At 43.1% G+C, this 135,451-nt stretch overlaps 3 protein-coding genes across 7 annotated transcripts; 2 read left to right on the top strand and 1 right to left on the bottom strand.

The window, feature by feature from the left end:
* Positions 1–31,703: 31,703 nt before the first annotated feature.
* Positions 31,704–50,077, top strand: ETFDH (electron transfer flavoprotein dehydrogenase). Of its 2 annotated transcripts, XM_089525599.1 has the most exons (13): positions 31,705–31,912; positions 36,264–36,407; positions 37,294–37,523; positions 38,055–38,136; positions 39,404–39,522; positions 40,693–40,770; positions 42,774–42,920; positions 43,761–43,901; positions 44,635–44,778; positions 46,046–46,214; positions 47,546–47,728; positions 49,109–49,330; positions 49,480–50,077. In XM_089525599.1, the coding sequence occupies exons 1-13, from the start codon at positions 31,879–31,881 to the stop codon at positions 49,641–49,643; spliced, it is 1,857 nt and encodes a 618-aa protein (XP_089381725.1). In that variant the 5' UTR covers positions 31,705–31,878; the 3' UTR covers positions 49,644–50,077. The 2 variants fall into 2 exon arrangements, with proteins under 2 accessions (XP_089381726.1, XP_089381725.1); XM_089525600.1 differs by lacking the exon at positions 42,774–42,920 and having other exon boundaries at positions 31,704–31,912.
* Positions 50,078–50,083: 6 nt separating this feature from the next.
* Positions 50,084–59,757, bottom strand: PPID (peptidylprolyl isomerase D). Its single transcript, XM_089525602.1, has 10 exons — positions 59,546–59,757; positions 57,732–57,872; positions 55,673–55,779; positions 54,823–55,011; positions 53,998–54,120; positions 53,207–53,313; positions 52,650–52,791; positions 51,074–51,160; positions 50,947–50,989; positions 50,084–50,576 (listed from the first exon to the last, which is right to left on the bottom strand). The coding sequence occupies exons 1-10, from the start codon at positions 59,628–59,630 to the stop codon at positions 50,488–50,490; spliced, it is 1,113 nt and encodes a 370-aa protein (XP_089381728.1). The 5' UTR covers positions 59,631–59,757; the 3' UTR covers positions 50,084–50,487.
* Positions 59,758–61,298: 1,541 nt separating this feature from the next.
* FNIP2 (folliculin interacting protein 2) lies at positions 61,299–129,769 on the top strand. 4 transcript variants are annotated; one of them, XM_089525596.1, is made up of 18 exons: positions 61,303–61,548; positions 88,974–89,100; positions 92,841–92,960; positions 95,902–96,002; positions 96,097–96,168; positions 100,592–100,692; positions 100,821–100,910; positions 103,533–103,604; positions 104,500–104,620; positions 111,210–111,411; positions 112,203–112,291; positions 115,234–115,380; positions 115,482–115,651; positions 117,516–118,731; positions 120,808–120,940; positions 121,949–122,149; positions 124,145–124,260; positions 126,960–129,769. In XM_089525596.1, the coding sequence occupies exons 1-18, from the start codon at positions 61,445–61,447 to the stop codon at positions 127,036–127,038; spliced, it is 3,261 nt and encodes a 1,086-aa protein (XP_089381722.1). In that variant the 5' UTR covers positions 61,303–61,444; the 3' UTR covers positions 127,039–129,769. The 4 variants fall into 4 exon arrangements, with proteins under 4 accessions (XP_089381724.1, XP_089381722.1, XP_089381721.1 ...); XM_089525595.1 differs by having other exon boundaries at positions 61,304–61,548; positions 120,808–120,964; XM_089525597.1 differs by lacking the exon at positions 100,821–100,910 and having other exon boundaries at positions 61,305–61,548; positions 120,808–120,964.
* The last annotated feature ends 5,682 nt before the right edge of the window (positions 129,770–135,451 follow it).

Raw genomic sequence — 135,451 nt, 5'->3', positions numbered from 1 at the left:
CAGCATGCAATGAGGGAAAAGTGCATGTCATGTGACAAAAATGGGAGTCCTTTCCCATTCCCAGGACTCCAACTCCCAGCATGCAAAGCGGGAAAAGCTAAGCTCACGTGACAGAAAATTGGAGTCCTTTCTCACTGCCAGAACTCCAACGACCAGCATGCAAAGCGGGAAAAGCACATGTCATGTGACAAAAATGGGAGTCCTTTCCCACTCCCAGAACTCGAACTCCCAGCATGCACAGAGGGAAAAGCGGATGTCACGTGACAAAAATGGGAGGCCTTTCCCACTCCCAGAACTCCAACTCCCTGCATGCAACGAGGGAAAAAAGCATGTCACGTGACAAATATGGGAGTCCTTTCCCACTCCCAGGACTCCAACTCCCAGCATGCAACGAGGGAGAAGCGCATGTCATGTGACAAAAATGGGAGTCCTTTCCCACTCCCAGGACTCCAACTCCCAGCATGCAAAGCGGGAAAAGCTAAGCTCACGTGACAGAAAATGGGAGTCCTCTCCCACTCCCAGAACTCCAACTCCCAGCATGCACAGAGGGAAAAGCTAAGCTCACGTGACAGAAAATGGGAGTCCTTTCCCACTCCCAGAACTCCAACTCCCAGCATGCAAAGCGGGAAAGCATACGTCACGTGACAAAAATTGGAGTCCATTCTCACTGCCAGAACTCCAACTCCCAGCATGCACCGAGGGAAAAGCGCACATCACCTGACAAAAATGGGAGTCCTTTCCCAATCCCAGGACTCCAACTCCCAACATGCAAAGCGGGAAAGCATACGTCACGTGACAAAAATTGGAGTCCATTCTCACTGCCAGAACTCCAACTCCCAGCATGCACCGAGGGAAAAGCGTACCTCACGTGACAGAAAATGGGAGTCCTTTCCCACTCCCAGAACTCCAACTCCCAGCAAGCAAAGCGGGAAAGCACATGTCACGTGACAAAAATGGGAGTCCTTTACAACTCCCAGAACTCCTACTCCCAGCATGCAACAAAGGAAAAGCGCACATCACCTGACAAAAATGGGAGTCCTTTCCCACTCCCAGGACTCCAACTCCCAACATGCAAAGTGGGAAAGCACTTGTCACGTGACAAAACTGGGAGTCCTTTCCCACTCCCAGAACTCCCACTCCCAGCATGCAATGAGGGAAAAGCACATGTCACGTGACAAAATTCGGATTCCTTTCGCACTCCCAGGACTCCAACTCCCAGCATGCAAAGCGGGAAAAGCTAAGCTCACGAGACAGAAAATTGGAGTCCTTTCTCACTGCCAGAACTCCAACTCCCAGCATGCACAGAGGAAAAGCGCACCTCAGGTGACAGAAAATGGGAGTCCTTTCCCACTCCCAGGACTCCAACTCCCAGCATGCAAAGCGGGAAAGCACACATCACGTGACAAAAATGGGAGTCCTTTCCCACTCCCAGAACTCGAACTCCCAGCATGCACAGAGGGAAAAGCGGATGTCACGTGACAAAAATGGGAGTCCTTTCCCACTCCCAGGACTCCAACTCCCAGCATGTAGAGCGGGAAAAGCTAAGCTCACATGACAGAAAATTGGAGTCCTTTCTCACTGCCAGAACTCCAACTCCCAGCATGCAAAGAGGGAAAAGTGCATGTCACGTGACAAAAATGGGAGTCCTTTCCCACTCCCAGGACTCCAACTCCCAGCATCCAAAGCGGGAAAAGCTAAGCTCACGTGACAGAAAATTGGAGTCCTTTCTCACTGCCAGAACTCCAACTCCCAGCATGCACCGAGGGAAAAGCGTACCTCACATGACAGAAAATGGGAGTCCTTTCCCACTCCCAGAACTCCAACTCCCAGCATGCAAAGCGGGAAAGCATACGTCACGTGACAAAAATGGGAGTCCTTTCCCACTCCCACAACTCCAACTCCCAGCATGCAAAGCGGGAAAAGCTAAGCTCACGTGACAGAAAATGTGAGTCCTTTCCCACTCCCAGAACTCCAACTCCCAGCATGCAAAGCGGGAAAGCACATGTCACGTGACAAAAATGGGAGTCCTTTCCCACTCCCAGGACTCCAACTCCCAGCATGCACAGAGGGAAAAGCGCACCTCACGTGACAGAAAATGGGAGTTTTTTCCCACTGCCAGGACTCCAACTCCCAGCATGCACCGAGGGAAAAGCGCACCTCACGTGACAGAAAATTTGAGTCCTTTCCCACTCCCAGAACTCCAACTCCCAGCATGCACCGAGGGAAACGCGTACCTCACGTGATAGAAAATGGGAGTCCTTTCCCACTCCCAGAACTCGAACTCCCAGCATGCACAGAGGGAAAAGCGGATGTCACGTGACAAAAATGGGAGGCCTTTCCCACTCCCAGAACTCCAACTCCCAGCATGCAACGAGGGAAAAAAGCATGTCACGTGACAAATATGGGAGTCCTTTCCCACTCCCAGGACTCCAACTCCCAGCATGCAACGAGGGAGAAGCGCATGTCATGTGACAAAAATGGGAGTCCTTTCCCACTCCCAGGACTCCAACTCCCAGCATGCAAAGCGGGAAAAGCTAAGCTCACGTGACAGAAAATGGGAGTCCTCTCCCACTCCCAGAACTCCAACTCCCAGCATGCACAGAGGGAAAAGCTAAGCTCACGTGACAGAAAATGGGAGTCCTTTCCCACTCCCAGAACTCCAACTCCCAGCATGCAAAGCGGGAAAGCATACGTCACGTGACAAAAATTGGAGTCCATTCTCACTGCCAGAACTCCAACTCCCAGCATGCACCGAGGGAAAAGCGCACATCACCTGACAAAAATGGGAGTCCTTTCCCAATCCCAGGACTCCAACTCCCAACATGCAAAGCGGGAAAGCATACGTCACGTGACAAAAATTGGAGTCCATTCTCACTGCCAGAACTCCAACTCCCAGCATGCACCGAGGGAAAAGCGTACCTCACGTGACAGAAAATGGGAGTCCTTTCCCACTCCCAGAACTCCAACTCCCAGCAAGCAAAGCGGGAAAGCACATGTCACGTGACAAAAATGGGAGTCCTTTACAACTCCCAGAACTCCTACTCCCAGCATGCAACAAAGGAAAAGCGCACATCACCTGACAAAAATGGGAGTCCTTTCCCACTCCCAGGACTCCAACTCCCAACATGCAAAGTGGGAAAGCACTTGTCACGTGACAAAACTGGGAGTCCTTTCCCACTCCCAGAACTCCCACTCCCAGCATGCAATGAGGGAAAAGCACATGTCACGTGACAAAATTCGGATTCCTTTCGCACTCCCAGGACTCCAACTCCCAGCATGCAAAGCGGGAAAAGCTAAGCTCACGAGACAGAAAATTGGAGTCCTTTCTCACTGCCAGAACTCCAACTCCCAGCATGCACAGAGGAAAAGCGCACCTCAGGTGACAGAAAATGGGAGTCCTTTCCCACTCCCAGGACTCCAACTCCCAGCATGCAAAGCGGGAAAGCACACATCACGTGACAAAAATGGGAGTCCTTTCCCACTCCCAGAACTCGAACTCCCAGCATGCACAGAGGGAAAAGCGGATGTCACGTGACAAAAATGGGAGTCCTTTCCCACTCCCAGGACTCCAACTCCCAGCATGTAGAGCGGGAAAAGCTAAGCTCACATGACAGAAAATTGGAGTCCTTTCTCACTGCCAGAACTCCAACTCCCAGCATGCAAAGAGGGAAAAGTGCATGTCACGTGACAAAAATGGGAGTCCTTTCCCACTCCCAGGACTCCAACTCCCAGCATCCAAAGCGGGAAAAGCTAAGCTCACGTGACAGAAAATTGGAGTCCTTTCTCACTGCCAGAACTCCAACTCCCAGCATGCACCGAGGGAAAAGCGTACCTCACATGACAGAAAATGGGAGTCCTTTCCCACTCCCAGAACTCCAACTCCCAGCATGCAAAGCGGGAAAGCATACGTCACGTGACAAAAATGGGAGTCCTTTCCCACTCCCACAACTCCAACTCCCAGCATGCAAAGCGGGAAAAGCTAAGCTCACGTGACAGAAAATGTGAGTCCTTTCCCACTCCCAGAACTCCAACTCCCAGCATGCAAAGCGGGAAAGCACATGTCACGTGACAAAAATGGGAGTCCTTTCCCACTCCCAGGACTCCAACTCCCAGCATGCACAGAGGGAAAAGCGCACCTCACGTGACAGAAAATGGGAGTTTTTTCCCACTGCCAGGACTCCAACTCCCAGCATGCACCGAGGGAAAAGCGCACCTCACGTGACAGAAAATTTGAGTCCTTTCCCACTCCCAGAACTCCAACTCCCAGCATGCACCGAGGGAAACGCGTACCTCACGTGATAGAAAATGGGAGTCCTTTCCCACTCCCAGAACTCCAACTCCCAGCATGCAAAGCTGGAAAGCACACGTCACGTCACAAAAATGGGCGTCCTTTCCCACTCCCATAACTCCAACTCCCAGCATGCACAGAGGGAAAAGAACGCCTCCGTGACAGAAAATGGGAGTCCTTTCCCACTCCCAGAACTCCAACTCCCAGCATGCAAAGCGGGAAAGCACATGTCACGTGACAAAAATGGGAGTCCTTTCCCACTCCCAGAACTCCAACTCCCAGCATGCACTGAGGGAAAAGAACGCCTCACGTGACAGAAAATGGGAGTCCTTTCCCACTCCCAGGACTCCAACTCCCAGCATGTAGAGCGGGAAAAGCTAAGCTCACGTGACAGAAAATTGGAGTCCTTTCTCACTGCCAGAACTCCAACTCCCAGCATGCACCGAGGGAAAAGTGCATGTCATTGGACAAAAATGGGAGTCCTTTTCCACTCCCAGGACTCCAACTCCCAGCATGCAAAGCGGGAAAAGCTAAGCTCACGTGATAGAATATGGGAGTCCTTTCCCACTCCCAGAACTCCAACTCCCAGCATGCACAGAGGGAAAAGCGCACCTCACGTGACAGAAAATGGGAGTTTTTTCCCACTGCCAGGACTCCAACTCCCAGCATGCACCGAGGGAAAAGCGCACCTCACATGACAGAAAATTTGAGTCCTTTCCCACTCCCAGAACTCCAACTCCCAGCATGCACAGAGGGAAAAGCGTACCTCACATGATAGAAAATGGGAGTCCTTTCCCACTCCCAGAACTCCAACTCCCAGCATGCAAAGCGGGAAAGCACACGTCACGTCACAAAAATGGGAGTCCCTTCCCACTCCCATAACTCCAACTCCCAGCATGCACAGAGGGAAAAGCGTACCTCACGTGACAGAAAATGGGAGTCCTTTCCCACTCCCAGAACTCCAACTCCCAGGATGCAAAGCGGGAAAAGCTAAGCTCACATGACAGAAAATTGGAGTCCTTTCTCACTCCCAGAACTCCAACTCCCAGCATGCAACGAGGGAAAAGTGCATGTCACGTGACAAAAATGGGAGTCCTTTCCCACTGCCAGGACTCCAACTCCCAGCATCCAAAGCGGGAAAAGCTAAGCTCACATGACAGAAAATTGGAGTCCTTTCTCACTGCCAGAACTCCAACTCCCAGCATGCACCGAGGGAAAAGCGTACCTCACATGACAGAAAATGGGAGTCCTTTCCCACTCCCAGAACTCCAACTCCCAGCATGCAAAGCGGGAAAGCATATGTCACGTGACAAAAATCGGAGTCCTTTCCCACTCCCACGACTCCAACTCCCAGCATGCAAAGTGGGAAAAGCTAAGCTTACGGGACAGAAAATTGGAGTCCTTTCTCACTGACAGTACTCCAACTCCCAGCATGCAAAGCGGGAAAAGCACATGTCACGTGACAAAAATGGGAGTCCTTTCCCACTCCCAGAACTCGAACTCCCAGCATGCACAGAGGGAAAAGTGGATGTCACGTGACAAAAATGGGAGTCCTTTCCCACTCCCAGGACTCCAACTCCCAGCATGCAAAGCGGGAAAGCACATGTCACGTGACAAAAATGGGAGTCCTTTCCCACTCCCAGGACTCCAACTCCCAGCATGTAGAGCGGGAAAAGCTAAGCTCACGTGACAGAAAATTGGAGTCCATTCTCACTGCCAGAACTCCAACTCCCAGCATGCACCGAGGGAAAAGTAAACCTCACGTGACAGAAAATGGGAGTCCTTTCCCACTCCCAGAACTCCAACTCCCAGCAAGCAAAGCGGGAAAGCACACGTCACGTGACAAAATTGGGAGTCATTTCCCACTCCCAGAACTCCAACTCCCAGGATGCAACGAGGGAAAAGCGCACGTCACGTGACAAAAATGGGAGTCCTTTCCCACTCCCAGGACTCCAACTCCCAGCATGTAGAGCTGGAAAAGCTAAGCTCACGTGACAGAAAATTGGAGTCCTTTCTCACTGCCAGAACTCCAACTCCCAGCATGCACGGAGGGAAAAGCGTACCTCACGTGACAAAAATGGGAGTCCTTTCCCACTCCCAGAACTCCAACTCCCAGCATGCAAAGCGGGAAAAGCTAAGCTCACGTGACAGAAAATTGGAGTCCTTTCTCACTGCCAGAACTCCAACTCCCAGCATGCAAAGCGGGAAAAGCTAAGCTCACGTGACAGAAAATGGGAGTCCTTTCCCACTCCCAGAACTCCAACTCCCAGCATGCAACGAGGGGAAAGTGCACGTCACGTGACAAAAATGGGAGTCCTTTCCCACTCCCAGAACTCCAACTCCCAGCATGCAATGAGGGAAAAGTGCATGTCATGTGACAAAAATGGGAGTCCTTTCCCATTCCCAGGACTCCAACTCCCAGCATGCAAAGCGGGAAAAGCTAAGCTCACGTGACAGAAAATTGGAGTCCTTTCTCACTGACAGTACTCCAACTCCCAGCATGCAAAGCGGGAAAAGCACATGTCACGTGACAAAAATGGGAGTCCTTTCCCACTCCCAGAACTCGAACTCCCAGCATGCACCGAGGGAAAAGCGTACCTCACATGACAGAAAATGGGAGTCCTTTCCCACTCCCAGAACTCCAACTCCCAGCATGCAAAGCGGGAAAGCATACGTCACGTGACAAAAATGGGAGTCCTTTCCCACTCCCACAACTCCAACTCCCAGCATGCAAAGCGGGAAAAGCTAAGCTCACGTGACAGAAAATGTGAGTCCTTTCCCACTCCCAGAACTCCAACTCCCAGCATGCAAAGCGGGAAAGCACATGTCACGTGACAAAAATGGGAGTCCTTTCCCACTCCCAGGACTCCAACTCCCAGCATGCACAGAGGGAAAAGCGCACCTCACGTGACAGAAAATGGGAGTTTTTTCCCACTGCCAGGACTCCAACTCCCAGCATGCACCGAGGGAAAAGCGCACCTCACGTGACAGAAAATTTGAGTCCTTTCCCACTCCCAGAACTCCAACTCCCAGCATGCACCGAGGGAAACGCGTACCTCACGTGATAGAAAATGGGAGTCCTTTCCCACTCCCAGAACTCCAACTCCCAGCATGCAAAGCTGGAAAGCACACGTCACGTCACAAAAATGGGCGTCCTTTCCCACTCCCATAACTCCAACTCCCAGCATGCACAGAGGGAAAAGAACGCCTCCGTGACAGAAAATGGGAGTCCTTTCCCACTCCCAGAACTCCAACTCCCAGCATGCAAAGCGGGAAAGCACATGTCACGTGACAAAAATGGGAGTCCTTTCCCACTCCCAGAACTCCAACTCCCAGCATGCACTGAGGGAAAAGAACGCCTCACGTGACAGAAAATGGGAGTCCTTTCCCACTCCCAGGACTCCAACTCCCAGCATGTAGAGCGGGAAAAGCTAAGCTCACGTGACAGAAAATTGGAGTCCTTTCCCACTCCCAGAACTCCAACTCCCAGCATGCACAGAGGGAAAAGCGCACCTCACGTGACAGAAAATGGGAGTTTTTTCCCACTGCCAGGACTCCAACTCCCAGCATGCACCGAGGGAAAAGCGCACCTCACATGACAGAAAATTTGAGTCCTTTCCCACTCCCAGAACTCCAACTCCCAGCATGCACAGAGGGAAAAGCGTACCTCACATGATAGAAAATGGGAGTCCTTTCCCACTCCCAGAACTCCAACTCCCAGCATGCAAAGCGGGAAAGCACACGTCACGTCACAAAAATGGGAGTCCCTTCCCACTCCCATAACTCCAACTCCCAGCATGCACAGAGGGAAAAGCGTACCTCACGTGACAGAAAATGGGAGTCCTTTCCCACTCCCAGAACTCCAACTCCCAGGATGCAAAGCGGGAAAAGCTAAGCTCACATGACAGAAAATTGGAGTCCTTTCTCACTCCCAGAACTCCAACTCCCAGCATGCAACGAGGGAAAAGTGCATGTCACGTGACAAAAATGGGAGTCCTTTCCCACTGCCAGGACTCCAACTCCCAGCATCCAAAGCGGGAAAAGCTAAGCTCACATGACAGAAAATTGGAGTCCTTTCTCACTGCCAGAACTCCAACTCCCAGCATGCACCGAGGGAAAAGCGTACCTCACATGACAGAAAATGGGAGTCCTTTCCCACTCCCAGAACTCCAACTCCCAGCATGCAAAGCGGGAAAGCATATGTCACGTGACAAAAATCGGAGTCCTTTCCCACTCCCACGACTCCAACTCCCAGCATGCAAAGTGGGAAAAGCTAAGCTTACGGGACAGAAAATTGGAGTCCTTTCTCACTGACAGTACTCCAACTCCCAGCATGCAAAGCGGGAAAAGCACATGTCACGTGACAAAAATGGGAGTCCTTTCCCACTCCCAGAACTCGAACTCCCAGCATGCACAGAGGGAAAAGTGGATGTCACGTGACAAAAATGGGAGTCCTTTCCCACTCCCAGGACTCCAACTCCCAGCATGCAAAGCGGGAAAGCACATGTCACGTGACAAAAATGGGAGTCCTTTCCCACTCCCAGGACTCCAACTCCCAGCATGTAGAGCGGGAAAAGCTAAGCTCACGTGACAGAAAATTGGAGTCCATTCTCACTGCCAGAACTCCAACTCCCAGCATGCACCGAGGGAAAAGTAAACCTCACGTGACAGAAAATGGGAGTCCTTTCCCACTCCCAGAACTCCAACTCCCAGCAAGCAAAGCGGGAAAGCAGACGTCACGTGACAAAATTGGGAGTCATTTCCCACTCCCAGAACTCCAACTCCCAGGATGCAACGAGGGAAAAGCGCACGTCACGTGACAAAAATGGGAGTCCTTTCCCACTCCCAGGACTCCAACTCCCAGCATGTAGAGCTGGAAAAGCTAAGCTCACGTGACAGAAAATTGGAGTCCTTTCTCACTGCCAGAACTCCAACTCCCAGCATGCACCGAGGGAAAAGCGTACCTCACGTGACAAAAATGGGAGTCCTTTCCCACTCCCAGAACTCCAACTCCCAGCATGCAAAGCGGGAAAAGCTAAGCTCACGTGACAGAAAATTGGAGTCCTTTCTCACTGCCAGAACTCCAACTCCCAGCATGCAAAGCGGGAAAAGCTAAGCTCACGTGACAGAAAATGGGAGTCCTTTCCCACTCCCAGAACTCCAACTCCCAGCATGCAACGAGGGGAAAGTGCACGTCACGTGACAAAAATGGGAGTCCTTTCCCACTCCCAGAACTCCAACTCCCAGCATGGAATGAGGGAAAAGTGCATGTCATGTGACAAAAATGGGAGTCCTTTCCCATTCCCAGGACTCCAACTCCCAGCATGCAAAGCGGGAAAAGCTAAGCTCACGTGACAGAAAATTGGAGTCCTTTCTCACTGCCAGAACTCCAACGACCAGCATGCAAAGCGGGAAAAGCACATGTCATGTGACAAAAATGGGAGTCCTTTCCCACTCCCAGAACTCGAACTCCCAGCATGCACAGAGGGAAAAGTGGATGTCACGTGACAAAAATGGGAGGCCTTTCCCACTCCCAGAACTCCAACTCCCAGCATGCAACGAGGGAAAAAAGCATGTCACGTGACAAATATGGGAGTCCTTTCCCACTCCCAGGACTCCAACTCCCAGCATGCAACGAGGGAGAAGCGCATGTCATGTGACAAAAATGGGAGTCCTTTCCCACTCCCAGGACTCCAACTCCCAGCATGCAAAGCGGGAAAAGCTAAGCTCACGTGACAGAAAATGGGAGTCCTCTCCCACTCCCAGAACTCCAACTCCCAGCATGCACAGAGGGAAAAGCTAAGCTCACGTGACAGAAAATGGGAGTCCTTTCCCACTCCCAGAACTCCAACTCCCAGCATGCACCGAGGGAAAAGCGCACATCACCTGACAAAAATGGGAGTCCTTTCCCACTCCCAGAACTCCAACTCCCAGCATGGAATGAGGGAAAAGTGCATGTCATGTGACAAAAATGGGAGTCCTTTCCCATTCCCAGGACTCCAACTCCCAGCATGCAAAGCGGGAAAAGCTAAGCTCACGTGACAGAAAATTGGAGTCCTTTCTCACTGCCAGAACTCCAACGACCAGCATGCAAAGCGGGAAAAGCACATGTCATGTGACAAAAATGGGAGTCCTTTCCCACTCCCAGAACTCGAACTCCCAGCATGCACAGAGGGAAAAGCGGATGTCACGTGACAAAAATGGGAGGCCTTTCCCACTCCCAGAACTCCAACTCCCAGCATGCAACGAGGGAAAAAAGCATGTCACGTGACAAATATGGGAGTCCTTTCCCACTCCCAGGACTCCAACTCCCAGCATGCAACGAGGGAGAAGCGCATGTCATGTGACAAAAATGGGAGTCCTTTCCCACTCCCAGGACTCCAACTCCCAGCATGCAAAGCGGGAAAAGCTAAGCTCACGTGACAGAAAATGGGAGTCCTCTCCCACTCCCAGAACTCCAACTCCCAGCATGCACAGAGGGAAAAGCTAAGCTCACGTGACAGAAAATGGGAGTCCTTTCCCACTCCCAGAACTCCAACTCCCAGCATGCAAAGCGGGAAAGCATACGTCACGTGACAAAAATTGGAGTCCATTCTCACTGCCAGAACTCCAACTCCCAGCATGCACTGAGGGAAAAGAACGCCTCACGTGACAGAAAATGGGAGTCCTTTCCCACTCCCAGGACTCCAACTCCCAGCATGTAGAGCGGGAAAAGCTAAGCTCACGTGACAGAAAATTGGAGTCCTTTCCCACTCCCAGAACTCCAACTCCCAGCATGCACAGAGGGAAAAGCGCACCTCACGTGACAGAAAATGGGAGTTTTTTCCCACTGCCAGGACTCCAACTCCCAGCATGCACCGAGGGAAAAGCGCACCTCACATGACAGAAAATTTGAGTCCTTTCCCACTCCCAGAACTCCAACTCCCAGCATGCACAGAGGGAAAAGCGTACCTCACATGATAGAAAATGGGAGTCCTTTCCCACTCCCAGAACTCCAACTCCCAGCATGCAAAGCGGGAAAGCACACGTCACGTCACAAAAATGGGAGTCCCTTCCCACTCCCATAACTCCAACTCCCAGCATGCACAGAGGGAAAAGCGTACCTCACGTGACAGAAAATGGGAGTCCTTTCCCACTCCCAGAACTCCAACTCCCAGGATGCAAAGCGGGAAAAGCTAAGCTCACATGACAGAAAATTGGAGTCCTTTCTCACTCCCAGAACTCCAACTCCCAGCATGCAACGAGGGAAAAGTGCATGTCACGTGACAAAAATGGGAGTCCTTTCCCACTGCCAGGACTCCAACTCCCAGCATCCAAAGCGGGAAAAGCTAAGCTCACATGACAGAAAATTGGAGTCCTTTCTCACTGCCAGAACTCCAACTCCCAGCATGCACCGAGGGAAAAGCGTACCTCACATGACAGAAAATGGGAGTCCTTTCCCACTCCCAGAACTCCAACTCCCAGCATGCAAAGCGGGAAAGCATATGTCACGTGACAAAAATCGGAGTCCTTTCCCACTCCCACGACTCCAACTCCCAGCATGCAAAGTGGGAAAAGCTAAGCTTACGGGACAGAAAATTGGAGTCCTTTCTCACTGACAGTACTCCAACTCCCAGCATGCAAAGCGGGAAAAGCACATGTCACGTGACAAAAATGGGAGTCCTTTCCCACTCCCAGAACTCGAACTCCCAGCATGCACAGAGGGAAAAGTGGATGTCACGTGACAAAAATGGGAGTCCTTTCCCACTCCCAGGACTCCAACTCCCAGCATGCAAAGCGGGAAAGCACATGTCACGTGACAAAAATGGGAGTCCTTTCCCACTCCCAGGACTCCAACTCCCAGCATGTAGAGCGGGAAAAGCTAAGCTCACGTGACAGAAAATTGGAGTCCATTCTCACTGCCAGAACTCCAACTCCCAGCATGCACCGAGGGAAAAGTAAACCTCACGTGACAGAAAATGGGAGTCCTTTCCCACTCCCAGAACTCCAACTCCCAGCAAGCAAAGCGGGAAAGCAGACGTCACGTGACAAAATTGGGAGTCATTTCCCACTCCCAGAACTCCAACTCCCAGGATGCAACGAGGGAAAAGCGCACGTCACGTGACAAAAATGGGAGTCCTTTCCCACTCCCAGGACTCCAACTCCCAGCATGTAGAGCTGGAAAAGCTAAGCTCACGTGACAGAAAATTGGAGTCCTTTCTCACTGCCAGAACTCCAACTCCCAGCATGCACCGAGGGAAAAGCGTACCTCACGTGACAAAAATGGGAGTCCTTTCCCACTCCCAGAACTCCAACTCCCAGCATGCAAAGCGGGAAAAGCTAAGCTCACGTGACAGAAAATTGGAGTCCTTTCTCACTGCCAGAACTCCAACTCCCAGCATGCAAAGCGGGAAAAGCTAAGCTCACGTGACAGAAAATGGGAGTCCTTTCCCACTCCCAGAACTCCAACTCCCAGCATGCAACGAGGGGAAAGTGCACGTCACGTGACAAAAATGGGAGTCCTTTCCCACTCCCAGAACTCCAACTCCCAGCATGGAATGAGGGAAAAGTGCATGTCATGTGACAAAAATGGGAGTCCTTTCCCATTCCCAGGACTCCAACTCCCAGCATGCAAAGCGGGAAAAGCTAAGCTCACGTGACAGAAAATTGGAGTCCTTTCTCACTGCCAGAACTCCAACGACCAGCATGCAAAGCGGGAAAAGCACATGTCATGTGACAAAAATGGGAGTCCTTTCCCACTCCCAGAACTCGAACTCCCAGCATGCACAGAGGGAAAAGTGGATGTCACGTGACAAAAATGGGAGGCCTTTCCCACTCCCAGAACTCCAACTCCCAGCATGCAACGAGGGAAAAAAGCATGTCACGTGACAAATATGGGAGTCCTTTCCCACTCCCAGGACTCCAACTCCCAGCATGCAACGAGGGAGAAGCGCATGTCATGTGACAAAAATGGGAGTCCTTTCCCACTCCCAGGACTCCAACTCCCAGCATGCAAAGCGGGAAAAGCTAAGCTCACGTGACAGAAAATGGGAGTCCTCTCCCACTCCCAGAACTCCAACTCCCAGCATGCACAGAGGGAAAAGCTAAGCTCACGTGACAGAAAATGGGAGTCCTTTCCCACTCCCAGAACTCCAACTCCCAGCATGCACCGAGGGAAAAGCGCACATCACCTGACAAAAATGGGAGTCCTTTCCCACTCCCAGAACTCCAACTCCCAGCATGGAATGAGGGAAAAGTGCATGTCATGTGACAAAAATGGGAGTCCTTTCCCATTCCCAGGACTCCAACTCCCAGCATGCAAAGCGGGAAAAGCTAAGCTCACGTGACAGAAAATTGGAGTCCTTTCTCACTGCCAGAACTCCAACGACCAGCATGCAAAGCGGGAAAAGCACATGTCATGTGACAAAAATGGGAGTCCTTTCCCACTCCCAGAACTCGAACTCCCAGCATGCACAGAGGGAAAAGCGGATGTCACGTGACAAAAATGGGAGGCCTTTCCCACTCCCAGAACTCCAACTCCCAGCATGCAACGAGGGAAAAAAGCATGTCACGTGACAAATATGGGAGTCCTTTCCCACTCCCAGGACTCCAACTCCCAGCATGCAACGAGGGAGAAGCGCATGTCATGTGACAAAAATGGGAGTCCTTTCCCACTCCCAGGACTCCAACTCCCAGCATGCAAAGCGGGAAAAGCTAAGCTCACGTGACAGAAAATGGGAGTCCTCTCCCACTCCCAGAACTCCAACTCCCAGCATGCACAGAGGGAAAAGCTAAGCTCACGTGACAGAAAATGGGAGTCCTTTCCCACTCCCAGAACTCCAACTCCCAGCATGCAAAGCGGGAAAGCATACGTCACGTGACAAAAATTGGAGTCCATTCTCACTGCCAGAACTCCAACTCCCAGCATGCACCGAGGGAAAAGCGCACATCACCTGACAAAAATGGGAGTCCTTTCCCAATCCCAGGACTCCAACTCCCAACATGCAAAGCGGGAAAGCATACGTCACGTGACAAAAATTGGAGTCCATTCTCACTGCCAGAACTCCAACTCCCAGCATGCACCGAGGGAAAAGCGTACCTCACGTGACAGAAAATGGGAGTCCTTTCCCACTCCCAGAACTCCAACTCCCAGCAAGCAAAGCGGGAAAGCACATGTCACGTGACAAAAATGGGAGTCCTTTACAACTCCCAGAACTCCTACTCCCAGCATGCAACAAAGGAAAAGCGCACATCACCTGACAAAAATGGGAGTCCTTTCCCACTCCCAGGACTCCAACTCCCAACATGCAAAGTGGGAAAGCACTTGTCACGTGACAAAACTGGGAGTCCTTTCCCACTCCCAGAACTCCCACTCCCAGCATGCAATGAGGGAAAAGCACATGTCACGTGACAAAATTCGGATTCCTTTCGCACTCCCAGGACTCCAACTCCCAGCATGCAAAGCGGGAAAAGCTAAGCTCACGAGACAGAAAATTGGAGTCCTTTCTCACTGCCAGAACTCCAACTCCCAGCATGCACAGAGGAAAAGCGCACCTCAGGTGACAGAAAATGGGAGTCCTTTCCCACTCCCAGGACTCCAACTCCCAGCATGCAAAGCGGGAAAGCACACATCACGTGACAAAAATGGGAGTCCTTTCCCACTCCCAGAACTCGAACTCCCAGCATGCACAGAGGGAAAAGCGGATGTCACGTGACAAAAATGGGAGTCCTTTCCCACTCCCAGGACTCCAACTCCCAGCATGTAGAGCGGGAAAAGCTAAGCTCACATGACAGAAAATTGGAGTCCTTTCTCACTGCCAGAACTCCAACTCCCAGCATGCAAAGAGGGAAAAGTGCATGTCACGTGACAAAAATGGGAGTCCTTTCCCACTCCCAGGACTCCAACTCCCAGCATCCAAAGCGGGAAAAGCTAAGCTCACGTGACAGAAAATTGGAGTCCTTTCTCACTGCCAGAACTCCAACTCCCAGCATGCACCGAGGGAAAAGCGTACCTCACATGACAGAAAATGGGAGTCCTTTCCCACTCCCAGAACTCCAACTCCCAGCATGCAAAGCGGGAAAGCATACGTCACGTGACAAAAATGGGAGTCCTTTCCCACTCCCACAACTCCAACTCCCAGCATGCAAAGCGGGAAAAGCTAAGCTCACGTGACAGAAAATGTGAGTCCTTTCCCACTCCCAGAACTCCAACTCCCAGCATGCAAAGCGGGAAAGCACATGTCACGTGACAAAAATGGGAGTCCTTTCCCACTCCCAGGACTCCAACTCCCAGCATGCACAGAGGGAAAAGCGCACCTCACGTGACAGAAAATGGGAGTTTTTTCCCACTGCCAGGACTCCAACTCCCAGCATGCACCGAGGGAAAAGCGCACCTCACGTGACAGAAAATTTGAGTCCTTTCCCACTCCCAGAACTCCAACTCCCAGCATGCACCGAGGGAAACGCGTACCTCACGTGATAGAAAATGGGAGTCCTTTCCCACTCCCAGAACTCCAACTCCCAGCATGCAAAGCTGGAAAGCACACGTCACGTCACAAAAATGGGCGTCCTTTCCCACTCCCATAACTCCAACTCCCAGCATGCACAGAGGGAAAAGAACGCCTCCGTGACAGAAAATGGGAGTCCTTTCCCACTCCCAGAACTCCAACTCCCAGCATGCAAAGCGGGAAAGCACATGTCACGTGACAAAAATGGGAGTCCTTTCCCACTCCCAGAACTCCAACTCCCAGCATGCACTGAGGGAAAAGAACGCCTCACGTGACAGAAAATGGGAGTCCTTTCCCACTCCCAGGACTCCAACTCCCAGCATGTAGAGCGGGAAAAGCTAAGCTCACGTGACAGAAAATTGGAGTCCTTTCTCACTGCCAGAACTCCAACTCCCAGCATGCACCGAGGGAAAAGTGCATGTCATTGGACAAAAATGGGAGTCCTTTTCCACTCCCAGGACTCCAACTCCCAGCATGCAAAGCGGGAAAAGCTAAGCTCACGTGATAGAATATGGGAGTCCTTTCCCACTCCCAGAACTCCAACTCCCAGCATGCACAGAGGGAAAAGCGCACCTCACGTGACAGAAAATGGGAGTTTTTTCCCACTGCCAGGACTCCAACTCCCAGCATGCACCGAGGGAAAAGCGCACCTCACATGACAGAAAATTTGAGTCCTTTCCCACTCCCAGAACTCCAACTCCCAGCATGCACAGAGGGAAAAGCGTACCTCACATGATAGAAAATGGGAGTCCTTTCCCACTCCCAGAACTCCAACTCCCAGCATGCAAAGCGGGAAAGCACACGTCACGTCACAAAAATGGGAGTCCCTTCCCACTCCCATAACTCCAACTCCCAGCATGCACAGAGGGAAAAGCGTACCTCACGTGACAGAAAATGGGAGTCCTTTCCCACTCCCAGAACTCCAACTCCCAGGATGCAAAGCGGGAAAAGCTAAGCTCACATGACAGAAAATTGGAGTCCTTTCTCACTCCCAGAACTCCAACTCCCAGCATGCAACGAGGGAAAAGTGCATGTCACGTGACAAAAATGGGAGTCCTTTCCCACTGCCAGGACTCCAACTCCCAGCATCCAAAGCGGGAAAAGCTAAGCTCACATGACAGAAAATTGGAGTCCTTTCTCACTGCCAGAACTCCAACTCCCAGCATGCACCGAGGGAAAAGCGTACCTCACATGACAGAAAATGGGAGTCCTTTCCCACTCCCAGAACTCCAACTCCCAGCATGCAAAGCGGGAAAGCATATGTCACGTGACAAAAATCGGAGTCCTTTCCCACTCCCACGACTCCAACTCCCAGCATGCAAAGTGGGAAAAGCTAAGCTTACGGGACAGAAAATTGGAGTCCTTTCTCACTGACAGTACTCCAACTCCCAGCATGCAAAGCGGGAAAAGCACATGTCACGTGACAAAAATGGGAGTCCTTTCCCACTCCCAGAACTCGAACTCCCAGCATGCACAGAGGGAAAAGTGGATGTCACGTGACAAAAATGGGAGTCCTTTCCCACTCCCAGGACTCCAACTCCCAGCATGCAAAGCGGGAAAGCACATGTCACGTGACAAAAATGGGAGTCCTTTCCCACTCCCAGGACTCCAACTCCCAGCATGTAGAGCGGGAAAAGCTAAGCTCACGTGACAGAAAATTGGAGTCCATTCTCACTGCCAGAACTCCAACTCCCAGCATGCACCGAGGGAAAAGTAAACCTCACGTGACAGAAAATGGGAGTCCTTTCCCACTCCCAGAACTCCAACTCCCAGCAAGCAAAGCGGGAAAGCACACGTCACGTGACAAAATTGGGAGTCATTTCCCACTCCCAGAACTCCAACTCCCAGGATGCAACGAGGGAAAAGCGCACGTCACGTGACAAAAATGGGAGTCCTTTCCCACTCCCAGGACTCCAACTCCCAGCATGTAGAGCTGGAAAAGCTAAGCTCACGTGACAGAAAATTGGAGTCCTTTCTCACTGCCAGAACTCCAACTCCCAGCATGCACGGAGGGAAAAGCGTACCTCACGTGACAAAAATGGGAGTCCTTTCCCACTCCCAGAACTCCAACTCCCAGCATGCAAAGCGGGAAAAGCTAAGCTCACGTGACAGAAAATTGGAGTCCTTTCTCACTGCCAGAACTCCAACTCCCAGCATGCAAAGCGGGAAAAGCTAAGCTCACGTGACAGAAAATGGGAGTCCTTTCCCACTCCCAGAACTCCAACTCCCAGCATGCAACGAGGGGAAAGTGCACGTCACGTGACAAAAATGGGAGTCCTTTCCCACTCCCAGAACTCCAACTCCCAGCATGCAATGAGGGAAAAGTGCATGTCATGTGACAAAAATGGGAGTCCTTTCCCATTCCCAGGACTCCAACTCCCAGCATGCAAAGCGGGAAAAGCTAAGCTCACGTGACAGAAAATTGGAGTCCTTTCTCACTGACAGTACTCCAACTCCCAGCATGCAAAGCGGGAAAAGCACATGTCACGTGACAAAAATGGGAGTCCTTTCCCACTCCCAGAACTCGAACTCCCAGCATGCACCGAGGGAAAAGCGTACCTCACATGACAGAAAATGGGAGTCCTTTCCCACTCCCAGAACTCCAACTCCCAGCATGCAAAGCGGGAAAGCATACGTCACGTGACAAAAATGGGAGTCCTTTCCCACTCCCACAACTCCAACTCCCAGCATGCAAAGCGGGAAAAGCTAAGCTCACGTGACAGAAAATGTGAGTCCTTTCCCACTCCCAGAACTCCAACTCCCAGCATGCAAAGCGGGAAAGCACATGTCACGTGACAAAAATGGGAGTCCTTTCCCACTCCCAGGACTCCAACTCCCAGCATGCACAGAGGGAAAAGCGCACCTCACGTGACAGAAAATGGGAGTTTTTTCCCACTGCCAGGACTCCAACTCCCAGCATGCACCGAGGGAAAAGCGCACCTCACGTGACAGAAAATTTGAGTCCTTTCCCACTCCCAGAACTCCAACTCCCAGCATGCACCGAGGGAAACGCGTACCTCACGTGATAGAAAATGGGAGTCCTTTCCCACTCCCAGAACTCCAACTCCCAGCATGCAAAGCTGGAAAGCACACGTCACGTCACAAAAATGGGCGTCCTTTCCCACTCCCATAACTCCAACTCCCAGCATGCACAGAGGGAAAAGAACGCCTCCGTGACAGAAAATGGGAGTCCTTTCCCACTCCCAGAACTCCAACTCCCAGCATGCAAAGCGGGAAAGCACATGTCACGTGACAAAAATGGGAGTCCTTTCCCACTCCCAGAACTCCAACTCCCAGCATGCACTGAGGGAAAAGAACGCCTCACGTGACAGAAAATGGGAGTCCTTTCCCACTCCCAGGACTCCAACTCCCAGCATGTAGAGCGGGAAAAGCTAAGCTCACGTGACAGAAAATTGGAGTCCTTTCCCACTCCCAGAACTCCAACTCCCAGCATGCACAGAGGGAAAAGCGCACCTCACGTGACAGAAAATGGGAGTTTTTTCCCACTGCCAGGACTCCAACTCCCAGCATGCACCGAGGGAAAAGCGCACCTCACATGACAGAAAATTTGAGTCCTTTCCCACTCCCAGAACTCCAACTCCCAGCATGCACAGAGGGAAAAGCGTACCTCACATGATAGAAAATGGGAGTCCTTTCCCACTCCCAGAACTCCAACTCCCAGCATGCAAAGCGGGAAAGCACACGTCACGTCACAAAAATGGGAGTCCCTTCCCACTCCCATAACTCCAACTCCCAGCATGCACAGAGGGAAAAGCGTACCTCACGTGACAGAAAATGGGAGTCCTTTCCCACTCCCAGAACTCCAACTCCCAGGATGCAAAGCGGGAAAAGCTAAGCTCACATGACAGAAAATTGGAGTCCTTTCTCACTCCCAGAACTCCAACTCCCAGCATGCAACGAGGGAAAAGTGCATGTCACGTGACAAAAATGGGAGTCCTTTCCCACTGCCAGGACTCCAACTCCCAGCATCCAAAGCGGGAAAAGCTAAGCTCACATGACAGAAAATTGGAGTCCTTTCTCACTGCCAGAACTCCAACTCCCAGCATGCACCGAGGGAAAAGCGTACCTCACATGACAGAAAATGGGAGTCCTTTCCCACTCCCAGAACTCCAACTCCCAGCATGCAAAGCGGGAAAGCATATGTCACGTGACAAAAATCGGAGTCCTTTCCCACTCCCACGACTCCAACTCCCAGCATGCAAAGTGGGAAAAGCTAAGCTTACGGGACAGAAAATTGGAGTCCTTTCTCACTGACAGTACTCCAACTCCCAGCATGCAAAGCGGGAAAAGCACATGTCACGTGACAAAAATGGGAGTCCTTTCCCACTCCCAGAACTCGAACTCCCAGCATGCACAGAGGGAAAAGTGGATGTCACGTGACAAAAATGGGAGTCCTTTCCCACTCCCAGGACTCCAACTCCCAGCATGCAAAGCGGGAAAGCACATGTCACGTGACAAAAATGGGAGTCCTTTCCCACTCCCAGGACTCCAACTCCCAGCATGTAGAGCGGGAAAAGCTAAGCTCACGTGACAGAAAATTGGAGTCCATTCTCACTGCCAGAACTCCAACTCCCAGCATGCACCGAGGGAAAAGTAAACCTCACGTGACAGAAAATGGGAGTCCTTTCCCACTCCCAGAACTCCAACTCCCAGCAAGCAAAGCGGGAAAGCACACGTCACGTGACAAAATTGGGAGTCATTTCCCACTCCCAGAACTCCAACTCCCAGGATGCAACGAGGGAAAAGCGCACGTCACGTGACAAAAATGGGAGTCCTTTCCCACTCCCAGGACTCCAACTCCCAGCATGTAGAGCTGGAAAAGCTAAGCTCACGTGACAGAAAATTGGAGTCCTTTCTCACTGCCAGAACTCCAACTCCCAGCATGCACCGAGGGAAAAGCGTACCTCACGTGACAAAAATGGGAGTCCTTTCCCACTCCCAGAACTCCAACTCCCAGCATGCAAAGCGGGAAAAGCTAAGCTCACGTGACAGAAAATTGGAGTCCTTTCTCACTGCCAGAACTCCAACTCCCAGCATGCACCGAGGGAAAAGCGCACATCACCTGACAAAAATGGGAGTCCTTTCCCAATCCCAGGACTCCAACTCCCAACATGCAAAGCGGGAAAGCATACGTCACGTGACAAAAATTGGAGTCCATTCTCACTGCCAGAACTCCAACTCCCAGCATGCACCGAGGGAAAAGCGTACCTCACGTGACAGAAAATGGGAGTCCTTTCCCACTCCCAGAACTCCAACTCCCAGCAAGCAAAGCGGGAAAGCACATGTCACGTGACAAAAATGGGAGTCCTTTACAACTCCCAGAACTCCTACTCCCAGCATGCAACAAAGGAAAAGCGCACATCACCTGACAAAAATGGGAGTCCTTTCCCACTCCCAGGACTCCAACTCCCAACATGCAAAGTGGGAAAGCACTTGTCACGTGACAAAACTGGGAGTCCTTTCCCACTCCCAGAACTCCCACTCCCAGCATGCAATGAGGGAAAAGCACATGTCACGTGACAAAAATCGGATTCCTTTCGCACTCCCAGGACTCCAACTCCCAGCATGCAAAGCGGGAAAAGCTAAGCTCACGAGACAGAAAATTGGAGTCCTTTCTCACTGCCAGAACTCCAACTCCCAGCATGCACAGAGGAAAAGCGCACCTCAGGTGACAGAAAATGGGAGTCCTTTCCCACTCCCAGGACTCCAACTCCCAGCATGCAAAGCGGGAAAGCACACATCACGTGACAAAAATGGGAGTCCTTTCCCACTCCCAGAACTCGAACTCCCAGCATGCACAGAGGGAAAAGCGGATGTCACGTGACAAAAATGGGAGTCCTTTCCCACTCCCAGGACTCCAACTCCCAGCATGTAGAGCGGGAAAAGCTAAGCTCACATGACAGAAAATTGGAGTCCTTTCTCACTGCCAGAACTCCAACTCCCAGCATGCAAAGAGGGAAAAGTGCATGTCACGTGACAAAAATGGGAGTCCTTTCCCACTCCCAGGACTCCAACTCCCAGCAACCAAAGCGGGAAAAGCTAAGCTCACGTGACAGAAAATTGGAGTCCTTTCTCACTGCCAGAACTCCAACTCCCAGCATGCACCGAGGGAAAAGCGTACCTCACATGACAGAAAATGGGAGTCCTTTCCCACTCCCAGAACTCCAACTCCCAGCATGCAAAGCGGGAAAGCATACGTCACGTGACAAAAATGGGAGTCCTTTCCCACTCCCACAACTCCAACTCCCAGCATGCAAAGCGGGAAAAGCTAAGCTCACGTGACAGAAAATGTGAGTCCTTTCCCACTCCCAGAACTCCAACTCCCAGCATGCAAAGCGGGAAAGCACATGTCACGTGACAAAAATGGGAGTCCTTTCCCACTCCCAGGACTCCAACTCCCAGCATGTAGAGCGGGAAAAGCTAAGCTCACGTGACAGAAAATTGGAGTCCATTCTCACTGCCAGAACTCCAACTCCCAGCATGCACCGAGGGAAAAGCGTACCTCACGTGACAGAAAATGGGAGTCCTTTCCCACTCCCAGAACTCCAACTCCCAGCAAGCAAAGCGGGAAAGCACACGTCACGTGACAAAAATGGGAGTCCTTTACCACTCCCAGAACTCCAACTCCCAGCACGCAACGAGGGAAAAGCGCATGTCACGTGACAAAAATGGGAGTCCTTTCCCACTCCCAGGACTCCAACTCCCAGCATGCAAAGCGGGAAAGCACACGTCACGTGACAAAAATGGGAGTCCTTTCCCACTCCCAGAACTCCAACTCCCAGCACGCAACGAGGGAAAAGCGTATGTCACGTGACAAAAATGGGAGTCCTTTCCCACTCCCAGGACTCCAACTCCCAGCATGCAAAGCGGGAAAAGCTAAGCTCACGTGACAGAAAATGGGAGTCCTTTCCCACTCCCAGAACTCCAACTCCCAGCATGCACAGCGGGAAAGCACATGTCACGTGACAAAACTGGGAGTCCTTTCCCACTCCCAGAACTCCAACTCCCAGCATGCAACGAGGGAAAAGACCGCCTCCCACTCTTGTCACGTGACATGTGCTGTCCTGCTTTGCATGCTGGGAGTTGGAGTTCTGGGAGTGGGAAAGGACTCCCATAATTGTCACGTGACATGCGCTTTTCCCTCGGTGCATGCTGGGAGTTGGAGTTCTGGCAGTGAGAAAGGACTCCCATTTTTGTCACGTGAGGTGCGCTTTTCCCTCGTTGCATGCTGGGAGTTGGAGTTCTGGGAGTGGGAAAGGACTCCAATTTTCTGTCACGTGAGGTTTACTTTTCCCTCTGTGCATGCTGGGAGTTGGAGTTCTGGCAGTGAGAAAGGACTCCAATTTTCTGTCATGTGAGCTTAGCTTTTCCCGCTTTGCATGCTGGGAGCTGGAGTTCTGGGAGTGGGAAAGGACTCCCATTTTTGTCACGTGACATGTGCTTTCCCGCTTTGCATGCTGGGAGTTGGAGTTCTGGGAGTGGGAAAGGACTCCCATTTTTGTCACGTGACGTGTGCTTTCCCGCTTTGCATGCTGGGAGTTGGAGTTCTGGGAGTGGGAAAGGACTCCCATTTTTGTCACGTGACATGTGCTTTTCCCTCCGTGCATGCTGGGAGTTGGAGTTCTGGCAGTGAGAAGGGACTCCAATTTTCTGTCACGTGAGCTTAGCTTTTCCCTCGTTGCATGCTAGGACTTGGAGTTCTGGGAGTGGGAAAGGACTCCCATTTTCTGTCACATGAGGTACGCTTTTCCCTCGGTGCATGCTGGGAGTTGGAGTTCTGGGAGTGGGATAGGACTCCCATTTTCTGTCACGTGAGGTGCGCTTTTCCCTCGTTGCATGCTGGGAGTTGGAGTTCTGGCAGTGAGAAAGGACTGCAATTTTCTGTCACGTGAGCTTTGCTTTTCCCGCTTTGCATGCTGGGAGTTGGAGTCCTGGGAGTGGGAAAGGACTCCCATTTTTGTCACGTGACATGCGCTTTTCCCTCGTTACATGCTGGGAGTTGGAGTTCTGGCAGTGAGAAAGGACTCCCATTTTTGTCACGTGACATGTGCTTTCCCTCTGTGCATGCTGGGAGTTGGAGTTCTGGCAGTGAGAAAGGACTCCAATTTTATGTCACGTGACCTTAGCTTTTCCCGCTTTGCATGCTGGGAGTTGGAGTTCTGGCAGTGAGAAAGGACTCCCATTTTCTGTCACGTGAGCTTAGCTTTTCCCTCCGTGCATGCTGGGAGTTGGAGTCCTGGCAGTGGGAAAGGACTCCCATTTTCTGTCACGTGAGGTCGCTTTTCCCTCAGTGCATGCTGGGAGTTGGAGTTCTGCGAGTGGGAAAGGACTCCCATTTTTGTCACGTGACGTGCGCTTTTCCCTCGTTGCATGCTGGGAGTTGGAGTTCTGGGAGTTCGAAAGGACTCCCATTTTTGTCACGTAACGTGTGCTTTCCCGCTTTGCTTGCTGGGAGTTGGAGTTCTGGGAGTGGGAAAGGACTCCCATTTTCTGTCACGTGAGGTACGCTTTTCCCTCGGTGCATGCTGGGAGTTCGAGTTCTGGCAGTGAGAATGGACTCCAATTTTCTGTCACGTGAGCTTAGCTTTTCCCGCTCTACATGCTGGGAGTTGAAGTCCTGGGAGTGGGAAAGGACTCCCATTTTTGTCACGTGACGTGTGCTTTCCCGCTTTGCATGCTGGGAGTTGGAGTTCTGGGAGTGGGAAAGGACTCACATTTTCTGTCATGTGAGGTACGCTTTTCCCTCTGTGCATGCTGGGAGTTGGAGTTCTGGCAGTGAGAAAGGACTCCAATTTTCTGTCACGTGAGGTTTACTTTTCCCTCTCTGGATGCTGGGAGTTGGAGTTCTGGCAGTGAGAAAAGACTCCAATTTTCTGTCATGTGAGCTTAGCTTTTCCCGCTTTGCATGCTGGGAGCTGGAGTTCTGGGAGTGGGAAAGGACTCCCATTTTCTGTCACGTGAGGTACGCTTTTCCCTCTGTGCATGCTGGGAGTTGGAGTTATGGGAGTGGGAAGGGACTCCCATTTTTGTGACGTGACGTGTGCTTTCCTGCTTTGCATGCTGGGAGTTGGAGTTCTGGGAGTCGGAAAAGACTCCCATTTTCTATCATGTGAGGTACGCTTTTCCCTCGGTGCATGCTGGGAGTTGGAGTTCTGGGAGTGGGAAAGGACTCAAATTTTCTGTCACGTGAGCTTAGCTTTTCCCGCTTTGGATGCTGGGAGTTGGAGTCCTGGGAGTGGGAAAGGACTCCCATTTTTGTCACGTGACATGCGCTTTTCCCTCGTTGCATGCTGGGAGTTGGAGTTCTGGGAGAGGGAAAGGACTCCCATTTTTGTCACGTGATGTGTGCTTTCCCGCTTTGCATGCTGGGAGTTGGAGTCCTGGGAGTGGGAAAGGAATCCAAATTTTGTCATGTGACATCCGCTTTTCCCTCTGTGCATGCTGGGAGTTGGAGTTCTGGGATTGGGAAAGGACTCCCAGTTTTGTCACGTGACGTGCGCTTTTCCCTCGTTGCATGCTGGGAGTTGGAGTTCTGGGAGTGGGAAAGGACTCCCATTTTTGTCACGTGACATGCGCTTTTCCCTCATTGCATGCTGGGAGTTGGAGTTCTGGGAGTGGGAAAGGACTCCCATTTTTGTCACGTGACATGCGCTTTTCCCTCATTGCATGCTGAGAGTTGGAGTTCTGGGAGTGGGAAAGGACTCCCATTTTTGTCATGTGACATGTGCTTTCCCGCTTTGCATGCAGGGAGTTGGAGTTCTGGGAGTGGGAAAGGACTCCAATTTTCTGTCACGTGAGCTTAGCTTTTCCCGCTTTGCATGCTGGGAGTTGGAGTCCTGGGAGTGCGAAAGGAATCCCATTTTTGTCACGTGACATGCGCTTTTCCCTCGTTGCATGCTGGGAGTTGGAGTTCTGGGAGTGGGAAAGGACTCCAATTTTCTGTCACGTGAGCTTAGCTTTTCCCGCTTTGCATGCTGGGAGTTGGAGTCCTGGGAGTGGGAAAGGACTCCCATTTTTGTCACGTGACGTGCGCTTTTCCCTTGTTGCATGCTGGGAGTTGGAGTTCTGGGAGTGGGAAAGAACTCCAATTTTCTGTCACGTGAGCTTAGCTTTTCCCGCTTTGCATGCTGGGAGTTGGAGTCCTGGGATTGGGAAAGGACTCCCATTTTTGTCACATAACGTGCGCTTTTCCCTCATTGCATGCTGGGAGTTGGAGTCCTGGGAGTGGGAAAGGACTCCCATTTTTGTCACGTGACGTGCGCTTTTCCCTCGTTGCATGCTGGGAGTTGGAGTTCTGGGAGTGGGAAAGGACTCCCTTTTTTGTCACGTGACGTGTGCTTTCCCGCTTTGCATGCTGGGAGTTGGAGTTCTGGGAGTGGGAAAGGACTCACATTTTCTGTCATGTGAGGTACGCTTTTCCCTCTGTGCATGCTGGGAGTTGGAGTTCTGGCAGTGAGAAAGGACTCCAATTTTCTGTCACGTGAGGTTTACTTTTCCCTCTGTGCATGCTGGGAGTTGGAGTTCTGGCAGTGAGAAAAGACTCCAATTTTCTGTCATGTGAGCTTAGCTTTTCCCGCTTTGCATGCTGGGAGCTGGAGTTCTGGGAGTGGGAAAGGACTCCCATTTTCTGTCACGTGAGGTACGCTTTTCCCTCTGTGCATGCTGGGAGTTGGAGTTCTTAGAGTGGGAAAGGACTCCCATTTTTGTCACGTGACGTGTGCTTTCCCGCTTTGCATGCTGGGAGTTGGAGTCCTGGGAGTGGGAAAGGACTCCCATTTTTGTCACGTGACATGCGCTTTTCCCTTGTTGCATGCTGGGAGTTGGAGTTCTAGGAGTGGGAAAGGACTCCCATTTTTGTCACGAGACGTGTGCTTTCCCGCTTTGCATGCTGGGAGTTGGAGTTCTGGGAGTGGGAAAGGACTCCCATTTTCTGTCACGTGAGGTGCGCTTTTCCCTCTGTGCATGCTGGGAGTTGGAATTCTGGCAGTGAGAAAGGACTCCAATTTTATGTCACGTGAGCTTAGCTTTTCCCGCTTTGCATGCTGGGAGTTGGAGTTCTGGCAGTGAGAAAGGACTCCCATTTTCTGTCACGTGAGCTTAGCTTTTCCCTCCGTGCATGCTGGGAGTTGGAGTCCTGGCAGTGGGAAAGGACTCCCATTTTCTATCATGTGAGGTACGCTTTTCCCTCGGTGCATGCTGGGAGTTGGAGTTCTGGGAGTGGGAAAGGACTCAAATTTTCTGTCACGTGAGGTGCGCTTTTCCCTCGGTGCATGCTGGGAGTTGGAGTCCTGGCAGTGGGAAAAAACTCCCATTTTCTGTCACGTGAGGTGTGCTTTTCCCTCTGTGCATGCTGGGAGTTGGAGTTCTGGGAGTGGGAAAGGACTCCCATTTTCTGTCACATGAGCTTAGCTTTTCCCGCTTTGCATGCTGGGAGTTGGAGTCCTGGGAGTGGGAAAGGACTCCCATTTTTGTCACGTGACATTCACTTTTCCCTCGTTGCATGCTGGGAGTTGGAGTCCTGGGAGTGGGAAAGGACTCCCATTTTTGTCACGTGACGTGCGCTTTTCCCTCGTTGCATGCTGGGAGTTGGAGTTCTGGGAGTGGGAAAGGACTCCCATTTTTGTCACGTGACATTTGCTTTCCCGCTTTGCATGCTGGGAGTTGGAGTTCTGGCAGTCAGAAAGGACTCCAATTTTCTGTCACGTGAGCTTAGCTTTTCCCGCTTTGCATGCTGGGAGTTGGAGACCTGGGAGTGGGAAAGGACTCCCATTTTTGTCACATGACGTGCGCTTTTCCCTCATTGCATGCTGGGAGTTGGAGTTCTGGGAGTGGGAAAGGACTCCCATTTTTGTCACGTGACATGTGCTTTACCGCTTTGCATGCTGGGAGTTGGCGTCATGGGAGTGGGAAAGGACTGTCATTTTTGTCACGTGATATGCACTTTCCCCTCGTTGCATGCTGGGAGTTGTAGTTCTGGGAGTGGGAAAGGACTCCCATTTTTGTCATGTGACGTGTCCTTTCCCGCTTTGCATGCTGGGAGTTGGAGTTCTGGGAGTGGGAAAGGACTCCCATTTTCTGTCACGTGAGCTTAGCTTTTCCCGCTTTGCATGCTGGGAGTTGGAGTTCTGGCAATGAGAAAGGACTCCCATTTTCTGTCACGTGAGGTTTACTTTTCCCTCTGTGCATGCTGGGAGTTGGAGTTCTGGCAGTGAGAAAGGACTCCAATTTTCTGTCACGTGAGCTTAGCTTTTCCCGCTTTGCATGCTGGGAGTTGGAGTTCTGGGAGTGGGAAAGGACTCCCATTTTCTGTCACGTGAGGCGTTCTTTTCCCTCAGTGCATGCTGGGAGTTGGAGTTCTGGGAGTGGGAAAGGACTCCCATTTTTGTCACGTGAGGTACGCTTTTCCCTCGGTGCATGCTGGGAGTTGGAGTTCTGGGAGTGGGAAAGGACTCCCATTTTCTGTCACGTGAGGTGCGCTTTTCCCTCTGTCCATGCTGGGAGTTGGAGTTCTGGCAGTGAGAAAGGACTCCAATTTTCTGTCACGTGAGCTTAGCTTTTCCCGCTTTGCATGCTGGGAGTTGGAGTCCTGGGAGTGGGAAAGGACTCCCATTTTTGTCACGTGACGTGCGCTTTTCCCTCGTTGCATGCTGGGAGTTGGAGTTCTGGGAGTGGGAAAGGACTCCCATTTTTGTCACGTGACGTGTGCTTTCCCGCTTTGCCGGCTGGGAGTTGGAGTTCTGGGAGTGGGAAACGACTCCCATTTTCTGTCACGTGAGGTGCGCTTTTCCCTCTGTGCATGCTGGGAGTTGGAGTTCTGGCAGTGAGAAAGGACTCCAATTTTCTGTCACGTGAGCTTAGCTTTTCCCACTTTGCATGCTGGGAGTTCGAGTTCTGGGAGTGGGAAAGGACTCCCATATTCTGTCACGTGAGGTACGCTTTTCCCTCGGTGCATGCTGGGAGTTGGAGTTCTGGCAGTGAGAAAGGACTCCAATTTTCTGTCATGTGAGGCGTTCTTTTCCCTCAGTGCATGCTAGGAGTTGGAGTTCTGGGAGTGGGAAAGGACTCCCATTTTCTGTCACGTGAGGTGCGCTTTTCCCGCTTTGCATGCTGGGAGTTGGAGTTCTGGGAGTGGGAAAGGACTCCCATTTTCTGTCACGTGAGGCGTTCTTTTCCCTCAGTGCATGCTGGGAGTTGGGGTTCTGGGAGTGGAAAAAGACTCCCATTTTCTGTCACGTGATGTGCGCTTTTCCCTCGTTGCATGCTGGGAGTTGGAGTTCTGGGAGTGGGAAAGGACTCCCATTTTTGTCACGAGACGTGTGCTTTCCCGCTTTGCATGCTGGGAGTTGGAGTTCTGGTAGTGGGAAAGGACTCCCATTTTCTGTCACGTTAGGTGCGCTTTTCCCTCTGTGCATGCTGGGAGTTGGAGTTCTGGCAGTGAGAAAGGACTCCAATTTTCTGTCACGTGAGCTTAGCTTTTCCCGCTTTGCATGCTGGGAGTTGGAGTCCTGGGAGTGGGAAAGGACTCCCATTTTTGTCACGTGACGTGCGCTTTTCCCTCGTTGCATGCTGGGAGTTGGAGTTCTGGGAGTGGGAAAGGACTCCCATTTTTGTCACGTGACGTATGCTTTCCCGCTTTGCATGCTGGCAGTTGGAGTTCTGGGAGTGGGAAAGGACTCCCATTTTCTGTCACGTGAGGTGTGCTTTTCCCTCTGTGCATGCTGGGAGTTGGAGTTCTGGCAGTGAGAAAGGACTCCAATTTTCTGTCACGTGAGCTTAGCTTTTCCCGCTTTGCATGCTGGGAGTTGGAGTCCTGGGATTGGGAAAGGACTCCCATTTTTGTCACGTGACATGCGCTTTTCCCTCATTGCACGCTGGGAGTTGGAGTTCTGGGAGTGGGAAAGGACTCCCATTTTTGTCACGAGACGTGTGCTTTCCCGCTTTGCATGCTGGGAGTTGGAGTTCTGGGAGTGGGAAAGGACTCCCATTTTCTGTCACGTGAGGTGCGCTTTTCCCTCTGTGCATGCTGGGAGTTGGAGTTCTGGCAGTGAGAAAGGACTCCAATTTTATGTCACGTGAGCTTAGCTTTTCCCGCTTTGCATGCTTGGAGTTGGAGTCCTGGGAGTGGGAAAGGACTCCCATTTTGTCACATGACATGCGCTTTTCCCTCATTGCATGCTGGGAGTTGGAGTTCTGGGAGTGGGAAAGGACTCCCATTTTTGTCACGTGACATGTGCTTTCCCGCTTTGCATGCTGGGAGTTGGAGTTTTGGGAGTGGGAAAGGACTCCCATTTTCTGTCACGTGAGGTGTGCTTTTCCCTCTGTGCATGCTGGGAGTTGGAGTTATGGGAGTGGGAAAGGACTCCCATTTTTGTCACGTGAGGTACGCTTTTCCCTTGTTGCATGCTGGGAGTTGGAGTTATGGGAGTGGGAAAGGACTCCCATTTTTGTCACGTGACATGCGCTTTTCCCTTGTTGCATGCTGGGAGTTGGAGTTCTGGGAGTGGGAAAGGACTCCCATTTTTGTCACGTGACGTGTGCTTTCCCGCTTTGCATGCTGGGAGTTGGAGTCCTGGGAGTGGGAAAGGACTGCCATTTTTGTCACGTGACATGCGCTTTTCCCTTGTTGCATGCTGGGAGTTGGAGTTCTGGGAGTGGGAAAGGACTCCCATTTTTGTCACGAGACGTGTGCTTTCCCGCTTTGCATGCTGGGAGTTGGAGTTCTGGGAGTGGGAAAGGACTCCCATTTTCTGTCACGTGAGGTGCGCTTTTCCCTCTGTGCATGCTGGGAGTTGGAGTTCTGGCAGTGAGAAAGGACTCCAATTTTATGTCACGTGAGCTTAGCTTTTCCCGCTTTGCATGCTGGGAGTTGGAGTTCTGGCAGTGAGAAAGGACTCCCATTTTCTGTCACGTGAGCTTAGCTTTTCCCTCCGTGCATGCTGGGAGTTGGAGTCCTGGCAGTGGGAAAGGACTCCCATTTTCTGTCATGTGAGGTGCGCTTTTCCCTCCGTGCATGCTGGGAGTTGGAGTTCTGCGAGTGGGAAAGGACTCCCATTTTGTCACGTGACATGCGCTTTTCACTTGTTGCATGCTGGGAGTTGGAGTTCTTAGAGTGGGAAAGGACTCCCATTTTTGTCACGTGACGTGTGCTTTCCCGCTTTGCATGCTGGGAGTTGGAGTTCTGGGAGTGGGAAAGGACTCCCATTTTTGTCACGTGACATGCGCTTTTCCCTTGTTGCATGCTGGGAGTTGGAGTTCTAGGAGTGGGAAAGGACTCCCATTTTTGTCACGAGACGTGTGCTTTCCCGCTTTGCATGCTGGGAGTTGGAGTTCTGGGAGTGGGAAAGGACTCCCATTTTCTGTCACGTGAGGTGCGCTTTTCCCTCTGTGCATGCTGGGAGTTGGAATTCTGGCAGTGAGAAAGGACTCCAATTTTATGTCACGTGAGCTTAGCTTTTCCCGCTTTGCATGCTGGGAGTTGGAGTTCTGGCAGTGAGAAAGGACTCCCATTTTCTGTCACGTGAGCTTAGCTTTTCCCTCCGTGCATGCTGGGAGTTGGAGTCCTGGCAGTGGGAAAGGACTCCCATTTTCTGTCACGTGAGGTGCGCTTTTCCCTCGGTGCATGCTGGGAGTTGGAGTTCTGGGAGTGGGAAAGGACTCCCATATTCTGTCACGTGAGGCACGCTTTACTGCTGTGCATCCTGGGAGTTGGAGTTGTCGGAGTGGGAAACGGTGGCCTTTTTCTTTGAGTGACGTGAGGCGTGCTTTTCTCTCGGTCCCTGCTGGGAGTTGGAGTCCTGGGAGTGTGAAAGCCCTCCCATTTTCTGTCAAGTCAGGTGCGCTTTTCCCTCGGTGCATGCTGGGAGTTGGAGTTCTTGGAGTGGGAAAGGGCGGCCATTTTCTGTCATGTGTGTCTGTGGCTGCTGCGACACCACTTTGTGGGCGTGACTGTGTTGCCCAGGGATTGTGGGAAGATGGGAGCCCGAGTTTTGAGTCTGTAGCATAGAGAAGAAGTAGCCAGGGCTTTGATAAAGGAGCAGCGAGGCAGTAGCCAGGGCTTTCTCTCACTCTCTTGGGCCAAGCGCCATGCTTTTCCCAGCCTGCAGGGTTTCCCCTCGAGGTAAAGTACATTTAAAATCTTATTTCTTAAGCAGTTTTGTGGTGGATAACATCTCAGACTCAAATCTGTATATTCACTTTCATATCTGCAACTTCTCTGATGTTAACTTCCGCTTTGAGTCTTTCATTTCTTTTCTCTTTTAGGAAAAGAGTGCCTGCACACTTTGGAAATAATGCACTTTGCTCCAAAACACATAATAATCCAGTTTTGAGACCACTGCTAGCGAATCCTGGGAATTGTAGTTCACTGTGGCACCAGAGAAGGCTAAACGTCTCCCAGAACTACAGTTCCCAGAATTCCCTAGCACTGAGCCAGGGCAGTGAAAGCGGTCTCAGACTGGATTGTTTCCGCAGTGTGTTTTGGACCTTTGGCACCGCTTTAACTGCAAAATTTGTAGTTTTGTGTGGGCACCAGACCTCTTTGGCAGAGAAGGCTGGAGGCCTTGTAAAACTACAAATCCCAGGATTCCGTAGGTTGGAGATACTTAAACACTTAAAACAGTGACAAACTGTTGTACATGCATGCTCAGAATGGTTTTTGCTATGCGTGACGTTGCATTTGCTTATGCTTCGCCTTTCCTCCAAGGCAGTCTTCTTTCTCCACATTTTCCTCACAACAACCCTATGAGGAAGGTCAAGCTGAGAAGGAGCGATTGGCCAAGTTCTCCCTGTCTATTTCAGGATTCAGTGGGTCTCAGCCCAGCACTCTAACCACTTGATAAACGTAATTCACTTAATATGAAGTCCTTGCACCCATTTAGAATAAGTTGTGTTAAATCTGGCTGTTAAAGGAAAGGTAAAATCCTTCCATCCCTTCTTTCTCTCCTTCATTACAGTTTCTTCCTTTTCATGTTCAGTGGGAGGAGTGGAGTGTCTTTTCCCAAGAGAGGATGGGTGCAAATAGACAGAAATCGTTTGCCACACTGAAGCTTGAAACTAACCCTGTTCTCTGCTCACTGTCAGGAGAAGATGTGGTTAAAACCTGGCATATGCCAGCAGTTTAGGTGTTGTAGTGATTCGTGCCTATGAAATGGTTGGGCCCCATCAAAATGTGTTCCTGCACAAGCCAAATTATGGAGTCAGCAATGTTGTACGTTGTTTAAATCCCGTCTGAGTCTCAGGAAAGAGACGAGGCTGGTGTGTGTAAACATGACTTAGGTCTATGGGGCTGCCTTTGAAGAGTGTTCAGAAACTTCAGCCAGTCCAAAGAGCTGCAACCAGACTGTTAACTGGGGCAGGATACCAAATGCCCCAGTTGAAACGGGCCCACTGGCTGCCAGTTTGTTTCTGGACACAATTCGAAGTACTGGGTATGATCTATAAAGCCCTATGTGGCTCAGGTTCAGGCTATTTGGCAGAATGTATCTCCCCATATGAGCCAGACTAGGCTCTGCGATCCTCAGGAAAGGCCTGTCTCAGTCCCACCACCATCGTCCCAGCAACATGGGACCTCAAGTCCTGTTGCTTCCTATGGCACTGCAATGGGCACTTCTATTAAAAACAGTGGGGCTTGCTGTCCACAGAGACTGAAATCCGTGGATGGCAAGCCCACAGATAAGAAGAGCTGTACTGTGCTTTTAAGCTGTAAGCTGCATTGATGCCAGTTTGGGGGGGGGGGGGGGGGTAAGCAGGATATATAACAACACCAATAATAAACAGAACTCTTGGGTGGGGAGAGTAATGACAACAAAGCAGCCTGCAAAGGGATCTTGTAGCACCTTGGAGACTAACTTTGCAAAAGATGTTGCAGCATAAGTTTTTATACACTTGGGGGTTATTCAGACAGTGAAAATAATTCAGGTAGAATCTGGTTTGAATCTTTGTTGTTCACATGCATTTCAAATGCTACCCAAAAAATCCCACGTAACCCAGGATAATCGATGCTGGGGTTTTCCCCCAAGTTTTTCTAAAAGATTCACATTCTCAGCTGTGTTAATAACTGAGGCAAATAGACCCAGGATAAACCGGGATAAAATTCTGCATGCCTTGAACATGCTTCGAATACATTCGCATCATCAACTCCATTTTTCTTTGACTGCTGATGTGCGCGAGCACCCAAATGTAGAGGTGCACATCAGTGTGTTTCCATAGTGTGAACAACAAACCCTTAATGCATGTGTGAGATTATTTTCATAGTTGCACTAAAAACAACATGTGAATGGCCTCTTGGTCTGAGACATGCATCTGAGGAAGTAGACCAAGTCTATGAAGGCTTACACTACAACTTCATTTGCACAATTAGTCTCAAAGGTGCTATAAGATCCCTTTGCATACTGATATTGCAAACTAACTTGGCTATTATATCTCTTGAATTCTACCCACAAGGCATCCTTTGAGAGATCTCACCCTTTTTCTGGTGACACTCTAAACTGGCCCAAGACAAGTATCCATATTCCCTGCCACCAGCCCCTTCTTTCAGGCTCCTTCCTCTCCCTCTGCTGGCTAGCAGTAAAACTAGAGCAAAGGTGACTGGTTTGTGGGATCTTATAAAACAAGTTTGTTTGGACAGAGACCAACCCTGTTGTGGAAGGGAGGCTCTCCGTGGCCCTATGCTGTTGAAGCAGTGATTATGATATGGCTGTATAATGATCATATGCAGAACAAAATAGTTTGTAAAACTTAAGAACCAGCTTGGAAGGAGAGAGATAGAAACTATTGTGCCAATTACAGGTATGAGGATCCTGTTCTGGCTGGTGTGTTTTGACCTCTTTCCCCCCACTTCCTTAGCCTTTCTTCCAGAGGCTGCTTGAAGAAAAATATGACTCACATTTACCTGGAAATCAAAGCCTCTAATTTGGGAGTCCTTTTTCCTATGGAGGGCTGCTGGTTGGAAAAGGAGAGAAAGAAACATTCAGGCACCACACCTGGGAGGAGGAAAAATAAGTTTCCTCCCATCATACAAATCTAGTTGACCCAAACCAATTATATAGTCCAGTGGTACTCAGACTTTTTACCCTTGAGACCCTTATTTACATTTACATTGCAGATATCACTTCCCTGCCCCTCACTCAGCGTAGTATAAGGATAACAATATTTTATTTATTTAGTGTGCACATTTTCATTCACGTATATTGATATTTTAATGTTTTGTAAGGAAATAACATTCAAATTAGAATAGTTTTATATAAGTAAATTCAATAACTCAGTGCATGTGTAAATCTTATGCGTAAAAAAGTTGGGGAAGAGGAGAAGGAAAAGGGATCAGGGCCTCCAAGTCTTGTGCCCCCCTCCCCCCTTGAGTAATTCTCATCCCCCCAAAGGGTCCTGTCACACCATTTAAGAACCACTGATATAGCCAATATTGCTGACCAGGCACCTATATTTTTGCATTCTGGAGCAATATAATAACAATTTTCTGTATTTGTCAAGCATTAACCAGGTAAGGCATTCTGAAGAAACATAACTCTTTTCTCCCCTCGTCAAAAGTAGGGAGTACATGTCCCTGCAGCTGTTGTTGGATTGCACCTCTCATCAGCTCAGCCTAGCATAACAAACAGCTTCTTTTATATACCGCTTCATACTGAACCAGCAGTGCCTAAGCTGTTTACAACTGTAAGCTAATTGCCCCCAACAAGCTTGGTACTAATTTTAGCAACTTCAGAAGGATGCAAGCCTGAGTCAAGCTTGAGCCCTGGCTAGTATTGAACTTGCAACCTTATGGTTTTGAGTGAGTGGCTGCAGTACAGACCTTTAACCACTGTGTCATCAGGGCTCCTAACAAATGGTCATTGTTCATGAGAATAGCAGTTCAATCACTTCTGGAGTTCTGCATATTCCCCACTCTTGCTTTGTATCAGAAGTGGGCAAAGTGCAGGCCATGCACCACATATAATTCCCAGGGTGGTTTGTGAGGCTCCCACTGGTCAAAAGCTTTTGAATTTGGGGGGGGGGGGGTAAGGGGGTCATTTGTTTTTGTTCCCAAATGTCCTGAGATGCACTCTGGGTGATTTTGCCACATTTTTGGTCCAGGAGAGGCATTTTTTAACTGTATAAAATCAGGAAGAGAACCAGGATTGACTTCCAGGTCACTTCCCATTGTAAAAAAACAGATTCTTTGGGGGCTAAAACAGCCTGCTAAGCACCAACAGTTGCCCACCTCTGCTACAGTTTTTGTAATGTGGAGGTGCAAGTAAATCTCTTACTAAGTTAATAAGTGGACGTCAAATCAATCTGATTCTGTTAGAACCTGACATGGGCATCTGGTGTCTACAAATGTCCTACACGTGGAAGAGATAAGGTTATACAGGTAGGCTATCCTTATGAATAGTAGAATATTTGTATCCGTGTCAAAAGCTATAGAGCTAAAATAAAGTCTGAATAGTCACAGAGAAATGTTCTTTTCTTTGCAACAGCACATCGTTGTCTGTCTGTATTAAAGTCAACAAGAAAAGACTGCCTTCGGCCTTTTAGTGCAACACGATGGGCTTCTACTACTGTGCCTCAAATAACCACCCACTATTCCATTCATCCACGGGACAAAGACAAACGATGGGAAAGTGAGTGAGAAATGATAAATAAAATATATTTGCTGAATTACTTCCCTGCTTAGTCTTATGTAGCAACTAAGAGATTCTTACAAATGAACAGATGAGAAAGCTAGGGATTTCTTCTTGTAAGGCAGTAACAGAGAGAAGTGTGAGCAATGGGCTCACTTTTTGTTTTTCAAAGGGAGAGACTACCTGCATGCAGGTAACATTGTATTAGTTTTGTTGTTTCCCCTTCATTCTTTGCATATAAATATTTTATTCCCACCATAAGATTGTTTTTTAAACAAAACCTACACAAAACAAGCAAATAACTTCTTTATACAGTTGATAAGAACTACACAAAGTACAGGTCACCGATGCCACCATGAGACAATAGCTATATCTGGGTTTATTCTGCTCTGTGGATTCCTCATTTGTGAATGTTGGTAGCCCCAGATCCATTGTTATATCCTTGTAGTAGCATGTTCAATAGTATCCTGTACAATACCATCCCATGTAATGTGAAAAAGTTGCTCTTTAGACGACTGTTCTCAGACCTCCAACGACTACTTATACCCAGCGATACTGAGCATATTTTCACATTCAACAAGAGTACTTCAGGATTTGTAAACTACTGTGCCAGTTTAACATCCCCCTTTGTATCGAAGGTTCTGACAGGGCTGCTTACATTTATTTAGTGACTTTGCTGATCTAGTTATAATATACATCCACTGTCTTCAGATCACCTTTAACAGACCTGTAGTATAAGAGACACACATAAGATCTAATCCCTATCTCTTTTGTCAGGGATTGACACATTATTTTGTCACCTCAGGCAAGTTAAGAGTAGAGGGACAATTTATTGGGTATCAGTGATCTAGCCTATCTCTGATTTCTTTATATGGGTCTATTAAAGAGGTCAGCATGGAAAGATTTGCAGAAGAAGCTGACGTTCTTATAGTTGGAGCAGGCCCCGCAGGACTCTCGGCAGCTATTCGACTCAAGCAGTTAGCCAAGGAACATGACAAAGAAATCCGTGTGTGCCTTGTGGAAAAAGCTTCTCAGATTGGTGCACATACACTTTCTGGAGCTTGCCTTGAGCCACGTGCCTTGGAAGAACTGTTGCCAGACTGGAAAGAGCGAGGGGTGAGAGCTTACCTTCTGTATTTTTATCTTTACCTTTGGTTGTTAGCTTTAGTTGTCTGGAGCCAAGTAATAGCTACAGAGCATGTTAATGATATTATCTTAAAATTAGCCCAATAAATGTTTCATGGGAGGAACAATAATAAGAAGTATCCAGTAATCTTTTTATAGCAAAACCCACTTGTGTTAAATCCATTACCTTGCTCTGTTCAGGAATGAAGCTGTGGAAACCAATGCAACATCTTTCAGGCACTTCAATTCTTTTTTCTATTTTGTACAAATAATCCTTATATTTGCGTGGTAAGAAGAAATAAGGGAGCTCCCTCTACTCCTATTTTTTTTAATGGTGCACATCTCCCTTGAATATGCTATTTATTTTATTTCATCTTTAGTTTTTATTATTTATTTCATTCGATTGACGTCCATAACCAGTTTAAATGTTTGCTTTAGTTCACTATGAGTCTGTAATGGTCATTGTGTTCCAGTGTTTTAAAAACAATATGTTTTCAACAATTTTTATTTTATTTTTCTAAGGCTCCATTACATACTACTGTAACAGAAGACAAGTTTGGAATACTAACAGAGAAATCTAGAATTCCAGTTCCCATTCTTCCAGGTACAGTTTTTGGCTAAGGATCTTCATTAATCTCCAGTTGCAAAGCACTGGAGTGCAAAGCACTTTCATGAGCTGTTCTTTCATTGAAGCAGATTCTAGCCTCCACATAATGAAGCAGTTTTTATTACTACAGTTTGTACATTGTGGATAGGACAAGCTTGTAAACTCTCTTATCACCTGAGTGTTTGTGACAAGTAACCAATTTTTCCTCAAACAAAGATATTTATGTAAACTGGATAAAATTTGATTCTTTCAACCTATTTGTGTAACATAGGTATGTATTAGCATATTTATTTGATTGGGTTTATATCTACATTTCTCTCCAAAATAGGGCTCAACAAGATTATACAGCTCATAGTTAAAAGACAGTGAAATTCCACATAAGATTAAAAAGATAATTGAAAACTATCAAAATACAATATAAAACACATTGGTAAGGAAAAATAAAGTACTTCTATGCTTGATAGCCCCTTCATCAGTTGCCAAAAGATTGCCTTTATAAAAAATGTAAGTTTACCAGCAGAAAAAATATGGAGAGGTTAGCCTAGCTTCCAGTGGGAATGGATATTAAGAAAACCGATCTTGTGGTTCCGTCAGACACCCTGACTCAGGGTGACAAAACTGAGAAAAGGACCTTTCTGGAAAATAGCAAAGCCTGGGAAGCCTCACATCCTCAGACAGTATGGACTGTAGTTGTATAGGGCTTTATACATAAACTAAACTAAAGTAAGTATTTTTAATTGTACTCAAAAACAGATGAGCAAAGTAGTGCTTACCCAACAGACTTTGTAGGAAAGCTAATGAGAAGAACCCGCTCTCAACTTTGTTTACAGAGAGATAGGTTTTAGAGCACTAATAGGAATGGGTAAATTCAGTGTTAGTTTTTAATGGTGTATGAATATGTTGTATCATTTGTATTACTTTGTATTATGTTACTGCTGTAATCTGGCCTCGGTCTTTGGAGAGGCGGGAAATATAAATAAAATTTATTATTATTATTATTATTATTATTATTATTATTAGTCATTTCAAGGAAGTTTTGTTCAGGCACTTTAGAAATACAGATTTTGTGTAAGATTTGTAAACTGGTTCTCAAGCTGGTTAGAGGCCACATAAGTCATAACTATAAGCTTATTGTGCAATTTCAGTTGATAAATATGACAGAATGGAAATTTTGAACCTGTCCAAGAACAGTATTTATGAAGCCAACTGTAATATATATAGATAGATAGATATAGATATAGATATATATATTCTTTTAAACTAGGACTTCCAATGGTTAATCATGGAAATTACATAGTTCGTCTGGGACACTTTGTGAGCTGGTTGGGTGAACAAGCAGAAGCGCTTGGTGTTGAAGTCTATCCAGGTTATGCAGCAGCTGAGGTAATGACACCAGTGTTGCCATTTGTTTGTGTATATTTATGAAATTTGCAGAATTTATTGTAAATTTCATAATAGCTAACTTGCTTGAGAAGAATCTATAAATTGTTTCAGATAAGGTAATCACTTAAAATCATTCTATTTTATATTTTCAGCAGAAATCCAGCTGATATCCAATTGATATCCAGCTGATACCAGTTCTGATATCCAGAAAGCCAGTTGATAAAACCAACAGCAGCAGTAGACTTACTGAATTAATGGGATTTACATAGGTGACTGATCATTCAGCAGTAGATTCAGTGGATCTGTCCTTGTTGAAACAACCAGCTAGATTTAGGCTTATTAGGTCAGACTATCTATCCTAGTAGCCAAACAAATGACTCTTGGGAAAGTAGAAAAGAAAGTGTAGGGGAATTGTCTGCTCAGTCTGAAAGGGAACTTCACTGCACCCAGACAGTAAGCAATGATGAAAGCTACTTTTTAATTCATAACAACCAAGATAGTCACAATTAGCCAGTGAGAGGACCTCAGAAAGCCAGCATGGTGTAGTGGTGTGATCATTGGACTATGACTCTGGAGACCAGGGTTCAAATCCCTGCTCAGCCATAAAAACCCACTGAGTGACCTTAGGCAAGTCATACTCTTTCATCCTCAGAGAAAGGCAAAGAGAAACCCCCTCTGAACAAATCTTACCAAGAACATCTTTAGGATTGGCATAAGTCATAAGTGTGACCTGGAGGCACACAACAACAACAGCAAGTGCCCAGGAGTTTTGGGCCAGTTAGCATGGGGATTTTTTTTAGGGAGAAAACAAACATTTTTCTTTAGTGAATTTAGTTGCAGTCTTGACCATGCCAAAACAATGCCTTTCAGTAGAAGTGACAATGAGATTTGAATCTTTAGATAGTTTGGGAATTGGAGTCTGTCAGAAGCTCGCTAGACAAAACTCTTTTTCATGTCTTACGTCCATGAGCTGGACAAATTCATTTTGTTGTTCTCTTCAGATTTTTCATTCAAGAACTTCAAGGATGTCCCATGCCGCTGGAAATAGTTTAATTTTTTAGTGTCATTACTTTGCTGAGCACAATTAGACGTTGTATACAGGTGTCTCACCAATCTAATGACAGATTAATGTCAGTTTGAGATTATAAATCTATGTTTATACCCCCATAGGTTCTTTTCAGTGAAGACGGTAGCGTGAAAGGGATTGCCACAAATGATGTTGGTATCCAAAAGGATGGAGCACCTAAGGTAAATGCTTGTTTACTTATAGCAAGTTATATCTGATAGCTTTTCATTAAATAGAAGTTGTAAGAGTCATTGTTATGTGCTTGATGCTAACAAAACAGTAATGTTTCAGGTCTTGCAGTTTAAAGTGGACTTTAAACTAAATTACAAGGTAATGAAACAGGTGATGTAAAGTTCTAGGGTTAAGATCAGCATAGGAATTGTTGTGTAATTATCCCAAAATGCTGTGAAAGACATTGGCGGGATACAGATGGGCAAAAAGGGGTGTATTCATGACGTCATGAAGGTAGAGCCTTCAGACGGGCCTTACCTGAATGCCGCCATGAACACGTCCCCCGCACGCCCCAAGCGGGAAGAGGCGGCATTAAAAAGGTGCTGCTTTTCTCCGCTTCTTTTCCGTTTGATGCGCAGCTGCGCAGCTCTGTATGTAAGCTGCTGCACCGGTGCGCCAGAATTGCTACGCCGCTAATTTAAGTTGCCCATTTAAAAGCTCCGTGTCTGCTGCGTTGCATAATGAGTCGGGGTCCTGGAACATGCGCAGTTTGCAGTCAGGCTTTAATTGCAGCGTCAGCTGCCATGCAGGTGTGGAAGCTGCAGCACAGCTGCAGCGCATTTTAAGACTCCTAACCCTAACCCTAACCCTAACCCTAGAGCAACATGTACGCATGCGCTGTGAGCCCCTACACACATTCCTGTGCCATTTTCACCTAACAATAAAAACCGCTAAAACTGTAAATATTTACATATGTACAAGGGAGGTGATGGGGGATGGCAGGGGGACAGCGGTGGCAGCGGTGGCAGCGGCGACAGCTGTGGCTGTGCATTGCAGATTCAGCAGGAGCGCGGGGACCAAAGGAGAGGAGGCATCCATGATGCTGGTGACACTACCAACGTGCAAGCGGGCAAGGATGCCAACACCAGCTGATCACCAGCTGGCAGGAGACCACCATTGTTCTTGGGCAGAGCGGGGAAAAAAGTTTTAAAGGGGCTTGGGCACTTTAAATGTGCCCATAGGCTTTCTGCCGCCGCTGCTTAGCGCTGCAGCTGCGCATCCGCCAGCCGGCAAAGGAAAAAAAAAGCCCCGTTTTTGGCCGCCCGTGAGGAAGCTGCCTCTCTCTTTGCAGCGTCCTCCGAGGCGGCGGTTTGGAAACTGCGGGTCAGAAACGGCCCCAGGTGAGGCGTCTTCACTGCCCCCCATGTGGAAGCCCCATCTCCTGAGCCACGCCCCCGGGGCGGGCGGTCTGGAGGCTCCGTATTCAGCAGAATACACCTCCAAGACGTCTTCCCCTGCCCGTTTGTATCCCGCCATTGTTTAAACAGAGGTTTAAATGACATTTGATTATGGGAACTGGATACTCTGCCGCAAGCTGATCCAAATGTAAAATATGTAAGAAACAAGTTGAAAAATCTGTTTCAACAAGATGTGTACTTTAAAAATCAAAACAATTCAGTATTTGTTTTAAAATACTTATTGGCCAACCTAAGTTATTAATGAAAGAAATAATAAGTCGATTGTCAAAATAATTTTAAAGGCCAATTTACACTTTGAGCTGCAAGTTCCCCTTTGTTTATGGTAGTATTTGCAATGTTGTTCAGCCAAGTGTGAAGCAGAGATGCTATTGGACAGTTGTCTGATCAATCATCACAGTCCCAGATGTTGAGAGATGCATGTCTCCCTTTACACTGTAGTATGCTTAGCACTCTAGTGTGGAGACAGCAAACATGCTTGCTATAGTTTCAGCTAGTCCCAGTTCAGGAAGCACAAAATAGCAATTAATTCTCTTTCCTCCCTTTTTTTTATGTTTAAAGCTTTGGTACAGCACAGTACGATGAAAATATGTCAAACTTTTTCACATCATGTTGTATTATGGAAAAAGCAGTGCAAACATTTCAAAAAACAAAGCATGCTCCACCATCATCATCTTGCTTCTTTCTGTTGCACTTTTTGCCAAAAGATTTTTAAATTTGGTTTCTGTTTGATAGTGGTATATGATTTTCTCTTGTAGGCTACATTCGAAAGAGGCTTGGAATTGCATTCCAAAGTAACAATGTTTGCAGAAGGCTGTCATGGACACCTTGCAAAGCAGTTGTATAGCAAATATAATTTAAGGGAGAATTGCCAACCTCAAACTTATGGCATTGGACTTAAAGAGGTATTGTTTTATTATTGATAGGTTATAATTTAGCTAAGGCTATATGAATCCTATAATAGAGAAACGTTACTGCTAAAGAATGCTTGGTTAATATATGTGATGTTGTCTGGATGTGAGGGATATGTTAGGTTAAATTATTCCTTCCCACAAAGAGGAACAAATAATTTAATTAATTTTCTTCTTGCTGCTGGATGTGTTTGAAAACTATTCATTTTTTGAAGAGGTCTTGCATGGGGAGAACATGACATTGGGGTGGGGAGAAGGAGCTATGGATCTGGAAGTCTGCAGTGTGACATTGGGAAGAGGGTGAAGAAGGCAGTTGTAATTCTAAAAGGCCATAGCCTTCCAAATCGTCAGCTCCTCTACCCCCACCCCCCTGCCTCATATTGCACAGCTATCTTGCCCTGATGTTGCTGGGAGGAAATAAAACTGACAAGGATGGCTGGCTCTGACCCATGCACATGCATTCCCTCATTTGTGCAAGTGAGTGGAAGGAGTAGGGGATGGCACAGCAGGGATGTAAGGAGGGAGGGCATACACATTTGCTCACTAACTTGTGAAGAGGGAGAAGGGGGTGGGATGGGTGTACCATTTCTTCCCTGTCCCATCCCATTCCCCTTCCTGCCCGAGTGAGTGAATGAGGGAATGCACATGTGGACAGACCCAGCCACCCTGCCAGCACAGGTACTTTTTGTGTATTCAGTAAGGTTTGCGAGGCCTAGAGACATGCATGGTTTTTCCACTTTCCCAGCCATATTGCTCCCCTAACCCCTGTGACAGTTGAGGACTGTCAGTGTAATGAAATCTAATGAGCTGTATTGGATTGGTTTTCTCTGTTAGCTTTGGCTTATTGAAGAAAATAAATGGAAACCAGGAAGAGTAGAGCACACAGTTGGTTGGCCTTTGGACAGAAGGACATATGGAGGATCTTTTCTTTATCATCTAAATGAAGGTGAACCACTTGTAGCTCTTGGATTTGTGGTAAGAATTTTGCTTTTCCCTTGAAACTTTGCTTTTGAACTTTCCTCTTTATTATTAAATAAATATTGGAAATAAGGTGAAAAATGTGATGCGAGCAAGGTGCACACACTAGTGTCTTACCTAAGGCAATAACATATTCAGCTGAAGCTAGGTGCTCAGATGCTGAAATTTAAAATAAGTTTTGTACTCTGAATTCTCATGTGTAGAATTCTTGTAACTTTAGTGTTCCTGGTTACCATATTTTTACCTCTTTTGCTTTGTTCAGTGTAGATATTATGGCTACAAACAAAAGAAGCAACATTCAAATATTATTAACTAGAAAGCCCTTTTCCTAGATGTGTCAAATTATTTTCTCCCACAGTATTATTTGACCATCCAACATTTTTCTCAGCCATAGAAAAGCTACGGTGGTGGAGGAGAATCATCAAAGCCACAGTGCCTGGTTCTTATTGAGAAATTAGTTGCCATACACATTTCAAATTGGTTCTCTTCCCTAGTGGCAGAATGAAGATTCACGCTACACCAAGTTGTACAGACCTCTAACTGATATGAAAAATGGTGCACGAGGATAATTTTAGGCTACAAAATATTATACTGAAACCAAAAATGATATCAGCATAATCTGCAGTTGATATAATAAGGAAACATTTGTGTGAGAGGTTTATATTGCCTTGTAAGTATTTTTATAATTTGTGTTTTTGTTTTTTTAAACAGTCTGTTTTATATTAAACAGGTTGGTTTGGATTATCAAAACCCTTACTTGAGTCCATTTAAGGAATTTCAGAGGTGGAAGCACCATCCCAGTGTACAGCCTACTTTAGAAGGGGGTAAAAGGATTGCTTATGGTGCTCGAGCTCTTAATGAAGGTGGATTCCAGGTAACATTTTAGCAATACAGGATTCTTTACCTGGACCTCTCTGTTGTGTGAAGACTAGTTGCTTGTTTACACTTTATTTGGAAAAGTGATAGTTGTAATGAAACTAAAATGCTTTCTTTTTTCTTCAGATTGTGCTACTGTAGTTTCATTTTCATCATGGTTTATTGTCACATAGAAACTAGAGATAATTTCTGTTTCTAAACAAGCGAACTTCACATTATAGTTTATGAAGTTGGTTTGCTTACATTACATGCAGCTATGATTCTTTGAAAGTGAAGCTAAAAGCATGCAAGCCTGGACTTTGTACTCATGAGCACAGTACTAAACTATAGTTGGTATTGCATGTAATTCAGTCCTATAGGGACACATTTTGCCAAACAAAGCAGTAGTGTTGGCTCTTTTTTAATGCATATTCTCATTTTTACAAAAGGTTGAATTTTCTAGGTAGCCTTGAATGCATTGCTCTTTTAAATCCTTGGCTATACATTCTAATTGAAAATTCATTCTAATTATAATTTTTAATAATTCAACACAGTATTTCTTAAATACTGAAATGTGCAGCAAACTCAGGAATCATAGCATAATATTGAATATCTTTTTCAGTAAATTCCTGTGGTGTCAGTGCATCACAGGAAATAGGGAAATGAAGAAATGAGCAGATGAGGGTGGAGAAGAGCTGGGATAGTAGGAAATGGGCAGATGAATTTCGTAGTTTGGTGTGACATGGTACATCACTGGCAAGTCTTCAGAATTTAAATATATACATATTTAATGTATATGAAATACATATTAATGTATATAATTTATATACATATTTGATCTAGGCTCATAGTACAGAATGGATCAATGTCCCATTTGTGCGTGATTTATGTCAGTGCTGGTAGTGGTCCATGGGTTGGTGTCAGCGCACAAGCATCTGCTGGTCCATGGTGATTTTCCAGGAAAGAAACATAGTTGTAGCCAATGGGTACAAATGTAGTACTAGTTCCTATCACATTAGGGAGAAGAAAGCCACTCCCTTGATCAGAATGAGTAAAAACAGATACGGAGTGTGGAGTAAAGTCATACTTCTTGAGCTGTCAGTGTAGAGATAAAGAGAAGGCATGGATGGTGTAATAGCATTGCTACTGTCAAGTTAATATTAGTACATCTGAACTCATGACCAGTTTTTAGGTAATACATAATACTACTCAGCTCTGGGGAAAAACTTGTTTCATATTGATGTATGAATACAATAATATTTACATCCATGAATTTATCTTCTCAGTCCATACCCAAACTTACATTTCCTGGTGGCGTTCTCATTGGCTGCAGCCCAGGTTTCATGAATGTTCCAAAGATTAAAGGTACACACACAGCAATGAAGAGTGGCATGCTGGCTTCAGAAGCCATTTTTAATCAACTAACTAATGAAAATCATCAATCAAAAACAATAGGTAAGATTATACGATACATATACAAACCTGAAATTCTGACTAATATTTCATGTAGCTGATGAATTTCACAAAATATTATGCAATAACATTTCCTAGTTTTGTGATAATACATGTATTTAGTCTTTAAGACGCCTTAGGATTTACTGTTCTTTTTAATGATCTGTGAGTTTTCACACCAATTAACTTCTTAAAAGCAAGTGAACTGTCAGAAGTGTCTTGTCCTAAAACTTCAGCATATTGCAATTAATGCATAATTTATCAAGATGAGTTTGCAAAGTAGAGACTAATAACTTCAGAATATTTTTATCTGGTTCTGGCAAGATCTTGTGGTAGAATGTTTCATGCCCTTTGGTATCAAGTATTATTCTAGAAGAGATTAATCCAGAATTCAAGACCTTGTATATGTGGGTTGAAAATATATACTCCAGTATGTTTACTTGTATCAGTTGCTTTAAAGGCCTTGTACAAATTTCCACCGAAGTTTCCAGCTTCTTTTCATCATCAATGTAGAGTTAAAATTCTGAACACTATTGCCATGGACAGAAAAAATGTTGGTATTCTTCTGATAAATGCATTGGCCGTAGTCTGGGAACATGAATTTATAGACAAAACTCTCAGGAGACAAGTGAAGGTGATTTCTTATCCCCTGGAACCCTGGACAACCTCAGCAGTTCACTCTCCCTCCACCTCAGCCCCCTAATGCCACTTAACTCTGGAATAGATATTTGAGAGTCCACAGGAGAACAGTAGTGAGTGGGAGATTCATTGTCAGGCTTCTTCTACCAGTGAACTGAACACAAGTGGCACCTAGCCAATGTCATTTATTTTTATAATTTTGTGCAGTGCTGTGAGACAGCATTTAATACATCACTTTTACATCTGAAACATGTGTATCTGTTGTTAGAATTGAAAAGCAAACAGTACTAGACTTTTCTAGTATTAGAAAAGCAAACCATACTACATAGCATAAACTGTATTCATAGTTTTGTTAAACCTATCTTTCAGTATAATTGAAAATTCCTTTTTTAAATCTCTCACCTATGCACTCCTCTCAACTTAGGTCTTAGGAGCCATCCATCTTTATAAAGCTATAAACCAGCGGTTATCAACCTGTGAATCGCAACCCCTTTGGGGGACATGACCCTTTCACAAGGGTCGCCTAAGACCATCAGAAAACACATATTTCCGATGGTCTTAGGAACTGAGATACTGCAATTTTATGGTTGTGGGTCACAACATGAGGAACTATATTAAAGGGTCGTGGCATTAGGAGGGTTGAGAACGACTGCTGAAAACTGTCCAGTGTTAATTTTCTAAACTCTTATTCCTAGGTCTTTATGTGCCTGAATATGAAGACAATCTAAAGAAATCATGGGTATGGAAAGAACTCTATTCAGTTAGAAATATTCGTCCTTCCTGTCATAGTGTCTTGGGTTTGTATGGAGGAATGATTTACACTGGCATATTTTACTGGATACTAAGAGGAAACGAGCCTTGGACCCTAAAACATCCAGGTTAATTTTTAAACTAGAAATGTCTATCTTTAACATAACAAGTATTTCTTGACAATTCTTACATTATGGTTGTTAATAAGCAATATCAGGGAAATAACCTAAGAACATGACTGCTTCATTGGAAACTACTGTTCCATCACTGTGTTACCAACCATGGCAGCCCAAATGCATGCTCATAGGCAGGGCACTGAAGAGGCTCCAGCTATACTACCTCTATATGAATGTTATATCTAGGCCACATCTGCACTGTACAGATAATCCAGCTCGACACCGGTTTAACTGCCATGGCTCAATGCTATGGAATTCTGGGAATTGTAGTTTGTTATGGCACTAGGACTCTCTGAAACAGAAGACTAAATTTCTCAAAATTACAATTCCCAGAACTCCATAGCATTGAGCCATGGCAGTTAAACTGGTGTCGAGCTGGATTATTTTTGCAGTGAGGATGTAGCCCAAGTGTATTAAGACTGATTGTGCCATTCTTCATCAACCTTGCCTTAAAAGCCAATTAAGCTAGTGGCTACCACAATATTTAATGGTGGAAAATTTTATTAAATGAATTGCTTAGCTACAAAATAAGTAGTTTTGTAGTATGTTCACACAGACCAAATAATGACCAATCCTAAATTCTTTCATTATAAGAAACTCTTTTCTAGCCTTTGTCTCATAATTCATCATTTCGTAGCTATTTGGGTTTTTTAAAAGTTAAAACTACCTAGATGCAGTTTCACTTTTTTCATAAGAAAAGTGTGCCAGTCCTTTTTGCATTTTATCTCTTATAAACCTTATTTAAAAATCTAAATACAGTATTCCAAACTTTATTGCAGTATAATTTTTGGGAAATGTGATTATCTTCATTTTCACACCTGCTGTTACCAGTTCCTAATGTGGAGTTTTCCGATCACTACTCAAGCAGAGTTTACATTTAGTGGGCTTTCACCATAACCATGAGATCTTTCCTAGGTAGATACAGCCAGTTGATACATCATCACCAGAAAATTGGCCATATTTGATTTGAGGCAATGAAAAAATAGTCTGCTCGGGAATAACTTGTGCATGTGGAACAAATGTGGGTTATTGTTTTAACTTCCAAGTTGTTACTAATAAGAAGCATTTTAGTATTTCCTTCTTTTAACTTTAAGAAGGAAATGACCAGAAATACTGGGTGTGAAATATTAAAATAAGTGGATATATTGTTATTGCATGCATCACTTTACATGAAGGTAATGTTGAGAGATGGTAGGCATTTAAAAGGTGTTATTTTCACGTTGTTCTTTCACATTGTTCTCGGGGAGGGGGGATATGTATACTTCTTTATCTTACTATTGTCAGTTTTTCAGCATTTTTTATTTACTATTTCCCCCCATTTTGTTGTTTTAGGAACAGATGCAAAGCAGCTAAAGCCAGCCAAAGATTGCACACCTATTGAATACCCAAAACCTGATGGGAAAATCAGTTTTGACTTGCTTTCATCAGTGGCTCTGAGTGGTACAAATCATGAGCATGACCAGCCACCTCATTTGACTCTGAAAGACGACAGTGTTCCTGTCAACCATAACTTAGCTATATATGATGGACCTGAGCAACGATTCTGCCCTGCAGGTATCTATTGCTGGGGAAGAGTATGACAATACAATACTTAAGCTTAATACAGCAGATCTTAGCTTTTTTTTTTTTTTTTTTTTAAACATGATTTCTATTACTTAACATTCTGCTTCCCCTTGCACTAAAGTCAATTTTCCATTTTTCAGGAGTTTATGAGTATGTTCCTGTGGAAAGTGGAGAAGGCTTGCGATTGCAAATAAATGCTCAGAACTGTGTCCACTGCAAGACATGTGATATTAAAGATCCCAGCCAGAATATTAACTGGGTTGTTCCTGAAGGTGGAGGAGGACCAGCATATAATGGAATGTAGTTTTGAGCAACATGGAAAGAATATTCTTGCCAGTGCTGCAGAATCATAGTGTTGGAATCGTCCTCAATTAGTATTATGTTCAAGAAGGAATTTATGTTCAACATGTCCAGGTGGACTAGCCTTATTTGAGTGAACTCATACTTATGAGAAAGTGGTGTGAGACTAGTCTGAATACGTTCTAGTCTGGTTTGCCAAAACCTCAGTTTAAATAATGGACACAGCTCAGAACAAAGAATATGAAAACAGGTATCAAATTCTCTGTAACTTTTCTGTGTCTTACTTTCTTGATACCTAAATTTCATTGACTTTGATCTGAAAGGAACAGCTTGGAGAATACTTCTGGCATAGATTTCATTGCTGTAAAAGGGAATACCATACTGATTGAACAATCTGGTATAACTTCATTTTGTTAAGTAATAAAGAATACTTTACCAATACAATGCTTGTGAACAGAGTTTATTTCTTCTACACCACTTTTAACAGCATTTGAATCTGCAGTAATGAAAGTTACAGGTGGTATGAAATAACTTGCCAAACTTACACTTTAGGTATGTTGCTGAATTTAGTCCAAATTCTTTGCACTTGATCATTCAGAATTTTACTTAACAGTTTTTCTTTTCACTATTTTTTGTTTAAAGTACAATAAATGTTAGTGCCTAAGTACTTGATCTCATTGGTGAAAGACACTTGAAATAATCTGTTATCCTTTAAAAGAAGAAACAAAGATGTAAACATATGAAACAGCATCAGTATAAATGACAGCAAGAAGCATGCTGTCACTGCTACTCATACTAATTCTGCCTTTTTATCAGTGCACAAGTTAAGGAAGGAGAACACTTTTGACTCAAGCAAACATTTTTGCATAAGCTGCCTTCTCTTTTTCCTTTTCATTCTTTATCTTCTGCTTTACTTTCTGTACTTCCATGTGGATAGCTGTAGAGGTAAAGAAAAAAGTGCACCTGGTTAGACACTTCACTTGTATACAAAACTTCCACACAAAATTGGTAAGCTAATTGGAATGCCAAATCTTTTTCCATAAATTACACACATCATTATTTTCTCTAGGCCAAAATTAGGCCCAATTTAGGAATAAGATGACCCCAAAATTCTAAATATGGCATTTCAGTATTCATATTCCAAACTAGCTAGTTCATGCCCACCTCACTGGTAACGTATTTTTAAAAAACATTTAGATATCAACTATCTTGCTTTAAATCACAGAAATTTTTTTAGTTTTCCTTGGAACTAAGGTAGCTCATGAGTAACTTGGCATATGTTGTTAGGGATTAATCAGACATTTTACCTTTATCTTGAGGTGCTATCCCTTGAGCCTTGTGAAGATCAGCCTTCAGAGGGGGAGAAAAAAGTCATGAGCAAAATGGTACATGCATGCTTGATATGTATTAGTCAAAACTAATATAGGTATTTACCAATGCCTGATCATAGTCTTTTGTTGCTTCCCAGGCTTGAGCCCTTCTATAAAGTGCTTTGGTATTTGCAGGATCTATTGCCAGAGCCTATAAAATAATTAGGAAAGTTATAATCCCACTCAAACTTCAGTTTACTGGAAACAGTTTCTGTAATTTCACCTTTAAGACCTGATCTGCGATATTCTGTATGAATTGGTAATTTATACATCTCTGCTAAAGATTATTTCCAGCAGGGCTATTTTTCTTTATCAGTGTTGTCTAAATAACACTTGATTATACCAGCAGAATGTCCCTGCATGTTTAAGTATTAGAAAATACAACTGGCTGTCATTTTCCCCTATAATCCATTATAAATATTCTGCATCTATTAATTTCACTAGCCACTTCATCACAGTCAGTCAATTTGTAATAGACCTGAAAAGGGGCTTAACAGATTACTGACCTCTTGTGGCTATATAATCAGTTTCCTGCTATTGAAGCTTGCTTTCCACATGACACAGTATGACTGATGAATCTGCATAAATATTCCTTACTCATCATGTTTAAACACTTACACCATGCATCATCTCACTTATGGCACATCAGAATATCAATACTTTGTGGCCCAGTAACATTCAGCCCACACTACACCTGAAGATGGTAGATGCGCACACACATGAGAGAGTATGTGTGGAATGTGGTATAAGCTATAGGTAAAGCAGGCTTAAGAGAGAAACTTTGGCAGGGTCTGGTTAAGAAGCAGAAAGCTAAAAGACTAAAGGAAAAATGCATATGATCACCCAACTGTCTGTTTCAAAGCGAAAGCATATAACTGCCTTGTTAAAATAGCTTCACTGGATACCAGTTCCTTTTCATGCACAATTCAAAGTGCTGGTCATGACATACTGTATAAAGCCCTATACAGCTTGGGTAAAGACTATCTGAAGGACCATAACACACACATACACACACACAACCAAATACAAACGTGCCAAAACTTTCAGATCAAGAGGGGAGGGTTTTCTCTCAGTCACCATCTCACCACCATCACAGGGTTGTTTTGTGAGGACACGAGGAAGAGCCTTCTAGATGGCTGCTCCCATCCTCTGGCATTTCTCACCTTCCCCAGGAGACAAGGCTGGCCCCACCCCTGCTTTCCTTTCACTGGTATGCAAAGACATTTTTTCTTTAAATAGGCTTTTAATATGTAATCACTCTCAGGGAGGCTTCTTATTGGGGTGACTCCTGTGTTTATTTATGTTTTTAAACTCTGTATTTTTAAACATAATTTTATACTGCTTAAATGAAATTATATGAATTGTTCTTAAAATTGTATTGATAATTTAAAAACTAATTTTATCTGTGAGCTGCCTTGGGTCCCATTTGGGAGAAAGGTGGCATATAAATAAAATAAACAGATAATATTAATACTTGAATCTTGTTGGCTCCGTCTAAAATTTCAGAGCCCGCATATGCTGCCAGATCCATAGAAGAATGTAGAAAAAACAAAGTCTGTTAAATACATAATCATACATCACCACAAAAGGTTTTTTAAATCAATTGATTCAGTGAGAGGAGGGGGACACAGAATATTTACCTCAGTACAATTTTCAGTTGCATCTTGCCATTCTGATAATTTCAGTTTGCATGCAGCAATGTTAAGGTAACAGGTCAATGCTGCAGTGTTCAGTTTTGCTGCATCTGTCTCCTTTGCTACAGCTTTAGAAGCTTCCACATACCTGCACAAAAGCAATTTGTTGGTATAGTTATGCATCTAGTTTACAACACTGAATTAAGAGTGAGTGAACTGGAGCAGGTTAATATTATTCTTACATGTTAACAATATGGGCTGGATCCTGTCTAAAGTAGTAGAACCTAGCACCTATTTAGTTCAATAGTCCAACCAATTAATGTTGGATCCAGATTTCTGCTTCTGGTACTTTTTCTGTATTAAATAGATGGTCTCTATTTAAGCAAAAGCATGTTAAGCAAAAATAAAATCAAGAAAGCCTCTGTTGGGAGTTCAAAAATATCTTGCTAATGTGTGTGTGTTCACATCTCATTCAAGCATTTTAATGCATTTGTGTAATCAGTATAACTGATTATACTGAAGTAAGCACAACGAAATTTTGATAGAATAGTATGTAACATTACCTTAAAGATTTGGTATATTTCTTGACTGCCATTGCCCAATTCTGAGATTTGAAGAAAGTGTTACCTATATTTTTTACATCTTCAGCTATAGACACAATCTTGTCAACCTGCAACAAAATAAGGAAAGTGTGAAGTCAAAGGCTTTCACAGCCGGCATCCATAGGTTTTTGTGAGGCCTTGTTCTAGAAGAGTTTATTCCTGAAGATGCCAGCCACAGCTGCTGGCGAAACATCAGGAATAAACTCTTCTAGAACATAGCGTCATAGCCCGAAAAACGCACAAAAAACTATAAAAATAAGGAAACTTTATTGAATTCTTAAAATTTTGTACTTGGAGAAAAGGGCTTTTAAGAAGACCTGCAAAAAATATTTCCAATAAGCCAATTTGGAAATTTGTCTTCAAATACTGTTGGTTGAAATGCTAGTGTAAGATTTGAAGTAAATGTGTAGTGAAAAATAAGTCCGTCATAGGCAAAGAACACTGAGTCTGCTATATAGGTAGACATGTTTAAATTGACAGACATTTATATAAAGGGGAAGGAATAAAGATATTAAGGTAGTGACCACAACAGCATCTTGTAGGGCCAGGTTCCACAATTACAGGTTCTGTGAAGGAACACTACTTTTTATTTGTTCTGCTGCTAGCAAACATTCATCTTCAATCTTTTCACCATGTACTGCATCACTAAGAAATTTTTCCCAAAGTGGCAGAAATGCACACTGTATGTTGGAAAATGTAGTTTTAAAACATGCTTATTAATGTTAGCACATGGAAAAAATTAGGATACATACTTCCTTTAAATCAATGTCAGCATCTTCAGGGAAGTCTGTATGAGTATCTCCAGAACCATCCATGGGGGAGATTCCCCAGTTGTCACCTTCTTTTAGCTCTCCACACTCTGCTATGATACATAACTGCCCAAAAAAAAGGTGTAAGTAATGTAGTTGAAAGAATCATTCTCAGCCTCAGAGAAAGGCAAAGGCAAATCACCTCTGAACAAATCTTGTTAAAAAAATCCCATGATAGGGCCATAGGTTGAAAATTATTCTTGTTCTTATTTCTTAGCCACCTCTTTTCATGGATCAAGGCAGGAAACAACAACAGATCACAACTAATAACATCAAACCACATTAATGAAAACATGCAACAGTTTAAAAGGACAAATAAGACATACACCTTTTAAAACTATCTACATTTAAAATTCAACATCTTAATTCAGTTTAAAATTATCTAGATAAGAGTGCCAGAAGAGACTGGTCTTGATGCTGTTTTAAAGTCGGACAGTATATTCAGCTGTTTAATCTCTTCCGGCAGCTTGCTCCACAGTCTAGAGGGGCTGCTGAAGAGAAAGCCCTCTGGCTGCCAGTTGCCAACCTAGTCCTGGCTGACTGAAGTAAATATCTGCCAGAGGATCTGAGCATACAGGGTGGATTATTACTACTTAATTATAATATTTACTACAAGGCTAGAGGTCCTAGCCTAATCCCACCCACCCACTGCTGCTCAGTAAGTGACTGAAATAGAATAGATTCTTTTTGTGGGCCGCAACATTTACAGTAATTTTAAAGAATATTTGTGTAATTTCAAGATTTGTAATAATGGTGACCCTATTTTACCTTGCTAGGTTCTTCTCCTTTCACTTCAACATTTTCTAGTAGCTTTACAACACCCATGCCTTTGATCACCTGACCAAAGACCACATGTTTCCCATCAAGGTGGGGAGTTGGCACAGTTGTGATGAAGAACTGGGACCCGTTGGTATTTTGTCCTGCATTCGCCATACTGAGTAAACCTGGCTGATCATGCTGTATAAGAAGATACCAATGTTAATTCTCATTAAAATAACTAAATGCTAGGAATTAAAATCCTGTGAAGAAATAAAAGAGAACATGTACATGACAGTTTATAATATGTATAAGGTGGCCAAGGCTTCCATAATTACAATCTATGTATTATCAAAAAGGATCTTAAGAAAAAGAGTCTTTCTTAAGCAGAGGGCACAAAAACTAATATTTAAAGGAACTTGTCAATAAATATTAAGAATAAATATGAAAGCTAGTATCCTGTTGTCTTCCCCGTATTGTGAAAAAAGGCAAAACCTGGCTTCAATCAGCCCGTTTCTCCAATGCAAGCAGTTTGTCTGCGGCCATAGAACTTGTGGCTTTTTTCATCCTGCCACCACTACCTGCACTACAGTAGTAAAAGTCTAATCTTGAGATATTTCAGATGTAGGCAGGGTGGGTGGTTGAAAAAGCATCTTATTAGTGTTTAACAATTTTCCTCATAAAACCTCAAACTAAAATGAAATTCAGATTAAAGTACTGTAGCTGAAATTTAACATTTATACATTCAGACTTCAGCCACAACTGTCTTTTATGTTATACAGATCCATGCTTAAATGGAAAAGCTATATGTTGCTATGTTGGAAATAAAATAATAGTGACAATTTTAACTCTCACCCATTACCTTATAGTGAAAGTTTTCATCTTCAAATTTTTCTCCATATATACTTTCTCCACCAGTTCCGTTTTGATGTGAGAAGTCTCCACCCTGGATCATAAATTTCTTGATAACTACAAATTCCACACAAAAAGTGGCATTAGCTATAGAACATTTCAATGTGCCACCCAATCTGACCATGCAATAAAGGAGTTATGAATCCTTTAGTAACATAAAGCTGCATACAGACATTTTCTGCTCTCTAGAAATGGTCAGTACATTCTCAACTAAATTGCTGAAGTTACAAAGAAAACACACATGCATTTTTTATGATAATTATTTCAGTTACTTCAGGTAATGGTCTTTGTGTGATCCCTTTGGACTCAAAGAATGCCTTTTTTGCATTCTTTCCTCCCCTTTTTGCACATAGAAATGGCATGCAGAGAGGCCCTTATACAAGTTTACCGAGAGGAGCTCCAGAAGAAAATACACAAGGATTTCCCATTCTCCAGACTAACTCAGTGCACTGCTGAGAAGGCAATGTGTGGACAGAGTCCTCTGGGACATATTTGGATTGTAACCTATTTTCTGCACTTCAGAAGGAATACAGAGGCTGCAGTCCTGTACGGCTTTGCATAGTGTAGCAGCAGATACATGCTAGGCTGAGCCATATGCTTTTTGACTTATTGAAAAGCCTCTGAAGCTGCTCCACACAGCCATTCTGTGCTTCGTGGTGAGCAGGCAGGATTGCAGAAGCACCTGGTTGTGTTGCCATAGCGTGATGTGAAATATTACAGCAGCACTGAGATCCTTAAAGGACCTTGGTGGATCTCATATAAGGGAAACTTATCTGTTGGACGTCACTAACAGGATGCCACCCTGAATAAAAGAAGACATTCCCTAACCCACAAACCCATTCCGTCTGGAAACAGTTGCCAATTAAACTCAAAAATAATTCTGTCAATCTATTATTAAGAAATATATAAAAAAATATTCTGCCAAATATAATCAAAATTTAATTTTTAAGTTATTAAAAGATGTATTTTACAAATTTTCATTGACACAAAGATCCTGAAATGGATCTCTGGTAAGCAGATTGAGCAAGTGACTACCAGTCGCTTTTGGCCCACTCCTGATCCCCTAAAGGAGTTAAAGATGGGGAGCACTGAAATTATCCCCCAAATCCCCTAGAGCAACACTACTCGGTAGTAGTCTGTGGATCTGTGCCATTCCCAGAAGAACTTCCAGGAAAGAACAAAGTAATTCTTTACAAAGCCAATGGGCACAACTGGTCTCTGGTATACTGGAGCAGGGAGTGGGTAGGGATGGCCTGTTCTCCACATCAGATAGTTTGTGAGGGGTCTTTTTGAGTTAAAATTAATAACAAATGAGGTGTATTAACATATTGCTGAAGGGAGCTTTGACCATGCTGCTCCTAAGCCTCTGAAATGTGGCCATCCATGCCCTAAAAGCCTTCATTCCTTGACTTTAAAATCATTTGTAGTGACTGGCTTTTTATTCTGCTATTTAGGTTTTTTATCTCCTCCTTCTTCTACTACTGCTGATGTTGCTACTTTAAATTGTATGCTTTTACGATTATTGACACTTACATTTTATAGGTTCCTATCTTGTAAGCTACTGTAAGGGTCCATGGATGGCTCACCATAATAAATCAGCATTTACAATACAGACTAATTACAGTCCTAGAAGATGAAGGGAGATTAGGGATGCAGTGCTACACACTCTTACCTGGAAATAAGTCTCACTAAACTCGGTTAAATCCCTGCCTAAGGTGACCTGTGTGTAAGTATACAATCAGAAATGCATTTTTATGTAAACAAGTACAGTAAGATACAAATCAGGCTTTAGATATGTTTGATGATATTGTTCTTAGGGTGCTTGTTCTTATTATTATTTGTCACTCTTTTACTGCTTCGTTTATAAATTATACACCTCAGGAGCTTTCTTTAAACCTAAAGACTTGGAAACCATTTTTTAATCAGAAATAAATGAAAGCAAGAATAATCTTTACTTTTCCCATGAAGTACTTTAACAAGCCCAAGAAACAAAAACAATACAGACTTACTTCTATGGAAGGGGCATCCTTTATAATGAAGAGGCTTTCCAGTTGTGGGTCCAATACCTTTTTCTCCGGTACACAGTGCACGAAAGTTTTCAGCGGTTTTAGGTACAATATCTGCGAATAATTCCAACACAATCCGGCCAGCTGGAAAGAAAGAAAGAGCTATAGCTGTATCTACTTTATCATATTAGTATCTTGTCATTTCTCCAAATAGTTAAGCATGTTTATGTAGTGAATTCATCTACTATATCATCATAAAATTCAGAGTAGCTGCTATGAATGGAGTTTGAACCCAAGTTTCCCACTTAGCAACCAAAAACTCCAGCTACGTTCTGTAGTGTAGGCAAGAAAAGTGTACATGTATATACAAGGGTTTTAGAGTTTTCCCTTCAAAAATTAGACCCCATTAACAGAAGCTCAGCACTTTTCTTCTTCCCCACAGCTCAAGGGCTAGTTTACACTCAACCAAAACAAGTTATAAAAGCTTCTCCTATGTTCTATACCCTTCTTTTATGCTGCACCTTCTAAGCGGCTATCGAGGCTGCATTTACACTACAGAAGCAATGCAGTCTGACACCGCTTTAACTTCCATGGCTCAATGCTATGGAATCCTGGGATTTGTCATTTTGTGAGCTTTTCAGCCTTCTCTGTCAGTGCATCCTGGTGCTACAGCCCACTCAATATGATTTCTGTATGGTTTTTAATCCGTTTTGTATGTGGTGATTTTCAATTGGTTTTAAAACTTTCTGTAAATGTTTTTAATTTGTTGCTCTGGCAGCCTCCTGTCTGCGAAGGCAGCATATAAATAATGTACAATAAACAAATAAATTGATGGAGCCATCACAGTTAAAGCAGTGTCAAACTGCATTTATATTCTGCAATGTGGCAAGATCTCAATGTAGGATTTTAGGCTGCCGAAATAATCCAGGTTGACACCACTGCCCTGGCTCAGTACTATGGAATTCTGGGAATTATAGTTTTGCGAGACGCTTAGCTTCTCCATCAGAAAGCTTTGGCGCCCCAAGTATAATTCCCAGAATTCCATAGTACTGAGCCATAGCAGTTAGTGGCATCAACCTGGGTTATTTTTGCAGAGCGGATACAGTGGGAGACCATTCTGGTGTGAAAGTCTGAGCATTAGACTCTGACGACTAGGGTTCAAATCCCAATTTGAAACCCACTAGATGACCCTGGACAAGTCACACTCTCTCAGCCTTAGAGGATGGCAATGGTGAACTTGCCAAAAAAGAAAGCCGTGATAGGTTCGCCTTAAGGTCGCCATAAGTCAGAAGTGAGTTGAAGGCAGACAACAACAATGGAAACCCACTGGGTGACCTTGACAAGGCACACTCTCGCAGCCTCAGCTTCCAATAATAATAATAATAATAACAACAACAATTATTATTATTACATTTATATCTCCAGTTGGATTAAGGCGGGTTCCAATAAGATTATTATTATTATTATTTGGTCCTGCCCTGCTCCATTATCAGCCTTGGATTGCCTTACATCTGGGTCACATTTCTACGAGTGGTGTTTGTTTATAAATAAAGCTGTCCTTCAGTCATGCGTGCCATCCATTATTAGCCTTGTCCTCCTTTGCTGGTGGTGGGGAGGCCACCCGCACAAAGTAGGCTTCCTCCCAGCCTCCCCCCAAAAGGCGTCTCCCGTTTGGAGAAGTCTGACACGCGTCAGACGTTTCACACGTGTCGTCCCTCATGCCTCAACCCAAAGGGCTGGGGAATATAAGCAAGAGCCGCCGGCCCCTCATGGCTTCCCTCCTTGGCCAGGAGGCCTCCCGCCCGCCATCTCCCCACCTCGTTCTCCCTCAATATCCACGTCGAAAAAGACCCGAGGGTTGCTGGTCTGAGAGGGTTTGGAAAGCGGGGCCGCCTCAGCCATCTTTCCTCAGCTTCGGCCCAGGAAGAAGCAACTCCAATCCTGCCGCTTCGAGTGAGGCGGAGAAGGCTGGGCCTTGGGGTGGAGTTGTAGGCCCGGCCTTCTCGCCCCGCCTCGCGTAGTTCTGAGGCGGGCCTCCCCCGCTCGCTCCCCGGCTTAAGCCGCCGCCCTCCCCGCCCCCCACAGTGACAAAATTATTAGAAAAGAAATTCTAATGATTTGATCATGATTAAAAAACAAAACACGAATGTTGACAATACATCGTTTTTATTGTTTAATTAATCGTCAGTGTTTATTTATGACCTCTCGTGAGGGTTTTCTTGGCAGGTTTCCCTCAGAGAGGGGTTTGAATGGTGTGTGTGTGTGTGTGTGTGTGTGTGTGTGTATATATACATACACTCATCCCTCCATATTTGCGGCTTTCATATTTACAGATTTGATTATTCACGATTTGATTAGTATGTTCTGTCTAGGAATATCTAGGTCCTCTGGTGCAACTCTATGGTCCGCTTTAACCAAAAGCCACATAGAAGGACCTTAGAGATTCCTAGAGAGAACACTGCATTAGGCATTTGTAGCTCCTCCAGTGCAGTTCTATGGTCAATGTTGCACTGGAGGACCTAGAGATTCCTAGAGAGGTGTTCTCTCAGGCAAAAACCTTTTGTTATTTGCCGTTTTTCCAAATCCACATGGGTCCTGTGCCCTTAACCCCAGCAAATGGGGAGGGATGAGTGTATGTCTTGCAAGCTTTTGAGGCTCTACTGGCTTCTTCATCAAGCAAAGGTGTTACAAACCAAACAGGAGGGGGGAAATGGAAAATGTTAGTGAGTGGTTCCCCAAACTGTGCCCTTTCAGAGATTTAATACTACAGTTCCCAGAATTCCCCCACTATTGGCCAACATGGCCGAGGCTTCTGGCAGCCGAAGTCCAAAACCTCTTAAAGGGCACACTTTGGGGAACCACTGCTTTAGTCATAGTAGGCCTACATATTTTGCTATGTCTTCCAAGCCTTGGTCCCCTGGATGTTTTCGACTTCAGCTCCCAGCATTCCTAAATGTTGAGTAGGCGAGCTGGGGGCTTTTGGGAGCTGAAGCCCCAAAACCTTGGAGGACCAAAGTTTGGGAAACAGTGTGTGATACATATAACATAAATCCCCAAAAATGTGCTCTTTAAGGGATTTGGGACTCCAGCTCCCAGAATTCCAAGCTATTGACCAACATGGCTGAGGCATCTGGGAGCTGGAGTCCAAAATTCTCTTAAAGGGCATCGTTTGGGGACAAGAATGTAAAGTGCCATAAACACTGGATTTCTATCCCTGTGGAGGCCTGGTCAGCCTCCATATTATGATATTATTATATATTATAATGTCTATTAATATAACAATAATGCAATATAATATATTATTATTATAATCCTTGGCTGTGAGGAGCTTTGGTTACCATGGTGACGTATCCCTTTAAGAGCGCAGCGAAAGAGGGGAGGGGAAGGGGGCGGGGCTTCAGGAGAGGTAAGGGCCGGCGAGGCGCGCGGAGTGAAGTGTCTCGAAACCCCGCCCCCTCCCAGGCCGAGTATCCAATGACAAAGCACTAGGGGTGCGCATGCGCGATAAGTGCGGAGTTGAGATTTAGAGTCAGTTTGCAGGCTGCGCGTGTCGAGGCGGCCGCACGGGGGAGCTGTGCGTGCGGCAGTCATATGACTGGGCGGTGCGAGGGCTTTCATGAGGCGCGCCTCAGTTGCCACAATTCAAGGCTGCCTGAGTTCAGAGAGAAAGAGAGAGAGCGCCTCGTTCTCCTTCGCGCTTCTATGCTTTGCTAAGCATGGCCCCGACTCTGCTCCAGAAGCTCTTCAACAAAAGGGGCGTCGTCGTCGTCCCGCCTTCTTCTTCTTCCTCTTCAGCCCCCCGGGAATGCTCTGCCTTCAGGTGAGGAAAGGGAGTGTTGCGAAAGGCGTGCTGCTCCTCCTCCTGTAGGGATGCATCCGCACTGCAGAGGTATTCCACTTCGATAGCGCTTTAACCGCCCTGGCTCAATGCTGTGGGCTTCTGGGATTTGTAGGTCTGTGGGGCACTTCTCTTGTCGGACAGCTTTGGTAGTCGTTTGCCACAGCAAACTACAGATCCCAGGATTCTGTAGCATGGAGCCACGGTGTCAAAATGGATTGTGTTTCTAAAGGAGGCAGACTTAGGTTTCTCTCTCAGAGAAGTCTGGTACACCAACAAACTATAGATCCCAAGGTTCCATAACATGGAGCCATGGTGTCAAAATGGATTGTGTTTCTGAAGTACTAGCATGGAGCCATGGCACTTATATTCATCTCAAACTGGATTATTCCTGCAGTGCAGGTAGACCTTAGGCATCCAATCTGTGATGGCATTGACAGACCAGTCAGTTGGCACCAACGCTCCATTTAAGCATTCTTGAACCTTAAAACCTCAGCGCTGGAATCCTGGGATCTGTAGTTTTACAAAGGTCTGTTGCCTTCTCTGCCAAAGAGTGCTTCACAAAACTACAAACCCCAGGATTCTGTATGGTGGAGCCATGCCAGTTTAAAGTGGTGTCAAGCTGCATTATCTGTATTTCTAATCCCTCTAAGGTCCAAAACACACTGCAAAAATAATCCAGTATGAGCCCACTTTAACTTCCCTGGATCAATTTCAGGGAATTCTGGGAACTGTAGTTTTGTGAGACATTTAGCCTTCTCTGTCAGAGAGCCCTGGTGCCACAATAAACTACAATTCTCATTATGGCCTAGCATTGAGCCAAGGCAGTTAAAGCGGTCTCAAACTGGTCAGTGTAGCTATGATGGGAACCAGAAGTCAACAACAATTCTTAATGGAAGAATTGGGATGTGATGGACTGTAGTACTAGAAACAGTTTTAGCATTACAGTTCCACTTCCACCGTCATGGAAATATGCTGTAGTTTAGTGAGGTGTTAGAGCTGTCTGAGAATTCAAAGGGTCTCTGCCTAAACTGCAGATCCCAGGATTCCATGGGACGGAACCAAGGCAGTGAATGCCGAATCGTAATGCTATAATCGTGTGGCGTGAAAGGGCGACTGATTCAAAGCGCCCCTCCGATTGGACTTTGAAACATGGTGCAAGACCATGTGAAAACATGTATGCTTCTCCACGCTCTTTGGAAACCACATGGCTTAAAAATTAATACACTCTTGTTCCCTGCAGAATATGTCTTTCTATAGTCTACAGATTTGTGTACCGGATTGTGATTGCCTTGTGATATGTACAAACAAACCCTTAATCCCAGCCCAAATATCTCCAAGGAGTGTGATGCCAGCTAGTGCTTTCTGGAACAAGAATGCTGGCCGTAGCATATATAGCATATAGCCAGAATATGCTCCCTCCCAAGTACCATATATATTCGACTGTAAGTCGACCTCATGTGTAAGTCGAGGGCAGGTTTTGGGGCCAAAATTTATGAATTTTGATATGACTCATGGATAAGTCCAGAGTAAAACTTAGGGGCATTTAACAAAGGATCCAAATGATAAAGCAAAGGAAAACAATGTCAAAGAACTTAAAAAATTCCAGCAGACATAACTATGTTTAAAGGCTGGATAGAGGGAGATTGATGCTGCCAGGACAAATTATACTCTTTCGTTTCACCAGGGGATGGTTCCCTTTTTCAAAAATGAGAGTTAAAGTACAGTACTTACATTGACCTGTGGATAAACTCAGGTTTTTAGGTCAATTTTTTGATCTAAATTTCTAGACTTATACATGAGTATATACAGCACACATCTTGAAAAGTGCAGCTGTGCCAGTTTCCCCCCCCCCCCCAATAGATCCCAGAAATCAAAAGGTAACCATATCAATCATAAGGGGAAAAGATCCCCAATTTAATTTCATACAGTAACACCCATCACTCCAACTGGCCATGTCAATGGGGCATGGGTTGAATTCCAGTCCAGTATATCTGAAGAGGCAGTGGGTTGTTGAAGGCTGCCATACAAGACTGTATTAACAACCATGTGTTTTTGAGCTGTCACTTCTTGTGTGGGGTAGTTCCTTGTTACTTATATCAGGAATGAACAGAAAGCAAAAGGGCTTCACCATCCCAGGATAACTGCTGTCATCTGGACACTGCAACGGTTCTTTCAAATCCAGGGCCACATCTTGCTTCTAGAGTTACCCAAATATGTACGTTTTGAATACTTTTGTATGAATAAAATTTAACGTTACTTGGACATAATGTGAAAATATTGTCATTTTATTGCCTTGATTGCTTTTTAAACTGTAGGTTTGAATTTATTAAGAAAAGGCGTCCAAAGAGAAAATCATTCTTCTCCACTGAACTGTTAGATGAAAGACTAGAGATCTCTCCTCCCTCTGCAGCAACTGGTTTTAAGCAGGGTTGGCTGGTATAAACCAGGTTGGCTTAAAATATGGTTTAAACCAAATAACTTTTTTTAAAAACCCGACCTGTCCTTTTTTAAAAAATTGATTATTCTTCCTATTTCAAAAGAAGTCTGGCAATTGTTACTATTTTCAAACCCTCTTACTAGAACATGAGTGACTGGTGGAATTTAAACATTTAACTTTAACAGTTTGTTGACAGCGTAAAGTCAAAGGCTTTCATGGCCGGCATCCATAGCTTTTTGTGGGTTTTGGGGGCTATGAGGCCATGTTCTAGAAGAATTTATTCCTGACGTTTCGCCAGCATCTGTGGCTGGCATTTTCAGAGAAATTGTACTCTGCAGTTTATTGACAGTTGTTCATTATTAGACCAATATCTGGTGCCAGTTGCTTCTTTTTAACCACTTTATTTTATAGTGCAAGAAATGCCATTCAGAAACACATCCTTCAATTAACATACGGTCAATTAAAACAACTTGCTTTAAAAGAGTACTTTTAAAGGAACAGTTATTATTTAAGCCAGTGGCTATAACATCAAAACCTAATTTTGCTGCTTAATTTTCTGATTTAATTATATACACATAAATGCCAAACAAACAAAAACACAAAAAAAAAACCCAACAAACAAAACCTAGTTTAAACCTAAAAAAACTCCCAGAGGTTTAAAAAAACCAATAACTTTTCCCCCTAACCCTTGTTTTAAAGTTTAGGTATAAAACAAAATAATGTAGCTATCTCAGACTGTAGAGTCCAACTGCCTTTTATAATTGCTATTTCTTTTTCCCAGTATTTGCTGAATAATCAGATAATTCCAAAATTGGTCATTTCATAATCTGTCCACTTGCATTGTCAGGGAATTGTGGTTAAGGCCACAGTGATGAAGTCACATCTGTAGACAACACACTTTCACATGACATCCCATTCTATTCATTGTGGCTGGCCAGATCTTGTGACCGGATCCTTTGCTTGTTCCTAACCTTTTGAAATGATGAATATGCTGTGAGAGAGAGGGAAAAAGAGGAATGTGAATTTGGGCTAGCTCTTTTCTTCCCTTTCTCTTCTCCTGCTTGGAAAATTAGTCTCTTGCTTTCTTTCTGCTTATATGTACTTTTCAGTTAAATAGTTGTCGAAGCAGTTTACCAAAACAGTTTAAAAATTACAGAACACTATCTATTGTTTCAGTATTAATTCCTCTTCTTCAGTAGCCTCCATTGGAATGAGAAGATGCTTGCAGCATTCAAGGGGTCCCTGCTCTCCTCGCTACTCCTGAACTTGAGGAAAATGAAGTCTACATATATTTACCTCTTTTCTTGGTTCTGATACTCATTTTTGAGGATTCTTAAGGTTATATCCTATTTTTCAGCTTCAGTTAGGGGATCCATAGGGCAGCCTGGGCAGCCTGCACTCTATTGTCTTCATTTTATAGAAATACGGGATTGGTTTCCTTTTTAATGCATCTAAATAACAAAAAGGGAAGACCTTTTGATGGATTCACAATCCTACCAGTGCTGCCGGTTGTGGTAGTGGTTGTGCTATACAACAGTCAATTTGAAGTTCACAGAGGGTACAGAGAATCCCTAATTTAAGGGGCATATTGTAAGCTTGGTTTTAGTTTATGATGTCTAGCCTCTTTTCTTGTGATACTTCCACAGAGGTTAGCAAGTTGGAAAGCAGGAAAAGCAGAGCATCTCTGCAATTTTGTGGCAGTATAAAAGGACTGTGTTTGCACCACAAGCAGGTTGTGGTGAGCTGAGCATTCTTCAGGTTGTCAGATGTCTGCTGAACACGTTGTTTATAAATGCCAAAATAGTCCTTTAGTCTTCAGTTTGCCATTTCAGATTTTGATCATTATTCTTTGACATTTGCTTCTGAAATGTAACTATGTTTAGAATTTTCTTGCACATGATTAAAATGAAATGTCTTTCAGTATCCAGGAGACCAACTGCCAGGCAAAGAAACTGCACATTATTTTGTAGTGGTAGAGGTAGTCTCTGTGCTGTCCTTGCTTTCTGCGATATTGGTGCTGACCAAATTTTATGACATGAGAGTGACCTCATATATCTTGGGTAAGGCTAGTATAGCCTAGCCTTAAAAACCACAGGAGTTGTATGGGTGAATCACCGAGATGTATGTGCCAAGAAGGCATTTGAAGGACGGTGAAACAATGAGAAGTTTTGCTAATCATCATTGCCATGCTGTATAAAATCACAGATTCCAATATTGGAGAATTCCAGTATTTTGCAACTCATTTTGTGTCCTCTCAGTACCATCTAAACATCCACTATACAAATAAAAGGACTTAATTCTGAAAATTTGGGATTATTTTTCCTTGCTCTTAGAATCTTTATCAGGCCTGGTTGTGGCAAGTTTTAATTCTTGTCATAAAGAGCTAGATTCTGCAGTCAGTATAATACATTGCCAGCATATTTTTGAACCAGTTGTTCTTTTTCTGAGGAGCGAACATACTCATGTGGATTCCTTCGTTTCTTTCTAAACAGCAAGACGATCATGCAACCAGCCTAAATTGAGAAAATGCAGAATTTATGTTTTGATTTGGATAATTCAGCCCTTGTTAATTATGTTGTGAGATAAAAGATGACAGGTATGTAGGGAAATGATGGCCCTACATGCTGATCCATATGTGAATATCTGTTTCTCCAGTTTCTGCACTTTCACCACTGTTGCCTTTTTTCAAGACTTTTTTATAGCCATAAGATATAGGCGATAGTCTGTAAACAACCCTCACTTTTATATTCTGGGTATAATCATACTCCTTCTCAGGGAGCACTCCAAACATATGTCTCCTTCGATGAGAATGAGTGCAGACCCGTGTTAGCTCATCTACATAGCATATGGTAGGTCCAGGTGCAATACACAGTAGCTCCAGGAATGGCTTTGAAAGCATCCCATCAGAGATTCTGGAAAGAGAACACCCATCATGGCCTGCCTGATAGCCCTGGCAATTGTGAAAGTGGTGAGACAATGATCATATAAGAAACTTTAACAGTTTTCTGTGAGTTTGATCCATCCCAAACGTAGTTGTGCTTAGAGGAGACCCACTGAAATAAAGGAACAAGTTTGGACCCCACTGATTTCAGTGAGATATTCTCTAAGCAGGACTGAATGCTCTTCCACATGAGAGTGGTCTGAACTATTTGGAAGTGTTTTCTTCCATTTAATGTTTCCTTTTGTCATGACCCCTTCCAAGTGTATCTACGTTTATTTTCTTCTTGGTTTTGTAAAAACCTTTTAATGTTTTCCCAGGCACTTTTGTTCATAGTTAATCCTTCCCTTAATCAAAAATATGCCAATTCTTGAATACTTTCACCCTCTGTAAATAAGTATACACATACACTTCCAGCTTTAAAATCTCTGCCCTGTCCACCTTTAGTTTGGTGCATATGAACAATTACCAGGGTTTGTGTCCTCTCTTTTTCTTGGTCCCCTTTTCAATTTTAAAGAGATGGTTAATGAGATGTCTAAAATGTTTGGAGTAAAATCTTGGAATTGCCCCAAAAGATGAAAGCTGGACCAAAACTAACAAAATGAATTTAAACAGGGAGAAATTTACTGTGCTTGGGCAGTAAAAATGAAATGCACTGATATAGGATGGTTGACACTTGGCTTGATGGCACTACATGTGAAAGGGATCTAGGAGTCTTCGTGGCCCACAGGCTGAACATGAGTCTGCAGTGTGATGCAGCAGCTATGAAAGCCAATGCAATTCTAGGCTGCATCAATAGGTGTATAGTGACTAGATTGAGGGATGTAATAGTACCACTCTATTCTGCTTTGGTCAGACCTCCAGTTCTGGGCACTACAAAAAGGATGTTGACAAGCTGAAGTGTTGCAGAGGATGACAGTCAAAATGGTGAAAGGTACAGAAGCCATGCCTTATGAGGAGTGGCTTGGCAAGCTGGGTATGTTTAGCCTGGAGAAGAGACAGTTAAGAGGTGATATGATGTCCACGTTTAAATATTTGAAAGGATTTCATATTAAAGATGGTGCAAACTTATTTTCTGCTGCTCCAGACATTAGGACCCAGAGCAATGGATTCAAACTACAGGAAAAGAGATTCCACCTCAACATTAGGAGGAACCTCCTGATAGTAAGAGCTGTTCAATAGTGGAACATGCTCCATTGGAGTGTGATGGATTCTCCTTCATTGGAGGTTCTTAAACAGAAGCTGGATGGTCAATCGTCAGGAGTGCTTTGATTGTGTATTCCTGCATGGCAGGTGTGGGATTTGATGGCCCTTGCCTCTTCCAACTCTGTGATTCTATGACTCTGGACATTCCCCTTTTCAGTTCTTCACTTTTTGCTGGGGGGAGGGAAGTCTGCCCAGAGAGAAAGGTGGGGAGCAGAGTGGATCATTTTCAAAAGGTGTTTTTACACTTTTTCCATTAGATCTGGGAGTAGAAAATTGAATGTGTCATACAGTTGGGAGCTAATCTTAATAAAATATTTATAGTTGTATCTTTTCTTTATTTAAATTATCCCATAATGGAAATGTTCTATGTAGTCTTCCTATCAACCACATGACATAGTAGACTGAGAATGTTGGACTACAACTCAGCAGACCAGGGTTTGATTCCCTGCTCCTCCATGAAATCCACTAGGTGACCTTGGGACAAGTCACATACAGTACTCTCGGCCTTAGGGGAAAGGCAAACTTCTTCTGAATACATCTTGTCAACAAAACCCCATGAAAGGTTTGCCTTAGGGTTGCCTTAAGTCGGAAACTATTTGAAGGCACAGAACACACACACACAGTCTTCCTATATCTGTAACAGTAAATAAGAGTGACATATGCAATACTTTGCTGAAATGAATTCTTCAGCAAAAGACTATGTAGGGAAGCTGTATCTTAGTCAGCTTTAAAAATGATGAACTACAGCTTGAAATACTTCAGACTATCCATTTGCAACTAATGCCTGTTACAGACTGCCAAAATAAAGCTGCTTCGGGTCTCTTTGGAGGTATGCTATTTAAATGATGCATGGGTCCTAAGAGTCCGGAGGTCACGCCAAAGCCACACTCCATTCTTAAGCACTGGAGTGCAGCTTTGGTGCAGCTTCCGGATTTTTAGGATGCATGCATCATTTAAACAGCATACCTCCAAAGAGACCCGAAGCAGCTTTATTTTGGCAGTCTGTAACAAGCCTGAGAGATGCTTTATTGCTGCTGTGCAGGGTCTCTAGCCAGTAACAAAAATGTTGGCTGTCATGAATGAGCTCATTCACTTGGCAGTATGTTGTAAGGCATTCCTTCTGGCGTTGTTGCAATGATTAGAGACTACCAGTGTGAAATGAAAAAATGTGAGAACATTTTATGACGTGTTTGGCAACTTTCCACTGCCAGTGAAAGTAAAGACAGTGGCAAGCTTTGCCGAGCTATGGCAGTGATGCCATGAATGCCCAGGAGCAACACTGAATGGATGATACTGAAGATTCTTTACTTTTGTTACTATCATAAAGTATATATTCCGTTCCTTGCTTTGTTATAGCCAAAATAAATTTGAAAAGAAGGTAAATAATGCAATGACTGGATTCATGATTCTGGCAGATGGGTTGGGTCATCACAAAAATTACATAAGTCATCCAGAGAAGGAATGAAGGGAGTAAGCCTTGCATTTATTATTGAATATTGAGAGCCAGCGTTCTGTAGTGGTTTATATGTTGTATTGTGACTCTAGAGAGCAGGCTCCAAATCCCTGCTCAGCCATGGATACCCACCTGGTGACCTTGGGCAAGTCACACTCTCTTAGCCTCAGAAGCAAACCTCCGACGCAAGACTGCTCTGATGAAACTTGCCAAGGAAGCCCTGTGATAGGGTTGCCATATGTTGGAAATGACTTGAAGGCACACAACAACAATACATTAATAGTATTGTACTAGACTCTTTTCAACTGTTGACCTATGTTTTGATTCAAATTAAACTGATTCTTTAGATAGAATGTGAACAAGTAGAGCATATTTTAGGGCCTAATGATTCCCAAATGATTTCTCCTGGTTGTACTGCTAGATTGGGCTCTGCTGCTGAAAACATGTTTTGCAACAGATTAGTTGTCAGGTGCAAATCTGCACATCAGGTGTTGGAAGTACATTCGTCCCTCCACATTCACTGGGGTTAGAGCTGCAGTAAATGTGAGAAGTCACAAATAACAAAAACACTATGTTTTACCTCAGAGAACACCTCTCTAAGAATCCTAAGTCCTCCAGTGCAACTCTGTGATCAACATCCACCAGACATTGACCATAGAATTGTGCTGGAGGAGCTACAAATGCCTAGAGGAGTGTTCTCTCTTGGAATCTCTAGATTCTTCAGTGCGACTTTTGATTAAAGTTGAGCATAGAGTTGCGGTGGAGGACATAGATATTGCTAGAGAGGACATATTAATAAAATCCATGAATAATTAATCCGCAAAACCTGCAAATGTGTGTGTGGGGAGGGACGACGAGTGTACATAGTTAGAAATAACATACTACTGGTAATTATCTCCCTTTACCAGTGGCTAAGGTGTAACTACATTATGATTGTGATTTAACAGAGGATAATTTTACTCCTTTTGCAATATAAATGTAACTTCAAAAAGTCAGTTTTATAGTTTCACCAGGGTATGGTCTCACTAAATTGCTCAGGTCCAGGCTATTTGGCAAACTATGGGGCTGTGCAGACCGCCCCTGAAGGGGTGGCCTGCAGCTGCCTCCATCTTCCCCAGATCGGGGTCATGGCAACCACACACCTAAGCAGCCTATAACATGTGGAATTTATCAACCTTAGTGTAAGCAGTATGTAACATTTGGAATTTATCAACCTTAGTTCCCAAACAATTTATAGGAGAGTTCCTTTACTTTTTCTTAATGCTTGTGTGTATCAGTTAGATCTTTCTTCCTGGCTTTTGTTTTTTAATTAAAGAACCCAGTGTCAAATCATACTTTTGTAAACACTACTCTCCAAGTTTAGGAAACAGTTTGCCATACAGCAGTGACATCACTAGGTTTGGTGTCACCTGGTGCAGTAACTCATGGTGTTAACCCCCAATGACCTCCTCCCATACCACACCATACAAAATCCTTAGTAATTTTTTTTGTACTAATGTTACTCATAAATCATAATTCCTGTATTTTACTGAATGTAATGGTAATAGTTGAGACATAAACGACTAGCAAAATTAAAATTATACCTGTAAATTACAATACCATACACACAGCCTAAATTCATTGACATGTACACAGTTTTGTGTGGTTAAAGTGAAAATTGGTATGATGTGATTTTTAATAATAGCTTTAAATTAATTTTTAAAAAAACACCTGGGGTCTCTCTTTTCTCCTCCCACTGAGCCTCACCACACTCACACCATCTCTTCTGCTGAGCTCCAGTGTTTTAAAGGGACACAGGGAAACTCCACAGCCCATTTCTGCTAAAAAGGAAATGTGTGGGAAGCAGTGGTATCACTCCCATCTTAGAGTGTCATCTGGTACAGCCCGCATCCCCCTGTTGACGCCCCAGCATTCAATATGATGGACAGTTTTATAATAAGAAAGGAGGCTGCTGATTAGGGAAACACAATCGTAGGCACTTGTGAGTAGATGTAACCACTTGCTGGATTGGTGCATATGTCTTATGTTTCTTCTAGAAATGGAATGAAGAGAAAAACTGCAACACTTAATGGAATATTTTGTCAATTAAGCCTTTGAGCTAAATGGGATGTGTGTGTGTGTGTGAGAGAGAGAGATTATTTTGAAAGCATTCTGTCTTTTTTAGAAACAATATTGACTATTTTTTGATTGTATCACTCATTCCAGAAATTGAAGCATTTATCCAGTACACTTATTATTTACATGCTGGCAAGTGATTGGGTTGGAGTAAAATAATTCTGTATATTACTTCTCATCAGCCAAAAGCTGTACTTGGAAGTCAACTTGTCATCTTTTAAGAGAAGAAATATCAGGCACAATATGAGCTGTCTGCAGGAGGTAGAGTGGTACAAACAGTAGATGATACAGACTGCATGTTTCATATACTTTTAGACCGTAACTGGAATTCTCTATTCAGTATACTGGTGAACTGAGAAGATAAAATACAAAACAACAATGAAAACAATGTGACACCACATAGTAAAATTCTCAGCAATCAAACTACAGTAAAATGGGAAGTTGCTAAAGCATAGATTCTCAAAATGGTGGGCCTAGCCAATCATAACATATCTGAAGGCAAACTGGTTAAGCTAAAGGCAAAGTAGCATGATGACCAAGAACCTAAGCGGAAGACTGAGACGAGGTCAGAGTTCCAGAAGAATTAAGATAATGAGGAAATATTTGAGATACAGTTGACTCCTGAATGCCAAATCGTGTCCTCCACCCCCTCATAAAGTGCAACAAAATACCCATTTCACAGAACTGAGGGAACATCAGAGAAATACACAGCGCATACAGTATCCAGGCAAGCCAAAAAAACACAAATAGATATACATATAATGCCACAAAAGTACAGGTAAAACACACACCTTCCATCCCACTATCCCCTCTGCCCACCCCCTCGGCTCCTTAACACCCCCCAAATTTAATTCTTTTTTTTTTTCCTGGGTGGCTGGGCAAATTTCTAAATGAAGTTCTGCAGCTGCCTGTAATTTTTTCAAAAATACCTAAGGATAGCTATGGGGTCTAGACACATTTTGAAAATAAAGCGGGTTCTGCTGGCTATAGTATGCCAAACTTCTGATTTTTTTAAAGTGAAGTTGAAAATCAGGAGATGAAGCCTGAGGGACACCAAGAAAGGTATGTACAGGAACAGTGTGGGCCCAGAAATATTCAAGCTTTTGTATTCAGTTTGTGTGCTTCCAGACAGGGAGGGACCCTAATATAGCCAATTAAAAGGCATTATACACCTATACCACTTTTCTTCCTTAATGGTTTTTCCCCCCTGTTGGGAGAAAGGAAAGGGAAAACAGTGATAAAACTTCAGAAGTCTGCAAAGAGAAGATTCTGTTGGCTGGATGCTATCATAAAATTTGGTGTTTGGTGCAGGAAGATTCCACAATAACAGCTTCAATGTGGGAGTGCTCTGAGCAGGCTAGAATCAATTGTTGGCAATCTAATGGTCCTAAGAGGAGGGGCACTTAGAAGCCTAACCATTCCAAGTTGGGTCCTCTTACCAATTCGCTTCCGGTCCCAATACAAAGTGTTGGTTATTACCTTTAAAGCCCTAAATGGCTTGGGCCCTGGTTACTTGAGGGAACGCCTCTTCCTGCATAATCCACCCCGCGCACTCAGAACAACAGGAAAATTATTACTCGAACACCCCAAGGTGAGACTGGCGTCTACCCATCAAAGAGCTTATACAGCAATAGCGCCCACTCTCTGGAATGCTCTTCCGGAAGAGATCCGCCTTAGTGGATCAGTGGAAGCCTTTAAAAAGGCATTAAAAACCTACCTCTTCCTACAAGCTTATCCTCCCAACTCCTTGTAGTGAAAGTACTCCCCAACTGTCTACGCTTTGTATATATTCTCTGATTTTTAATGTTGTATAATCACGTTGTTTTTAGATAATTGGATTCAATTGGATTGTTATATTGTAATATTATTTTTAACTGCTTTTATATTGTATCATGACATTTGGTCATAATTTTATCTGTTGTACACCACTTTGATCGCCAGGAAAAGCGGTATATGAATAAACTATTTATTTATTTATTTATTTTACATCCATCTTTTGAAAAGCATAAACCTGCAGATGTGGTATTTTAACAAGAAACTTGATATGAAAGCAGGTTCCTGTGGCTGTCAGAAGTGTGATGACTCAAGGTCATTCCATTCTTCTACATTTCTCAAACATATTTTCCTTCTAAACTATACAAAAGCCAGATGTAGTTATACGCTTGCTTTAACAGGAAAACTGTGCTTTGTAAAATATATATACCCATAATAACTAATGTGATGTAAGTCTTTTGTGCAGCTGTTTCTTTAAACGTCTTGAAGGAAGCAGTCCTCTGCTGCATACTGCTTTTGTATTTTTACACTGAAAGAGACTCACTATCACATAATTGCCATCTTGTATACCAGGTGCAACAACACTGAAGATGTATTTATTTATTTATGTTCCACATCTTTCCATTATGACAGTGCTTTCTTTTAAATTCTCTTTAGCCAAATTGTGGGGGGATATTTTATTTTTCTGTAACCTGAATACTGCCTTTCCCGTTGGGTCATGACAAGTTACACACAACCTGCAGTTTTCACACCCACCAACCTTGGGGTTGGAAACCACAGATCTTTGGATTTGTTTAGCATGATGTCTGCACCTAGTAGCAGCCTGTTGACTTGTCTGTTCCCTGAGAGTAACAAGGTCAGTTGTTTATTTAGCTTGGGGTGGGAGACAGCATGGTGTAGTGGTCTGAGCATTGACTGTGATTCTGGAGACCAATTTTGAAATCCTGGCTCAGCCATGAAAAGTGTGACCTTGGGCAAGTCACACTCTCAGCATCAGAGGATGGCAGTGCCAAACCTCCTCTGAAGAAACTTACCAAGAAAGCCCCATGATAGGGTTGCCTTAGGTTTGCCATAAGTTGGAAGTGACTTGAAGGCACTAAACAACAACAAACCAGTGTGATGTAGTGGTTTGAATGTTGGACCTAGGACTCAGAAACCAGCCTTCAAAGTTCGGTTCAGCCATGGAAATCCAGCAAGTGACCTTGAACAAGTTGCTTTCTCTTATCATCCTCAGACAAAGACAATGGCAAACCTCCTCTGAACAAATTTTACCAAGAAAACCCCATGATAGGTTCATGTTAGATTTGCCGTAAGTCATAAATAACGCAAAGGCTCACCATCACAGCAAGGTAAACTCTAGAAGCTCTGGGTGCTGTACTATTCTTTCAGATCTAAAGGCTTCTACTCCCCATTCTCTATTTTTCTCTGCTAAGAAATGCTCCTCACATTCTCTTGAGGGTGCAGGGGTTAAGTTTGCTACTATGTGTAAAGACATTTTCAGTTAGGTCTTGGTTTATTATCCTTTGGACCTAAATGTGCCTTTCTACACATGTAAGTCCATTTTATTCTTATAGAATGGCTTTAAAAAATTTGCACTGGAGCATTGTGCAAGAAAAGTGAAACTGAATTCAAACATCTACTTTTGTAAGAGGCCACCCAACCTCTTGCTCAGTCAAAATCACGAGAGTTGCTGTGGAACCTACTTATTATCGCATGTCATGAGTTCTTATACCATCTCTTGTGCAAGTGTTTGCAGAACAATACTAACAGCAATTTTCCTACTACTGACAATTTTGTACTGAACCTTTTCAGATATCCTGCTTCTGGAATTTATTACCACTTTGCTATAATGAAGATTAAAGCCATAAAAGTATCTTTAACAACACTGAAGTTGTTCTATGAAGGAACAGTTGTATTCTTAAGGTGAATTTTACAATTCATCAGTATTATGCCACTTAAGGATCAAATAACTTACGTTGCAGTGCTGGTACTGTCATGTTGAGGACTGCAACAAGTTCAAATTAAAACATCTTTATCTCAACAAAACAAAATATTAAAAAGGAGTTTTTCCATTGTAACAAGCAAGTCAAACTGTATAAGTGTTAAAAAGTGGGTACACTAATCTGATTTCAGCATTATAAGCAATCTCATACCTTGGCCAGTGACTTTAGGAAACAATGTAGCTCAAGCCATTTCTGGACAGTAATTTATCATTTCTCTCATCTGAGACAGGATTTCCGAGCATTCATTGTTAGTTCGATATGAAAACAGAAGTACAAAGTGTTTTTAATATTACAAACCCGTTTGTGAAATGTGGGTGGGCATGTTGGCTTCCTCTGCTCTCCCACTTTCTGCTTGCATGAAAACATAGGTACCATTATGGTGTTGGGTGGAATCATGTATGCACACATGTATATGATCCTGTTAACTTGAGAATGGGACCAAAGGGGCATATACATTTCACAGTTTATACAAAAGAACCTTTACTGTTATTTTTATCTGAACTGACTACCTAGCATTGCTATTGCTCAATTTCAGAAGGTAGCACATTTTGGTATCCATGGGGGCTCGTGGAACCAAACCCCAGCAAGATACCAGAGTCCCACTATAAAAGTAGTTGTATTCATGTTTGCACTCCTGAGGTATTGTCTGACTGCCAGCATGCCTTCCTATAACAGTGTACTAAGGGCTGCTTTTGATTATATTTATTTAAAAGTCTTTGAGCTGAATGGCTGAAACTGTCCTCAAACATTTCTGATCACGTTGACCAGCGTATGCAAGTTCTTGTTAAAAGGAATAGGTAATAAAAGTAACAAGTGAGTGAGTGCAATTCTGACAAGTGAATGAAAACAAATGAAAATATAATGGAGACAGGAAAGGAGAAAGAATATGAATGTTTCTCTATAAACAAGAATGTGAAAGCTCTTGCACCAATTAGGAAGTACAAACTAGAAAGGGTAGCCAAGCCCAGGCATCAGGATGCCAAGCCCAGGTGTGGTCCGGAAGACAATGTTGACCTTCTCAAGCTGTACCAGAGAGATTAGATTAGCCCACAGTGAAGGTCAGAAATGAAACTAGCATAATTATAATCAGAGAAGGATAGTTGTTTCTCTCAGCTGGTTTGAGTGCTATTACAGAAGTGGGTTTTAAAAACCAAAACCACATATTGCCACACAGATTTAAAATATATTATAGAGCCCTGATGGCAGGGAGTGAGTGGGAAGATAAAAGTTAGCTTAGGAAGAAGCAGCCAATTTTCAGTGTTTGGCAAATAGCTTTCAGCTGGATATGTCCTGGCATCATCTCTGCTGAGCTCTGTGTTCTTGGAAGTTGGCCGAATCCATCTGGAACAAGTGCCATGTGAAATGAAGCATCTTCTGAATAAAAACGTTATGTGATGCTACTCTCAGCAGAACCCAACCCTCTGTTTCTGAAAGTGACATTTGCTCTAGTGAATATTTCTATGCTTGACAAAAGTGAAAAAAGTGGTTTAAGTTTAATATTATTGCATATTGAGTGCATGTGTGTCATTTTGTTGGGTCATAGAAGGCAGAAATATTAGATATTTTCTGATTGGTTCTCCCATAATAGTACCACAGACACTGCATTACATTTCTTAGCTGTTACACCTGTACTTTAAAAACATTTATGCATATTGTACCAATATGAAAGTCTTTATGTGAGCCATCTTGGAACCCAAAAGAATGGTGGCATACAAATAAACAAAATAAATAATTTGCCTTGCTTAAATAAGGCCTCCAACAGCTGAACAGTAATTACCCTGATATTTGGTCATACAATATAGAATCATAGAATCATAGAGTTGGAAGAGTCCACAAGGGCCATCCAGTCCAACCCCCTGCCATGAAGGAAATCTCAAAGCATCCCTGACAGATGGCCATCCACCCGCTGTTTAAAGACTTCTAAGGAAGGAGACTCCACCACACTCCGAGGGAGTTTGTTCCACTGTCAAACAATCCTTACTGTCAGGAAGTTCCTCCTAATGTTGAGGTGGAATCTCTTTTCCTGGAACTTGCATCCATTGCTCCGGGTTCTAGTCTCTGGAGCAGCAGAAAACAAGCTTGCTCCCTCCTCAATGTGACATCCCTTCAAGTATTTAAACAGGGCTATCATATCACCCCTTAACCTTCTCTTCTCCAGGCTAAACATTCCCAGCTCCCTAAGTCGTTCCTCATAGGGCATGGTTTCCAGACCATTCACCATTTTAGTCGCCCTCCTTTGGACACACTCCAGTTTCTCCACATCCTTTTTAAATTGTGGTGCCCAGAACTGGACACAATATCCCAGGTGGGGCCTGACCAGAGCAGAAAAGAGTGGAACTATTACTTCCCTTGATCTAGACACTATACAGCATGCCCGCGTCATACGCGGGCGCGCTTTACGCGGCTTGAGCATATGCGCTCAAGCCGCGGGGTGGAAGGGGCGATGTGTCCCATTCAATTGAATGGGTGCGCACGCCCGTTGCGCCCCATGCGCCGCCATGCTGCCGTGCCGCCGTGCATGAGCCCCATTGTTTCCAATGGGGCTTGAGCATAGGCGGAAATCGCCTTAAGCGGAGGGATCCGGAACAGATCCCCGCGTAAGGCGAGGACCCACTGTACTTCTATTGATGCAGCCTAAAATCGCATTGGCCTTGTTAGCTGTCACATCACATTGTTGACTCATGTTCAATTTGTGATCTACTTGGACTCCTAGATCCCTTCCACATGTAATCTCGTTCAGCCAGGTGTCCCCCATCCTATATCTGTGCATCTCATTTTTCCACCCTAAGTGCAGTACCTTACATTTCTCCGTGTTGAAATTCATTTTGTTAGCTTTGGCCCAGCTTTCTAATCAATTAAGGTCATTTTGAATTTTGATCCTGTCCTCTGGAGTATTAGCTACTCCTATCTAGCTCAGAAGCCTACCTGAAGAAAACAGATTGCCACTCACAAGCAATGACAACAGTTAATGTTTCTCTCATGAAAAAGGCAGCACTGTCGGGTTACAGAAGTGCATCTATGCCTAAATGTTTATGGTTGGAAATTCCTACTCACAGATAAGACAGCTTTGTCTTAAATTTTTAAATATAAATCTTTATAAGATCTATTTTTAGTGAGTAAACTTGCCTGCAGCCACCCCTTTCCTGGCCATATCAGGGCTGCGGCAACCTCACACAGTGTCCCCTATCCAGCTTCTGGAGGGCAGAAAAAGGAGCTACAAAAAGCAGCTGCTTTTTACACCTTCCAACGGGCACCATAGCTGTATGGCGCCCCTTCGGTGCTGCATCATTTGGATACAGCACTCGAGGCATGCCATGATGCCATACACTGTCTGGAATGGCACACAGCATCATGATACCGTGAAGTGGAGTCAGGGGGTCCAGTGTCAGGATGCTACACCCTTACTCCACCCACAGGCCAGCACAAGGTGCCGGTCTGTACAGGGCCTTCATCATAAAATAATCCATTCATTGAAAAAGAATGTATTATGCGGGCATTTTTGCATTTCCACTGTGAATTTTTCTAAGCCCTTTCCCACAGGCTTTCTACCCATCTCTTTTTAATACTTGACTGTGAATCTGCCTGGAAAGTGCATGTGAATTTATATTCCATGTGAGGGAAGAAAAATGGGATTAAAATGTACTAAATCTCTTTCTAGAAAAGTCTAGAAAATGTACTGAAGCTAGGTACCAAAGCACCTGGTAGGAGAATAGCAATTTCCCCCAGTAACTACGACCCTATACAGACTGGCCCAAAAGGCCAGCCTGTGGGCAAAATCAGGGCACAGCTTCCTGACGGTTCATGCCCTGACTCTGCCCCCAGGCTGCCATGATGCTATGTACCGCTCCAGGCAGCACACGGCATCATGGCATACTTTCGGTGCTGTGTCCAAATGACACAACGCTGAAGGGATGCTATACAGCTGCGCCACCACAACTATGGTGCCGTCTTTTTGCCCCCTCCAAACGCCCCTTTATCTGCTAAAAAGGATGGTAGTGATGTTCCCAATTTTTGCTTTAATGGCTATACATCTTCTGCACGTTAGATGTTTTTCCCCACCGTTTGGAAACCTTGCTACTTTGGTCTGTAGCTCTCAGAATCTCACATACAGCATGGCCCTTGACTGCTGGCTGGGAGATTCTGGCAGCTACAGTCCCAAAAAAATAACTTTTCCAGGCTCTCTTTCAGGGTTAACATGTTATCAACATTTTTCTGCCATCTGAATTTTATTGCACAGCTACATAAAAAGAAACAAGACTGTATAAATCACATGCTCATTACATGCGACTTTCAAAACCAGCTTTATGAGAAGCTGATAACACCGCATTGCAGTTGAACAGGTGAATTACACAAAGGTATGCTGATTTGGTTGCTGTTTGTTCAGTGTGAAATTTGTCTCTATAGGACAGTCCTTTTAAGGCAGGCTTCCCCAACATGTTACCCTTCAAAAATTCTGAGCTACAACGTCCAAAATGCCCCAACTACCTATGGTTCTTCCATTTATATACCTAGCCTGAGGATTTGGGGAATTGTAGTCCAAAACAGAGAGCCAGTGTGGTGTAGTGGTTTGAGCTTGGATGACTATGGAGATCAGGGTTTGAACTCCTGCCTGGCCATGAAAACCAACTGAGGGACTGTGCAGATGGGCAATTAAATGCCACCCGTTTTTGCCCCAGAAGGAGGCCATGGCAACCACATGCTTCTGAGTGGGTTCTTTTTTATCCTGGTAGGGGCGCCATAGGCACGCTTGCACACCAGAATGACGCTCCTTGTGTATAGCGCCGTTTGGGCACTGCGCCACACAGATGTCATCATGGCACCTGCCATGTGGACAGGCGCCCACCATAATGGCAGCCAGGCGGCGGAACTAGGGCTTGGAGCATGTGAACGCTCAGCCCTGGTACGCGTGCAGGCTGGCACAAAGTGCCGGTCTGTATTACCCCTAAGTGACCTTGGGTCAGTCACACACTCTCATCTCCAGAAAACCCCATGATAAGTTTGCCATAAGTCAGAAATGCATTGAAGGCATACAGCAACAAAGTCCAAAACATCTGGAGGGCACAAGGTTCAGAAGAGGTGTTTTAGATGTAATTTTTTATTATATGTTTACTGAGTTATACAACTTACAAAACAACATACAAAACATAATTCCTAAATTTTACAGACAGACATATATAAATATCATAGATCGGCATATACCTTAATTATAACACACACACCCAATAACATTTTCCCCTTAAACCAACTATTCAACATTAATTCATTTTCCACCTTTCTAAAATCTCAATTCTTTACTTAATATCTCTTCTCTTTTGGTTACTTAAAAAAATCCCTGCAAGTTCACGACCTTCCCATATCTTCCTCGCTCTTCTTTCACTCTACCCCTTTTTACTTCCCTTATTTCTTCTCTACCTTGACCCTTCCCTACCATAACTCCTTCATCTTTATTCTCTTTCCATTGAACCTTCTTCTCTACTTCCTTCTCTTCTCTTTCTACTCTCCTCTCTAACCCCCTTTCTACATATTTCTTACCTTCTGCTTACATGCTTTGCCATGTTCTAATCTTTTACCTTCTGTTTCTCTCTATCCTATATTCCTTTGTAGTGGTGTCCATATTTCCTTTTTTTACTTAATAATTCAATAAAATTTAATCAAACTCATTCCTTTTTCTTTCCATCCATTTACTTTCTAACAATCATTGGCATTTCATTTGTAATAAATGTGTCTATTAATATCTCCTCCAGCACTCTATTTTCCTTACTGTGAAGTCTAATTCAGTAGCTAAAGTGACTACTATTTTCTTATCATTTCATTGTTAATTAATCTTATCTCACCAACTATTCTTGAAATCCTTCTGTTGCTAAATCATCCCATTTATGTGTCATAAATAAACTCATACACTCCAGATCTTTTTCAAAGCCTTTTAGATTTCCATCAGACATCAATCTTGTCAATCTGTCCATTTCGGCAATATCGTATATCTTGACTAGCCAGTCTTCTATTTCCAGGAAAGTGCACAAATGATTTTAATTAACAGAATCTTCTCATTGACCTGATTACAAAATTGCTGCTTCCTGGAGTGGTCATTATTGTACAAGCCTCCATCCTCAACCAGAATTTAGCCTTTTAAAACTTCAGTGATTTTATTGAAAGCATCCCTTTCTCTCCAAGATCGGTAGACTCTTGCCACTGACTTGCTCTGCAATCTCTGAGTCAAAAGCACTGAGGAAAAGGCCACTGTTAAGACCACATTAGGAATCTATGTCCTGTAGCAGAGTAAATGTCCAACTTCATAGTCTTTCATTCAGCTTGCTGAATAACCTTGTGACACAGAGCCGTCCCTATCTTTAGGCAGCATGATGCAACCACCTGACAGGTACTGAATGTGTATGTATTCTCTGTAGCCCCTAAGCTTACCTGTATTCCATCAGATAAAGTAGAGGATTCTGTCCTGTTGTCGGTATAAAATTTAGCTGCCAATCTGAAATTCATGGAGTCGACAGGCAACTTGAAATGCAGTGGTTTAAGCATTGGACTATGACTCTGGAGAGCAGGTTCAAATCCTGGCTTGGCCATGTAAATCCACTAGATGACTTTGGGCAAGTCACACTCTCTCAGCCTCAGAGAGGCAAACCCTTTCTGAAGAAATTTGCCCAAAAAAGTCCTGTAATAAATTCGCTTTAGGGTTACCATAAGTCGGAAACATCTTGAAGGCACACAACCACAACCACACATACCTGGAATGTCAGTAGGGTGGGATAAAACTTCTTATTTCCCTCAGGCATCATAATGTTTTAAACCAGTTGTGTCAAGACAGTTACTAGCTGTTGGTTTAACCTACCTCATATGGTCAGCTGAATTATTTAGGGAGGATGGGGAAAGAAGTTAGCAAACCAAAAATTAAAAGGTTGTTGTATGTGCATTGAATCTGTAATAAACAACAAACCTCTTGCGATGTTTTACATAAAATGTTGAATATCTTTTTAAAAAAAGATATGTTTGTGAGTCAGAGGTGAGAAAAGGAAGTATTTTTACACTTGCTTTTTTTTTTTTTTTTTAGCATTTATGTGTGTGTGTATGTGCCCATCTGCCTTCAAGTCGCCTGTAGATTTACGGTGACCCCATGAATTTCATAGGATTTAATTTGGCATGAAATACTGAGGTGCTTTATCAGTTCCTTCCTCTGAAATATAGCCTACAGCACCTGGTGTTTGTTGGCGGGCTCCCATCCCAGTAAGCCAACCCAACCAGGGCTGATCCTCCTTAGCTTCCAAGATCAGATGGGATCTGATGCCTTTAGGGTGTGTAGGCTGCTTAGATTAGTTAAAATGCTAGTTGTATTTGAGGTAATGTCTAAAGTCACACACCTCTGTTTCCTCAGAATTTTAGAGTTATGCTGCCCTCTTTAAGTGGGCTTTTGCTTCCATTGTATCCCAGTCATTGTCTTTGGTAATAAACAGGTTGCTTACAATGGTGATCATATTAAGGTAGCAAAAAAAAATGCATTAGAAAAAAGCATTAGAAGGGGCTGCTGTCCCTCTTGTCTTGTGTTAATCATTCCTTACTGATAACCTGTGGCATTGATGACAGGTTCCTGTTTGCATTGGAAGCAATGGTGCCGAGACACAAGGTTGCTAAGAGCTGTCAGATGACACTTGCTCACATGAGACCATTAACAGGGTGTTGCAGCCAGTTTTAAAACAAGTTTGCAACTCAGGAGTCAGTGAGAAAGCAGCAACCTCTCTATCCAAGGCCATCTGGTTAGGTCTTGTGATCAAATAATTGCTAGCTACAGATGCATACCAGGAAGCAAGATAGTCCCAGTTCTTATTAGCTGTTGCATCTGATGGAAGATTCTCTGGATTACTGGATTAAGCAAGACATGCTGGGTTTATTTTAAATTATATGATATGTAGTAAGAAATTATAATATTAATACTATAGATAGTGAATATCTGCAATCAGGATGTGGCAAGATCTACTGTTTCATATGGTGAAAACCAAGTGAATGCTGTCCGGTTGTTGATTGCTGATCATCCTAGCAAGAAGGCTTATGGCTAATAGTTTCCTTTATTGCAGCTCAGTATCTATATGGATATCTTTACATATACACTGGTTATTTTGAAGGAGTTGTGACTGTGGGTCTGTGTTTGTGAGAGACAGGGACAGCAGTGAGCTCAAAATGTGTGGAGGTACACCAAAGACTTCAAACAGTACTGGGAACAAGGAGGAGAAAGCAAGGAAAATCCATAGTACCACTTCCACACTGGTAAATGACTTTTCAGTGCCCAGGTTGGATAAGACAAAGAAACAACTTGTGGCAGAAAAAACCAAAAGAGTTGGTGAAGAACTATCAGACAGGTATGAAAGTTTTATCCAGAATCTGTTTTGGGTGGGGCATGAGACATGTTCTTTTTTATTATTATATTGTTGTTACATACAACATTATGTTATTATTATTTATTGTTACATACAAATAGGCAAACACCTCAAAATAAAAGACAACCTATACAAATAAAATAAAGATAAAGCTTCTTTGAAGGAGAGATAATCAATCTTATCTCTTGTCTGTATAGTATTTGCATTTCATACTTAATATTCGTTTTATACAATTACTTTTTGTGCAAGTTCCATATTTTTGCTACTTCTGCCCATTTCTTTTCATATTGTTGAGTTGTTTTCCCTGTACTATACGTAGTCAGTTTATCCATAACTGCTAATTAATTTAATTTTACTTTCCATTCATTTAGTGATGGTACTGTATCGGTTTTCCAGTGCCTTGCATATACCATCCACGCAGCAGTTATCATATATAAAATTAGACTAACTTCATCTTGACTAAGCTTTCCTTCAATTGCATCCGTTATATTTAACAAAAACAATTCAGGTTTTCGTAGTACAGTCGGCTCTTCTTATACACGGATTTTTTATACACGGATTCAAGCATACATGGTTTGAAAATGTTCCAAAAAAGTATAAATTTACCTTGATGTTCCATTTTTTATAAGGGACACCATTTTGCTACGTCATTATATTTAATGGGACTTGAGCATACACGGATTTTGTTATACACGGGGGATCTTGGAACCAAACCCCAGCGTATAACAAGGGTCCACTGTATATATTTATGTAAAATTCTTAATATAATTTTGTGTATGCTTTCCCAATATTTTTTAATACTTTCACATTTCCAACACATGTGGTACATAGTACATGAGACATGTTTGAATACACAATGTAACAAGCCTATAAATGAGCTTTCAACCTTTAAATGCTGAAACTCCTCTTCCAAGAAATCTCTTTGATGATCACCCTCAATTTCTGAAATTATTGCTTAATGTTAACAAATGATTAATCTTTGTGTATGTTAGCCTAAAACTATTATTGCTTTGAAAGGGAAATTTCTATCTGAAATCTTGTGTTTGCATCTTATGCTGCCCTCGTCCACCTTAAATGATGGTTCATTGATATCCAGTCTATCAAATGAGTATTAGTATATGTAAAATTGATGAAGGTTTGAAGTAGCGTATTGGTCCCATTAAAATCCTGCTGTTTTCCTTTGAAGATAACTACTATCTTTTTGCAACTCCTAAATGTATGGTTGGATACTTTTGGTGTTTTTTTTAAAGGCCAATCATTCCCAGTTAGATAACATATACAAATAAAATAAAGATAAAGCTTCTTTGAAGGAGAGATAATCAATCTTCTTAAATAAATAAATAAATTGCAAGTTAAATTTTAAAAAATTAGGTATTTTAACCATATGCACCTTATTTTTTAATTTTCAAAATGTTGTATTTTAGATGGGTATTTAAGAATGATTTTTTAAATAAAAGAGACTGGAACTAAGCAGAAATGATAAAGCAGATGCTAAGAATCTTCCCCAATGATTTCAGTGTGTTAGTAAATCTTATTAGAAAATTTGGCTATGTCACTGAAGGGAGGCATCATTGGAAACCCTAGCAGAAGAAAAACTACTACATCCTGAAGCCTGTTGCCATTGCTGCTTCCCCTCTTTGGTGCATACCAAAGTCCTTCTCACTTTTCCAACTCCCCCCCCCTCAGTTTTTTAAAAAAAATATTTTGAAAAATGTCTCTTTGTTCACATCTTATTTCAAATGTTGTAAACTGAGTTCAAAATGCAAAAAAAAAAATGCATTTAATTAATTCAACAGGGAGTAAGAACAGAGAAGGGCAGAATCTTTCATTCCCCAATAGTCTCAGGCAAAAACAAGCAGTTGCAGTCTCTCCTACATTGTATGTTCTTCCTCATTGTGTGTGTGTGTGTGCGTGCGTGCGTGCTTGCCATCTTGCTTAGTCATGTTGCTTGGCCACACATGCCCCCATTTTCATCTGTGAAATGTTGGAAGGTACATTGATGTTGCTGCATGTGATAATACTCTCTGTTCAAGTGAGGAGGGGTGAGAATGGGGAGAGCAGTATGGTACACCTGCTTTCCCTCACTGTAGCATTGTGGAGAGTGTTCAAAGACGCCAAGTGAATGAGCAGCATTGACAACATTAGGGAAGAAGGGCTGACCCAAGCAAGGAGACCATTTGTGGCATCAATCACTGTCAAACGGGCATTGTATTTCTACAGATCTCCCAAACAGGCTGGGAGATCATTGCTTACTTTATAGATTTTGATTTAGAATAATGTATGCAATTTTTAAAAATAACAGTACAATAGTGACCAGCGGGGTCCCACAGGGGTCTGTCCTGGGCCCAGCGCTATTCAACATCTTTATCAATGATTTGGATGACAGAATTGGGGGCAGACTTATCAAATTTGCAGAAGACACCAAATTAGGAGGAGTAGCTAATAACCCAGAGGACAGGACCAAAATTCAAAATGACCTTGATAGATTGGAAAGCTGGGCCAAGGCTAACAAAATGAATTTCAACACAGAGAAATGTAAGGTACTGCACTTAGGGCAGAAAAATGAAATGCACAGATATAGGATGGGGGACACCTGGCTGAATGAAACTAGGTGTGAAAGGGATCTGGGAGTCCAAGTAGACCACAAATTGAACATGAGTCAACAGTGCAATGCAGCAGCTAACAAGGTCAATGAGATTTTAGGCTGCATCAATAGAAGTATAGTGTCTAGATCAAGGGAAGTAATAGTTCCACTCTGTTCTGCTCTGGTCAGGCCCCACCTGGAATATTGTGTCCAGTTCTGGGCACCACAATTTAAAAAGGATGTTGAAAAACTGGGGAATTTCCAAAGGAGGGCGACTAAAATGGTGAATGGTCTGGAAACCATGCCCTATGAGGAACGACTTAGGGAGCTGGGAATGTTTAGCCTGGAGAAGAGAAGGTTAAGAGGTGATATGATAGCCATGTTTAAATACTTGAAGGGATGTCACATTGAGGAGGGAGCAAGCTTGTTTTCTGCTGCTCCAGAGACTAGAACCCGGAGCAATGGATGCAAGTTCCAGGAAAAGAGATTCCACCTCAACATTAGGAGGAACTTCCTGACAGTAAGGATTGTTCGACAGTGGAACAAACTCCCTCGGAGTGTGGTGGAGTCTCCTTCCTTAGAAGTCTTTAAACAGCGGGTGGATGGCCATCTGTCAGGGATGCTTTGAGATTTCCTGCATGGCAGGGGGTTGGACTGGATGGCCCTTGTGGACTCTTCCAACTCTATGATTCTATGATTTTATATTGTATGACCAAATATCAGGGTAATTACTGTTCAGCTGTTGGAGGCCTTATTTAAGCAAGGCAAATTATTTATTTTGTTTATTTGTATGCCACCATTCTTTTGGGTTCCAAGGTGGCTCACATAAAGACTTTCATATTGGTACAATATGCATAAATGTTTTTAAAGTACAGGTGTAACAGCTAAGAAATGTAATGCAATGTCTGTGGTACTGGATTTGGGTACAGGAAATAGGGACTAAAATCCTTTATTGGTCATGAGCTTTGCGGGATAAGGTACTCTTTCTCTCTTGGCCTCCACACCTCACCGGATAGTTACAACATGAAGATAAAATGGAATTCTCCATAGTTCACACTCTTAAGCTACAAGTATGGTCAAGAATAAAGTACTTTGTAGGAGAGCAGGAGCTATGTGTTTAAGTGAGGCAGTCAAACAATGTGGGAAGAGAGGCAGATTTTCACTTTCTTACAGTAAACCATATTGCAGTATACTCCTGTGCTTTTGCTCACTGGGACCTAGATATCTGTTGAGGCTTGGTTCCAGGACCATACATGGGTACCAAAATTCCTGGATGTTTAAGTTCTGTTATATTCAATGGCATAACAAAACAGTGCACCCTATAGAAAGAGGCAGACAAAGGTTTGTTTTTTGGCTTTTAAATATATATATATTTTTAAGCAGTGGATGGTTCAATCTATTGCTACAGAGGGCTGACTATTTAAATAAAGTCTAAGATTTTGCTAATATTTCAGGTTTTGGTTAGAACTGATGGAATCTTGACCAAAAGCCTCTTATACAACATAATACATTTGTCTAGTACAGTCCATCCTCGCCTTACGCGGGGGATCCGTTCCGGATCCCTCCACGTAAGGCGAATTCCGCCTATGCTCGAGCCCCATTGGAAACAATGGGGCTCATGCGCAGCGGTGCGCGCAGGGCGCAACGGGAGCACGCGCGCATTCAATTGAATGGGACGCGCCGCCCCTTCTGCCCCACGCGCGCGCTGCGGCTTAAACACATATGCTCAAGGCTGCGTATGGCGCGCCCGCATATGGCGCGGGCGCACTATAATATGTTTACCTTCTAGATATAGTCCAGCTTGGTCAGGTCTGAGCATATGGTTTTCATGGGAGGCTTGCATTTATCTTGGAAAATCCATTGTTCTGCATTAATATTGTCATATCAAAACCAATAATTTTGGCCCCAAAACCTGCCCTCGACTTATACATGAGGTTGACTTATACTTGAGTATAAACGGTAAGCATACTACAGTATTATCATCTGTACTCTTGTAAACAGCTTTCCCAAGTTTTAGCCACTTGCCATGTTTAAAACACACACACACACACACACACACACACATATATTGGACAAACATTGTCCCCAAGGACAATGTAACCCTTTGTCAAAAGGTCCCTTGTTGTTTTTCAGGAAACCATGATGGTACTCAGCATGGGTGACATATTGTGGTTGCCAGTAGGTTGGCCCCATTTGGGAGCAGAGGGAACTTTTGAATTCTAAATGCGTTCAGGAAACACACACATTTTAACCCTACCGCTAACAATCAGTATACTGGAATGTTGGTCAGAAAATAACTCACTCCATTCAGTTCTTTTTTCATCCAGGTGCATGGGGTTTAAAGACACTTGTGGCCATGATCTTTCCAAGGGGACACCACAACAGGCAGCTTTTGTATAAACCTCATCACACTCTGTTGAATGACACTATTTATATAAGATCAGAATGAGTAAATTGACTGTTGTCTTCACAGAGAGGGCTGAATAACTCTTTGTCACACCGTCTTACAATTCACAGTTGGTCTTGTTCGGGATTTGACCTAAATGAAATCCGCTTGATAGTGTATCAAGATTGTGAGAGGAGAGGCAGACAGGTCTTATTTGACTCCACTGCAGTCCACAAGACTGATGAGACAGGGTTTCAGGTAAGAATATTTCTGTCTTTCTTCAAACTATAAACATTTGCTTTCAACCACAGGGTCTCCATCTTTATAAAATCATGTATGTTTTAATGTTTTATCTTGCTGTTTAAGCTTTTGGGGCAGAACATTTGCCACTTCTGAGTCAGTTTACTGATTGCAGAGGGTTGGATTGGGATTTGGAGAACTGCGTTCTAGTCCCTGCTGGGCCTTAAAGCTTGTTGGGCATCCTTGGGCTAGTCACTGTCAACCTGACCTGCTTCATAGGGCTGTTGTGAGGATAAAGAGAGGAGAGAGAAATATACTGTGTTGGGTTCATTAGAAGAAAAACAGAATATAAGTCAGGGATGGGCAAAGTGCAATCTGTGGGCCAAATGAGGGCCCTGTGCCATTTTTATGACCTCCAGTTTCACCTTTTTTTATTCTTAAAAATATTTTTGCCTGAAAATGCCACCAGATATCCTGTAGGGTACATAGAGGGGCAATTTTGCCACTTTTATTTGCTCCTCAGGCCCTTTTCTGTCCAGGACAGGCCCGGGGGGGGGGGGACCAAAATGATTTCTGAGGTCTAAAATACACTGCAGAAACAATCCAGTTTGAGACCATTTTAACTGCCTTGTCTCAATGCTAAGGACCTCTGGGAACTGTAGTTCTGTGAGACATTTAGCTTTCTTTGTTAGAAAGCTCTGGTGCCATAATAAACTACAATTCCCAGGATTCCCTGGCATGAGCCAGGGCAGTTAAAGTGGTCTCAAACTGGATTATTTCTGCAGTGTGTTTTGGACCTTAGTCACTTCTTGTAAAAAAAAAGGCCTCTTCTGTGCCAATAGCAACCAGGCAGAAAATGTAGTGAAAATCTTGCCCATGACTCCAGAAGCCATTTAGGGGGGAAATTATTATTATTATTATTATTATTATTATTATTATTATTATTATTATTATTATTTTGTGCAAGGACGTACAGTAAGGGTATTTTAGGGATGTATATCTCCATAACCCCCAATAGTTACCTACCCCTGATACAAATGTAACTGAAATAAAAATGAGAGTCAGCAATCTTGGGCAAGTCACACTGTCTCAGACTCAGAGAAAGTCAATAACAAATCCCTTCTGAACAAATTTTGCCAAGAAATAATAGGTTTGTCAAAGGTTACCTAACAGGTCCATAAGTTGGAAACGATTTGAAGGCACACAACAGCAACAATGAAATAAAAATTGAGATAATAGATCTTGGTTTCCTGTGTGTGAGTTTCTGGTCCTTATCTGCCTGAACACTTTCTTCCTCTGATTCTTCTTTCTCCAGACATAAACTTGGCCATCTTTGAGGAAGAAAGACAAGGCAAGCCTGTAAGCAAGCTTTAATTGAAAAAAAAATATATAGCTGGTTTATTAGTCAATCAGTAAAGGCTGTTTTTGGCTACAGTTGACCCACCAAGCTCTGTGCTGTTGGGCTCATAGTTATATGTGACTTCCATCTGTCCCCGGATTGGTTTCCATTACACTTGTTGCTTTGCTAGGATTTTCCTTTGAACTAATTTCATGCTATTTTTAAAATTCTTCAGACCCAGAAAAAATGTTGAGCCTGTCTCCCAGCAATCTTGTATATTCTGAAGCCTAGACTAACTTATTGCATGTAAGAGCCAGATTCTAGAAAACTTACTTTTATGGAGGATAGGCTGAGTGTTTCTGGGAGTTGTAGTCCACAAACCTAACTTTTCCAGGCTGTAGTAAAAGCATGATTAATCATATTGCATGACTAATAGATTCTGTTGTAGCCTTTTCCAATAAGTGGCCCATAATGCACTGTATCAGGGTTTTCCCTACTACCCTCCTTCCTTGTCAGCAGTGTGTGTTAAGCACATGATAACTAGCCTAGTGTCATCCCTAGTGACAGTCACATTGAGAAGCAGCCCTTTCATAAATGCAGTCCAAAGCAAGATCTCCACAGAAGGAGTAAAGATTAGTAGTAAAGTGTGAATCCTTCTATGCATAAACCCTATTCAGGAGGAAGCAGGTTGGCACTATTTCATTTATTTAATTATCTTTATATTATGCATTCCCTCTAGTGAGCTCACAATGGCATACATATACATGGCTCTGCCCCCCCACCCCCTTTATACTCACAACAACCTTCTGGCTGGGTCTGACTTAGACTGAATGGTTGTATTAAGATCACTCACTGAGTTTCATGGTTGAGTGAAGGCCTCAATCTGTATCTTGCAAGTCCCAGTCCAACACTGTTAATCACTACAGCAGACTGGATGTCACTATCGCCAAAACTGTACATTGATTAGCCGGCTCGTTTTTATCCTGTCATTCCTCCAGGTAGCTCAGGGTGGCATGCATGGAATTTCTCCAGCTGGTGTTTAAAAAACAAAAAAAGCAACAGTATACAATATTGAGTCGTGTTAATCTAAGAGACTTGGCAACAGACGTAGTTGGTAGTGATCATGGACGAAGAATTGGCCAAATTAATGGTTTTCCTTTCCTTTCTCTTTCCTTTTATAAAATCTAAGGCTTTACCTGGAAGATCTAGTTTCCCAATACAATTACAGAGTTTTTGCAGGTTTTTTCCAGTTCTATTATTCTGTTTCTGATCCTTTTAACACACCAGATGAGTTAGGCTGATGCCTGGCTATGTCAAAAATATATTTGGCACTGAGGAATTTCTCTCTGGGCTTTTCTCCTTTGCCTCCAGTACAAGTACTGTATATATAACCTCCTAAATTCTGTTGGTGCCACTCACAGAGAGTGTACCTACAATACACAGCTATAGCAATTTAATGTTGATGTAGATGTAATGTCACCATCAGAATCCTGGAATTTATAGTTTGGTGAGGTATTCAAATTCTTTTGTAAAGAACTCCAGTGCTATAGTTCAGGAGAATTATATCAAACAGTTTTAATTGTGTTATGTAGACGTACTGTAAATCCACAGTGGGGTTGTTCAGAGAAGCAGCCTCACTACTGAATGGGTTCTGAGATTTGGGAGGAGGGGGGAATCCAAGCTCTGGACTGTAATTGTTTATGTGACCCTTTACAGCAGACAAAATCTTAGGTGTGTGTATTGGCTCTAAATGGCGTTTTTGATTGAGCTACCTACCTCTAGTGTTTTGAAAGAGGAAGCTTTAGAGCCCTTCATTTCCTATCTAACAACTGGTAGAGATGTCCATAGTAAAACTAAAATGTAAAACTAAAATACCTACATTGCACTACCAGGTGATAAAAGCCAGGCATGTGATTTGAATAGCTAGGCAAACACCAGAGATAAATGCATACAAATATATAGTGTGATTTAAAGGGGCAGTTTAGTAAACAAGCCAAAAGTCCAAGAACTTGCAAGAGGAAATCATTTCTAAACATGCAAAGGTTTTGTCCACAGAATCTAGAATTTGTTTGTAAAATCAGAAAATAAGAGAAGCTTATTGTGTGTTTGCAACACAAAAAAAATAGTTACTTCCAGGAGAGAGAAACCAATGAGAACAACATATTTCATGTTCTGTTTGCCTTGGTTTGTTTTTAACAAGAAACAGATAAAAGTGCGACTGATGCAGTGAACTGTAGTCAAGGAAAGCTGATTCCCTAATATATCTGTTTGTTTTTAAAGTGTCATAGCACTCTTTGTCATTATGATATGCTAGGACACACTGTATAGCTTTCAGAAGAAATATGCAGATGCTTCAGAGTCACCAAGAAATTATGGCAGTTCTGCTTTGTCATTTTTAAAAAAAAATATTTAATCTTAGGATGCCTCTGGAAAGCCATGTGGCAAATGCTGCCAAGAATGCAGGGGGTCCAGTACAGCTTCTCATAATCCTTCAACGGACAGCAGACAGACTACCAAAGAAGACATTCCAAAGTATCAGGTAACCTGACAGCTGAAATCTCTTTGCTTATCTAGGTCACTGAAAACCAGCTTCTATATTGAAATCCTGTCTGTTGCTGCATTTTCTGCTTAAGTACTGTTATCTGGTGTACTGCCCAGGAAAGTAAACTGCTCAGTTCACACACTGTCAGCTATTTGATGGGCAAAGGAGGGGGAAGAATAAGAAGTGCTTAGTTCCTTTTCATTCTGTATCTCTCTTTTTTCCAGTAATATGTACATCAGCTAGTGATTGACTGTCTTGGCTTCACATTAATTTTTAGCTCCTTTAGTTATTTATTTATTCAGTTTTATCTTTGTATGTACTTTGATATTCTGATATTTGTATTTTACCATTGATATGGTCAGTTGACTAATCAATAAACTTGTTGTTGTTGTTGTTGTTGTTTATTTAATATCCCACCTTTTGTTTGGAATGGGATCCTCTCAAGTCCTGTTAAAATGTTATGTAAAACAGCAAAGCTCTCATGAGCAGTGACATGGCTCTACCAGTGCCCTGCCCCTGATGTGACATTACCATCCATTTAGACGGCTGATGTATACACATATGATAGAAATCCCACCACCTCTGCAGGCCTCCTGCTCTGTAAGCATGAATAAATGTGTAGTGGAGCTATCTAGTGGCATGTCAGGAGCAAGGCCACATGGCATGATCCTATCTCCAACTTTGGAGACCAGGGTTTGAATCCCTGTTTGGCCATGGAAACCATTAGGTGACCTTAGGCAAATCACACTCTCTCAGCCTCAGGAGGAGGCAAAAGCAAACCCCTCTCTGAACAAATCTTGCCAAGGAAACCCTATGATAGGTTTACCTTGGGATTGCCATAAGTTAGAAGTGACTTGAAGTTATACAACAACAACAACAAACCCTTGAGAAAACATTTCTCTCCTTGGTGTGTGTGTGTTGTTTTTTTATTTAAAAAAAACTATTTAATTTCCACACTTAGTGGTCACCAATGCTACCCACTCAGTGTAGCAAAATCATGTGAAAGTGTGGTGGGACAGGGAGCTTCCTGGTGAGAGCAGGTGAGGCTATTGCAGGTCACATCTTCACTTACTTATTAGTTATATTGCCGCAGTATACACTGGCCTTTTGCACCATGCCGGCGCCGATTCTAGGCTTTGGCCATGACAACTTCATGGCCCTTAACCCTAGTACGTCACAGTGGCGTAACAATGTTGGTGCCCTGTGTACATGGGGCACCGCCATTGTTACGTAAGCACTGTGCAGTGTCTGCAAGTTGCCATGCAGTCCTTATGTCACAAGTGCGCCATTGGCACACTCACAACGTCATTGTGGCGCCAGAAAAAGAACCCAGTTTTTCTGGGTTCTTTTTCCTCCACAGTGATGGCGCGTCATTTGGGGGCTGTGCTGTCCCTGCAGAGGAAACTAGGCCGCCAGCAGGCTACCATTTCTTGGCGGTCTCTCCCAAGCCATTAATATCTTCTCTTTTCTGCAGTGAGTTTCATGTAGTGTATGTGGTTTGATTTATTCTCATGATGTTTCTCTACCTGTGAGATAGCTTTGGTTGAGACAGTAATGGGATCAAGGACACTCATTGAGTTTCATGGCTGAATGGGCTCTTCAACATGGATCTTCTATACCCCAACACTAACCACTGCACCAAAGTGGTTCAGGTTGTGTGGCCTGTTCAAGCTCAAAGGCTGGGTTATGAGACTCACCAGGTAGCATGGTGCTGATCTCTGTTTATAGTGTATTTATGAGATTTCTTCAGTTGTTGAAAATCAATAATAATACTATGGTGATGGTATTTTTTGTTGTTAAGTATGTACTGGGCGCCACAATTCAGAAAGGACATTGAGAAACTGGAGCTTGTCCAAAGGAGGGCAACAAAAATGGTGAAGGGTCTGGAAACCATGCCCTATGAGGAACGACTTAGGGAGCTGGGGATGTTTAGCCTGGAGAAAAGAAGGTTAAGAGGTGATATGATAGCCCTGTTTAAATATTTGAAAGGATGTCATGTTGAAGAGGGAGCAAGCTTGTTTTCTGCTGCTCCAGAGAACAGGACCCGGAACAATGGATGCAAGCTACAGGAAAAGAGATTCCACCTGAATATTAGGAGGAACTTCCTGACAGTAAGGGCTGTTCGACAGTGGAATGCACTCCCTCAGAGGGTGATAGAAAATAACTGTGAAAATCATTTAGAAATGACAGTGGGAAACAAAATAAAATATCTTAAACGGTTATTTCAAAATCCAACAAGTTGCCATTTTGGATAAATGTGTACTTTATCTCCCCTCCATTAAAAAAATGGGCTATAGTAGGAAAACCAGCATTGTATTCCAAGTCCAATAGTACAGTGATGTTTCTCTATATTTTATGCATTCAATTTATGTGTAGATGAGGCACAGTTTAATATCCAGTGGCAGGGGGAATACTTCTGTTTTTCACAGAGCTTGAAAACATTACCTTTTTTGGATTGCAGCTTTCAGAATTCTTCTGCCAGTAGGTAAAAAATTAATATTTCTAGGCTGTGGTTTTCTTACGTTTCTGTTTATGCATCACCTTGAAGTCAAGGTGTGGCATGGTTGAGCTGAGTTTTCAGCAGAATATGGAGGTGGAACAGATGGGCATGAAGCCGCCCCGCCCAAGATGCCTTGGTGCCGCAGCAAGCACTTGCTGTGATCGCAATCCACCAGGAATCTGGCCCAAATAGAAGCGGAATAGATCTGCTCCTATTTGGGCTGGGTTTAAGACGCCCCGCTGCAGCTCCAGGGCAGCCTCTGGGTGTGTAGCGTCTAAACTGTTTGATTAACTGGGCGGCTTCAAGACATCTCGGGCATGTGGCGTCTAAATGCCATGCCCCCAAGCCACCGGGAAGCCAGCTTTTAGAGCCGGTCTGTGCTGGCCCATGGTAAATGCTGTGAAAGTACACTGGTATATTTTCCTTTCTCACTTATAGTACACCAGGCCAGCATCTGATGTCAACATGTTGGGAGAGATGATGTTTGGTTCAGTAGCAATGAGTTACAAAGGCTCTACACTGAAAATCCACTATATACGGTGAGTTGGTGTCCCCAGTTTCTTGTTGTCCCTGCATAGTGTTGAATTACAATTAGAATGGCTGAGTTGTCAATTACACTGTTTATCCTTTCAGTTCTCCCCCGCAGCTCATGATGAGTAAAGTGTTTTCTGCCAGAGTAGGAAGCTTCAATGGAAGTACAAATAGGTAAGGCCTTCTTTATATTTTGCATCAGTTTTGACTTCTTTTGGGTTTGTCTCCTTGCTTTTTAAATTTTTTTTAATACAGTCATCCCCCCATATTTAATACAGTCATCCCCCCATATTTGCAGCTTTGATATTTGCGAATCTGATTATTCACGGATTTCATTAATATGTTTCGGTCCTCCAGTGCAACTCTGTGGTCAACTTTAACTAAAAGTTGCACTGAAAGACCATTTGTAGCTACTCCAGTGCCATTCTATGGTCAGTGTATGTTGGACATTGATCACAGAGTTGCCCTGGAGGACCTAGAGATTCCTAGAGAGGTGTCCTCTCAGGTAGAAATAGTGTTTTTGTTATTTGCGGTTTTTCCATATTCACAGGGGTCTTGTTCCCCTAACCCTAGCGAATATGGAGGGACAACTATATAAAGGAAGATTGATGGTGGACACATGGTCCTCTATACTTTGCTCCCATCCTCTATAGCCAGTGGACATAGTAGCTAGGGTTAATGGGAACTGCAGTCCATCAACAACTGGTGAGATACATGCTCCAGATTCCTAGAAGTGCTTTTTGTCTGATTACTTCCAGATGTTGTGTTTCATCTAGAATCAAATCTGGAGTCAAAATATGGGCAAACCTACAGTACACTTCTTAATGGGGACTCTTTGGTTTTAGTTCAGGCACTAAAGCTCTTAATGAGATTAGAGTCATGTGAAGGAAGGGTAAAGACATGGTAGTAGATTCCATCACCTCCTGTAGCTCTGTCATCTGCCGCAGGTTGGAGCGAGAAGTTCTGCAAGGAGGAGCTTGCTGTCTTTATGAAAAAAGGTTCCCCTGCAAAACAAGGGCTCTAAATTGTACAGGAAATCTCCATAAACAGATCTGTCTCCTCACTGCAGATCTTCAACCATATACAGTGTGCAGAACATCTTGTGACATGATATGGTGGAGAAGTTGGGCTGGCTAACATTTTTCTCTCTCCCCTCATTTCACAAGGGCTTTAAGCCATGAATGGGGAATGTGTATTTCTCCCAGATGTTGAACTACAGCTCTCATCAGCCTTAGCCAACTTTTCTAATGGCATAGGGTTGTAAGAGCTTCAGTTGAATAGTATCTGGATAGCAACTTGTTCCCCATCCCTTTTTTAAGACCTGAAGAGAGCTTATATGAATAGCATAATAGCATACAACACCCCAGCTATATTGGTTTGCTGATATGGTTTAGGGTAGAATTCCCATATGAGCTTGCCCAAGTTTTAAGTTTTTCAGAGGAGAGGTTTTCACTGCTTTCACAGGCATGTCTACTGAGGGGAGAAGGCCTTTCTGGTGGTTGCTCCCAGGTTCCGGAACACCCTTCCTAGGGTGATGAGACTGGCTCCCTCTTTGTTGTCCTTCAATCAACAGATGAAGGCATTTCTGTTCCAACAAATTTTGAAGAAGTGATTGTTTTACAAGGAATTTTACTTTTAAAATACACCACATTTGCCTTTTTAATGGATGCTTTAATAGCCTTTAATTCTGTAGATAGTTTCATTACATCTTAACAGTAATATTGTATAAAGTTCTGGAGAAATGTGGGAAATAAATAATTAAAATAATTTTAACAGTGATCTTGGTGGTGGTGGTGATGATGATGATGATGATGATGATAAAATGCTAATTTTGCTAATTGATAGCTCAGGACCATCTGTCTAATATTGCGGGTTGCATCTGAAACTCTGTGTGTATGTTTACCTCAAGAGAGATTCAAGAGGGCTGCTTTTAAGTAATGGGGCTTTTCTTCAGTTCACCTGTGCTTATGGAGTGCTCTCCCCAAAATAGAGTTGCCATATCCCACCTTGGGGCGGGACTTTCCCAGTTTGGGGCGTGGCCACACGGTCCCGCCCCGGTTTGGCCCCACCCCGGGACCCCCTACCCCCCCCCCCCACCGACGCCAGGCAGGGAAAAGAGCCTCGCCTCAGCAACGCTCGTTCCCTGCTTGGCCTCCTCCGCCGGCCAGGGAGGCGGCCTGGGAGGGCCAGGGGAAAGGGTCTCGCCTCGGCAAGGCCCTTTTCCCCTCCCTTGCCGCTTTCCCCGCCGGCCACGGAGGCTTCAAGGCAGGGATGAAGGGTCTCGCCTCGGGGAGACCCTTTCCTCTCTGCCTTGAAGCTTCCTCCGCCGGCCAGGGAAGCTTCAAGGCAGGGGAAAAAGCCTTTCTTCTTCTTTCTCCTCCTCCTCTTCTTCTGTCTCCTCTCCTCCTCCTCTTCTTCTCCTCTTCTTCTCCACCTCTTCTTCTCCACCTCATCCTTCCCCTCTTCCTCCCCTTTTTCTTCCTCTACTTTCTCTTCTTCCTCCTCCTCCTTTACCCCTCCTCCTCCTCCTCTTCTTCCTCCTTTTCTTCTTCTCCGCTTCCTCCTCCTCTACTTCTTCCACTCTTCCTTCTCTTCTGGTTTTTGGCCAGAAAGGGAAGCACATTTCTGCCATCTGTCTAGGAATAATGCCAAATGTCCTCCATTTTTATCATGCCTAAGAAACATGCATTTATATGATTTTTTTTTAAAAAACCATCAATTTTTGAGCGTCCTCCTTTTTTTTCCAAAATGTGTCCTCCATTTGAATATTTTGTCCTACATTTGTCCTACATTTGTCCCAGTTTGGAGGTCCTGACTTATGGCAACCCTACCCCAAAACAGCTTTTTCTAACATAGTCATCACATCAGACAAAACACTTATTTTGCTTCCAGGCATTAAGAAATAAAAAAGAACTGTCTGTTGGGATGTTTATGGTGTTTATTGTGTGTGTTGGGTGTCTGTGGAGGAACATGAGTGTTGTTGATTAATACTTTTAATTGGAATAAAGTGCTTTATTTGATTGTGTGTTCATAGCTGTAGTTCTTTGTTATATGAATTATGGACTATATTGATTATGTATTTTCTTGTTCTATTGACTATACCATGATCATTTGTATGCTTTATCTGGTAACTCACTTCAATTTGTTTTTAGTAGTGAAAAGCAATATGCATATTTAATAGTGTAGTGATTGATATGCTGGATTAGAAGTGGGGAGACCCAGGTTCAAATACCCACTCAGACACAAAACTAATCATATTACCTTGACTACGTCTTGGCCTGACCTCTCTCATAGGGCTGTGAAGAAAAATTGAAGGAAGAGCAGGAATCTTTTTTGAGCACCATAGGCAAGTGTTAGGAAATTCCCCGTGAATGGGCAGGATACAAATAAATCTATATTATTATTATTATTATTATTATTATTATTATTATTATTTAAAAAGTGTCACACATGTAACCTGGAGCCGTAGTTAATTAATTAGACAAGAAAAGCCAGTTATGCCTTTTGTTCCTACTGTTTCTGTTCTACGAACTCCTCTTAAAATGGTGCAGTTTTGTACAGTGGACCCTTGTTATACGCTGGAGTTTGGTTCCAAGATCCCCCGTGTGTAACAAAATCCGTGTATGCTCAAGTCCCATTAAATATAATGACATAGCAAAATGGTGTCCCTTATAAAAATGGAAAATCAAGGTTTGATATTTGAAAATTATCCTTTTTTGGATCATTTTAAAACCGTGTATGCTTGAATCCGTGTATAAAAAAATCCGTGTATAAGAAGGGTCGACTGTAATAGGGTTCTATAGGCCATTCTGTTGAACACTGACACTGATTGCTAGAGTGGGATGCGTTGCTCTTGAAGCAAACAGTGATAGCCTTGGCTTTGAGGAAACCTAAATGTGTGGGTTCATAATGTCTGAACAATAAAACTAATGCCCCCACACTCTGCCTTCTTTTTGTCCCAGATACTTTTGCTTTCTTGTATGCCCTTGTTTAGTTTCAAAAAAGCAAGACAAAGTGCACTGTTTACCAAATAATTACCTAATCGTTTTTTAACAGAAAGCATTTGGAAATGTAGTATTAACAGTATAATTTCAATAGAAATTCATATTGGATTATAGTTTTGCCACAATGGTTTTTACTTCAGGAGAAAAACAGAAAGCATTGGTATGTTTTTGGAATAACCAAATTCAAAAGAAGAAGGGAAACGATTAGCCCTCCTGTTGTGTCAATGAATGGACCACTCATATAGAATTTATTAGTAAATAGAGATAATTTGGCCCCTAAAATTCATAACAGTTGAACAGGCAGTTTATGATAGTTTAAATTACTAAATGTATTGGGGGGTGGGGGGAGAGAAAGAAGTTAAAATGAACAAGAAAATCCTGCATTCATGATTATAGGTATGTATAAAAAACTAATACTGTGGATTAGATTTTTACTTTAAAAATGCTCAGGTAACTGTCTTATGTGGGCATAATGGATGTTGCCCTGTATAAATTAGAAATAGTTTGGGATGTCAAAATAATGGGAAAGTACGCAATTTCAGCCAAAATATCGATTATTTCTTGATAACTATTTTGGATATTTTCCTTCCTAGTTTGCAAGGTAGTTTTGAATGCATCAATCAAGATCCAAGTTTAGGAAGACTGAACTCTACTCCAAACAGTTTGGGCCCCTGTCGTAATGAAGGTAGTCTAGGTAAGTGCATTTACCTAATACGTTTACAAATCTGTTTTGTCATGTGCCACAGTATTTAGTTTGTCTGTTTTTACAATACTGTTTAATCTTATTTTTGTTTTGTGTATTTCCCGTGTTGCTGTCTTTAGGTGCATTACAGTTGTGTAGCAACAAACTGCTGCACGGTGTGCCTGAAGGGGAATCCCTCCGGCTCATCCGGAGTGCTTCCTTTTTTACAGGTTTGTGTGGAATGCTGGCCACGGTGTGATGCGCTCCTGTGCACATGTTTGGCTTCATGTGTATCCTCTTGGCATGAGATCAGTGACTGCTCTCTAAATTGAATGGGTGAAGATTATATTGATTCTAATTTAATTATTTTATTTAAAAACTATACATATGAGACCAAAGGCTGAAAACATTACTTTCGTATTTATTTATTTATACTTTTTTTACGCTACAGCTCCAGAATCCCTCAGGCAGTATGGCTATGCTGGCTGGGACATTCTCCAAGCTCAGGGAGGGTTATAACTCTCCCAAACATTGAGCTGCATTAGCTGTACACTACTTCATTGTAACAGCCTTTGTGATGTGTCTTTACTATTTGCAGATATTTGTGGTACTTTGTCAGAAATGAGTGTGCCCTTTTCAGTTTTGAGAGAAGTTGTTTTTCCAGGCTGATCTTTTGCTGGTGTTAATTTCTTGTTCTGTTGCTCACACATAATAATGCTATAATGTTTGTATGTATGGTTGTGTTTGCTCACTCTCCAGGAAATTTCTCCCCTCTTCCTGGTGCTCAAGTAGCCTATATTTCATAATTGAAGTGATGATTTTGGGAAATGGATAAAGTACAGTGTAATCAAAGAAATGCTACATGGGTCACAAATCATGCATGCACTAATCAAATGCAGTTCTCTTCTTAGTGTTGGCTTAAGTGATTCTGAATTTTACTTTTGTGCAAAATGAAAACTACTCCTCTGGCTAGCATTGATAATTGAAGTAGGAGCCATTTGAAAACAGATATTGTTATTTGAGAGCGTTATCATTATACAATATGTAAAAGCAATTTGTTGCACTTAGAAGCTCCCTTCTGCATGCAGGAGGTATTTTCTGCCCCTGGAAGATGCTAGAAAAGGGAAGCTCAAGCTTATACCCTAATAAATCAATTAAACTCCTAAGAAGTACTCTTTGTTTTTAAAAACCAAATATTTCTTCTACTTTGAAGCTTCTTACAAAAACATGAGAGCATCTGTAAATATTCTTAATTATAACACAGTGACCTATTGGGCACAGGTGTTTGTATATTAATGGCCATTTTCCTTTTAGTCAGTGTCCTAACCTGATGAATTTAACTGACTACAAATCAGACTGAGAGTCTTCAGATAAAAGAACTGTAGTGGTAGGTTTCAACAAACTTCAAGTGGAGTACATTTCTCTGTGTTCATACAGAGTCAATGTGCCTAATGTTCTTCCCTTCACTGCAGTAGAGAAGAGGAGGGGGGGAGAGGGTAAGATTTCTGAAAGATAAGATTTCTGTTGAATGCAGAGTCTCTAAAATCTGAGCTGTTTCAGTGTTCGTGTGTTCATTCTATATTGTAATTTGAAAGTGGCTGGCTAGCAGGCATGCAAACTCAGATAGTCTTGGCTTTTAAATCAGTTCAGCCTTTTACTTTTTAGATTTTGCCTAACTTGTGAGCACTAAACTGAGTTCTGGTTTAATCCTCACTCTGGCAAACAGTATTTTCATCCCCTCTGACATGTTTGGTTACAGAATTCACACAGCTAGATCTATATGTTGGCATTTTATGGAAAAAGTATCTCAAAAAATCTATTGCAATTCTGTATTTGTTTTGTTGCAAAGTATATGTTCTGGCTTGGGTATTGTGTGAGTATTGTGAAATACCTTCATTCTGTACCCACAACTCCTCTTATGGACATGGAACATTTTTATCCCTGTCATACATTGCAATTTTCATTGAGATCAGATTGAGGCATTCAGTTGATTTTTTTTTAAAAAAATCTGCCTGCATGAAGGTTAAATAAATAAATAAAAACTCTTCTCGTTTTGTAACTCAGGTTGTTCCCACCAGTTCATTTGCACTTGCAAATTTTTAAGCAAACCATAGCAACCAATGACTCAGATTTCTTTTCTCAGTGGTTGTCCTGTCATTCTGCATATTGTAAAATGCCTAGACTCCAAAGAAATAAACTCACTGAAAGCTGTTGATGTTTGCTTTTTGTCCCTGAATGTACTTAATAGAGAGAGGCACTGCTTGAGAAAAAGGGTTCTCACTCCCATAATGATGATTCCATTGCAATAAACTCGGGAAGTTACAATCTGTTATAGGGCATCATGGTGTAGATTGGCAGGTCAAGCTAAAGCAACATTACAATTTGCTACCGCTTGAGCAAGATTAGAAATGATTGTTACAGCGTACACTCATAATGCTGTTGGGCAGTGGGAAAAGTGGGGCTTTGGAATGAAATAGTTATTTTTACATTAGCATTCCTTCTACATAGACACTAGTTAACTGATCACAATGCAATGCCAGAGTAAAGCTTTTCCTCCTCGGTTGCTTCCAGATTTAAGGGATGTTTATAAATATTCCATTGTGTTTTCTTAGCCATTGTGAGAACACTATGAAATATTTGAAAATAAACAATATTATTATGAGAAACTCTTTTTAATTATTTTATTATATTTTTTGCTATTTGAGAGCAATTCAAGCTATTAATTTTTAAAAATAGCACACCCAAATCCAAACTGCTGTTGTAAAGCTTGGTTTAAAAAGAAATTATAAATAGTACGCTAATTTAATCTTCAATATATATGTGTGTGTGTTGTTGTTGTTGTTTTAATTTAGCTCACAGCACACCTGTTGACATGCCTAGTTGGGGGCAGAATGAAGACAGAGACAGTGGTATTGCTCGCTCAGGTATCTATGTATTTCTTTGCTGTTTTCTGGAGTATTATCAGAAGGTGATAAAATTAGTTTAGTTTAGTGTGGACCTGCAGATTTAGATGCATTTTCACTCCTTAGAGAATTTGAACACTTTTCCTGTGAATTCTGATGCTCAGTTTAGAAGTGGGAGATTTGTTTTTTCATTAGTTTGTTTTGGTCTTCTGTAAAACAAGACATTTGGCCTTGACATGTGACTTGCAAAACTCGTTCTAATCTGATGTTCTTATTCAAAGACATAGCTACATTAGTATGGAAAATCAGTATGCAAAGGGATCTTGTAGCACCTTTAAGACTAATTGGGACTAACTGCTACCAACTTTGTGGGTTTTTTCCAGTTAGTTTCAAAGCTGCTGTAAGATCCCTTTGCATACTGATTGTCTTATGTTCTGTTTATTTAATATACGTAGATGATAAGCCTCTTGACCATGTTTGTTTTGGACAGTGTCTGCACACTGTTGTAAAAGATTCTCATTGTTCTGTGTTGTATCAGCTCATGTGTGGTTGAAAACTAGTAACCTAATCTCTTGGCAAAATGGTTACAGAAGAGCTCTGTGTTCCTCTGTAGTAATGCAGCGGTGGTGTTGGGGTCCATTCTTTTGGTTACCTGATAGTTTAATAGGATCTTCTCTTTCTATTGCATGTGGTTCTAATATGAAAGAGTAATCATACATCTGTTATGTGTTTCCATATTATAATTATAATTAAGATGGAACTGTGTGTCTCTTTCTCTTTCCCTCCATTCTAGCAAAAGAAAATGTATGTTGGATATCTTTAATAAAAGTGAGGTTGAAACTTTCATAAGAATAGAAAGAATGACTGTTGAAGTGACACCTTGGGAAATGTTGACATCTTTCTGCTTTCTTGTTAGCATCTTTGAACAGTCTTTTGATGGCTCCATTGCCATCTCCAAGTTCCTGTTCTAGTACCTACCAGCGTCGTTGGCTAAGAAGTCAAACAACAAGTCTGGAAAATGGCATTTTTCCTAGGTGGTAAGTTTCATAGGCATTGCGTTCCTGGATTTCATTTACACAGATTCTGCTTGTAGATGCTGTATATACAGTCAGTTTTATGCTCTAAGAAATCATCCACAAACTACAATAAAAAATCTTCAAAAGGACTGCTGGAGCAAGTACATTTTAACAACCTCTAGAGTTGCCATAGTGCAGGCCTAGTAGGCCTCTGTAGAGAAAATACTGGGGTGTGAGGAGATGGAGATGAGATGCTATGTAGAAGAAAAAGCTGTTTTCAGATATTGTTCATTTTTTATTATTTCTGTGTTGTCTTTCACTAATTGAAAAACACAGTGAAAAATCTATATCATTAGTTTTTTTTTTTTTAAAAAAAACCTAACAGGAAGGAAGAATCCTTGAAGCCAACAAAGTGTGCAAGAGCCTAGCAGAACTGACCAGTCTTTTGATCCTGATTAAAACATTGAATTGGGGAACCAGACAGATACTTTGGAGCCAAGAATTCCCAATATATGGAGCTGCCACCAAGGTTGCTCTCTCCTTGGTACCCACTGGCATGGTCATTCTTAATTATGGGCCAGAAATGGGTGCCTCTTAAACTGATATGTAGGGCATAGGTAGGATGTAGGAAAAATGATGTAAGCCAGGGTGGGCAACATGGCCTTCTAGATGTTGTTGGCCTGCAGTTATCATCAGCCCCCACCAATATAGTTATTAGTAAGGGATAATGGTAATTGTGATCTGACCACATATTGAAGGCCACTCTTGTTGTGTGCCTTTAGTTTTTTTCCAGGTTATGGCAAACCTAAGGTGAAACTATCATGGTGTTTTCTTGGCAAGGTCCTTCAGAGCTGGGATTCAAACCCTGGTCTTCAGAGTTATAGTCCATCACTCCAACCACTACACCATGCTGGCTCTCAGATATAACTATTACATTTGAGAGCCAGCGTGGTATAGTGGTTTTGAGTGCTGGACAAGGATCTGGTAGACCAGGGTTCTATTCCCGGCTCAGTCATTATATAATATAATAATAAATTTTTATTTATATACCGCCCTGTGGCGAACCAATCCGGGTGGTTTACAGCATTAAAATAACATACAGCATAAAAACAGTTTATTTCCCTCCCCCCTTAAAAAGTAATTAAACAACATATCTAATTTAAAACCACAATAACTAGTTAAAATAACAATAAATTAAACAAAATAATACCAACCAATAAACCACTGCAACTTCAGTTCTAAAGAAAAGGGGGCTTTGGAGACATTACTGAGGAGGGGGAAAGCCTAAGATCCTGAGGCCGGGATATTTCAGTCTGGGAAGGCCTGCCTGAAGAGATCCGTCTTGACAGCCTTTTTGAAGCTGTCCAAAGATGTTAATTGACGGATCTCATCCGGCAGGCCGTTCCAGAGCCTAGGGGCGACAACAGAGAAAGCCCTCCGGGAGGTCGCCGCAAGCCTCGATTTTTGAGGCTGCAACAAGTTCCTCCCAGAGGACCGGAGAGCGCGGGGAGGATTGTATGGGAAGAGGCGGTCTCTGAGATAGCTTGGACCCAAGCCATTTAGGGCTTTAAAGGTAATAACCAACACCTTGTACTGGGCCCGGAAACCAATAGGCAGCCAGTGGAGGGACCTCAAAACCGGAGTGATATGGTCCCTTCTGGATGTTCCTGACACAAGCCTGGCTGCCATGTTTTGAACCAGCTGTAGTTTCCGAACCAGGCACAAGGGTAGCCCCATGTAGAGCGCATTACAGAAGTCAAGGCGTGAGGTTACCAGCGCGTGCACAACTGTCTCGAGATCCCTTGCTTCCAGAAAAGGGCGCAGCTGGCGTATCAGCCGAAGCTGATAACAGGCGCTCCTGACCGTCGCATTAACCTGATCTATCATCAGGAGCGACGAGTCAAGGAGCACCCCCAGACTGCGAACGCAGTCACTAGAGGAGAGTGTGACCCCGTCCAGGACTGGTGGTTGCAACCCAATTCTTGGTTTCGGGGCCGCTACCGTGAGCACCTCCGTCTTGTTCGGATTCAGCTTCAATCTGTTTTTCCTCATCCAGCCCATTACCGCCCGAAGACATTCATTGAGAGAAGAGATGCCATTAGAATTCGAGGCCGACGAACGAGACATGGAGAAATAGATTTGGGTGTCATCAGCATACTGATAGCACCCAGCACCATAACTCCGTATGATCTCACCCAGCGGCTTCATATAGATGTTAAACAACATTGGGGACAAAATAGCTCCCTGAGGGACTCCACAAAGGAGCTCCCTCTTTCTGGAGCTACTGTCCCCAAACAGCACCCTCTGGGACCTGCCTGAGAGGTAGGACCGGAACCACTGCAATGCAGTGCCTCCGATACCTAATCCCCCCAAGCGGTCCAGGAGGATGCTGTGATCTATCGTATCGAAAGCCGCTGAGAGGTCTAAGAGCACCAACTGGGTCACACTACCCCTGTCGATGCTCAGACGCAGATCGTCAGTCAAGGCAACCATGGCAGTCTCAACCCCAAAGCCTGTCCTGAAGCCAGTTTGAAATGGGTCTAGATAATCGGTTTCATCCAAGACAGCTTGGAGCTGAAGAGCAACCGCCCTCTCGATTACCTTGCCCAAAAATGGCAGCAAAGAAACAGGCCTGTAGTTGTTCATATCCAGGGGGTCCAGGGAAGGTTTTTTCAGAAGCGGCTTAACAGCCGCTTCCTTCAGACAAGATGGAACATGCCCTTCCCTAAAGGATGCATTGATGATATCCGTGAGGAATCTCCTCAATGCATCCCCCCCCTGGACGGCCAGCCATGATGGGCAAGGGTCGAGAGGGCAGGTTGTTTTCCTCACCTTGCCAAGCAGCTTGTCCACGTCCTCGGTACTCACTGATTGGAGCTGATCCAGAATAACTTCATCGACGGAGTCACTGGACACCTCGCCTATAGATTCTGTTCCAACAGTGGCGTCTAAGTCGGCTCTTATCTGAGAGATTTTATCTGCGAAGAAGTTGTTAAACGCGTCACAGCAGGCCATCGTCGGGTTAAGCAAGGGATTTGGCGCAGGAGGTACCTGCGTCATTTCCCTCACCACCTTAAACAGCTCTGCTGGACGGGACTCTGCAGACGCAATACGTGCAGAGGAGAAAGCTCTCTTTGCTGCACGAATTGCCTCCCGATAGGAGCAAAGAAAGTTCCTATGGCGAGTTCTGTCAGATAGGAGTCGAGTCTTCCGCCACCTACGCTCTAGTCGTTGTCCGAACCGCTTCATTCTCCTAAGCTCTGGTGTATACCATGGCCTACGATTTGAAGCGGATTGGCAAGGACGCTTGGGAGCGATCGTGTTGATAGCCCTGGTAAGATCGGTGTTCCAGGTATCAACCAGAGCATCGACAGGGTCACCGGCATTCCCAACCATTAAACCCTCTAAGGCTCTCTGGAATCCTATTGGTTCCATTAGCCTTCGAGGGCGGACCATTCGAATGGGTCCACCACCCCCGGTGGGGCAGATATTGGCTCTTAGTGCCGTCTTGACCAGGAAATGATCCGTCCATGACAATGCGGAGGTACTTACCACCTCCGCCCACGGATATTCCTGTTCCGTAATAAAGACCGCATCGAGTGTATGACCTACACAATGTGTGGGCCCAATGACCAGCTGGGATAGGCCCATGTTTGTCATGGTCTCCATGAACTCCCGAGCCGCACCTGTTAGGCTGGTCTCGAGCGGAATGTTGAAGTCCCCCAAAACTAGAAGTCTGGGGGACTCCAACAGTAGCTCAGAGACCAGCTGCGTCAGCTCAGTCAGGGAGTCTGCTAGACAACGGGGTGGTCGGTAGACTAGCAAAATCCCCAGACAATCCCTGGTCTTCAGGCTGAGATACATACACTCGAAGTGGACTGTGTTCCGGACAGGTATCCTGGTCAAGGCCAGGTGGTTCTTGTGAACCAGAGCCACTCCGCCCCCCCGCCCACTTCCCCTCACCTGCTCACTGACAGAATACCCGGCTGGGAGGGCCTGCGCCCAGGTGACTGCGCTATCCTCTCCCAGCCAGGTCTCTGTGAAGCAGGCCAGGTCAGCATCCTCATCCAGGAGGAGGTCCTGGATGATGTGGGTCTTATTTTTGACCGACCTGGCATTGCAGAGGAGCAGAGTGAGGTTCTGTGGAATGGTTGGTCTGCTCTCCAAGCCATTCTGAGAAACAGAGGGAACTGAAGGCGGGATAGCTTTCAAGCAGCGATCCCGTCTTCTTTTGTAACATTTGTTCCCTCTATTCCAACCATACCTCCCATTCCCCAGCACAACTCCAATGGCCGCCCCCGCCACATTCCCGGCCTCAGGTGGGGTGGTGGAATTCATAGCCATTGGCAAGATAAAATGATTGGGACATAAATCAGGCCCAACCCTTTGGCCCTGTGGTCTAACAATCAGGTGGCAAGGGACCTACTGGCCAATGGATATTTAATTTGACCCACAATCTCCTCAGATCTTGAGATGACCTAATCAAACTCCCAAACCCCTTAAAGTTACAGTGGTGTTCCTGAAGGGGGTGGGTTGGGGGGCTTAAGACTCCCGCCCCAGCCACACCCCTTCCCTCCTCAGCTGCTTCTGCCCCACCTCTGCCTTTGCCTTGAGTCCCGGTGTTGTTGGGAAGCTTGCTCTGGCTTTGGCTCTGGCTTTGGCGTCTGAGCTGGAGTGGTCTTCCTGAAGGGGGTGGGTTGGGGGGCTTAAGACTCCCGCCCCAGCCACACCCCTTCCCTCCTCAGCTGCTTCTGCCCCACCTCTGCCTTTGCCTTGAGTCCCGGTGTTGTTGGGAAGCTTGCTCTGGCTTTGGCTTTGGCTTTGGCGTCTGAGCTGGAGTGGTCTTCCTGAAGGGGGTGGATTGGGGGGCTTAAGACTCCCGCCCCAGCCACACCCCTTCCCTCCTCAGCTGCTTCTGCCCCACCTCTGCCTTTGCCTTGAGTCCCGGTGTTGTTGGGAAGCTTGCTCTGGCTTTGGCTCTGGCTTTGGCGTCTGAGCTGGAGTGGTCTTCCTGAAGGGGGTGGGTTGGGGGGCTTAAGACTCCCGCCCTAGCCACACCCCTTTCCTCCTCAGCTGCTTCTGCCCCACCTCTGCCTTTGCCTTGAGTCCCGGTGTTGTTGGGAAGCTTGCTCTGGCTTTGGCTTTGGCTTTGGCGTCATTGAACCCACTGAGTGGTCTTGGGCAAGTCACACTCCCTCAGCTTCAGGGGAAGTCAGTGGCAAAATTCCTCTGAACAAATCTTGCCAAGAAATCCCTGTGATAGTGTTCGCCTTAGGGTCACCATAAGTTGGGAACAAATATTCCAATTTTCTCCTGATGTAGGACCCAGTGCAGCTTATAAAATGAATTAAAACAAAGTACAGTTCTAAAGTAATCAATTAAGAAATTAAGATAGAGGGATTAGGTAATGACATTCTGACAGTTTATTCTCATTCCAGCATCCGAAGAAGGTTGGTGACCTAGGGTCCCTAGATTAAAATTATTTATGTGCTAAAAAGTTTTTGTTTAAGCCCAAGATACAGATTCAGGAATTTTTTAAGAAAATAAAGAAAGAAGGAGAATCTATCTATCTATCTATCTATCTATCTATCTATCTATCTATCTATCTATTAATATTTCTGTCTGGTCATAATAACAACTGACTTGAGATTTTGTCTTGAGGCAGATTGTTCAGATATAGCCATATTAGTATGCTGGCTGAAGTATTATTGGTCCTGGATACCTCTGTTGGCATAGAGAAAGATGTTCTGTATCTTCGAATGACCTTGCATTTGTCAGTAACTGGTTTTTATGAATAAACGTACATGGTGGCATAGTGGTAAAATTTGACCAGTACAATCAATGTAACAGCATCTCCTTGGAGAGTCTGAAGGAGCAGGAGTCTGTGTTGATCTTTTCTTTGAAATAATAGCAGATTTGATCTCTTCCAGGAGGATGTCTGTTGTAAATCCATACCCAAATACTTTGGACCACAACAAGAAGCTTGCCTAACTATGGTGCGGTACACGCCGTCAGAAAGCAGTGTCCTGGCGGCGATAGTAGTCCCGAGACCTATGACGTGTAGGCAGTGCCATTATTGAGCAGCACCGCCCACATGGGGGGATGTAGATGATGTGTGGGCATTCAGATGCCCACACGTCTCTTACAGGAAGTGGCATAATAGGGCTGCATAGCAGCCCTTACAATGCTGCATCGCAGCCCTTTACAATGCTGCAAAAAAGCCACTCTGGGCAGCTCCTTTTTTGCTCTGCTGCGCAGCAAAGAAGGACAGCATTTCACTGCCAGTGTGTACCAGGCCTATATATCATTTTTGTGAAAATCCATTTCCTCTCCAGATTGGGATTGCAGGTAAATTCAAAGGGAAAAGGGGATTCCAGGATGGTTGTGAGTATGCAGATGACTTCATAGTCCCTGGTAATCAGTCACTTCTGAATCTTTGACTTTGTGAGCTCTGACTCTACTATACCACTGGTTGTATACAAGGAGAAACCCAGTTTTAACCATGACTAATATCAACACACCAAAAATGAGCAAAAGCCTCTGGGATGTTGATAGTGTATATTAAGTGCACATACAGCTGTTCTCCGGTTTTCCTCTTTCTTTTTTCTAGCTCCACTGAAGAAACATTCAACATGGCAGATGAAAGCTGTAGCCTCAATCCTGCAATGATTCGAAGGAAGAAAATTGCCATCAGCATCATTTTCACCCTCCCAGAAAATGAAGAGTCTCAGAGGGACTTCCAGGATTTCTTCTTTTCTCACTTCCCCTTATTTGAATCACATATGAGCAAACTGAAGAATGCAGTTGAAATGGTAAAGCAATGGGGCAGATTGGTTCCTGGTTTTAATTACCACCTGCAGTGCAGGTTGGCATAAGAGGGAATGGTCAGACAGGTTTATGTGCATTTTGTTGGCTGATATTCCCTTAAGAAGTATCACTGAATCATTCACAGGGAGTATCAGTGTGGGAGTGAGGTTGTACCAACTAGTCTCATCCCAAGTTTCATGCACTCAGCCTTTGATATACCATTTGAGCAATACCTTTGAATAGGGCCTTGAGTTTGCATTTGAATGTGGATCTCCTGTTTAAATTTTGCCATTTCTTCTCCATAGCATTGTTCTAGTGTTCATGATTGTAAATTTTTTATTTATTATAAAAAATAATACTTGTTCATAATTTCTCAGGCTGCTATGGCCTCAACATCAATGCACAACACAGAAAATCAGATAACATATTCATTAAAATAAATTGAAACAATTAAAAAAACAGTTTTATGGCCCATCATCTCCCCTTGTTTATATAGAAGATTAGCATTTTCTTCCCCCTTCCCCAAGCAGTGTATTTAAATCCTTTCTGCATAGTTCCATAAGAAGAGGTACATTTTCCCCTGGCTGCTAAACACAGGTTGACTGACAACCTGTCACTCAAGAGTAATGTTCTGCATAGGCATGAAGCAAGAGGAGGAGAGTGCAAAGATCTAGGTTTTATGTTTGGTTTCAGTTCCTGGGGAAAAAAGTGAGCTTTTTAGTAAGTTTTTGAAAGGATCATACTCATTTTGCATGTCAAACCTGTCATTATTTTTATTATCATTATTATTTCCAAGGCTATGATCGTCTGTAGAAAAATAGCAGAAACTAGCCAAAGAGTGCAAGTTTACATCAGCCGTGTCATGCATGCCTTGGATGAATTCAGGTGAGTTACTCTTACATGGAATTATGTAGGGACAGATGAAAAGTAGATTTGTATTTCTCCATATTGAAAATCCAGTCCACCACTTAGGTAGTGACTCATGTTTTTCCTGAGTCTGCCCTTCACATACACTTTCCCCTCGCTCAAGTAGAACTGAGTTTCTTCTCACAAGATAACGAGTTTGTAAATTTAAACTGTTAAATTTGGTGGGGAATTCCTGTTCTCCCACCAAATACCCTTTTGTCTGATAAGTTACACAATTAGAGAACAGTTCATGATAGCACTTATTTTACTATCTGAAGTAGTCTGCAGCCTGATTTTCTACAGGATGACTACAGTGTGATCTAGGTTCCAGCACATTGGGGTGGTAGACTGCTAGTTCATGGCAATACTGGGTGATAGTGCCCTATTTGCTTCTTGCCCCTTCTGTTCAGAAATACAATCCTCCATCTGCAGTAGAATACTCCCAATTGTCCAGTCTAGTCCTAGTTTATCCTGTTTCTAGGCCGAAGCATAAGACTTACCAGTAATTGTTATTTGTGCAAATTAGTGCAAAATACCATTTTTAGAACCTTAAAGCAGCTGTTTTTAACCCAAGTTTCTCCAGTCTTTCATGCAATGATTCTTCTCTATTTACTTACACTGTGATAAATGTATCAATATAGCCCTTTACTATTATATGTTCTCAGCCATTGTTATCAGTGTAGACTACTTGCTGAAGTGCCTTGGTCCAACAGATCAACAACATCCATTTCTTAGAAAGTAGTGTCTGTGTTTGGAAATTTAGCTTGTTGTTGTTGTTGTGTGACTTTGAGTCATTTCTGACAGAGGGTGACCCTATCATGAGATTTTATAGGCAAGATTTGTTCAGAGGGAGCTTGCTTTTGCCTTCCTCTGAGGCTGAGAGAGTGTGACTTGACTAAGGTCACCCAGTGGATTTCCAGGGCTGTGAGCAAGGATTCAAATCCTGGTCTCCAAGTGGTACAGTATTATATATTATTCTGCATTAGTCTAGCACTCAAATCACTATGCCATGCTGGCTGTGAAATATAACTGTGCTTGTCAAAAATATGTTGTAGAGCTTGCAAAAGTTGGGTGATAACTAGATTCTGAGAGTTGTAGTCCAAAAGGTAACTTTCACACACTGATTATATCAACAGTGAATTGATCTTGAAAGCCACCACAATTAGCTTTTTGTGAATATCATTAAACATATATCCAGAACTTAGAAAGTGTTTTTAAAGAACTTTCTAACCCCACCCCTCCTCTCTGCCAGCCTGTAACTCCCCAAAAGTCACTTTTCCAGGCTCTCACTGTGGTGCATATAAAACATTCTCAGTGCTGAAATGAGAGAAGTTGCTTGAGTCTTTATTTGGATAAGGATTTCATGCTTCATTCTGGCTTCTGTGTGGGTTTGATCATCTGACCATATTTCAGCTCATTATTAAAGCACCTGACTGGGGCCAGGGCCAAGTTGGAGAGGGTGGGTAGGGATTATATAAAAGAGCATGTGAGTCAGAGATGAAATGAACAACATAAACATAGCTGTCACAACTGACACTCATGACTTGCTGCCCTTTGACAGCCCTGGGAATACTGTAGAAATGGGTTTTGTCAAATTTTGATAAAGGTTCCCTGATAATAAGCATTAGACAGAATCTGGAGCGAACCTCTTTTATCTGTGCAGAATTCTATCTAATGCTTTTTGTCATACACTGTCCTTGCATTTTCCCATTACCTTCAAATATCCTATATTTGTTCCAGAGCTATATAAACTTGGGAGAGGGTAGATTTGCATATACCCAGCCCACATTCATAAGATATGAATGAGTCCCCAGTCACAGTCAGCATACAGTTGTAAAAAGTCTGTTCCATAACTTCTACAGTCAGGTGCATGCAACCCCACCTTGTGCATTCACACAACATCTGAACTGGCTTTTGGTCCCTGACATTAAAATAGTGTGATGAAAAGCTCCTGAGGTTGTCTTGAGTAATGTCTGTCCTATGGCATATGTAGGGTTACAAAGCCGTATGGGTTTCACCATAGCCCCATTTGCTCTCTTTAGAGAGCTAAGGACAACTTTACTTCCTTTCAGTAATCAGGTGTGAGTTGGTATTGCAAGCTGGTAAACTACAGTGGACCCTTGTTATCCACTGGGGTTTGGTTCCAGGAACCCCTGTGAATAACAAAATCCGTTTATGCTCAAGTCCCATTAAATACAATGGCATAGCAAAATGGTGTCCCTTATATAAAATGGAAAAATCAAGGTTTGATACTTGAAATTTATACTTCTTTTGAATATTCTCAAACCGTGGATGCTTGAATCCGTGTATAAAAAATCCCTGTATAAGGAGGGTCAATTGTACTTCAGTAGCCACTGGAAGCTTAGCACCAGTTACATATGCAGATGGGAAAGGATTCTGTGCGCTGGAAGTACCCATGCTCATTTTATAATGTCTCATCACTGATCCATCAGGCAGGGTGAGGCAACTGCCTCAGGAGATAGATTGCAGGGAGTGGCAAAGACAGTATGCACTATTACAATATTTGTTTGGTTTTCTCTCTGAATTTCTGAAACATTCTTTTGTGTCAAAGAACATAACTCTGTGTGCCACTTCACCTGTGTTATTCCCCTAACTGTCTTGCACTCCTCAGGTGTGGTGAAAGTTACTTTTCCATTTAGGCAATCTTGTCAGTCGGAGGAAAGTAAGGGAGGATACAACATTCATTTCTTGTACTTTCAACTCAGGCAGAAACATGTCTTGTGTCACCACTGCATTGATCCCACAGTTTCTGGGCCATTTCAGTGGCACTGGAGAAGCGTGATTAGTAATTTGACTTTGCAAATTAGACCGCATTTTTGTTTGAAAGAGGTTTTGCGATGTGAATAACTACACTTTATAGTTTATAGTTCATTTTTTCTTTTTCTTTTGGGATCTGGTAGAGTTACAATCTGGAACTTGTGTTCAGTTCCAAGAATTGCAGAACCTGTGTGGCTTACTATGATGTCGGGTGCTTCAGAAAAGAATACATTATGCCAACACTTTCTCAAGGAGTTCACAGCTTTGATAGAGCAAACCAGCAAAAACCAGTAAGTCACCTTTGTGTGTGCTTTGCTCTGCTTTGCTACCTTGAAACAGCAAGTTTTTGGCAATGTTCATGGTTTTGTCTCTGGTTCTTCTCTCTCCATAGGTTCCTAGGAGCTCTATTAACAGCAGTGCTGACCTATCACCTGGCCTGGGTACCAACAGTGATGCCAGTTGACCATCTCCCCATCAAGACCTTGTCTGAGAAATGTGCCTCTCAGTCTGTGAGCATGCTAGCAAAATCTCATCCTTATAATCCACTATGGGCACAGCTTGGTCAGTGCAGATTTTCACATATAGATATGTTTGTAGAAATGTGGTTTTTTTCTGTAAAGAAAACAGAAATATGTCTTGAACAGAAGTGTGTTCATTTAAATGGATATGAAAATAATTTATCTGAAATTATTAAATTGAAGAACCACAGTTAGAAAGGAATATGATTGTGTTTTTGGAACATTGGTACTGCCTCTTTATTAATATGTGCACCCATCTGATTGACTTTAAGCATATAACTTTGCAAACAGTTTACAGAATCATACTAGCAATTGTGGCAATATCTCCATGAAGCCAGGCAATGCCCTCTAGTGGTTAATAAGCACATGATAAGCTGAATAATTGGCTTTACATCATTTGGCAGTTATGAAGTGTAGATACCAGCGATACATATTTAGTTTCTTCAGAATCTGAATTAATCTCAGGTCTATACCTTATAAGTAGCAGATTTTGCGTGCCTCAGAATTTAACAAAAAATAACATGACAAATCCAGTGAATGCATTCAACACCAAAAATTAGAGGTCAGATTGCTTATTGTCTTCCTTTACCCTCTATCTAATATTTCAAGCAATGGAAATAGGGTCGGAAGAATTTTCTCCTTTAGAAGCCAAAGAATTACTTGACTAGTAATTCCATTAATGACTTCAGTGAGCCATCTGTTTCTCCATACTTCATAATGTGGAGATGGGTAATTTGTGACCATATTTTGTTAGATGAGAACTCTCAGCATCCCTCTTGAGGGATCAGATGGGAGTTGTAGTACAAGAACATCTGAACACTGTTGTACAATAATATCTGGTGGCTCAGACATTAGTCCATCTTAACACTCATTAAGTTCTCTGTTCAATTTAAAGATGTTTGGTTCAACTGTTGTGTTTTTTGCTGATACAGTAGTTTTATGGTTTTATACTTTTTATTTCTTCATTTGAAATGTGTTGGTGCACTTTAGAGTGAAATAGATAAGCCAGAATAATAAAAAATGTCCAAATGTATTATTTAGATCTTATTAGGTCAATAAAATTGTCCAGAACTTCAAAATACCAGTTTGACATCTGCTAGACAATCATGTCTAGTAATGATAATAATTGAGAATGTATGACATTCAGTAAAAAGCAGCATGCAACTTGGATATTGCTGAAGTGTAGGTCATAACCCTGAGTAATAATGTTTATAGCTGTTATTCAGGCCATGTAGCTTACACTTCAGCAGTATCTAAATTTTGTGATCCTCTTTTATTAAAGGCCATATTGTGAATGGCTACTGTGATTGTTATACTGATAATTAATTTGGCTGATCCACCACTGTTGTTATTGGCATAGCTGTAAGAAATTAGTTACTATAAATCTATTTTACACTTGATTTTAGCCAGAAGTCTGAGAAGCCTTTTGACCTACTTCCAACATAGAAACGAAACTGTAAATTACTTAAATTTATATGGGTTTTAAGTGTTCACACAAACACTTATTTTAACACAGAGTATAAAACTCTATGCTAATGACATGCAAAAAAATAATCAATTTATATGATATAGATAAAACTCAAGAGATTGATTCCTCCAAAGATTCTGATTTTCAGTTTGGAAGTGTATTCATGTGTATTCATTTCTTCTGCTAAAATCAATGGAACTTAGAATAGCTCTGTTGGAGTGAGATCACATCCTTGAGTTTTTCTTTGATGTCAGGATGGAATGATGACTATAATAATGTTTGATTCCTGACTGTTGACTGTCACTGCACCTTTTGTAGACAGATGACTCTCTTTTAGACAAATATGTTTTTTACATGCTCGATTTAAGCCATGTGTCTACCTAGTTAACTCACTTGGAGTGAATATCCTTCTTTTTTTCCCCCTTTCTGTTTGGTCTAGGTGACTTATATGGTGCTATAGGTTCACCTGTCAGGATGACTAGGACTGTAATTGTTGGGAAACGTAAGGATTTGGTTCAGCGCATACTCTATGTCCTTACATATTTCTTGCGGTGCTCTGAGCTACAAGAGAATCAGCTCACCTGGAGTGGGCAAGTTGGAAGAGAAGAGCAAATCCTGAATGGCAGCAATATCACAACAGCTCTGGAAAAGGGAGAAGCTGAGGAATCTGACTATGTGGTTGTCACTGTTCGAAATGAACCTGCTCTCGTACCTCCTGTTCATCCCCCAAAGTGTGGAAAGCACAGGAGTGCTGCAGCTGTGGAATGTGACAGCTTGGTTGAGTCCACCTGTGTGAAGGAAAAGCATGAAGGAATAAATTTTGGGCAGTGCCCTGAGACATCTCCTTGTTTGTCCAGAGTTGGCTCCCCAAAAAGAATTGTGGAGGAGACCAAGAAGGGAAAAACTGTAGCCCATTCAGAACTTGTTTCTGAAGAGCAAGCTAAATTGGAGAATTTGACACCAAGGATGAATAATGGCAACCATTGTGGTGTAACAGAACAGATGCTTGGCAGCTTGGCCACTGTACCGTGCCCTGAGAGGTTTGGCTCCAAATATTCTCGATTGGAAAGGGTTACCTTCCAAATTGGAAGTTCAGCCTCACCAGAGTCTGATTTAGAAACACAAAGGAAGGAGATGGATAAAACTCTTGAAATGCTCAGGATTAAAAGCACATCTCCATGTGTTGTATCACGTCTATCTTTTCAGCCTCAACAGGACAAATCAAACGTCTGTCTTAAACCACGGACAAGGCAGAAAGCTAGTAAAATGCATGCACCAAGTGCACCACGGTTGTCGTTAGATCGGATGTCTGTGTCACATGATGGCAAAGTCAGAACTATAAATCTTGGAGCACTAGGGGCTTCTAAAAGTACATGCTGTGAAAACCTGGAAAGAAGTTCACTTGACTGTGATTCAGGCAGTCCCAGTGTTGAGCAAGAATCTGGCCAAGTAGTTACTCAAGATATCCCCTGTGGGGATGCTGGCAGAGAACACACTTTTAGACTGGAAGAGAACATTCCTAGGAATGAAAGCTGTGACAGTGCCCTGGGTGAGAGTGATGATGAAGGTGGTGCATCTATTCCAGGTGTACCATCTTCTAACATTGCCAGCAATAGACCTGAAAAACTTTCTGAAGTGGAACTTGCTTTGCCAAGGTAAACAAGCAGAGAGGAAAAAAATGTGCAGCTCTATGGCGTGGCTCCCCAGAGGTTTTATTTTATTTTTGTGTTGTTCCAAAATAACTTTTGAATAATATGATGGAAGCTGATGTGAAATCTGATCCAGCCTAAAGCCAGAGATTTTTACCACCTAGCAGTATTGGCAAAATCATGGAAAATCTTGTTTGTGATAACTGAAATGTATTTATTATCTAAAGATAGTACTAAATGCAGCTCAGAGTAAAATTAATTAAAAAAAAAAACATTGCATCACTATGTAAGGTTTTGGTTAAATTGAACCAAAGGGGAGGTGTTCACCCACTGTTTTTTGTTTTGCTTTGTTTTTTGCAAAGGCTTAGTCTAATAAGCTTAGTGTAGTATACCTTTTTGTTAACCAGAAAGTACATTCGATCCATACTGCATTATGCAGCCATTTTTTGTAAACAGGCATGTTTGAGATTGGGACTACAAAACAGAAATGACTCAGTGCAAAATATTTTTGTGTAAACAAAAGGGAAGATAACTTTCTTGGATTTTAGGGTACTTTGAGAAACTGAGACAAGCCAAAAAACGTTGTTTCCAGCCTCACTTGGGGCCTAGCAGTTAGATGATGCATGCCCTGAACACAGAGGGAAACCGTGCCGGACCTGCTTCTTCCCTACAGAACCAGAGCAAAAAGTAGTAGTAAGATACTGCTCTTTTTGCCCACCTTGTTCAAAACCGCAGTGGTGGTCCAGATGGGAGCTGTGCATGCGTGGCTGATGTGGCCATAGTTCGAAATGTGGCAGTGCGCCTGCCGACCCTGTTTTTTGGTGTGTCTGTTTCAGGCCTCAGTCTCTATAGAGTTACTGCCTCAGAAACATAACTATAATTGAAATACATGGCACTTTGCCTTTTGTGTATTCATTGACTCCCCACTCACTCAGTGGTTTTCATGTGAAAAAAATGGTTCTTCAGATCTGACCATTCAATTGCTGTAATTCAGTGTAATTTAAAAATATAATTTACATAACTGTATCTGCTGCTAAATAATTGCACTAATCCATACAGCCTGGATCTGGCTAATTTCAGTGGGTTACGGTGGCTCAAGTGGTTAAGACACTGACTCTGTTGATTCCAAGATCAGCAGGTTGGCAGTTTGAGGCCGGGGTGCCGCATGATGGGGTGAGCTCCCATCACTAGTCCCAGCTTCTGTCAACCTAGCAGTTTGAAAACATGCAAATAATAATAATATAATTTATTTATATTCCACCTTTTTCGAAAGGAATCAAGGTGGATTACAAATGCAAGTAGATAAATAGGTACCACTCTGGTGGGAAGGTAAACAGCGTTCTTTGCAATCATGCTGGTCTCATGATCACAGGGTAGTCTCTGACAATGCTGGCTCTTTGACTTAGGGCCTGAACAGACAGGCCAAAATAAAGCTGCTTCAGGTCACTTTGGAGGCATGCTGTTTAAATGATGCATGCATCCTAAGATGCTGGAAGCCATGCCAAAGCCATACTCCAGTCCTAAGGACTGGAGCGCAGCCTTGGTGCAGCTTCTGGCCTCCTAAGATGTGTGTGTCATTTAAACAGCATACCTCCAAAATGAACTGAAGCAGCTTTATTTTGGCCTGTCTGTTCACACCCCGTATGGTCAGACATGACTTGAGAACCTTGTCAATGAGGAATAGCTTTACCTACCTGCTGCTAAATAATTGCACTAATCGATACGGGATGGATCTGGCTAATTTCAAAATGACATTATTGGCATTCTTTAAGAATTCAGGAGAAAATTCTTTGTGGTACTTGCAACTTAAGGTAGATGTGCAGTTGTTCGTTAATAGCCATGGAACAACTAACATTCAAATATGAGAAACAATTACTTTATAATGACCACTTTTTTCATTGGCAATTTTTCATTGCCAATCCTGAGCATGTCAGTCTCTTGGCAAGGAAATTAGTGGTGTAGTCCATTCACATAGCACTAGTCTTGTCAAAATAACTCTATTTACAAAACATTTCAATACCTTTAACAAAGAAGCCTTGAAGAAATTGACTACTAAGGAGGCAACCAATTTCTGTGTTTCAGATCCAGCACAATCAGCAATCAAAGTGTGAAGCATTTTGGAAGGTCACTTCTGGGTGGCTATTGTGCCTCATATGTGTCTGATCTAGTGTTACAAGGAATAAGTAATGAGGAACAGCTTAAGCAATGCTTACCAGTTGAGTTGAGTCATGCAGTGAATGTAAGTCTGTGTATACTTCTGAGCAGGAAGCCTGAACAGGATTAACCTTGGGCTGAGGGAGAGGGATCTGGTATACCTGATAGTAAGCCAAAAAATGAGGTGCGCAGAAGGGATCCAAATCTATCACTTTCTTTCATTGTTGGAATCCAGATTTAATTTATGGACTTCATTGTTACAAGATGTGATGATAGAATGATTCCATAGCTACAGAGAACTGTACGCCTGCATCCTGCATGGCAAGGACAGCATGTAACTCAATCTCATATTACTGTCCCTATCTCCACTGTGATTTTAGATTGCATTAACTGCAAACTTGTGTACTGGTTTGAGAAATCTGCCAACTAGTGACTAACACAGAATCTAACACAGAGACACATTCAAATTAATGTTGAAAGGGAAGAGGAAAAAAACTAAGGAACCACCAGCTACAATCTCCTCACTAAGCACAATGAATTTCAGAGCACTAGAGTCTGTTTTAGAACTATAGTGCACACAATTGCATGCACATACGCGCATGCATGTTTATTGTATTATTGCAAGTAGAATTTGTATTCTGCTCTTGGAAAGTTGCTTTCCAGCAGACCTAGCCAGTGTAATTAATAGTGGGGACTGCTGGGATTTGCAGTCAGTCAGTCCCTTTTATGGAGAAATTCCTTCCACTTAGGAAACTAATTATCATAGAGACTTTTTCTAGAAATTGTGGTGAGGCTTAGAGATTGTGGAAAACAGTCATGCATTGGTCATGCAGTTTATTGGGGAAGAAGAAGAAGAAGAAAAGACCCTGCTAACCTCAGAACTGTCATAGTATTAGAGACAGTGGAGAACAGCCCACTGTTTGAATGTGACTGCTATTGGAAAGGTTTTTCATGTTATGTGAAATGGAATAGAAAAATTAACATTTGTAATTTCAGTATGCAGTCAAATAAAAATAGAATAGCAGCTTCAAACTTTCATTTGTTCTTTCTGATGTCTTTGTTTTTACAGCATCCTGTTCTAGATGAGCCCATAGCAGAAGCTGTTTGCATTATTGCAAATACAGATAAATGGACTGTCCAGGTGGCCACAAGTCAGAGAAAGATGTTGGACAATATTAGGCTGGGCAAGGATGTCCTGGTCTCCAACCAAGTGTCTTCCTTATTACAGTCCATTTTACAGCTTTATAAACTCAACCTTCCTGCTGACTTTGTAAGTATTAATTTATAGTCTTCATTCAGGACCTTCACACAAGAAAAAAGTGACACACAGGTTTTTGAATATGTATGCCATGGTACTTAGTTTTTAAACCTAGAAGAAGTGCAGTCCAGGAATTAATAGATCAATTAATAGAACTGATTACTGTTGTTGGAACTAACTACTCTAAGACAGTATTATTCAAAGTGGTGGTTCTTGGACTGGTACTTGTCCACAAGCCATCAGCTGCCAGTCCTTGCAGAATTTCCAGAAATAAAGAAATAGTTGTTGCCAGTGGACCCAAATATGGCACTAGTCCCTGGCACACTGGTCACCTACATTAGATAACTTAAGAACAGTGGATTAGGAAATCTCATTTCTGTTCAAGAATTGTAAGCTTCTTTCCTCAGAACCTCCTTTCTTGATTGCAGCCTTTTTTCTCTCTCCCTAGCAAACCATTGTTTCATCCTTTATTTCCCACAACCTGTAGGCCCACCAGAATGTAACGTATATACTCAACTATAAATTGACCTCATATATAAATCAGGGTCAGGTTTGGGGGCCAAAATTAGGGATTTTGATGTGACTCATGCATAAGCTGAGGATAAAACATAACGGCGCAGCCATTTGGGAAAGTGAGGCTCAAAGTGGGAGATTCACAGAGGCACACAGTGTAAAGGAAGGATACAAATAAAATATAGAAGCTGAAAGGTATTGGGAGGGGGATAGGTAAAAGACACTCACCAGAGGCAAGCTGATCACGCAGAGTTCCCTCAAAGTCCTCCTTGGCAGATTCCACATGCAAGCCCTGGTCCATTGATTCTGCAGACCTCCAAAAGTCGCCCAGAAAGCACTGCCGTCACTACTTCATCTCCTCAGCAAAGCTTTCCTTTGAGAGCCTGGGGATGGCCACTTCGCCTTTGGGGCTGCTTTAAACACAGATGGGAAGTGGTGACTGGATGCCAGGATCCAGTTTAAAGCAGACCCTTCTTCCTCTTCTCAGCGAGGCCCTCCACTCTCCTCTCCACCTTGGCTGTCTCTCAGGACACAGTGAAGGTGGGGAGGAGGGTCGGGGAGCCAGCATTGACCGTCCACTTTCCCCTGACCTTGACTGCCTCCCAGGAGACAGCCAAGGTAGAGGGGAGAGTGGTGGGCCCTGCTGAGGAGAAGAGGAAAAAAGGCTGCTTTAAACTGGATTCTGGCACCCGGTCATCGCCTTGCATCCCGGTTTAAAGCAGCCCCAGAGGCAAAGCGGCTACCCCCAGGCTCTGAAAGGAAAGCTCCACCGAGAAAAGCAAGAAGTGGTGACAGCATGCTCTGGGTGACTTTTGGAGGTTTGCAGGAGCAATGGATGCAGGGCTCACATGTGGAGCCTGCCAGGAAGGCTTTGAGGAGAGGACCCTGCATGGGGAAGCTGATATGCATGATCAGCTTGCCTGTGGTCAGTATCTTTTACTTGTTCCCCCTCCCAGTTCCTTCCAGCCCCTGTATTTTATTTGTATCCTTTTTTTACATTGTGAGTTCCTTTGAATCCCTCACTTTGAGCCCTCGCTTTCCCCAATGGCTGCATGGTGTGTGCACATGCCACCATTGGGGACAGCGGGGGGCTTACCTGACCATATTGACCTGTGTATAAGCTGACCCAGGTTTTTAGGTCCATTTTTTTTGGAAGAAATTTTTCGAATTATACATAAGTATATAAGGTAATTACTTGCAGTCCCATCAAGCTCATTAGATTACAGAGAAGGCGTGAGGGTAATGATACCAAAGTGCCTTATGTCACCCCAAACATTCCCATTTCTGGCTCATCTGGCAATTAGTAAACTCCCACCCTTACTCAGGGTAAGTATACTAGATCTCTCTCTGGGCAGTTACTTCTGGAGAAGTAATAACCTGTGAGATAGATAGAACTTTGATCTTAAATTCCATGTGTTTTTGTGCTCTAGACTATACCTGTTGTGCTGTATTCTTCTTGATTTGATCACCATGGACTGTTTTTTTCATTGGTAGTGTATAATGTATCTGGAGGATCGTCTACAGGAAATGTACCTCAAAAGCACTATGCTATCTAAATATTTGCGAGGTCAATCAAGAGTTCATGTGAAAGAACTTGGAGTGGTGTTGGGGTAAGTGATACTAAAAGTGCTTTAAGTTTTGAGTCGAGTTTTTTAAAGCCCTATCATGCACTGAACAGTTAGAATACTCCCATTGTCCATATAGATATGGGTCCAAAACTGACTGCAGAAACAATCCAGTTTGACACTGCTGTAGCTGCCTTGGCTCAGTGCTAGGAAATTGTAAGAACTGTAGTTTTCTGAGACATTTAGCTTTCTCTGTTAGAGAGCTGTGGTGCCACAATAAACTACAATTCCCAGAATTCCCTATTATTGAGCTAGGGGAGTTAAAGCTGTCTCAAACTGGATTATTTCTGCAGTGTGCCTTGGACCACAGATATAGATAATAGATACAGAAAGAGAGAGAAGTCACACTGCAGAACGTGGGTGAAGTGCTGTGGGTGTCTTTGGATATCTGTCCCACAGTGCCATCTGAAAACCAAATCAAGATGTTAACTGAAAGGAAGCAGAAGAAATTTCTTACTTCAGAATAAAATGAAACTTAAAAATGGGAAAGTTTTTGGAAGGTAGATGAGGGAGAGTTCTGCTCAGTGCAGGATGCCACAGGGAAGTAAATCTGTTAATTTTAGACTACAATAGCTAATAGGGATAATGAATCAGGATATTGAGGGAAAAAGATATAACTGCAACATGTATTGACTAGTATAATATCCTTCACTTGATGTTGCTGCCCTCTTTTTACCCTTGTATCATACATTAGCTATTTCTGTTTTAACATATCTGCTTTTAGTCCCATTTTGGACCAAAATCTGCTTTTAGTCCCATTTTGAGAGAAAATAAATGATAGTGGGATTTGGGGAAAATACATTTTATTAATTTAGCTGCATTTTTTCTGCTTGGTAGGATTGTTTAGAACAAATTAATTTGGGGCAATTTTCTATTGAAATGTTACTTGTAAACAGTGAAAATAAATGCAATACTTAGGCAGTTCCATTGAGGGAATCATACAGAATTGCTCTGTAGCCTGCCATTTGCCCATCTCACTTAGAGATTGTCTGTGTGATTTGTTTGCTTCTGTAGCATATAAAGCAGTTAAATACACGAATGCCTTGGGAAATAATTTTGTTCCCAACCCTGAGTTCATACGAAACTGCACTATTTATTTTGTCATTTGACACTTTTAAAGCTTTAAAAAGATACATTACTGCACCCTCAAATAACTCAATCTTCAGCACAGGAAATGTTGGCAGTTGGATATAAATGTGACAGATAAATAAACAGTTCTAGATTAGCAAACTGCTGAACCATCTTCCTGTTACTGTATATAAATAAGAATTGTTCACCAAAGGCAGAGTATCTTACTTGACAAGAGTCTGGAACAACATACATACAGCATTCAGTCTTGTTTCTGGGTCATTTTCTGGGTTTATGTTGCTGGCATGGTGGATCTAGTTATCAGCCTGTGTATTACTGCTCTTTTTCCCCCTCTTTAGCATGTAATCCATATATGCGTTCATGAAACCCTCCAGTTGCTTGGTTGCACATGAATATTGATTTCCCTTCCTCCCTATCCCCCTTCCCCCATCCCCTCATCCTTGTTTAGAGCTGTTTTGTTCCTTGCAGAAGTCACTCAGGAAAATCTGGATGACTTTCAGGCTGCCAGGAATCCCTTCCCTGTGCAGTTGTGTGCTTTCTGTTAACATGATCAGTTTTGTAGTATGTCTTTTATCTTACCAGTTAGAAGGTGATGCAGGATACACCAGAAGCACTTACTGCAGAGGCAGGCAACCTGATGCACTCAAGTTGTTTTGGACTACAGCTCCCATAATCCATGACAGTTGGCTGTTCTATCTGAGACAGAAGTTAGACTATTGTTAACTAAGGCCCTACACAGATTAATGGAGTCATCCACTTCCTATTGTTGTCAGTGCTGCATGGCCCTGCGGGAATGTTCTGAGATTGTCTACATGTATGAGATTGTGGCTACATAGATTGTGCTTTTAAGAAATGCACATAGGATTGTGCTTTCAACTCATATAGGATTCTGCTGAAAAGGAGAAAAAAATACCCCCACTGTGTTTATTGAGGCTTTACTCGCAAATAAATGGGTATGGGATTATAGTTTTACTCTAATCTGAGGTGGGCAATTTATGGCCTTCCAGACATTGATGCAATGCAGTTCCTACTGTCTCTTGCATTTTGCTGTGCTGGCTAAAGCTGGTTGAAATTGTAGTCCAGTAATATCTAGAGGGCAACAGGTTGCCCAACCTAATTTAACAGGACAGCTTCAATGATCTCTAAGAGTTGCATTGTGTCCCATGTCTTCTTTAATTCTTACTATCACCCCATGGCTGAAAGCCCACATGGAGATACTTGTGAGAAATGACTGGTGATTCAAGTCCTCATATCATTAATGTTTCATGTGAACACTAATGTACCAATTTTGTTGTTGTCATTGTGCATCTTTTAGTCATTTCCAACTCATGGTGACTCTAAGGCAAACCTATCACAAGGTTTTCTTGGCAAGATTTGTTCATTGTGGGTTTGTCTATGCCTTCCTCTGAGGCTGAGAGAGTGTGACTTGTCTGGGGTCACCCAGTGGGTTTCCATGGCCAAGTGAGAGTCAAACCCTGATGTCCAGAATCATAGTCCAATGCTGAAGCCACTACACCATGCTGGCTGTGATTTAACATGTAGCTGTAACTTTATCTTGAAAAACCTTTATCATTTCTTTCAATTGTTATTTCTAGGATTGAATCCAACGATTTACCTTTGCTGGCTGCTATAGCGAGTACTCATTCTCCATATGTTGCCCAAATATTCCTCTAAGCTAAAATACATGAAGGCAAATGCTTCCTTGTGAATTTTAGGTGTGAAGAACAGTGATGCCAAATGTGAAGCGGGCAGGAGTGGAGAACAGCAGGCGACAACAGTTTGTTCTGTCACTTTTCCTTCTCCAGGGTTTCATCTAGACACTTTTTAGTGGAATTTCAGTTTACATAAGATAAAACACATTCAGGGTTTTTATATTGGCATGCAGCCTTGGACAAAAGGATTAAACACCATTGGAATATAAAGTGCTTATTTGTTGTTTTCAGCCAAACCAAAAGGAAAAAAAAAATCCAAGTACTGTTTCCTGACTGCTGCACATGACTGCTGCACATGTTTTTTCCCCCATTGGATTTCGGTAAACAAAGCAGGACAGCATTCCCGTGTTTGGATGGACAAGCTGGAGAATGTATGAATGGGCATGCTCTTCTGTTACAGCACTGCCTTCTGTGGAATAAAGACTACCAATAACGCAGCTACCGCCAAGAGAGCTGAAGCTTCATTCAGCATTCTTGTTGGAGAAGGAAGTTCTAGAATCTCCATCAGATGAAAATGGGAAAAGCTACAGGAGCCTTCAGTAAAGCTGCTGTTAAAGTCTTCTACATTTATCCTGTCGCAAACACCATGTCTTGAACTTCCAGTTCCCCGGCCTTACTAAAATATGTCATACTTGCTTATTTATCTTACACAACCACCCTCAGAAGTGTCTATTTGAATCTTAAAATTTGACATTATGATGAACTTGGCTTAAGTTCCAGGTAGTTTAAGACATAAGTGTACCATTGCCCTGTAAATAAGAGATCACTCTTTAGCCAAACTGTGTAATAAAGATCCACTTCTTAAGTGAATTCATGAAATGTACAGAAGAAATCTCAGAGGGGATATCATTAAGAGGTAGGTTAGCCATAGTAATAGTGACAGAGCAGTTCAGTTTGACAATTGCAGGTATCTGAAGTGATCCAACAGTTTTGCACTAGCCTCTCAGTGCCTTCCACTCTTGTGCATCTTGACTCTAGAAGAGAAACTTAAGTGAGTTAAAAGTTCACTATATCCATTTTATCTTTTGAAAATCATTTTCTGTACTGCTCTACTGTCATAACCATTTGGAATTTCAAACCTAGGGCCTTCCTTTGAACAAATTCAGTATAAACACTGTGACTTCTGCAATTTTCAAGCAAATTAGCTTGTGAAATTAGGACAAGGAACAGTAAATCCTTTCAGAAAGGCTCCTTGGTGGTACTTGGCTAAGACTTTCCTGCTGTCTAAAACAATTGCCATATCTGATTGAGAATGCTAAAAAAGTCTTGTCATGCTTAGCAACAGAAATAAGTGGCGTTGACAATTTTGAAGCATTTTTTTCCAAACATTGTTTCAATAGTGTAATATTTCTTGGTTAGAGCATATAAAATCTTTAGTTTTGTTTCATTGTTCCTAATTCTAGCCAGTTCTTTCATCATGCTAACTGAGATTCAGGCTTTCCTGTTCTGCAGAGAGCTAGTCATTAAGCCCTAACAGTATCATTCCCTGCCAAGATTATCTTTAAAAATGAACAGAGTTGTTATCTAAACTGGTGAACATTTATGTTCTGCAGAGAAAATCTATCCAAGCAAAGGTTAAACAGAGCTGCCCCAGCATCAAGAAATAAAATTAACTAACATACATTAGCCCTACCTATTGATGCATTTTTTTAATATATAGCCCATAGCCCTAAATTAAGATTGTGGGTTTTAGGAGTGTAGTAAGAGTAGCATGGTTTAGAAATGTAAACTTTTGTCGCCTTCTTCATCCCACTTTTTTCATTTCTTTTAAAACTACCTCAGTTAACAAAATAAGCTGCCAGCAGGGGGAGCAACAAATGCACGCACCTGTTGAATTTTCTGTTGGAATGTGCTGTAAAATTTATAGAGCAATTGCTATACCAGTGAAGTTCATTGTTGTTTTATTTGCCTTCTTGTGTTCTGATATTTTAAAAGTTTTTAAAAGTGATACATTTATACAGAAGAGACACTGAAAGTGACAATGAGAGGGGCGCTCCTCCTAAATATTTAAAGATTCCAAAGTGTTTTATTTTTCATGGTGTATTACCTTTTGGTACCTAAAAATAGTGAAGTTGCACACTTTTTGGATTTCCTGAATGGGAGCAAATTATTTCAAGTACCAGATTTTGCAGTGGTGTTTAAGCAAGAGTGGTGTTTTGTTTTTGTTTTTTTTCAAAACTGCCTTAAAGTGTAATGAATACAAAAACAAGGCAAAAGAAATCTGGTGGTTATCAATAGATGTTGATTTAAATAAACAATTTGTAATACATCTTAGTACAATCAGAAGTTTATAGCTTTGAAAAATATTTATTGGCATTCAAAGCGTCATATCTGAAATCAACCATTTTGATTGTCTTTTAACTTTTCCGTTACCCACCAGGTTGATAGCTCTACTGTACAGTTAGAACAGGCTGTCCCATGCACTAAAATAACAACAGCTGTTTAAAAAAAAGGATAGCAGCTGTTCTGTACATTGTGTCTGAAATGTGTTACCTGGATTAGATGAAGTAATGTGACTTGCTAGAGAAAGGTATGTGTGTTGGTGTGATATGTTTCTGGAGAATAGATGCAAGTAGTATATTTTGATTGTGTGAGTACCAATGTCAAACTTTGTGAACTTCTTACTTTTGGCTGTAAATGTACAGTATCATTTATGTCAATTTACTTGTGGCTTTAGTGCAATAAATTATAGAAATTCATTTTGTCAATGAATGCCTAAATCTGTTTTAAATGGGGAGTGGGGTGGTGGTGGTTTCCAGTAGGTTATGTGCTCAATGTGACAGACTCAAGGGAAGAACAATCCCTCCAGGTAGGATGGTTTTGCAGCTGAGCTCCTTTCTTTTCCTGATTCCTGCTGCTTTCAGTAGCTAGGGCAGAAGATGGTGGAGGAGGGTGGATATTCCCCTCCCATTCTATACAATTCCTGGTTATATTCAGACAACGTGTTCAATTTTGTTTCATGTTTTTGTTTTTGTTCAGTTTTGTGCTCAGATAATGAGTCCGATTCACAGCCTTCCTAAGACTACACACCTTGAAATTCACTTATTTCATTGACCCCCTAACAAATGGGATCTTTCCATGGTGGTAGAAGTCAAAGGCACAGCCATTCATCTGAAGAAGTAAACTAAGGCCCATTAAGGCTGGCCTGGGAGCAGAGTTGGGGCGTGGCATCCACATGACGCATACCCCAACTCTGCCCCCCCGGGCGCCGTGACACCATGCACTGCTCCACATGGCATACAGTTTCATGGCACTCCTCTGGCACTGTGTCCACACAATGCAGCACCAAAGGAGTGTCTTAAAGTTGCAACACCACAGCTATCATGCCCTTTCCAGAGCACAAAATGGAGCCACTTTTTGCACCCTGGAAAGGTGAGATTGGGGCCATTGTGTGTGGTTGCCACGGCCCTGATCCAACACAGCTGAAGGTGGCTGTAGGCCACCCCTTAGGTGTGGTCTGCACAGCCCCTTAATCTATGAAAATCAATGGCCTGTTACAGACTGCCAAAATAAAGCTGCTTCGGGTCTCTTTGGAGATATGCTATTTAAATGATGCATGAGTCCTAAGAGTCCGGAGGTTGCGCCAAAGCCACACTCCATTCCTAAACACTGGAGTGCAGCTTTGGTACAGCTTTCGGATTCTTAGGGTGCATGCATCATTTAAACAGCATACCTCCAAAGAGACCCGAAGCAGCTTCATTTTGGCAGTCTGTAACAGGCCTATGAAAGCTTTATGCTACCAACATCTCTTTTTCCCAGTTAGTGTCAAAGCTGCTGCAAGATCCCTTTACAAACAAATTGGCTATTTTAAACTAAGTAATCTGTCGAATAAAATGAATCCAATAAAATGGATGCTTAAATACTTTATGAGATCTCATATGGAGGATGAAGCAAGCTTTTTTTCTTTTTCTTTTTCTTTTTTTCTTCTTTTTTTTTTTCTTCTTTTTTTTTTTTTTTTTTTTTTTTTTTTTTTTTTTTTTTTTTTGCCACTCCAGAGACTAGGATCTGGAGCAATGGATTCAAGCCATAGGAAAAGAAATTCCACCTCAACATTAGGAAAAACTTCCTGACAGTAAGAGCTGTTCAACAGTGGAACACACTGCCTAGGAGAATGGTAGAGTCTTCTCCTTTGGAGGTTTTTTAACAGGCTGGAAGGTCACATGTGGGCAGACAGAGGATTCCTGCATGGCAGGGAGTTGGCCCTTGTGGTTTCTTCCAACTCTGATTCTATGACTGTTCTATAAAGCTAAGTTATGAGAAGGAAGTTAGTGTGTTAAAATTATCCTTAGGCAAGGCTGACATCTTCAATGTCTGCAATAAACAAACAGGGAAGTGGTTCCATGTGTAGTTGGAGTCTTATGTCCAGGCAAGATTCCTGGCATGTTCTCTTACTTGAACAGAAGCAAAGAACAAACCTCATTTTAGTATTCCAGTTTATTCAAATACAACATAAAGGTCCTAGTTTGGATGAAATGTTAAACAAACCATGAGTACAAGCTTCCTGGTTTGTTTAGCTGTTCATACTGCAGGAGGATCCAAGCAGGAACAATCAAGCACTGTGTTGTTATGCTTGGTCATACTTCGCAAGCCAGCATTCTTTAGAAATGTGGCTTACTGTTATGTCCAAATAAACCCTTTTGTTTTGAAAACAATAGGAGGCATTTCAGCAAAGCCAAAGACAATCTAAATAGAAATAACCCTATATTTTTGGTGTACATCAAAGTTGATTTCTTTTTCTTTCAGTCACCTACTGTTATAATGCTAAATTACTGTGGTTTTTTAAATGAGGCAATGAGTGGTAAATAGTTAGAAGGCCTTTGTTTTATTTCCACCCATGAAGGAAGATTGACTGAGTGGAACTAAAATGCACAAAGTCGGATTGTTGTGGGTGGGACAGCTGAATAGATTGGCAAGTAAAGTGCAAAGCTTTGACCTACTTCTGGTTCCAGGGAAAATTAGCTTAATGACCACATGTTGATAATCTACATGCTGGCAAACTATCCCATAAAATATATCAAGCTAAAGGCACATGTCTCTTTTTTCCAAGTCCCAGGATTGAGGGATGGTCTTAAGAGCTGTAGATAATTAATTGCATAGAGCCAGGAATTCGACAAGGTCAAGATAGTGCAAGGAAGCTTATGAGAGACTGTCAGGTCTTTAAAAATAAATGTAATCTCAGCTAAATTGGATTTCTTGTATCCAGTGTTACAACAGTCTGCCAAAAATCCCTTAGATGGGGGAATCCTCTGTGCTGATGCTAACAAGAAAGCTTCCTGTGCTGTTAATAAACTGGCAAGACTGCTATATTGTAAGAATTGATTTCATCTTGGAACAGTTAAAAGTGAAACTAACATGTCAGTGCTATGCATCTATGTTTGGAAGTAAGTCGTGCTGTATTTTAATTGGTTTTACTTCCTAATAAGTGTGTTAAGATTGCAGCTAAGTGTATGAAATATACCTATTCTCCTTGTGATTGGCTCCTTACTGTGAACATACTACATGAATTAACTAAACCTGCCTTAAAAAGGCATAGATGGCAAACAATACAGCAAACTTAGTTGTTTGTGGGTTTTTTGGGCTATGTAGCCATGTTCTAGAAGAGTTTATTCCTGATGTTTCGCTAGCATCTGTGGCTGGCATCTTCAGAGAATTTCTGAGAATGTCTCTGAAGATGCCAGCCACAGATGCTGGTGAAACGTCAGGAATAAACTCTTCTAGAACATAGTCTGAAAAACCCACAAACAACTATGGATGCTGGCCATGAAAGCCTTTGACTTCACAATATAGCAAACTAATTTCTGTCTTTACCAGTTAGTTTTTTGGCTAATTTGGGGTCAAGTTCAGAGCTTGTCAAATTGCCTTGACTTCCTTCTGGTTATACTTAATTGCTGAATCATTTATGCTACCTCCATAGCACTGAACCTAACTACCAGCATCATTAAAGAAGAAATCTTCCTACCTTCATTTGACAAGGAGAAGTCTCTGGTCTATCCACGGCTGGCACAGTGGGTCGATAGTTTGGGAAGTCTCTCCAGTGCAAGCATTGTGGATCAGGAGGAGGCGGATACCTTTTCAAGCTATGTTTTGGAGAAAGTGACATTAATGAGAAAGGAAGAACATGCTCCTTGTCATTTAATATAGATCGGGTTGGGTTAATGCTTGTTTTAATATGCTTTAGAAACACTAACTCTGTTTAAAAACCAGAATATATAACAGATTGGAGTGGTTTTACTTGTAAAGCTCCTTGCAATAACATAAATCAAGTCTGGGGAACATGTGGGTCTGTAGATCAGTGATTCCCAAACTCTGGTCCTCCAGGTGTTTTGGACATCTCCTCCTAGGGGCCTCAGCCATCTTGACCAATGGTCTGGGATTCTAGTAGATGAAGGCCAGAGTTTGGGAATTACTGCTGTTGATGATGTTGAATGGCAACTCATGCGATCTCTTTGCCATTGGCTATGCTGATGGGGAGAGATGGTAGTTGTAGTTCAGACACATTTGGAGAGCCACACATTCCTCACCCCTGGTATGGGCTATTGCATTGTTACAAAATGCTTCTGCATGGAAATATGTAAGGCCTTTTAAAATGTAGATACTGAACCGTGCGTGATTGAAATCACAATGTTCCAGAACAATGTCTGGTACCCTGAATGCTGATGTGAGGTTAGAGGTTTAATCCCAAAGGCTTGTGTTGACCTTTTGTCTTCTGTCAGATTTGGTTCATGAACTCTTTCAAATGAATGTTGAATCTCACTGTCTGTATCTAGCACTGCAGAGGGACAAAGACCTCTTATCAAGTCAAATCACCATCTAGGGTAATAATTATTTTCCTTTTAGATGTCATTAATGGCTGCACTTTCCTGCCAGAAAAAGTTTCCCATTTGGGAATGATGGAGAACCACAGATGGAGTCAGATCACATCATAGTTCAGCGGAGAGAGGACAAGTGGATGAGGCTCCTGCTCCCTTGGTGTATTGGGATCCTCAGCTACTGAAAGCTGAAAAAAACACGTTCCACCCTAAACAGTCTATCTTTTACACTCCCTGATCCTAATGGGAAATAACACTGTTCATTAATAATCCCTAGGAGAATTAGTTTCAGCAATTAATAAGAAAAATGTTCTTATCCCAGTCATCAGATAAGGCAGTCTGAAGAGTAAAGGGTTCAGAGAGTGCCCCCAGGAGACTTTCTGAAAAACCTGTTGCATAGAACAAAAGCACTAACTGCCTTTTTAAAGTCAAAGTGTACTAGCTTTCTTTTATGGACCCTCCTCAGCCAACAAAGTGGTCTAATTGCACAATGGCACTCAAGCGAATGCCCACTGTCTTTCTGTAGTGATACTTGCTGTAAATTCAGTGGAAATTTTCCTCTAGGCCTCTAAGATAATGTTTCTTTTGTGTTATGGGATACAGTAGGCAGTGACATGACATTGAGGCCATGGAGCAATAATTTCTCGTCCATTAAATTCCTTGTTGCCAAGACATTTAAGTGGAAAAGACCTGAATATCTGTTTCTTAGATGGCCTATCCTAGAACCCTGCTTCCCTTTCCTTGAAATCTTCCTATCATGTGTAGTAAAAATGTGCTTACAGTCTACATTAGGAAGGAAAACAATTATGCACAAATAATAATGATCCACAAGTTGACCATATCTGTGACATTCTTCCTTTCTTTAGTCCAAATTATGTTGTTTGCTTGCTTGCTTGCTTGGTGTTTTTGTTGTTGTTGTTGTTGTTTTCATTCTGTGTATTCTGCTCTTATGCCTCACACACAGTTCCCAGATCTCAGAGCTGGTCCTTCTCTGGTGTTCAGAAGGAAGGGGAGAAATCTCATGGCAAGAGCACAATCTTGAAATAAGTATGTGAGTTCCTTGTCTGTTAGAGTTGGACTGCATCTGTGCTGCAGAAATAACCCAGGTTGACACCACTTTTAATTGCTGTAGCTCAGTGCTGTGGAATTCTGGGAATTGTACTTTGTTGCACCAACAGAGCTCTCTGACAGAGAAGGCTAAATGTCTCAGAAAACTACAATCCCCAGAATTCTATAGCATGACAGTTAAAGTGCTGTCAACTTAATTATTTTTGCAGTGCAGATGCAGCCTTGGTGACTTTTTTATTATTTGAATGGCATACTCTGTGTAACTATAGTTGATGGCTAATGAATTATGCTTAATGACATCACCAAGACCTTCCCCTGTGATATAACAGGAGATCATCCCTAGTTTTCAAGTCCTCCCCCCCCCCAAAAAAAAAAAAATCTCAGGGCCTGGGTTAGTCCTGCATTTGCAAACCTAGCCTCACAAAGAAATCCAACCTACTGTAGCAAGTGAATGAAATTTTGCAACATGGGAGGTTGTGGTGAAGAGCTATGCAGAGC

Source organism: Sceloporus occidentalis, unplaced genomic scaffold, assembly GCF_023333645.1.
Source record: "Sceloporus occidentalis isolate IW3139 unplaced genomic scaffold, rSceOcc1.0.p SCAF_5, whole genome shotgun sequence".
NCBI lineage: Eukaryota > Metazoa > Chordata > Lepidosauria > Squamata > Phrynosomatidae > Sceloporus > Sceloporus occidentalis.
This window is presented reverse-complemented; position numbering and strand designations above follow the sequence as displayed.

Coding starts and splice junctions, on each gene's coding strand:
- ETFDH (XM_089525599.1), top strand. CDS start 31,879: ATGCTTTTCCCAGCCTGCAGGGTTTCCCCTCGAG. Junction 40,771..42,773: donor AAAAGGATGGAGCACCTAAG/GTAAATGCTTGT, acceptor TTTCTCTTGTAG/GCTACATTCGAAAGAGGCTT. Junction 44,779..46,045: donor TTAATGAAGGTGGATTCCAG/GTAACATTTTAG, acceptor TTATCTTCTCAG/TCCATACCCAAACTTACATT.
- PPID (XM_089525602.1), bottom strand. CDS start 59,630: ATGGCTGAGGCGGCCCCGCTTTCCAAACCCTCTCAGACCAGCAACCCT. Junction 53,314..53,997: donor CTGACATTGATTTAAAGGAA/GTATGTATCCTA, acceptor ATTTTGTTGCAG/GTTGACAAGATTGTGTCTAT. Junction 50,577..50,946: donor GATAGCACCTCAAGATAAAG/GTAAAATGTCTG, acceptor TTACCTCTACAG/CTATCCACATGGAAGTACAG.
- FNIP2 (XM_089525595.1), top strand. CDS start 61,445: ATGGCCCCGACTCTGCTCCAGAAGCTCTTCAACAAAAGGGGCGTCGTC. Junction 100,693..100,820: donor TCGTAATGAAGGTAGTCTAG/GTAAGTGCATTT, acceptor TGCTGTCTTTAG/GTGCATTACAGTTGTGTAGC. Junction 103,605..104,499: donor CAGTGGTATTGCTCGCTCAG/GTATCTATGTAT, acceptor CTTTCTTGTTAG/CATCTTTGAACAGTCTTTTG.